This window comes from Solanum verrucosum, unplaced genomic scaffold (genome assembly GCF_900185275.1).
Source record: "Solanum verrucosum unplaced genomic scaffold, falcon-dt-bn FXZP01000277.1, whole genome shotgun sequence".
Classification (NCBI taxonomy): Eukaryota; Viridiplantae; Streptophyta; class Magnoliopsida; order Solanales; family Solanaceae; genus Solanum; species Solanum verrucosum.
In genome coordinates, this window is record NW_026019945.1 from 793,464 (window position 1) to 901,250 (window position 107,787).

The following is a 107,787-nucleotide window of genomic DNA, read 5'->3' on the forward strand; positions in this document are numbered from 1 at the left end:
AAATAAACCAAAATCCACAGAAAACTTATCATCCATATTTATGACATTTTATCATATAAACACTTCTAATTTAATCGTATATTTACTATATTTCATTATTATGGGTATGGGGCGTTATGAAAATATATACATAAAAAATTACATTTCTATATTTTAATATTATTATCAAAGATTTGGAAAATAAATAAATATTTTTAGTCAAATATTTCGACTTCAAAATTTCAAAAATCAAATAAATTGTGTGGAAATCCCTTTTTTGCTCAACATAATTCTTTCAAATCCGAAATAATCAAACCAAAAAAAAAATCCCAAAATAAAACACCTAAAAAAATAATATATAATTCCCCAAAATTGGGTTATGTTTGATAAGAAAACGTAAAAGCTTGATTAAAACTTTAATTAAAATACGCCTCTCCATATCCAATTATTAGGAAAATTAAACTTAAAAAAATAAAGAATACCCATAGAAGGATCTAGAAACCCTAAATAGACTAGTATATAAAGTCGCTAAAAACTTCCCATGATCCTCCTCTTGCTTTCGAGTCTCTTTGTGTTTCATCTCGCCTTTCAGTTTTCTTCTTGGTAGCAACAGCTCTTTAGATCTACAAAAAAATGTCGGACATAGAGACGTTTGCTTTCCAGGCTGAGATCAATCAGCTTCTCAGTCTTATTATCAACACTTTCTACAGCAACAAGGAGATCTTTCTCCGTGAACTCATCAGCAATTCTTCCGATGTAAGTCTCCGACGGTTGAATTTTTCTTTTTCATTCTGTATTACTCCGATCTTCTAGTATACTGTAGTTTTATTGCTTTTTGTTATTTTGAAATTTGATTATATTAGAGCGATCTGAGCTTTTTTTTATTGTCTTCATAGATAGCTTAATGTGATCTATTTGATTTTGAAGTTTGATTATTAAGAAGCAGCATGAGTTTTTTTCGAGGTTTTTGTATGTATTTTCTTCGTGTACAGCTTAACGTGATCTTCTAGGCTACTGTAGTGCCATTGCTCTCCATGATTTTGAAGTAATGATTATTTTAGAGAAGTTTAGTTTCTATTTGGAGGTTATTCTTATATGTATTGTGGTTGTGGATAGCTGATCTTCTAGGATATATTGTAGTGCTATGGCTCTCTTTGATTGTGAATTGTGATTATATTAGAGCAGCTAATTTTAATTTTTTTTGAGGTTTTTAATGTGTATTATATTCATGGATAGCTTGATGTGATTGTCTGGGATACTGCAGTTCCATAGCGCTGTCTTTTTTATTCTGAAACTGGATCATTCAGAGCTTTGTTCTGTTTTGTCATCTTAAAACTTGGCTGAGAGGAGTGAGTCTTGTCATGTATCTCCAAGGGTAATGTAAAATTTTGCCTGGTTTGTGTTTTGTGTCTTTCTAGATCCCTAGTCTGAACGTAGGTATCATCATAGTGTTATTATATGGTTTTGTTGATGATATACCATTGTGCCATCACCCTATGTGGCTTCGAAAAATAATTTGAGTAATTTAGAGCAGTCATATCATAACAGTTCATATATCAGACAATCTTTGCATGTTTTGTTGCCCATTTGAAAGCACCTGATTCGGCGTTCTGCTTTGTCATCATAAAACTTAGCTGATAAGAGTAGGCTCTATGTAGTTTTCTATTGGTCCTATTTTTTATTAGACTAGGTAATGCAAACATTTGCTTGGTTTGTGTCTTCTAAAGTTTATTTTAGATGTTATCTAAATGTTATATATACTATGGAGATGTTATCATGGTGTTAGTGTATGATTTTGTATACAATTGATTGAGTTTAATTAATTAAGTTGGCATATGAGGTTTAGTAATAAATACCCGCTTGTATTTGTGTTATAATTTTTTGTTGAAGAATCTTGTGATTAATTCAGCTTCTTAATACAGGGATTTGAATTTTGTTTGCCCGATCAGCTTTTTAAATTAATATGTTACTTGTTGAGGGCTTCTGTTCTGTTATCTCTATCCCATTGTATCATAGGATATAAAATGTTTGTTCTTATTAGTTATTTGGTGGTTAATTGTATGCCATATCTGATATTTCTTTGTATTTTGGGATTATACTTTTAGGCTCTAGACAAGATCCGTTTTGAGAGTTTAACCGACAAGAGCAAGCTAGATGCTCAACCAGAGCTCTTCATCCATATTATCCCAGACAAGACCAACAATACTCTCACTATCATTGATAGTGGTATTGGTATGACAAAAGCTGGTAAGTAGTAGGAACATATTGGAAGCTAGATGCTCAACCAGAGTTTCATCCATATTATCTGTTCTTAATGTTGCATTTCTATTTGCTGATCTTCTTTGTTTTATTTGCAGATCTGGTGAATAACCTGGGTACAATTGCAAGGTCAGGAACCAAAGAGTTCATGGAAGCTATTGCAGCTGGTGCTGATGTTAGCATGATTGGTCAATTTGGTGTTGGTTTCTACTCTGCTTACTTGGTAGCTGAGAAGGTTATTGTGACCACAAAGCACAATGATGATGAACAGTATGTCTGGGAGTCTCAAGCCGGTGGCTCTTTCACTGTTACCAGGGATACATCTGGTGAGAACCTTGGCAGGGGTACCAAAATGGTCCTTTATCTCAAGGAGGATCAGCTTGAATACCTTGAAGAACGTAGGCTCAAGGACCTTATTAAGAAGCACTCTGAGTTCATTAGCTACCCTATCTCTCTTTGGGTTGAGAAGACCATAGAGAAGGAAATTTCTGATGATGAGGAGGAAGAGGAGAAGAAAGATGAGGAGGGAAAGGTAGAGGAGGTCGATGAGGATAAGGAGAAGGAGGAGAAGAAAAAGAAGAAGGTTAAGGAAGTTTCTAATGAGTGGTCACTGGTGAACAAGCAGAAGCCCATTTGGATGAGGAAGCCAGAAGAGATCACAAAGGAAGAGTATGCTGCTTTCTACAAGAGCTTGACTAATGATTGGGAAGAGCATCTTGCTGTGAAGCACTTCTCTGTTGAGGGCCAGTTGGAGTTCAAGGCTGTCCTTTTTGTTCCAAAAAGGGCTCCTTTTGACCTCTTTGACACAAAGAAGAAGCCCAACAATATCAAGCTGTATGTTCGCCGTGTGTTTATCATGGATAACTGTGAGGAGTTGATTCCTGAATATTTGAGCTTTGTGAAGGGTATTGTGGATTCTGAGGACCTTCCTCTCAACATCTCCAGAGAGACATTGCAGCAGAACAAGATCCTAAAGGTTATTCGCAAGAATTTGGTGAAGAAGTGTGTTGAGCTTTTCTTTGAAATTGCTGAGAACAAGGAGGACTACAATAAGTTCTATGAGGCCTTCTCTAAAAACCTCAAGCTTGGAATCCATGAGGATTCTCAGAACAGGTCAAAGTTTGCTGAACTGCTGAGGTACCATTCCACGAAGAGTGGTGATGAGATGACCAGCTTGAAGGACTATGTAACCAGAATGAAGGAGGGCCAGAATGATATTTACTACATTACTGGTGAGAGCAAGAAGGCTGTTGAGAACTCTCCCTTCCTGGAGAAACTGAAGAAGAAGGGATATGAGGTACTTTACATGGTTGATGCCATTGATGAGTACTCAATTGGTCAGCTGAAGGAATTTGAGGGCAAAAAGCTTGTTTCTGCTACCAAGGAAGGCCTCAAGCTTGATGAGAGTGAAGATGAGAAGAAAAAGCAGGAAGAATTGAAGGAAAAGTTCGAGGGACTGTGTAAGGTGATGAAGGATGTGCTAGGAGACAAAGTTGAAAAGGTTATTGTTTCTGACCGTGTTGTGGACTCTCCCTGCTGTTTGGTGACTGGTGAGTATGGGTGGACCGCTAACATGGAGAGAATCATGAAGGCACAGGCACTTAGGGACTCTAGCATGGCTGGATACATGTCTAGCAAGAAGACCATGGAGATCAACCCAGAGAACTCCATCATGGATGAGCTGAGGAAGAGGGCTGATGCAGACAAGAATGACAAGTCTGTGAAGGACTTGGTTCTCTTGCTTTTTGAGACCGCCCTTCTAACCTCAGGTTTCAGCCTTGAGGAGCCAAACACCTTTGGCAACAGAATTCACAGGATGCTGAAACTCGGTTTGAGCATTGATGAGGAAAGCGGAGATGTTGATGCCGACATGCCAGCATTGGAGGATCCTGAAGCTGACGCTGAGGGCAGCAAGATGGAGGAGGTCGATTAAGTTCATTATTATTAATGTTTTGATAGTTTATGGGTTCCCTTCCTACTTATTCTCTAGTTTTTGCTTTATCCCATCAGAACAATATGTGATAGGGTTTTAATGCCATTCTTTTAGAATGGCAGTTCTATGTTAGGTTATAATTCTCTTTTTGTTTTGACATTCGTGGTTAATATTAGTTCCTTTTCTTGCTCAACTTATGTTTTCTGTGAAATGTTTTACTTGATCCCCTACTAATCCTGGACCAAATAATTAGTTTGGTACCCAATATCACATGACGGGCAAGTTGTTTCATTTTGCTAACTTGGTGAAGAGTTTGTAACGCATTTTGGTTATAGTGAATGGAAGAACAAAAATGATTCAACTGCCATTCACGAGAGGGTAATCTTCTGAATGGAATAACTTTTTAAGCCGTCACAAATATTCACCATTTTTTTAGTAAAATATCAGTTCTAGTGCCTCAGGGTGTGTCAATGAAGTTGATTATTTTTTAAAAATTATACGATTGCAATTTTTTGGGTATTTTATAATATATGATCAAAATTAGGTTTCTTAACACTATGATTGGTTTCTCTTCGAAATTAGTACGGTTTGATTAATTTATTTTTAAAATCTCACCTCAGAATATACTACTGATAATATAATTTCTTTCACAGATGTGTTCTTGAAGAAACACTTTAATTTTTAAAGACAAGAATGTATAATCTTGTTGCTGTATTAAATATTTAATAGGAATGTTTGGATATGTTTTGTTGTATTGTTTGATAGAGAGTATATATTATAATATCTTTTAATTTTAAACCTAATTAAGTAGACACTAATTAAAGAGCAAAGACCCAAAGTCGTTTAGTTACCAGAGGCATTAGACAGACTTAAAGTTATATTTATGTTTGAAAAATGCTAGAAAATATATTTATATATTAAATTTAACATATTGATAATATATAAAATATATTTACATAACGTTTTTCGGTTCAAAATTTTTTCACAAATTAAAAAAACCATCCCAATTATTCGAAACAATTATACACTTGAATAAAAGTCCACGATTTTATTGAAAAATAGCATAAATTGGTTTGGTTGTTTTCATGACGGTTGGTAAGTGCAACATAGATTTTCTTTTCTACTTTAACATTCAACTAGTTAAGATTCAAATACATGTACGCTTATCACACATCGCATCAATGTTAAGACCCTCAAGCCACCCATTTGGCTTTGAGCCAGATAATCACACTGCAATTTCCTGCTTGTGGTTTGAATAGTATTATTATAATCAAGACGATGTCTTGTTTGGTTCTAAATGCAACATTATGGTGTGTACCAAGAATCACTCAATAGAAACTCGACATCAATTCATAGAAATAAATCACAAAACAACTATTCAAAAAAGAATAATAAACACCATGAAGATGTCGAATTTAACATGGAGAAAATGGAAAGAGCAAACATAATGTTATATGTTCATGGAATCAGCCCAACTACGATTCCCAGAAAACAAAAGAAGAAAAGTAATATATATTAGGTGTCCTCAACTCTTGAATGAAAGACAAAGCTTGGAAACGTTGTAGTAATGTCCCTGTTTAGAGGAGGAAGATATTTTAGCAAATGAATTAATACTAGGAAAAAACAATAACTACCTAAACATGTTTAATATTTCATGTGTCACTTACTTGAGATATTGGAGGGTCATATTCTTCAAAAGTGAAGGATGTCGCAACACTAAGTTTCTCCATTCCTCCTTATCAATCTTTCCGTCATGCTTCGTATCGGCTTCTTCAAAAGTCTGATAAAACAAGGAGACATAGTTAATCATAAAAAGGTTCCATGACAATACTTTTATCTATATGAGGAGAATGGGTCGGGAAGATGAAATGTGAGCACGAGTTTGTCCCAATGCATTTGCAGACATGTAAGTAACTAAATATAGAAAACAAAAGTCAAATAAGTGAGCAATCTTGTAATTTCAGCATCGAGCTTGCACGACAATTAAATGCATCTGGTTCCTTAATTTCACACAAAATTAGACTCAAAGCCCAAAACGTTCCAAAGGATAGCAGTGATGATAAGACAACAAATTCTGAGCAGCAGCACCAGATCAATAAAATAAGAAAAAATGCGATAAGATTATGGTACCCTCGGGGGATTGAAAACGTAGACTTTCCCTTAGGTCTAAGATAAATTCCAAGCCATCATAAACTTAGCAACATAGATAGATAGTCAGAAGACTAAAAGGTGAATCACTATTGTTATGTATGACTTATACAACATGCAGAAACAAGTACTTTTTAGGTTGATGAAGCACCTTGTCAATTATGCTCTCTATCACATCGTCAGAGAGGTTCATACCAGACTCCGCAAGAGTAGCCACCACCATTTGCTTTACCTGCACTCAAAAGCCACGTCTTTTATCTTATCAAAAAGCACACAAACAAGTAATGTTAGTTAATAAAGCTCAAAAAGAGACATCAATGAGGTTTCATAATTAGAGCAACTAAAACCGGGACATAATAAAGTAGGACAATAGATTATGAAACATTCAACATATTGTGGCGACCAGTACTTGAGAAGGCTAAAATGTTAGATAAAGGCTATGCTTTAATGAGTAAACTACTAACGGAATAGTTGTCGGAAGTTTTAGAAAAAACAGAAAAATGGTAATAGAGAAGTAAATCAGATTGAATGTGGAGTGTTGAAAAAAAAAAGAACGGGGGCAGAGGTAACCAAATTATCCCATATTAATCTGAAATATAGCACAAAAAGGACTAGAAATTTGACTCGCCCAATGCAAGACCTAGAAGATGCCTGTAAAAAGGAACATTCATCAGACTAAAAGCCCTAAACGCAAACCCCTTGGTGGAGCTTTGCCCACCTGGACACAGACCGTTTAATGTCTTTTGCCTTGCCTCAAGAGGCCATTCAACTACTTTAACAAAGACTTTCAAGATTGGGGACATTTGATCGCTTTCACTTAGTGAGGTTTATAATTACCTCTTGTCTCTCAATAAAACCTTGTTGCTTGAGATCATATAGCTGAAAAGAAACTGCAATAGTAGTAAACCATTAGAAGCAGTCGAGACCAACTAAAGTTAATAGTCATGACTCATTAATGCAAACATAAAACGTACACTCAATCTTGTCATCGATAGGTGCATTTGGATGGAAAACAGAGAGAGCACGAGCAAATTCCTCGAATCCCAAGATTCCGTTGTGTTTTGTGTCAAACAAGTCAAACACCTACAATTAGATAGGTCAGAGTGGGGGAAATAAAGATGATTCCATCTGATGTGTCTTCTCAACCTTCCAGACCAATAATAGAAATGTTAAAAATGACAAGGTTCCTGGAATTTAGGTGATAAACTAGAAGGTAAGCACATTTTGTAGGGAGAGAAAAAATAAAAAGAAAATAAATGCAATAACAACACATAAAACTAGCATAACCTGCAAAATTTACTCAAAATTCAAAATCCACATGTCCTAAAGACATTCCTGAATATTTGAAATCACATTTGGACCATATTAATATAAGACGTTCATGAAATCACAATTGAACTTGAACTGTCTTAAACTATGAAAGAATTCCAACTCCACTTGCCTTAATAAAATATCCCTAAGTCAATCCAAATACGCCGTCAAATACTTATCCATATTCATGGAATTCCAATTGTCATCCATTAGCTCCACCAATTTTGTCCAAAAAATTGGACAAGCAAATTTAGCAGCCTTTACAGTGACATCTTTAATTTTATTGTAAAATCACAGAGTTGCTTCATCTTGAACTAGTTTGTAGGAAAAATGAGTAAAATATCTTTAATACAATTGTTCACGCATGATCTCGTAATACAAATAACGTACTTCTTATATGTTCAACTCAAAGCAATTTCTCTCACATTCAAGTGAACTATAAGTAAGCTTATAACTTCTTTATTATATCAAAATAATGTTTGGATCAACTTGTGCGTACCTCAACTATTCCATTGAGTACCATGTTACATTCCATCACCACCACCATAGGTACCAAGTAACTCTATCCAAAACTTTTGCAAATGAAGAGCAGAAGAGCTATACTACGACCAATGGCGTAGCCAGAAATTTTATCGAGGGCGTCCAAATTTTAGAAAGTCAATGAAAAGAATCAATGAATGAGTTCACAAAAAATTTAAGTCCACCTACGCAATATTTAGCTAAATCATTTAAAAAATTATAATAGCGCTACAATTTTATTATTAAAGCTAACATAAGAAGTTAACAAAAAAAATTCTACTATAAACACCTTATCCAATACATCATCACAATTTTTTTCATTATTTTTTAAAATCATAGACTCACAAGTAATAATATAAAAAACTTTTCTTTCTATATATGAGACACTTTTAAAAATCATCACTACTTCAATTTTGTAAACTTATGATGGCACATGGCAGTAGACACAAAGGGACGGATGGAGACAGACTAGCAATTGTCGAAGAGTAGAAAGATAGAAACCTAGAATCAAATGAAAGAGAATCGTGAGAATTTGTAATATATAAAGAACTTTTTGTTAAAGAAAATTTTGTAAATTTGGATTTTTAAACTTTAAGATTTCTTTAGTAATATTTTAATAAAACATATTGTAAAAATTAATTATTTATTTTTACATAATTTCTGAAAGTTATTTCTTAAGAAATTCTTAAATTTTGAAAAGAAAAGTTAAAAATGTGCCCTTATTGAATCAATAAAGGTAGACTCAACTTTCCTTTTTTTAGTTTAAAATAGGTAATGCGCGGATGAAAGTAAAAATGGGATTCGATCCCGTGACTCGGAACTCCAAGCGAGCAGGCTTTACCGCTAGACCGTGCCTCGCAGATTTATCAAGGGTGTCCAAATCAAAAGAATATATTTAATTAAAACAGCGTTTGAGCTATATACATTGTATAATTTTCCGACGAAGGGTGTCCAATTGGACACCTTGAAGACACTGTAGCTCCGCCACTGACTACGACTACCATTGGACATCCAATATTAAAGCATATAAGGTAAAAATAGAATTTTAAAGGATAAAACTGAAATTGATAACCTAGATATATTCATTCCCATGAGACTTTAAAAATTCTTAAACCTCGTTTCCCTCTTGCTTCCTTCGCAAACCTTCAATTATTATACTTTTAAAAGTGAATACTTTTGTAAAACCATGCCAGTTCCCTTTTAAATAATAATTAAAGTTAATCTTGCTGGGCCCTACCAAATCACATTTCTATACCTCATCATATTCGACAGTAATGGAAATTTTTGCGTGCACTTTGACAGCCAGACCAAAAACTTCATTGACGAATGCCATCAAAATCTAATTTATTCTATGCGCTGCATGTGAAGGGAGTACAATAAGCATGGGTGTACTTCCTCCATCATATTCCCTTACTTAAAGAGGATGAGCAACTTAGCTGATCTGTTAGACGAGAACAGCTTCAGCTGTATAGCAATAATAAGATACAGACAATAGATCTAATTTTCGGCGAGTAACGGACTCTTATGAAATTCGATTAAATCGGGATTACATTTAAAGGTCTAATAGCAGTTAAGGAGAACGTACCCGGTCAGCAAACAAGCTTTCCTTTTTATTTGTCTTGAAAAGTGCCAATTGAAACTCTTCCTGCAAGATAAGATACAAACTCAAAATCCAAAAGAACAGCGGAAGATAAATACATATTAAGCATCCATGCCAGGAAGAGACCACATAGATAGTTCTTTTTCAATGACAATGGATTGCTAGAGCTCTGATGCTAGTATACTAGATTGTTCTTAGGAAACCAAGTGAAACAAACCTTGTTGATTAAACCATCATCAATCACTGCACTGCTTATCTTCTTAAAGAGCTCGTAAAGAGCTTCAATCTCGCTGACGCTAACTGCAACGAGAAAGAAGATAATGTAGGCTCAGTTATAGTACTTCTACTAGTGCAAAAACCACGTGACACTAACAACCTATGGGTTATAGAAGTTTCAAATGCTTTACGACAATAACAACATAGCAAATTCTGATTATAGATCAAATTAGTATTCAGACGGTTTTTTGAAAGATACATAGTCTCAAATGTTAGAATATCAATGTATTACAATCTAAACAACTTAATGACCGTAAATTCTGTGAGGATGGGTTATAGTAGTTTCAAATGCTTTACAACAATAACAACATAGCAAATTCTGATTATAGATCAAATTAGTATTGAGACGGTTTTTCGAAAGCTACATAGTCTCAAATGTTAGAATATCAATGTATAACAATCTAACCAACTTAATGACCGTAAATTCTGTGAGGAATTTCCTTTGGAAGGGAATGGTATCAAACATTTTGATACATCCCGATATGGGAAGAACGTCTTATAAATTGGGTCAAAAGGAGCATATGCTATCCGTTTTCATAGAACCGTAATAAGCTTTAAAATGATGGTACAAATCATGGAAATAAAACCATTAAGAAAAGGAAAAAGCTCAGAACCAGTTTGACTTTGCTTTTGTTATTTTCCATAATCATTTTATGTTTCTAGGAAAAAATCACAAAATGTCCAAGTAGCATACAAACTGTCTCTCGTGCAAGTATCTCAGGATCGTCGAGGCCCCCCGATTGCTTAAAATCAAGATCGCAACACCTCGAAAGGTAAGAACCTAAGAACTGCAGCATGGTAACGTCTCAGATTCAAAACACTCCATATCTGTTCAACAAGAATGGCAGAAGACGAAGTCAAAAATCTATTTTAATTGGATCATTTGTATCAAAGAAACGTCTCTCGGACATGAAAAAAGCAAAACTAACCTTTCGACCATTCTCTGTTATGTCTATTTATGAATCCAAAATACTGAAAGTTTCTGAAACCTATCTATATGCAGCTATATATCTGCCATATCAACATGTCAATACACAATTTAGTTCCATAAATATCTACTGAAACTAATAAAAGATGCACTAAAACATGCCATCTAATTCCGTCAACATGGTCAAATCTTTCAACGTAAATCTCATTATTGATTATCCTCTTCTCATGCAGTTTCAATCCCGCCATTTTACCACCATAACTTAACGTATCTCTTCAACCTCACCGATTGCATAATTCGAACAAAAATCAAAAAGTTGCAACTTTTTCTTCTTCTACAACTAATTATACTATAACCCCAGTCCCCCATTCCACAAATTGACTTATAATTCATAGATTTCAGGTTCAACATCAATGTACAAACTTAACAATAACACTAAACCTCAAAGACCACACAACACCAAAAGATCATTCTTTTATTACTAAAAATGAAACGAACAGTCACCTCGAATACAACTCAACAATAACACTAAACCTCAACGACCACACAACACCAAAAGATCATTCTTTTATTAATAAAAATGAAACGAAGTCACCTCGATACAAACTCAACAATAACACTAAACCTCAAAGACCACACAACAGCAAAAGATCATTCTTTTATTAATAAAAATGAAACGAACAGTCACCTCGATGATTAATTCATAAGTGAGAACTTGCTAAAAAACCTTGGCTAATCTGTTCACGCCATTTTCACATTCCTTTCTGCAGGGCGATCGGAATTGAATTCTTTAAAAATTTAATCTTTATATCTAAACTCAAATTTAGCTTTAATTTCGAAATATTACTTATATAAACAACAAAATTATACAAACCCCACATTAAATTACACAAAAACAGACTTGTATATCACATAAAAATTCAATTAGATCAAACAGTTCGATTTGATTAACAAACAGATCTAATAATTACAAAAAATTAACATGAGAATCAAAAATCAAAAAGGGAAACAAAAAAAAAAACTTACGTTTATGAATAAATGGAGATTTAATTTGAGATGATTGCAAATCAGAGATGAATTTTTGAGGCAGGAGAAGAAGGATGCTCCTTAACCTTTTTTTTTTTTTGGTTTTTTGTAATTTGCAATAAGTTGTGTCCTTGTCGGAAACTATAAATTATATTTTATGGGTCTCTGATGGTGCCCCAAATGTCTGATATTAGGCCCACCCATGTTTGCCAGCTGTCAAATGCATACATGTTAATATTTTACAATCTAGTGATATCGGTGAAAGTCTGTTACGTAAATGAAGAATTAATCAATTCATCAAAATTTAATCTATGGATTCGTTTATTACTTGTTGTTTTCTTTGTTTCGATTGTTTTGTCGTTTATTGTTGTTATTGTCCTTGTTTAATCTGTTTTTTCGCTATCGATGAAAGTTTTTGACGTAAATGAGGAATTAATCAATTCATCAAAATTTAATCTATCGATTCTTTTATTACTTGTTGTATTCTTTACTTTCATTGTTTTTTATCATTTACTGTTTTTACTGTCCTTGTTTACTTGGTTTTTTTCACGTGACTTCTTTATTGCAGTATTTTCTTTCAATATTTGATGTTGATACGTAATACTTGAGCTGAGGATCTATTAGAAACAATTTATTTACCTTCATATGATAGTGTGACTATATATCCCCCGTAGACACACATTGACTAATTTAAGGTCTTATTATCCCTCAATTTTTATTTTATTTTTGTAATTTTATTCATCTTTTGGCTTACGTGGCACATTGAGTGACTCCACATAGTTGAGTCGCGAGGGAGATGTTTGGATGCCACTTAAGCCAAAAAAAAGTGAACAAATTACAAAAAATGGGTTCGGGGTAATAAGACTTTAGCTCAATTAAAATGTATTAGTATCTCATATATTTTAATCATAGTCTATGAAATACTTGTGTCTTATTCCTATATATTTAAATATTCTTAATTGGTGTTGGAAGTAAGGAAGAATACAACTGTACCCAATAGTACAAACAAAGAAAATAAAACAAATAAAAGTTAAAAGAAAGAAAAAAGTACAAATGTTAAGATGGGCCCAAGGAGTTTTAATGGAGAAAGCCCATTCGTTTAATGGTCCATAGTAAGGACTAAGGAGGTGGGCCAAAAGTAACTATTAAAGTACTGGTCCAATATTATTTTGTTTATTATATTTTGCAAAAAAGGTCAAATCATTTCATGTCATCAATAAGTAACATATAATATCTAATACAGTATTATTAATAGACGTTTGGCCATGCGATTTCAATCATGATATGAAATTACAAGATTAAATCAACCTTTGAATATGTAATTTTACGCTGATTTCATCTCATTATTTCATATTATAAGATAAAATTACAAATTCTCCAAAAAAAGATTTTTCAAATACAAAAATTAACTCAAGTTTATATGTATTAACCATTTATTTCAGATGTAAATAAAATTTAGCTTTTGGTGTTCTATGATTGACCTCTAAATAATTAGTAGGTAGTTCAATCCTTTTTATTTCAAAACACTGTATATGGATAATATGAACGGCCTAAACAAGAATTCTTAACAACGAACAACCAATTTAGATATTCATGACCAAGAGAAATAGTAAAAAAAATATTTTTTCTTGGATCTTTTGGTGGATAGCGATATCTAAGTCCAATCTACGGTAGAAGAGAAGGTTCCATCAGAAAAAAATTATTTATTTCAGTTAAGGTACAATTCATATAATTATTTTTTAAACCATTTATATCTCATATAACAATTATTATCATCAACATAAAAATTTTATTATTTCAAATCAACTTCTACTTTACTATTTATATTTTCCAAATCCATTATTTATTTAATCAAATTTATTTTCCAACCAGATTTATTACTACTTCATTCAATTAAAAGTTTAGTAAAAATATAATTTCCCATCGTTATATTGACTGGACAAGTTGACTGACCACCGTGACATTAATTGATAAAAAATAATTTTCTTAACTTGATCAATAAATGTTCAATTTTATTTGTTTATTAAATTAAAATTTAATCAATAAATGTTCAATTTGTTTTAATTGATTTAAAATTTGATCAATAAATATTATCTTTTTTTTTAGAATGACTTTGTCATAGTGTACTATGTGATTTTATAAACTTTTGCTTATCCAGTAAGATTGAATAAATAACTCGTTTCTATGTTTACGAGAAAACATACAACATAAAAGTCCTAATTGCATGTCCAAACAAAATTTCAACTTTATCTTACAATTTTATATCATGACTTCATAACATGATTTCATATCGCATGACTAAACATATTCCAATCTTGAGGATAAAACGACTAATAAACAATCACTTTGTTATCAAAAAAAAATTCTTCGTTTAAAATTGTGGTCAATCATATCCCCGTCGTTACAAAATTGAAAATTGGCACATATGTAACTAATCATAAATTCTTCCAAAGCTCACTTCAATAGCAACATACATAGTCACTGGTGAACTATAATTTACAATAACTTTTGCTCACTCTAGTAACTATATGTTACATACAATTTATGTTGACTTTTGACTTAAGAAATTAAAATTAAAAAGAAAAAAAAGAGGAAAATTTGGATGTGGGAGTAAAAAAATAAATGAAGTATAATCACTATCAAAAGCTTAGTTTTTTTTTTATAATCGTGATTTCCGAACGATGATACTTGCTATCTCCCATCAGCATAAGTATATGATAACTCTGTCCATAATTACCTTTCTAATTCTTGTTTACAAAGAGGACAACAAGAAATAATTTTGAGCCATTGATCAACACAATTGAGATGGAATATATGAGAACAAGGCAACTCTCTGATTTCTTCTTTCTCTTTGTACTTGGCCAAACAAATACAACATTCCTGTCATGCCACAAACATACGGTCAAATTTCAGGTATAGTCACTTAACTTTATTTACTATATTTGGAACAGACTAAACAGAAAGTAAGACAAATAAATTGAAACGGAGGAAGCATTTTGTAATTCAATAGATCACTTACATCACAACTTGTAATCTCCTCTTTATTTCCAATTTCTTTGTACTTCCAACTAGGCAAATTGGAGAGTTGTTCATCAGTTGCACCTCTATCTACTGATCCCATATTCATATTGTAGCCAAGAAAATTACTCAAAATTGGCACACAACAACACAACAACACAAATAATATGAAGGGAAAAGAGTATGTGACAGCATTCCAAGCTAGTAGTGATATGCAAAGAACATGAAGTTTAGGAGCATTATGAAATGATCCAAATCTTGAATCAAATACCCAAACATTCCCCATCACAAACCATATAGCAAAGAAGAACTCTATCCATGTCCTACATCTCTCCATCCGAGACGGTAACTCCCTGAAAAAAGAATTTTTACACTATCAGATCACCTGAAAGATAACATGTTTATACTGGTCAGTGTATATAAGTTACCTTGATTCGTCGTGGCTTATTTGCTGCTCAAGATCAGTATCATCTGTTTGGCTCACATATAATGCCCAATATCTCCAATAAAGCAGAATCAAACTAATAACACAACCAAAACCATATCCAAATACCCAAATCCTCATTGGCCAAACAGGCCTTTCCTCTTTTGTAACAACCAATGTATATGTTGTAACAATTATTTGAACAGTCAAAGCTATACACTCCATAATCATCCAAGTCACAGAATTGAAGGGATTTGAGCCAAGTTCTGAACTTGAACCATTTTGGTAATGAAACACTCTTCTCAAGAAACTAAAACATCTTGATCTTGATATTCGAATTGCCATTCTTATCAAGAATGAAGACGAAGACGAAGAAGAAGAAGAAGAAGAAGGGGCTGTTCTTCTTACATCAAGATCCATTCTTTCTGGACCAATAATCCTAGAATTACACAATGAGTCTGTTGTAATAAAGTAACGGCTACTCATGATTCGAAATGATGACACCAGATTTTTGTCAACAGGGAGAAATTTCTAAGAACTTTCAACTTTGTAGTAACATATCATCACTTATATAAGTAATTATACCTTCGAATAAGGCGTGCTAGCTTGCCCTTTTTGGTGATGATTTACTATACTGAGCCCTCTGCTCCACGTATCTAATAAGCTCGTATGGTTCACTATTTATATCAACTAGACCAAAAGAGTGATATAGTCGATACAAATAAAGGTTTTTGCATGCCAAATTTCAAGAATCTCAACAGATAAAAGTTCCCACCTTTTAAGTGATGAAAAGGTATCTACGAGTCCTCTGCCCCACACGTATCTAGCCAGCTCACGATTCACCAAAAGAGTGACTAGCAAACAATTCAACCAATTTCATAAACTCAAGTTTCAATCTTTCAAAATGGTTTTGCTAATAACTTCAAAATTTCAACAAAAAAGATGAAACAGAGGAATCAAGAAAAAGTTGGATCAATCAAAGGGGTTACTACGAGCCCTCTGTCCCACGTATCTAACTAGCTCGTGTGGTTCACCACCACTAACACCAAAAGAGTTGATCAATCAAAGGGGTATCGTATGACTCACAACTACTAACACCAAAAAGAGTGATTCAGTGGTTACAGAGTCATACAACAAAAAAGTTCCCACCTTTTAAGAAATTTAACAAGACAAGAATTCAGAATACAAAACAAGAGAAATGAAAGTGAGAATAAAAAGGGAAAAAAATAAAACAAGAGGAGAAAAATAGGTTAATGGAGTTGAACAAACATGACATAAGGAAGGTAAAGATTGGTTTCAAGATGGTGACCAAGAATCAAACAGACACCATTTTTATTTTTATTTTGCTTTGATTTAAAGTGAATTTTTTAAAGAAGTATAATAACTGTTGGCCTAACTTATTCAGATGATTTTGGCTTTTTTTTTTGTTTATATTTGAGAAGAAGCAAAGTATGAAAGATAAAAGCAAATGTGGGGTTCTTGAAAAATACATTACTCTTATTTTTTGTGATGTTAACTTTGAGTCAATCCAATTTTTTTGATACAAATGTTAAGATAATGTATTATTTTTATTTATTTGTATAAATAAGTAATTAGTTTTTTTGAAAAGTGGCGGGTACAGTAGTTAATCGGTTGCTGAGGATAGCAGTTGGCCACCTAATCAAAAACCAGCAGTACAAGCAACTTTAGTCATTGTATTGTGTAGCATATCCGACGGGAAGTCAGAATTTTAATTTAAAAAAATGGTTTGATATTCTTCGAATTGGTATATCTTTATCATAAAAGTAGTTCGTTATAAAAGTGATTCACAAAAATGACTTATATATGCTCTTTCCATCTAATAATAGTGGAAACATTAATTTTACATTTTAAAAAATTACCCATATTATTATTTATATATACTATATTTTACGTTAAAAATTACAAAATTCAGATGAACGGGATAATTCTATCACCATGACTCTCTTTGCGTCTCCTACCAACTTACCAAGAGAACGTGTGGTTTAATATTAGTGGTCAGCCACTGTCAGGGCTGGTGCCTTTGATTTTGTACAAAATAAAATAATACTATACTTTTGATTAAGACCTTTTGTTTTCATTTACTTAATTTTAAGCTAGATAAGTGCATCAAATTTCAGTAATTTTAGGATAAATTTTATATTTATATTAAAAATTTACTAGTTATGTATAAAAATTAAATTTGAAATTCAGTTAATGACATTTGATATCGCTATCTTGAAATTTTAAGCTCATAAAATTTAAATTTCGACTTTGTCTCTAACTTTAGTCTATCTTTTTGCATTTATATATTTTGGATTTTGAAAAATCTGAAAACTTAAGTTTATCCACTACTCAAATATATTGCTTCTTGCTAGTCCAAGTACATTAAAAATAAATCTTACATATCTTCTTATTTGTTTTTTTTTTTAAGATTTAGTTTTATTCTTATCATTAAGTAATTATTAGAATATTAGTGGTTAAATTTACATTTTCAAACATCATTATATGAGCAACTTAAGAGGAGCGCAAAATTGATATTGGATTAGTAAAATAAAATTAAATAACTGAAGTTGATTAAGTAACTATTTATTTATTAAAAATCATATGAGATTTGAGTTTTTTGAGTTCAAAATTTCAGAAAAATAATTTCAAATGTCAGTAATTAATCAAAAACTAATATTAATGTATATTTAGCAAACTTAATATATATGTATATAAAATTTGAAACTAAAATTATTAAATACGATCGAATTCGTACGAAACAACCAAGACTTCTTGTGTCATTGACATCAATGGAGATGGATTGTCATTGTTACATAACTTCTCCAACTAATAATTGTTACAAAAAAATCTTGAATTGTGGGTCTCTATTTTTAGATATTTTCCCATTTCAATATACTATCATTATTTATCAAATACTTCACTTATCCAACTACGGAGACACACAAATATATGATCATAAAATCATACGAAATTGAAGTCATCCCAAACATAATGCATGACATATTACGATATAAAAAATATATATATTATTAACTTCTAAAAGAAATTTTCCATCCATTTATTAGAAATGTCTAAGTTGTTGCCTCGTAGGCTTAGGATACTTCGCTCCTGATCGACCTCTATTAGTGAACGTATAGTGATTAACGATTTAAAATTCATCTTATTTTATGTCATAATCTACACTTGTATGTTCAAATGGTCACTTGTCATTAGGTTGAATCACTCGATCAAATTTAGTCAATTTATGCGAATGAGTTTATTCTTGATAAATTCGAATCAAAATATATAAACATTACTATATAAGAAGAGTGAATAAACATCCTTTTTTCCGTCGACACGTGGCAAAAAAAAGAAAAAAAAACAGGGTTGAACTGGACCCCATCAAAAAGCTACAAATGAATAAATTGGCTGAATTAAATGGGGGTATTTTTGGTATTTACTAGCTTTTACTCCTTAAAACTTTTGTATGTTAATGCTTTATAATTGTACCTTTTCTTCTTTAGACAAAAAAACCATCCAACATCTCCATAATGACACATATATCCATCAAATCTACTACTCTTTAATTAATTAAAGTGGGCCCCACTACCTTTCTCATGGCGGCTGACCAATAGTTGTGTTTTTCTTTATTTTAAATTATCATGTGTCACCATTTTTCCTTGATTACATATTTTAAAAATAAAAAATAAAGTAGTATATATAAATAATTAACAATTTAGTATGCTTAAAAATAGTAGAAACTACATAAAAAGTACTACATATTATATTACAATAATTAACAATTCATTGACACTTTAAATTCTATCAATGCTATATAAATGAAGATAAAAAAGGCAATATATAATATTTAAATATATTTAAAAATAATATAAGTAATACTATACTTAATATGCTTAAAAATAGTAAAAACTACATAAAAAGTCCTACATATTATATTACAATAATTAACAATTATTTCACACTTAAATTCTATCAATGCCGTATAAATTAGAATAAAAAAGGTAACATATAATATTTAAATATATTTTAAAAAAATATAAGTAATACTATACATTACAATAATTAACGGCTTAAATATTTCAAAGTTATATAAAAAATTTAATTGACTCTCTAAATTCTATTGGTACCACATAAAATGGATTATCTGATAAACATATTTCGTTTGAAATTGACGAAAAAGAAACTATAAATTACAATAATTAAAAAAAAAAATAGTTGACTCCAAAAAATCTATCAATTAACAACATATATTGTTTGAAATTGACAAAAAAGAAACTATAAATTACAATAATTAAACAAAAATTCGCTCGACTCCAACAAATCTATCAATTAATGCCACATAAATTGGGACATGGGAAATAACATATATTATTTCAAAATTAAGTTCAAAATGTACTATAAAATACAATAATTAACAACTTAATATATTAAAGAGACATATAAAAAAGGGTTAATATTTGAAATTCTGCATGTGCCACATAAATTAGAACAAAGAGAGTAATAACTATTATTTTCAAAATTATGTTAAAAAAAAGTACTACAAATCACAATAGCTAACAATTTAAAATATTATTAAAATCATATAAAAATTTCAATAACTTCTCAAATTCCATAATATGACATAAATTAAAATAAATACAAAATATATATTGGGCCCCGTGCTGGCACGGGGTCCTATATCTAGTATGGATAGGAATGTCGATTAGATATAATTGGATTGGAATTTTTTTAAAAAAAAATTTAAAAAGTTGATTGAATAATGCATGATGTGGACCCCACGTGTTATAAATAGTGAAATATTTGGCGGCGCTTATTATTTATCCCCAAGCGCATTGGCGGTGCGTCCTCCCCAAACAATCCGGTGTGAATCGGGTCGAACCAAAACCCGAACCTCCCAACTCCGATCATCTCTCCGATTCCGCCGGCGATTTCCATCACTCGTTAAGGTAATTGAAAATCCCATTTTCGAATTTCGAAATTAGGGTTAGAAATGAATTTTTGTTTTCTAGGGTTCTTAGTGATTATTTTAACCTAATTTGATTGTTTGTTTGTTGATGTTTACATTCATGAAAGAAAATTTGGATTTCTGAGAGAAGTTACTTTTTATCACAGAGAATTTTGAAGTATGACAACTGCTGCTAGACCTACATGGGCACCAGCTAAAGGAGGGAATGAACAAGGTGGAACTAGAATTTTTGGTCCATCTCAGAAGTATTCTTCAAGAGACATTGCAGCTCACACTACTTTAAAGCCCAGGCAAGTAATTTGAAATATTGCTTCTTTTTTATTACTACTTCCGTGTTTCAATCTGTTTGTATGATTTTTGACTTAACACGTAGTTTATTGAGTCTAAAGATGGGATTTTTGTGGCTCAACTTACCTGGATCCAACCTGCATTTCTTCTCGGTTATTGAGTCTGTCGAGTTATGATCTTATTTTGCATTCAGGTGAAGTGAAGTGGCTTATGCTCATTTTTTTTTGGAAAGGTAAATAGAAGTGAAGTGGATTATGTTAAAGCACAACTAAGCCCAATTAGAAGGTTATGTTGAATATAATTGAAGCTTATAATGATAATATGGTCAGTAGTTCCGCTTGTTATATCTATTGTCTCCTCCTATAGTTGTAGTCCAACAGACATGGTTTCCCCATAGAATTACCCGAGAAGTTCTGTTAAGTCAATCTTCTTAAGAGAAAGACGTTGCACATTTATGATACGACTAAAGATATGCAGTTTTATTTTCTACTCTGTATGGGTAAAATGGTAGGTTGTTCTTAATTTGAGTTGTTGTAAATAAATGCGTCAATAGTATGTCAAGGATCAATTTATCAAAACGATAGCATGACAAGGAACTGTGTGTATCACGAATGCTATAATTAGAAAATGCTGTATAGTGTACCATATCCTATGTCCATTTTATCTACTTATTGCAGTTCATGGTATGAATGTAGGTTATTGTAGATTCTAAGTGAGTTTAGTTCGTGTCACTTATGAGTAGAAACAGTTCTGATCCAAGTTGATTTGAGGGCTGAATTGATATATGTGTGAGAAATAGGGTATATGATGTATGTTATAATTTGTCAAACTGATTGATGAACTTGCATTAGTCGTATTCCTGGCATATGGAAATTTAGGCAGTTCATTTTTTAACTCAATGGGTTTGTCATTAAGGTAACATAAGTTGGTTGTCCTCCTAATTGTATCGTGAATCTGTTATCATGCATATTTCACACAAGGCGTTTCTCTATTTCCATTAATGGTTCTGCCTGAGTTGCTTAAATTGGTGCTCCTCTAAATTCTATCATGATTCCAAATCTCTATTTCCATTGTCGTGTATGATTCAGAAAGGAGGGACAGGATACTCAGGATGAGTTGCATAGGAGAAATCTCTGGGAAGAGTTGGAGGACCGTGAGCGGAGGCATTTTTCTTCAAAAGACAACGGCTACGGTATGTGAAATGTGGACAGACTCCCTCCCTCCCTGCCTCCCTCCTGCACACACGTATGGACTCATATCAAATTCCTATCTGATTTTGTTCAACTCATAAACTTATACTATATATTGTTGCAGAGGACAGAGATCGTAGAAAGAGTGGTCAACTGCTTTTAGATGGTGAGTGCTGTTTGTTCATTAGACTAGTCTAGAATTTCAACAAGACATTCGTCATGTTTCCATTATTATATGATATTCTGCTGCAGGTGCTAAAAGAGAGATTGAAGACCGCATTGTTCCACGCAGCGCTGATGCTGATGATGATGCAGACACCAAAAGTGACGATGAGAGGTTTGTACCTTGTTCCCAATTTGTACAAAAATGCTTTTAGTAAGCTCCTATTTGTGCAAACGTTGGAATGCTTGATAGTTTTTCGTTGATGTTGGACATTTCTTTTTTGTTGTACGTTCAAAATTTGTTGCAGAATGCATGTACTTAATATTTCCAGTTCATTGCTGATATGTTTCCACCCTTACTGCAGCTTTGCATTAAGACTCTATTATTTTGTTACTTCAAAACCTTATAAGTTGTTTACGCTGATTTTAGTGAGGATGATGATGACGATGATGATGAAGATGATACAGAGGCTCTACTGGCAGAGCTTGAACAGATAAAGAAGGAGAAAGCAGATGAGAAACTCCGAAAAGTATGTATTACTAAATGCTCGATAGTTTCTTTGCCAATTTGTTATGTGGGTCCTTCAAATTTCTTGTTTCTTAAACTGCATTTCCTGAGGTTAATATTGGCGGTATTCCTTCTCCATGCGAATAGCTTCTAGAACTGTGTAAACTTTCCATTCAGAGCTGTAGACAAAGGGAGTACCAATTGACAATCGTCATATTCATCTGATGATGTGAATACCAACAATCAACACTGCTATGAACTCAAAGTTGTGTGATTTTGGCAGGAACGACAAGAGCAAGAGGAGGAGCTTAAAGCAAAGGAAGCAGAATTGTTGAAGGGAAACCCTCTTATAAACCAGCCAACGTCTTTCAGTGTGAAGAGAAGGTTAATCCCTTAAGACATGGCTTCTTGTAAGATTCTTTAGCTATACTTCTGTGTAAAATTTACCACATTTGTCTTTGATCTGTTTCTCTCTAGGTGGGATGATGATGTGGTCTTCAAGAATCAGGCTCGCGGGGAACTGAAAGTAGCCAAGCGCTTTATAAATGACACCATCCGGAATGACTTTCACAGGAAGTTTCTCCACAAATATATGAAATGATGATAGAATTTTGATGTGAAAAAAAGCAAGCAACAAACATCAGTGCCTAGTGGATTGTTATTTGTTTTAGTTATGTTTCTCAAATGTCTCTACATCACCCTGTTATAACATTCAAGCATCACTGTAATATTGTCATTCTTAAACTAGCTCTGGAAATACATTTCTGTTTTTGATTATGTCCTCTCTTACAATTTGAACTGATTAGCAGAAAAGCAAAAAAGGAAAGGGAAGGCCAAATCATTGGACAGGTGAGAGTTGTACCTACTGAACACTTAACTTATATTCAAACTTAGTTAATTGAACGCATATTTCATAATTCAAAACTTAGTTTAATGCTTGAATGCCACTGGTTCTGACGTGGCACGAGCGACCAATGAGAAAAAGCCACATCACAAAAGGAAAAATGTCAGTCATGACATTTAAAGAGAAAAAAAGGCAGTTTGGTGCACTAAACATTTCACATTCACGTAGGGTCTAGAGAAGGGCTGCACCCCTGAGAGAAGGAAAAGGATATGTCAAAACAATTCTATTTCTCTTCAAAAGATCAAGATTTTTGCAAAGAAGATACAATACACAATTGTGTACTCCAATTTGAATAATTTACCAAACTACTGCACACTATAAACAGCTTTTTCTGAGAAAAAAAAGAAAATCCTCAAACACAGGTAGAAAACAAACAACAGTTGACTGGGGGAAAAAAGAATTCACTTTATCTTGCAATGCTTTTCCATCAAAGAAAGTAATAAGGGGTTCTTCTCAATGTCTTCAAAGGTTCAGGCATTGCAAACACAGATTTGTTCTACTTATTCCTTCTGTTCTTCCAATACAAACTCAACATACAAATCTTTAATCGCGATCACAACAGTAGTTATCAGTGGTCCCATTATTGCTCCCTGCGCGACATACACACACAATTAGTATCAAAGATGCAACCTTTATGGTAATGAAATCATCTCAAGTGAAAGAGATAATGGTCAAAAACACACATGAACTATCCTTGTTTTTACGAGACCACACCCCAGTTGTTCCCTTTTCCTACAAGAACTATGAGCATCTATGTATTAAAAAACACACCTAGGTGTGTTTTCAGGTCCTACTCAAGTCATCAAGTGACATATGAAGCAAGGAGACATCTTTATACATGCGCAAAAGATGACAAAGGAAACAACTGATAGTTGGCCTAATCAGTCATGCATTAATACATAATGTTGACAGTTCAGGTAGGAAAAGGAAGCAATTAATAGTTGGGGTGTGAAACTCACAAAAAAGTAATAGTTCAGGTGTGTTTTTTACTATTAACTCCAAGTGAAATAAAGAGAGTCCAGTTCCAAGACCATCATGATCTAGACAATAACTGGAGTTAAGAATAAGTTGAAAGGGAAGGCACTCATAGCTTCTTTTCCCAATAGAATTATCGTCTTTCCTGTCATGTTGTTTCGTGTGACAATCATATTTCTCTTTTTGATAGGTAAATGAAGGACTAAAAAGTTCACATTTTTCTGTCTAATATCGGGGATATCTTAATAGCTGATGTATAGCAGTTGCGAATTCTCCAAGTTCACTTCCTTCCTCATACTCAACAAGAAGACAACATGACAGGTAACGTAAGTAATGCAAGAAAGTCATAATGGAAATTCAAGAGAGAGTATTGTTTGTGATTACCTCAAATGCAGAAGGGAACAATGTCATTCCTCCAATAATGCTGAGACCAGTGAGATACGCGTTATAACCAGGTATATCCTCCATAATTTCGGATGTACCATAGTCCATAAGTACGAGATGTATAATTGATAAGCTGATGGCCAATACATATTGGCCTTCAAGCACCAACTGTAAAGCAGCTGGGATAGTTGAAAACAGTGATGGGAAAATAGGAAACAAAGGACTAAGAAATGCGAGGATTGTTGACATGTACAAAAAATGTATAGAGAATAATCTGAACAAGAGCCAAGTTAGACACCCCTGAAAGAGTGCAATCTCAGCAGTTGCTAGAAGAACCCCAGAAATAGCTTTGTCAAGAACCTCAACACTTCGCCTCCTTGCGGAATGTGACATAGGGAGCATAGACATAACCTGTTCTGTTACTCCACCAGAATCCGATGTGATGAGATAATAAAGTACCCAAATGAATACCATTAGCTGAGATACAAAATTAAAAAGACCAGCAGCACCCGAAACTATGGAATTCCCAATCAAGAACACGACCTTCATGCTTCCACCTAAAACAGATGTGCTACTAACCAGTATCCGTTGCATTACATTTACTCCTTGGAGAGCGAATCCTTTGGCTTTCTCAACCAAGTCCTCTCTAGTGATCAGAAGTTCCCTGAACATCACATCTACTTCTGCATATATTTGTGCCCATTCACGATCTTTAACCCTCCTTTTCAGGCTTAAGAATTTCTCTGCATAAGGAGAGGGGGATGCCAAAGCCGTGGATTGATTAAATGTGTTATTTGCAGGAACTATTACAAAATGTTTTATCCCAGAAACAAACTCCGTCATATTATATTGCGTAGCATAACCATCTATCTGGGTAAATACTGTCTCATACACTTGAGATGTGTACTTATCCACCATCCCGGGGACATCATTTTCATCCATCCACTGCTTAACACCGATTTTCTCAGCATAGTTACTCTCCTCTACATGGGATTTCAACGCAATAACAGCATCTTTCCCCTCCATACCAATCTTATACGAAAAGAAAATCATACCTGCCAAAGAACCCACACTCAATCCAACAATCAACCCAATTGCCACAATCGTCTTCAACTTCTTCAATATCCCTCTAGTAAAGAAAGCAGTAATAGCGAACCTACGAAAGCTATGACTTCTTAAAGATGTTACTGCATTCATAGTTGAATCCACACTATTAGCAGTAAACATAAATCCCAATGCAAGAAGTGCAACTGATCCAATCCCACCAATCTGCTCATAAGCAATCACAAACACCCCAAAAGACATAAGCCACCTCAACAACACGAAAAATCCACTCGTATGACGCCTCGTCGAGTTACCTTTAGGCCTCCTAAGAACAACCCTAGAAATCTTCTCTTTAATATCAACAAGGGTCCCTAGAAAAACACTGAAAACAGCTACAGGGACAGCTAAAATAGTCTCAGTAAGACCTAACTTTAAAGGTTCAGACCAAAATGCAACAAGGGTTTGTTGAATTCCCCTTAATGGAATTGAACAAAGTACAGCCCATAACATAGCTCTCAAATACTCTTCAAGCAATTTACCAACACCATAAATAATGAAAAATGTGAATACAAGTCCAGCATGAGCCATAGCTATATAAAGGGCTAGTCTCACCTGAGGATCAGCAGACACTGAATCTTGATTTGGGTCATTTTCCTTTCTTGGCTGAGCCTCTGAAGGAACCTTGTTCTGGGGTTTTGGTTCTTCTGGTTTCCTCATTGAAGCTGATCTAAACATATCTTGCCAAGGTGGATTAACAACACTTGATTCAGATTTTGGGTCTGAATAAGGTATCAGCTCCATTAATTTCTGATAAAGATTGTTTTTTTCTCCTCAGAAAACTCAAAAGACTCAATTTTTATGACTATGCTTCTTGAAAAATGGGAAAATTCTTAAGATTGACTATCTTGATTCACCAGTAATGGTGACTTGAAGTTTTACAGTAAGATTTTTTTAAGGGAATTTGCAGGGGTGAGGGTATTTTTGGACTAAGCTGACACAAGAAGAATTTGTCAGATTTGTGAATCCCCCAATGGGAATTTTTTTGGAGGACTTATTATTACTGATTCATAGACTCGATATGAAAGATGTCTTTATTAGTATCCACAACTTCAACTGATCCCAAAACAATTCAATGATTTGAGGACCACTTAGTTTTTTTTTTTAGCCACATGGTACTTTACTGTTTCCTTGACAATGACAGTTTTGCCCTTTGTTCAATTCCTCATCTAAGGTTATTTTTGTCTTTTAATATTGTTTGATACTCCTCTCGTTTTGATTTGTATGTCAGGTTTTGACTCGACACGTGTAGTCTTTGGCTATTCATATGCGATAGCATCTGTGATTTATTGTGTTTAGATGACCACATCTTGTTGTTGTTGTTATGATTCCTTCGGTGACCGCATCTTGTTGTTGTGATTCCTTGCATATATACTCCGATGCTTTACTATTAGCTGTCATGTTTCTCTCTACTAGCATTTTTCTTTTAATGGCTGCTTTGATTTGCTCTCTTTACCTTAAAGAGTTTGTGGTAAGGCTTGCATACACTTTAACCTTTTCAAAATTCACTTTGTGATATTTCATTGAATATGTTATTGTTATTAGTGGTTTTGACTTGACAACTTAAACTAAAGATACATTGAATGTATCAAAATATATATTAATCTTATGATCTTAAATATATTACATGAATAGTTAAACTTAAAAATTTATCGATTAAGAATAAAAACATTCTATTTCTGAATAGACTAAAAAAAGTAATAGCTATAGATTTTACCCTATGACTAAAACATTCTTTAGGACTTGAATTTGCCAATGAATTTCTTCCTTCCATATATGTCCCTAGATATATTTGCAATAATAATTGTTCCATTTTACCCTTTTAATGAAAAAAATAAAATAGTAAAAATTTGACAGGGGCTATTTATATTGTGATGATTATTAGAGGGGTCAAAATGTGATTAAGCAATAAGTCAAACAATTTGAACGTGGGATGTGGGCTATAAGGGACCCACCGAAGAATACGGCAGATGTAGACATTAGCACCATTACGACCAACGTGATTCACCCTTTATTTTACTTTTTTTTTTATTGTGCGTTCGTTATTTGTATTGAGATTCGATTAAATTTTGATCTATCAAAAAGTTTCATAGTATGAGGTAAATTGTTCTCTAATAAAGATAATTTCATATCCTAGAGTTTGATTGTAACTCGTGAGATTTTTTATTAAGAATAAAAGAGTGTGTTTCTACGTTCTTTAATTTTCTTTTATTTCTCTTCCGATGTTCGATACTTATATTAAGATTGAATTAAACTTAGATCAGCGCCAAGAAGTTAGCGAAAAAAAATACTCTCTAATAAAAATGACTCTATATTGTAGATTTTAATTTTGAAGCTTTTTATTAAGGATGAAAGAACATTTATACCTCCATCATCATGGTGGTTGATAATAACTTTAAATAATATTTCATTAATTGTTAAGTTGATCCCCATTATTAATTGCTTTAAAGATATATGGAATATTGTAATTTTAATTGTTTTGAGATCTGACTAATTCAATTTTTATTGCATTATAATTATAATTACCTTGTTATATTGAAATTATATTTTCTTGTACTTCAAATCAAATGATCTTTAAAAAAAGTTTACACAAACCAAAATAATTAACATGTCATTTAATTTAATATCCATATAGAAAACCTCCTTTCTTCGTGGGAGGAGGAACTAAAAATAAAAATAAAAAAGTAAAGATCCTTTTATATATTTATTTTAGCTTCATCTCACAAGAAAAGATTGATAAAATCAAAATGATTACTTTCAAAGATACAATCAAAGAAAATAATTGATAATTCAATTCCCCATTAGTCAATAATACATCAATAAATTAATTCTCATTTGTCATCTCTTCACATTTTTCATCAACCAAAAAGAAAAAAAAGTTTTTTTTTTGGGTTTAAAGATTACAACTATTAATTTTTCTGCTTAGGCAAATATAAGCTAAAAATCTATAAACAATAGCCATTGCTAATAAAACCCAAACTTCTTTTAATCCACCATTTAATCCAACTGTGTCAAATGAAGGAGAACTTTGGAGAGTTCTACAACCCTCTTTGCTTTCACAATTATATAAATCATCTCCTGAATATTGCACTTTTAATAATAGCCTAAATCCATAGTACATGAATGATAAGTACTTTAGCCACCTCATGAATTTTGGTATATGCTACAAAAAGAAAATAAGTCAATTTCATCACTGGCGGAGTCAGAAATTTTACTAAAGATGTTCGAAATATAAAGAAGTAGACGCAGTTATACAACATATCCAGTGTAATTCAATAAGTAAGGTCGGGGGAAAGTAAGTAGTGAGGTTTTTTCTTGACAGACCCTCAACTTAGGAAAAACATAAATATAATAATGGAAATGAAGAAATCATGACAATATATTATAGAAAGTATGACAAAGTATTCGGAAAAATAACAGTAACTACAACAAAATAGTGTGATAATCGAAGCACAAGAGCCAGTAGATAGTAACAGAAATCGAAGGACAAGAAATTACAAGAGAAATACTACAACTACTAGTATGGAAGGATAAACGAGACAACAATCTACTACCTACTAACCTTCTACCCTAATCCGTGTCCTCCACACCCTCCTATCTAATGACATTTCTTTGTTGGATGTTAATAAAAGAAAAACCTTTTCAACCTAGGCATAGCATGTTCTTTATTGGGACACATAGACTATTATAGACGTAAATTTGTAGTTTTTGAAGTACAATAGATTCAACAGTAACAAATAAAGGTTGAACTCATCAAATTTAATACGCAGTAGTTATTACTTGCTGTTTGCAAAACTATTTTTATTTTATCAAAAGAAGACATGTTTTGGAAAATGTTGATACTCCACTTTGTTGGGATTCATTTGTTAGTAACATATGATAAAAGAAGTATCACCAAGTTAACTTGAGTAGGATTCTTGGTTTCAACTTTTCTTAGCATGAATAATAATGTTATAAGTACTATTACTCGAACTCTTTAAAAATGTCGACTGGTGCTTGTGAGATCCTCCAAAAGTAGTGCATTTTGGAGAATCCGACACGGTGCAGCTACATTTTTGGAGGGTCCGAGCAACATAGCTATTTTCTAATTTGGATACCTGAACATAGTAACCTCCAGTGAGAAGAAACAACATCAATATCAGTGAAGCAACCATCCCAGCCCTTCTAATACTCATAACTGCAGCTCCAAATAGCTCTCCAGCTCCCTATAACAAGAGAAAACATTTCATATTTTCTAAAACAATTGAGTACAATGTTTTCAGTTCGCGAAAAAAAATTGGACTTACCTGGCTAGTTATCGCTATTAAGAGTGTTGCAGCCAACGTTAGAAAGAAGCATTGGACGGTCCTCTTGAAGCCAGCCATGAAATACACAATGCACATGAAAAACGTCGGATACAAAATGTGTGCTACCATGTCACACAATGTGCTGCAGACATAATAGACACTTAGTCTATACATGTCTGCTTTCCTTTCCTTCACCAAATACATCTTCTCGAATGGGAAAACATACACTGCTCCGAAAATTGAAGACGATGTCCAGAAGATACAGATGTAGAACATTAAACCAATCTGCAATGAAGGTATAAGTTTTAACATTCTTGAAAATACTACAAGGAGAGAAAAATGTAAGATCAGGATTTTGCCTGATCGCGTAGTTGAGCTTCAGTTGCAGTTGAGGATTTCCACCAAAGAAGTCCGAGCAGTAGTGCAACTCCAACAGATTGAACTAACCGGAGCTTGTCAAAATAGTCTCTGCATCTCTCCCTGTATGTTCGCTTTGACAGTACCCTGAATTGTTCCCACCAGGATATAGTCCAATCTTTCCTTACTTTAACAGCCATTTGAAGATGCTCTGGTGCTTTCGACCCTTGATGATTCTCTTTCGGCTCCAACAGGACTTTGTACTTGTGTTGCAGATACTAATGTTCATAGACATAATTTCTGTGAAAGTATGTCCCATAAAGAGTTTTCAAGTAAACTAAACGAAACACGTTAAATCAGAACAAGTACAAATGAGAATCATACTCTGATGACAATCTTCTCTCGTTCGTTAGTGACTTGAGGTGGATACAGATCATCAGGAACACTGATATCATTTACTTGTCCTGTTGCTAAATCCAGCAGGAACTCTGCTGGATTCATGGCTATTTCCGGGATGAAACCTAGAGACGAAAAGTACTCCATCGAATCCCCCGCCTTACCATAGTAAACCGGATAACCTTCTGCTATCAACAGAATTTTTTCAAACATGTGGAAAATCCTGCTTGATGGCTGGTGAATTGTTGTTATGATTGTCTTTCCCATCTGATGAACAAAATGTATTAGTATTTGGCTAACTTTTTCCAGAGTAAAAAGAATGGTTTACTCTCTCCGTTTCAGTTTGTTTGTAATCTTAAACATGTCACGTGGAAAGTTGGAATTACAGAGTTGCAAAAAAAAGAAAGTGACATTCTTTTTGAAACGGACTAAAAAGGAAAGCAAGACAAACAAATTGAAACAGAGAGAGAGTAGCAAATAGTGAAAATATGGTTGAAGTGTTTACCTTAGCAAGCCCTTGAAGAACCTGAAGTAGTCTATTTGCAGAGGTCGAATCAAGGCCTGAAGTTGGTTCATCGAGCAAGAGGAGAGAAGGATCAACAAGGATTTCATGACCTATGCTAGCTCTTTTTCTTTCTCCACCAGAAACACCTTTAACAAGTCCTCCACCTATTCTTGTGTGGCGACATCTACAATTGTGAAATTCACGAGTGAACAGTTGCAACGATAGTTGCTTTTAGTGAGTATTGAAGTTCATGAAAGGCAGAAATGGTAACAAACGTACCTTTCAAGGCCTAATTCCTTAATAATCACTTCTACTCTTTCATACTTCTGACGTCGACTCATCTTGCATGGAAGTCTTAAGAATGCAGCAAAAACTAAAGTTTCCTCAACCGTCAATTGTGGAAAAAGCACATCATCTTGTGTCACGAAACCCACCCTAGACATTATCACATAACGCAAACTGAAGTTAATACAAATCCATGTACACTGAAAGAAAAACTTGTATCTACTCTCTGGTTTAAGACAGCAAATAAAAGGAGGCAATTTTTTTTCTATTGATGGATATGTACCACCTTCTTTTAAGAGCTGGATTATATGGAATGTCATTGTAAGTGACGGTTCCTTTGACATTTTCGTGCAATCTTCCACCCAATATCTTTAACAAAGTCGTTTTTCCACTGCCCGAAGGTCCCATTAAGGCAAGAATTTCACCCGGACTAATGCTTCCCGTTATACCCTTGAGTATATGTTTGTAATTATCATTTTCAAACTGAGAAGCTACCTTTGAGACAACTGCCTTGACAGGATTGTTGGAGAACGCTTGGTTTGCCTTCACCTTGTACTCTACATTTGCAAACTGCATACAAAACTATTCACATTACAGAAGCCACGACTCGTAAGCATATATCATGAAATTTATTGATGCCAAATGGGGCGGGGCAGATCAGAGCAGGTGAAGCCTTCGCGAGGCCACTAGTTTGACATGTCCTGCCCTGCCCCGTTTAACATTATGAAGAAAAAGTACCTTGAGGAATATGGGAAGAGGTTGATCTATATGAGCGATAGACGTATCATGTTCAACTTCTATATCAATTTCGGAGCTTCTGTTTCTAAGATAAGCTTGAGACATGAACTCTATGTTATGTCCAAAACCATTACTTCCAGCAATCTGCATTGAGCCAACAGTTGGAAGGGACAACGACAAGTCCTCGATTTCATCTTGTGCCACATGCTCCATTGTATCATAAAAAGGAAAATTTGTATCTTCTTTACAAAGTTCATGACAATTATATATGGTAAGATAAGTTGAGGAACAAAACTAGAATTTTGCCTAAAATCTTGAAACTTGTTGAAACACATGCTTTCTATTGAAACCTACTAGATATACTTTGGTTGGTGATCTTTATGCATTGTATGATCTTTGAGGTCAATTTCTAGTTATGGCAGCACAACCTTGTTGCTCTTTCACCTATTATTTTATTATTATTATTATTAGACTTCTAATAATATTTGAAACTATGAGGAATGAAAATGTAAACAACTTAAAAACAAACTATTTTATCATTCAGATTTATGTTGCACCGACTCTTCAAAAATGTCATTGGAGGCCTGCCGAATCCTTCAAAAATAGTGTAGTTTTAAAGGATCCAACACAAGCGCAACAACATTTTTATAGATTCCGATCAACTTAGATAAAGATAAGAGAGTTACTGCATGAAATAATATTGATAGGCAAATATTGTAGGAAAAAATAGATGATTTCTAATATAAATATAAAAACAATAATATTATCAAATTGATCACAGGATGCCAAATGAAAGGGAATATGTAAATATTGTACTAATAAGTTATTTCTTCCGGCTCTAACCACCTATCATTTCATAATGTATCATTATTTTTGTGAATATGATTTTGTATAAATTTATATCGTTTGTTATGATTTAATAACAAATTTTATTATTTGGTGTGATTTATCAACAATTAATCATACAAATAATTTAAAACAACTTTTTTTTCTTCAAATTTATCACCAATTTTACCCTGTGAATATATTAAGTTATTAAATTAATAAAATATCCAATAAAATTATTAAAATATAAAGTATTAATGGAATAATAAAGGGATCTAAACCCCCTGTCAAAATCTTCAGAGAAAAAATGGAAGAATCGCAAGATATTCTGCTGAACTCCATCGCCGGCTCCGGTGTGACGATTCCTCCCGGCGTATCATCGGTGAAAGATCTCACGCCGGCGACGTTATTCTCCATATCCTCCCAGGCATTGCACCTCATCGACCGCCAAAACTCGTCGTTTCCCGCTTCCTTGCCGGAGAATTCAGTTGCCGACCGCTCAAAGCTCTGCTCGGAGCTTGCCTCCGCTTTCAAATCCCTAGGTTTCGTCGGAGATATCAGCTTTCACAAGGTTTTACTTACTACTGTTATATATACCTCTCTATCTGCACGTTTCGGAGCTGCTTTTGCAGACGTAACCGAATTTCTTACTAATTATTTTTTTCATATGTCAAATTATATGCGCTCGTAGTAGGTGATGCAGCTCAATGCGGAATTAATTGATTTTGATTTGCATTAATTCTAGATTGCTTCATGTGTTTGTTAGATTTGTGCTTAGAGAAAGCATTTTGTGTTTATTGCTTAGGCAGTTCCTTTATCCATCGGAAGAGGACTTGTACGAGTTGATAAGGTTCTTGGTTGGGAGGCTATCTGATGTTGAAGCTCGAAAAGATGTAGTTGGAGAATCTAAAAGTCTTCTTAAGACTCCAGAAGAAAAGCTTGATGATGCAGGACTGCTGCCACGTAAGGGGCTTTCGGAGAGACAGTGTGATCCATTGATGAGGATGACACAAACACCAGAGGCATCAAAGGAATCTGATCTTATTCCGAATAAGATGGAAGAGTTCTATAATGGTGTTGATATACCTATAGAAGGTGGAGCTGACTCTAGCAATGAGACATCAAGTGGTGAACAAGACGTCCTAGATTTGGTGGAGGGCGTGAGGAGGAGCTCTTTGAGAGACGGTGAGCATAATTTTGAGTATGGACAAGGACAACAATCAACTTCACCATGCGTGCGTTTGCCTCAGGTACTTAATTATAGGTGGATTGCATTGCATCTTTAGTATATTGTGGTAGACCTTTTAGGCTTTGAGCTAGTTGTCCAATAGAGCAGAACAAGCCAATGATTTTTGAATTGGAGCATATGAAGATAACAGAAATAGGGAACAAACAATGATACTATTTGATTTGGTAGTTAGGCATTCAGAATGCCTCCAACATGTCGTCTTATCTTCTAAATTCACGCCATATTGCAGACGAACTGCAAGATGGAAACTTTACAAGATCAAAAGGAAATGCTTGTGGAGAATTCAGTCTCAAGCTCGGTTCAATTACAAGAACTGCAAGAAAAACTTGATTTGTTGAAAGCAGCAGTGGAAATGGCTTCTGATCACAACCATCCCAGTGGATTTTATGTGAATCAGCTAAACGATCAGGTGGAAGTGAAAAGGGGCAAAATTGTTGAAATGGAGAGTCACTGGTAGGATAATGATGTTTCTATATTTTGAACATTTTTACTTATATTTTCCCTATTGAAACTTGGATGATATCAATTGTTAAGCCTTTTAAAATCTCGTACAGCATTGATAGAAGCAAGGCCCTTGAGCAGAAGAAGGTTTCTCTTGAGGAAAAGTTAAGAGCAACAGAACCAGATACCTATGTAAAATATAAAAAGGTGGAAGAGATTGAGTTGAAGCTGGAGTATATATTAACCGAAAAGAAAAGAAGGTACCATCTTTTATTAGGTCATGCAAAATATCCGTCGTTTATTAGATTACGTAGTTGCACCAAGAGCGAAATTGAGAGAAGAAACTGTACCATTGTTGGACATTTAAGAATTTTCATTACTCATTATGGAAAGAGGTCAAGTAGCGTGGATCTATTTGTATATCCGAGCTTTAATGCTGCTAAAGGCCTTTTTCATATACCTAGAAAAATGTTGTTTTGGTTACAGAGTAACTCATTTCTCTAAGCATGTAGAGAAATTTAATCAACTTGGTAGCTTTGTCTGAATGTTTGCTATGCGTCACTCTGCAGAGAGGACGAACTCATTGAACTCTCAGCCAAGGCTGAGAAGCAGCCCAAACTGCAACCTAGGAGAACCTACATTCAGCGTGTTGAAGAGATCACCAAAAACAGCCGGAAGCAGGATGTTGACATAGAAAGAATATTAAAAGAAACAAGGGAGCTTCAGTTGGAGAGCAACTCTGTCCAAGAACGGCTTAATCGAACTCATGCAGTGGTGGATGAAACAGTATTCAGGTACAATCTTTTAATATGCTGCTGACCATGAATTTAACATCTTCACGAGAGTGTAGATTGTTCTGATGTAAATTGTCTGATCTTTTACAAGGGAGGCAAAAAAGGACCAAGTGGGACAACAAGCTTACAGGATACTGACTAACATCCATGACAGCTTTGAACAAATAGCTGAAAATCTTCTTGCAACAGATAGAGCCCGACGAGAAGTGTCTGATTATGAAGGCAAACTTGCAACTATGGTGTCTCGAAGTGTTGATATTGACAAGATGAAAGCAGATCTTGATACCATCAGGAGGGAAAATGATCTTCTAGAAAAGAAATTGTCCAAAGACTCATCGCAAAGTGTAGGGTAGAACAGTTGGAATTGATTGGTTATTTAAGATGAATGTTATGAACACTTAGGTTTCATTTTATGCTGTAATGTTCTAGTAACACATACACACATTGATCTACCTATCAACTTTTTGTGGAATCCATTGTCGAGGTATAATAGTGCTGCAATATCTTGATGATATTGAGACTTGCTCTTGTTGTACTCGCAATTTCCCATCGCAACATTATAATCTTCATTATTTGATTACCAAGAAATCATCAGAGGCTAAACTTGATGGATAATGAATCCGTAACGTGCCCCTAATACATACATCATGCTTTGCACTTAAAAAACCTTGCCAGATATTGTAACACATCATAGGATATTGCACTAAAGTTTTGTTGGAACAAAAAAAAGTCAAACACATTCAGGAAGGACAAATTGCTCGTATGTTTATCTTTATAGTGACCAAGGGGCAAATGTCAAGCCTTTCAAGATGTAATAGTATCTTTTTGCTGTCAAAAGTTGATATACAAGCTAGAAAGAGAAATGGAAACAATTGGTATCTTCACCAGCTCCACTCAAAGATCAAAAACTTCTCCACCCTAAAAAAGATCAGGGAATTGATGAAAGCTAATGGCTAACTATCAAAAGCAAGAAACTTTATCTTAGAACGAAAGGTTGAGAAGCCAACACTCCAACATACTCACCGAGAGTGCCTAGTTTCTAGCCACATCTAATGTACACTTAAGGGAACGGCTTTGGTCTATCAGTGATGTCTATACTACATACTTGGGTGATGTAAACAGTAAACATATCTATGGTCTTTATTCTTAGACGTTTTCTCTATTCAGCAATTTGTTATTCCAATGAATATTAGCTTGAGGTTGTTGAAAAGCACCAGATGTAGGAAGGCCAGAATCACCTGATCTGGCTACAGTTTGAGGTTGCTGGGCTAGGGCTTGAACATTAGATTGTGCAACTATTGTCTGAGATGCATTAATTCCAGGAAAAGAGCTATTGGAAGAGTGTGCTGGCGCAACAGCAATGTGCTGGTCCTGAGGGATGTTGTAAAAATAATTGGTCTGAAGCATTGATTGATCACGTCCAGGTGCAGAGTTTGTGTAATGGGAATCTTCACTCTGCACGAAAAAAGATTAGGTGATATCTTACTATCAGAATTGGACAGAAACCGATACATGCTTTATGATTGATTCACATAATATGCCACATTCAAATCAACCAAAAGTAGAAAGGACATAAGTTAGAAAAGGAAAACGGGGATTAAAATCCAAACCTGCTTGTGCATGGAATAGACATTCTTTTCTTTCAGATCAGGTGTAGTGAGATTTTCATTGCTAGCAGAACAAACTAGAGCTGGAGTTCCACTGTATGAGACAGTTGATGACCCATATGAACTGTAGCCAGTAGGGATGCCAAAGTGGTTCAAGTTTCCAGCAATAGCTGCTGGTTTGTATAGGGATGGAAGTGGTAATTTGACACCAGCAGCAGTAACTGATGGTGACATATAAAAGTTGGCAGGAGAAGGCTGCTGAGGGAATCCACTCGGGCCCAAAAACTGGTGGGAACTCTGTGGCATGTAAAGGTGGGGAATGTAAGGGTTATACGGCATATAATTAGGAGGAAATGGTTGGCGTACTAAAGGAAACAAATGTGGAGGAACGCTAACAGAACTCTGCCCAAGGCCTATGGCTTGAGCCACAGGTTGATTAGAGCCCAATGTTGAAGGAGCTTGAGAATTCCCACCCTGCAGAAGGCCATAGATTTATAAAAAATTTGTCAGACCAAAAATAACAGACACAAAAAAGAGATGACAGAGTGGGTGATGTGGGGAGGAAGGAAGATAAGGCACATAACTCAAGAGCCAACAAGCACCAAATAGACAAAAGTTAATTTGATATGTCAAATACCTTCAACTTTAAGCAGAGACAAACATTCTTCTACAAGTAATGTCACAAGAATCTCCAGCAAAAGAAAGAAGGTAAGGTTCAACGTTGTTACCCATATATACATACATGTGTATCTTGGTTGGGGTCCTTCGGGAGAAAGCATTGGGGGAGTGAGAAATATAAAAAATTATTTGCAAACCAGTTCTTGTCTGCTCTGACAGAGGTAATTGGTCAGAAAGATTGGTTTGTTTCAAAATCACTGGTTTGCCAATGATCACTCTGTTAATGGAAACTTAATGCATTAAGAACTTTATGTTCATATCCATCTCTTTGTTTGATATAAAGGAAAGCACTGAGTAAGTATATTACCCTGGACAAACACAGGATATAGTTTTAGTGAACTGTTGGCCAACACAAATAAAGCCCTTCCACTCTGAGTATTTCATGGTTCAGATCAGATATTGTAGAAAGAAATACCAAATAAGCAACTAATCTGCAAGTGAACCAAGAACTTATGCTGAACTTGTTCCATCTTAAAGTAATCCTTCAATAGCCAATACTACAAGATCTTCCCATTCAAATTGTTTACACAGTTAGCATTGTCTTATGTAAGAGGAAACTGACTAAATATTCATTTTGACAGCACAGACTGGAGCAAGGAAAAAAAATCCTTCCGAATGAAATATGGGAAGTAGAGATGTTTTAGGGACACAATGACATGCCTGCTGTTCTGGTCCCTCAGTACACACAAGATGGGGCCCAAGCATGGGTGGTACAAAACCCAAGCTGTAATCAGGAGTCTGGAGAAGTGGCAATTGTGAGCCTGCAGAAGGTGGACATTTCTCCGGCTTTGACCGATCATACACAGGAGAAGCATCAGATACTTCAAAAGGTGCTATATTTTCAGATCCATGTTGGTGCGACAGCAGATTGTCAGGATAATCACCTCTCTGAGCTGCTGAAGATGCATCTTCGTAGCTGCAGTTAGTTTTATATGGTGATGAGAGGCCAAGTATAAGATATAAAGAAAAGATTACCCAATAAACAGTTACTGTGTTACAGATCAGATCAGGATAAGCATAATGACAAGGGCATCCTAGTGTTACTATAAGCTACAAAAAAAACTCGGCAGTCCAGAGGCAATTGGTCATGGAATCTTCATCAAAATGTTATACATGATTGCAAAAATATATTGACATGCTCACAGACAAGAACGAATCAGAAAAATGCTTCAGTAGAGATACATTTAGATATATAAAATCACAAATGAATACAACACATGACATGTCACTCCCTTACCTACCTCCCAGGTTCCATGGAAGTAGTATCATTAGCTGGAACAGTCTCCACAGGCATCGAGTCTTTGCCACAGCTTATGCTGTGATCCAATTGAGGATCCAAACTACCGAAAGTCAATCCGCTCCTAAAAGATTCAGGTACTTGAAGATTATTCGGAAAAATAACAGGTTGACAACGGGCAGAGACATTTAACTTCTCTAACTTCATGTCAAGCTGTGGAACTGCTTGTTCCACAGAAGAATTTGGTTTAGAAACTGATGGTAAATTGTCTCCCTTTGCAACAGCTGCTGCCTGAGATGGCAATACTGCATCAAGATTATGATAAAGTGAGATTACCAAGAAAGGAAAAGTAAAAGAAGAAAGTGAGAATCACAAGAGTTCTCCTTTCTCTCCTCCTCAAAAGCAACACATGGTAAGCTCGTGATGGTTATGCTATTAATATCTGATTTTCTAGAAAGCCAACCAAATTCAATGATTGATCAGACGACAAAACCAGTAAGCAGTTATCCACATCATGAATTGATGGCAGTGAAATGGACTTGTAAGATAGAGCCAGCTATTTTTCTCATGTATATCTCGAAAACCACATTAACAATAATACTTTGGCCTTTGACATTTTGCAACTAAAATAGTTAACAAGAAATCTATCCACATTACTTAATTGAAGGAGGTTGTATTCCCTTGAAATTCAGACTTTCAGAAAAGATAAAAACAAATTAAAGGAGAGTCGATATAAATCAAAGTGGTACCTCCTGAATGAACCTTAACTTGTTTGGAATGCTGACTTTCATTATTGATTGCAACTGGTTGTATGGCAGTGACTGAAACTTCCCAGGATTCTTTTGACCCAGTTGTGTTTATGTAGTTTACAGTTCTAGTGACTGCATGAGTATTTTGTGGAGCATCTTGACAAGCATCTGATGTTCCCTCATTCGCAGGAGACACAGTGGAGTCGGTAACAGTGCGCTGGCTACCTATCTCACGTTTTATCGTACCAACTGTTACTGGATTTCGTGGGTTCAAGGCTGGCACTAGCACAGGATCCGATGAAGAAGAGTAGACACCAGAAACTGATCCTGAAGTTGTGCTTTTCACAAGCTCATTAGGTATCGATATGAAAACTTTATCTTTAAATCTGGTTCCAGGTGCAAAGGTGGGGGTGGGAGTAGGAGTGGGGCCAGGATCCAAGTTCAGATGATGATTTATTAAATTAGGAGGTATAGTTGAAACTTTTGCCAACTTATTTACATTAACAAATGAAGTAACTCTACTGACATGACTAGGATCATCTCCAGCAACCTCAACAGCAAATTCTTTGCTAGGATGTATACTAGCATCTTCTGTTTTACGTGCAGGTGGCATGGAGACCTTAGAAATTCTATCCTTCGAACTATTAACTCCATTTTCTTTCTTAATGTATCTTCTGCCACTGGCATCTGTCGACAATAAAGAAAGAGGGTAAGTTCACATTGCAAGCCATAAATATAGAAAATACATCTCCCTCTATCAAAATGAAACACTCTTCCAGATTCCAACATATGCCATGTATAAGTGATAAGAAACAGTGCATATATCAAAATATTGCACATGAAGGCAGGAGTGGACCAACCAGCATCCAACTACTAAGGAGGACGACTTTTTTCTTTGCTCATGAAAGTTGCTCAATTATTCTTGATATGTATGCTCAAAGACTCAAAAGAGTAAAACTAATATACAACATTCTGGATACTCAAGAAAAGTAGGTGAGTTAATCGATCAAGATCAAGACCACATTATGACAGTAACTCTTACCCTCGGTTGAAGTCCCATATTTACTATCAGTGATGTAATTTGCAGAAATTATCTCACGACCATCCCTAGCCCTTCTCTGCATGCCTGACATCCACCTGTAATCGTCAGACGTTTGGCTGCTGGCTTTCTGTGATAAACAGATGGTGGAACAATGAATGATCAAGCTAAGTGAATTTTTTGTAATAATATCTATAACGACTATCCCCATATTACTAGCTGTGTCCCCTGAATAATCCTAGTTTGAATCAACATAATCATTAAGAGAAATGCTTACTGTTTTCTTTCTGTCTCGTTTCTTTTTCACCTCATGAAAAGTATCTGCAGAATTAGATAGTGTTTGCTCAAGTGAAGAAAACAATAATGTAATAGGCTCAGCAATTACATGAATTCATGACGGATTATGAAATCGCAAAACTATGTAACGAGATAGGCATCACGGAGGCAGATATGGAATCAACAACCAACAGGGATTTCAAGAATGGTAGAACAAAATATACTCCTAGTTTCCATATAAACATATACTGACAGGAGAGTTCTAAGCATAGAGGAAGTACCTTACTCTAAAGCATAAAAAGGAAAGAAAACAAAAACATAAAAGGAAAGAAAACAAAAACAATTAGAAGTATTTGCTTCCTATTCTTCCTGCAGGACCATGAGTATATCGGTGAAACCGCAATTAGCAAAATTGACCAGATATTCACAAAATTAGACACAAAATCAAAAAATGATTTTTTTATATCCTAGCTTTGATAGACAAAGTTACATCGCCTTGGTTAACAAAGTTACCTGGTACTTGTTGTTGCTGGTGGGAGATGAAAGATATCCCATGAAATTAGCCTAAGTTGCGTGCAAGCTGGCCCAAAAACCACGATTATAATATGAAAAAAGTCCTATTTCTATCCTTACCAACCTAATTTCGGTGAAACATACAAGCATCAAATCAAGCTTTGTTTGGATGGTTGTTAACTACTATTGTATCGCTAAACAAGCTAAATAATTATATAAATTGGTGATTAAGGTAACAATTACCGAGATATAAAAGCTTCTGAGCGGTATCATTGGGATCCATATTGCATTCCTTAAGCATTGCGTAGATGTCTTCATCGGTGTGCTTGCCGGCGGCGATCTCCTTTATATCGTCAATCGTTTTCCGAACATTGCTCGGAATAACTCTCGAAACGCCGGTGCTCATGGTGACAATGAGAACGGAGAGATTACAGAATTAGATTCACATGTACCCAAATAGGAGCATGCACAATTGAAATCATTACGAGAAAAACACAAATGATTGCAAGTTACTTAATGTATATTAATATTTAAATATTATTCTCTTTCGTTTCGAAATAAATGAATGTTTTAGAGTGTGACACACGAATAATTAGTTGATGTAATATATCCGTACATTCTTTTCAAGGTCCGTATCTCATAACTCGTTAGTGTTTAATTTAAAAAATATAATATATAAATATGTTTTTTATATATGTCAAATGACACCAAATTAAATAACACGTTTATGTATTATGTCATTTAAAAATACATATTTATACAAGAAATATCTAATAATAACATTTTAAAATGACTTGTAAATTAATAATTAAATCGTCAACAATTAATATTTGATATCTTAATGATTTAATTTAACATATTTATAAATAGCTTATAAACTAAATTGATATATTTAAAAATAAGCTGAATCAGAAAAGCATCCCTAGTTTATATTGTATTTTTATCATGATATGAAAGGTGTAAATACTTGGTTTTGTAAATAGAAAGAATGTTTATTAGAAGAATATTTAGTACTATATATATTATTGGGAAAAGGGTTAAAAATGCCCTTAACGTATTCCAAATGGTTCAAAAATGCCCTCCATCCACTTTTTGGTTTAAAAGATGCCCTCAACATTTTTTTTAAGGTTTAAAATTGCCCTTTTTTAACAGCCGGCTGACATGGCAAATGATGAGTCATTAAATTATACAAATGGCTTCATCTTATTGGTCCACCTAATTTTTTAAAATCCAGCCCAACAACCCGACCCATCTATGCTACAAAAACTCAACCCACCCAGCAACCCGTTTACATATTAACCTAACATATCTTTGAACTCCATTTTAGCGCGATTCTCAGTCTTTTTTTGTAGCAGCCGAGGATGGTAGTTTAGGGTTGCAAATCACAACACCTTCGAGGTGCGAATGAAATTGTGTCATTTTGGAATGGTGGTAGCAGTCAAGGATGATAGATCATGGAGGGGCTTTTCCATTTTGGAATTGTTGGCTCTGTTAGTGAGTTGACTAACTGTGTCATTGAAATAAATGGAGTTCTAATGCAATAAATGGTGAAAGAAATGGATCATAAGCAAGAACAACCCAAAAATTTAATGATGAAAAATGCATAGAATTACGAGCATCCTCAGAATTAACATGTCGACATTGAAAAAATTTCATTATAGCACTGTTCCGAATTGTCCTGAAAAGTGACAAGAAAAAATTTATATGTTGAAATCAAATAACAAAGAATATGGCAAGAAAGTGAAAATCCAGATTCTAGTACCCATATTCCAATGAAAGAAGACAAAGATCATTTTTACTTTGGATAGACATACTGTGAAGTTCGGAAATTTTCTCTGCATCCTAAGCTCATGCTCTGCAATTAACTAGAGAATTGAGAACCAATGAATTGAAGGAGAAGAAAGAAGAGAACTAGAGCTAATTGGAATTAAAGACCCAAAAACGATCAGCCTATTGGGTTAGATTTTTCGAAATGGGTTTTTAGAATAAGTGGGTCATATATTTTGAAATGGGTAAAGAAAATCCACATCACATTTGTCATGTCAGCCGGATGTTAAAAAAGGACAATTTTAAACCTTAAAAAAACGTTGAGGGCATTTTTAAATCAAAAGGTGGATGGAGGGCATTTTTGAACCATTTGGAATACGTTAAGGGCATTTTTAACCCTTTTCCCTATATTATTAGGATAAATGTGAAATTGAATAATTATTTAGTAGCATTAGAAACGACAAGAAAATTATAAGGATCAAAGAGAAATTGCAGTATCGGGTCAAAATTGGCGATTTTACGGGTCTACTGTAATCGTCGCCGGTAAGCTTCCGTCGGTGTTCCGGTCACCTTGTTCAGTGAATTTGTGCTTTCTTTCTCTTCAAGGTTAGTGTGAAGTTTTTCGAATTAGCAGAATGTTTTATTGATTTATAAGTTTTTGAATGATTATGCATCCTGTTTTTGGTAGGTGTAGCCTGTAGGGTTATTGATTGAGTTGGATTCATAAGTGATTTGATTTCTGATGAGTACTGATATTGGTTTGGCCTTCATGGATGGAAAATAATTGGTTTTTTAACTTGTAGAAAGGAATGGCATCTGGAATTTCTGATTGTTTGATTTTGATGTTCCTTAGAAAACACTCAAAAGAATTTGCCTGATTTAAAAAGCCACTTAAGAATTATGAAACATTTGATAGTCTAAACAACAATGACATACCCGGTGCAATTCCACAAGTGGGATCTGGGGAAGGTAGGATTTATGCATATGTTGCCCCAACCTTTATGTGGTAAAGAAGTTGTTTTCAATAGAGATTCAGCTTAAAAGAAAAGAAGAATTCGAATGTATGCAAACCTTGCCAGTTGCCCTTACCTTGATCTACACATTCATGTGACCGAGACTGGCAAAGTAGAACACCATGGAAACTTTGCTGACTTTGTCATCAACCTTGATTTTTCTATGCTCAATAAGAATCCGGAATAGTGGAAATAAGTTTTGTTCCGTTTCCAAAGTCAGTCGTCTGCACTTTACACTTGGGCAATGATGAGACGACTCTCCAGTGGTTCTATTCTTTGTTAAGTAAAATTATATCACTATAGTATCAAGGGGATGTAGATGTTGTTGATTTATTGGAAAAAGTCTTTCAAAACAGAGGTAAAGCGATAGTGTAAACTGAGACAGTCGACTATACATTAGAATATCTGGAGAACATATGATTTCACCACGCTAATTTGGATTGGCATCTTACCAAACAAAAAGGTTCTCTTGACCATTATTTTTCTGATTGACACAGTTTCTCTAAAGAGAAAAAGTGTTCTCTTGACAAGTGTGTCAAAGTTAATAAGGGACAATTCTTCATTGTTAGAAGGCCGTATTTGCCTTTCCAGTTAATTTGCACAAAAAAAGCAAGGAGATCAGGACAGTGCTATTTGAAAAGTTTTCCTTATGATACAATTCATAAAAAGGCCGTCTATGATAGAATTGGTGTAATACTGTCTTAATTTAGTGCTTTGAGTACCAAATTTATAAGAATATGCCACTTGTAGAGCTTTACAAAATGGTCGATGAGTTTTATGAATCTCATATACTTTTTCAAATTATAAGCGCTAATGTAGAAGCCATGTAAAGGTCTCACTAAATCCTCAATTGGGTGATTAGAATTTGATGATCCTTCAGAACAAGGATTTGGCCAAAGAAAACATTTAATGTTTTGGTTTATTTATTGAGCTTTGGGGTACACTGATTGCCAAAACCACCAAATTTCTGACTCAAAAATATCATTCCAAGACACTTTTGTAAACCTTATAAACAAAAAAGGTTCCAGAAGCGATTCTTCTTTCGTATTTCTCTAATAATTAGAGCAGCAATGTCATAAGTGTGTTAGTGACAGATTAAAGTTATCAACTCTCATGTGATGTAATACATGAAAAACTGATATATGGTAATATACTTTTGTAACAATGTAGACTGTAGTTGTAGTGTTTCACCTTTTTGTCATATGCGTTTATCCAACTATTCTTTGTAGTTATCCTTCTAGACCAAAGATGGTATTTAATTTTTAAACTATACCTTACTTTGCCAACTTATTTGTATGTTCTGGTAGTCAGATCCTTGTGTTCATAATTGATTGGTGTTCTTTTGAGCTGCCTTATTCAGAGTGATCATCTGACAAAATTTGCAGACATCTATTCCAATTCAAAGACTGGGAATTCTAGTGTATGGCTTCTAGGCGGAATATTAATTACAGTCGTCTCGCTGTGGATGAAGATGACGACTATTATGGAAATTCTGGCAAGCGAGCTGACCCTAGATTTGATTATTCACCAAAATCGTTAGATAGAATCCCCTGGAAGTCCATTGCCCTTGCTCTTTTTCTGCTTTTTCTGGGATGTCTACTTCTCTTACTATCCTACTTCATCTTATCTGGTCATATGGAAGGAGAGAGTTCCCAGGCATATGGTCTCCTTGGACTTGGAATCCTCACTTTTCTCCCTGGTAAGTCAAAAACATACATCAATTTATACTGCTTTGGATGCTTAAGCTACAAAATTTTTGTCCATAATTATTCAACATATCCTTGAGGAGAGTGTAGAAGTTCATTAAGTTCAGAATCAATTTGCAGCTGTGCTATTTATTTGACAGCATGATTATCAGTTTGTGTTAACAAGGTAACTTACATTGAATTTGCAGCATAATAAACAATTACCATTTTCAAAAAAAAAATTGCAGCATAATAAATAGGTGAGATATTAAATGGTTGAGCTATTTGTCACCGTGTCTGTCCTCACTATAGTTGCAAGAAGCGCCATATCAAGGTGATTGTAGATCTGCACTTGAAAATGGTCATATTTAATCGATTTTTTGGGATGTCCATTACATGTAAACTTGTGCAATAGGCAATAGATTCTGCTTCAAGTCATATTTTCTCTGTTTTGTTTAGACAGTCTTGAGTCTAATACTGCCTACGCTTCTGGGTATTTAGTTCTTCATTTAAGTTTCATATTCATTTTTACATTAGTAAGTTGGTTAGGCAACTTCCAACGATCAACTTTGACCTTGATAATTACTTACAGGTTTCTATGAGACGCGGATTGCATATTACTCTTGGAGAGGTGCTCAAGGTTATCGATTTACTGCAATCCCTGACTATTGAGGTCTTCACATTTCATGTAAACTCTAAATGTATTTACTAGTTTCTGTAATGAGTTTGTTATAGTTTATATTTCTAACACGCATTTGGTCCCTTACATTTCAAATAACTTATGAATGTAGTTTCTGTGTTTCTTAATGAGTTCGAATTTGATGAGTTTGCAGCATTTATTTTGTTCTAGTCCCTTGCGCGTCGATTGGAATTTTGTTCATTATGTAATTTTTGTATGGTTGGCGCCCCCATGTGGTGTATTCGATACATCATATTCTACCATATGAAGGACTAACTTCAGGAAGCAGTTTACGCTCTGTGGTTCTTGATTTTTCGATGTGCATACAATATGGTTTGATACTTTTCCAATTTGAGAGAGGATATTTTAAACTTGATTTATGTGTGAAGTAAAAATCATAGGATAAGATGTGGTGAACCATTTAGGCGGAATGACCTTAAAGATTCTTGTGCCTATTGTGGTTTGTCATCCCGACTCTTGTACGAAGTTTCATTCAGACACTTCAACTTGATTAAAACAAGCATTTTAAACTATCTCTATAACTACATGTGACCCTCAATCGCGCCACATCAGATGAAAGTTGTCACGTCATTTTTCATCTTTACAAATATTATTGAGATTATGATGATCTTCTATAATCTAATTAGCCTTAGGAATTGAGATACATTTGCAACATTGAATAAATCAAAACAAGTATAATGATATGTTTATCTCGATTCTAAATTTAGATTGACTACACCACCAAGGAGTGTGATGGGAAAATTGAGATACTTCTAATTATTATCAGAAATCCCGTGTTCGAATTTTAAGAGTTCACTTTCGCGCTAACGTGAAATTTAGTTGAATCCTAATGCAAAGTATCCGAACAACAACAAAAAATACTATATACTATATAGGCATATGCTTTATTAGCAGCTAACATTGAAGCTTAAGGCAATGCTGCATTCTGTTTGCTTGGCATCTCCACTTCACTCTCCGAAACTCAAAGACTCCATTAATGGCACTTCAGAAATACCCAATACTACCCTTCTCCACCATTTCACTTCTCCATTCGAGCTCAAACAAGCTGTTGCCTTTCTCATCAAAACCAATAAACCTCTTTCACTACTCCCACTTTCTCGGGTAGCTTCCATTTGCGCACTTACTCCCGATTTCCCCTTTGCTCAACAGATTTTCAGCTCTGTTGATCAGCAAGAAGTTGCTATATGGAATAGCTGTTTGAGACATCTTGCTGAAGGTAGTTCTTTAATTGATGCAGTTTACTTGTTTCATCAAATGCGTAGTTACAATGTGAGTCTTGACTGTTTCACTTGCTCGTTTGTTCTTAAGGCTTGTGTTGGGTTACGGTATCTTTTACATGGGAGAATTGTTCATGGGTATATAGAGAAACTTGGGTTTCAATCGAACTTAGTTTTGTTAAATTCTCTTCTTCATTTGTATGCTACTTGTGGAGCAATGGCTGATGCGAACCTTCTGTTCGATAAAATGCCTCAACGAGATGTTGTGTCCTGGAACATAATGATTACCCAATTAGCGAAAAAGGGTGATGTTGATGGGGCGTTTGACTTGTTTGAGAAAATGCCTGAGAGAAATTTAAGGTCTTGGACTGCTATGATTACTGGTTTTGTTCATTGCGGGAAGGCTAAAGAGGCTATTAGACTTTTCGTAGAAATGGAAGAGACGGGGTTGAGGGCGAATGAGGTGACTGTAGTGGCTGTTCTTGCAGCTTGTGCTGATTTGGGTGCACTTGAATTGGGTAGGAGGATTCATGAGTATTCAAATAAGAGCGGGTTCAAGAGAAACGTTCACATTTGTAACACTCTGATTGACATGTACATTAAGTGTGGCTGCTTAGAGGCTGCAAAAGTTGTTTTCGATGAAATGAAGGAACGAACAATTGTATCATGGTCAGCTATGATCCAGGGTTTAGCTATCCATGGACACGGTGATGAAGCTTTAGAACTCTTTAACGAGATGATCAAAATGGGAATGAAGCCTAATGAGGTCACGTTTCTTGGAATCTTGCATGCTTGCAGCCATATGGGGTTGATCAACAAGGGGCGCGAACTTTTTACTAGCATGAGTAGAGACTATAACATTTCCCCTCAAATCGAGCATTATGGTTGCATGGTTGATCTCTTGAGTCGAGCAGGACTTCTTCAAGACGCATATGAGCTCATCACAAGCATGCCTATAAAACCAAATGCTGTTGTATGGGGTTCTTTTCTTGGTGGATGTAGAATTCAAAAGGATGTGAAAATGGCTGAGGAAGCTATCAGGCAACTAGGTGTCCTAGACCCTCTTAACGATGGATACTACATTATCATGTCTAACATTTATGCAGAAGCTAAGCGTTGGGAAGATGCAGCAAGGGTAAGGAAATTGATGAAAGATCGCGGAGTAAAGAAAACTCCAGGTTGGAGTTCAATTACTATAGCAGGAGCAACGCACGAATTTGTGGCTGGAGATGATAACCATCCTCAGGCTGAGCAGATCATTAAGAGATGGGATGAACTGCTAGAACAAATGAAGTCCAAAGGGTATGTACCAAATACATCAGTGATTCTACTTGACATAGAAGAGAATGAGAAAGAAAAATATGTGTATCGCCATAGTGAGAAATTGGCTCTTGTTTTCGGTTTGATGAACATAAAGCCAGGAGAAACGATCAGAATAATGAAGAATCTTCGCGTTTGTGAAGATTGTCATGCTGCTTTCAAAGTAATATCAGAAATTGTCAAGAGAGAGATAGTTGTGCGCGATAGGAATAGGTTTCATTGTTTTAAAGATGGATTTTGTTCTTGTAAAGACTATTGGTAACAAATCTTGCACTTGGAGACCTTTTGTATACTGCAATATATTGTTTTCTTGATTCAAATGAAGCATTGAACTTCCAATACAAAGTCAAAATATATTTGTTTTGATAATCGAGAAATCTCTGAAGGTCAGTATCACATAATTCGAAACTCAGGACAGAATAGGCTTGATTGAAATTGAAATGCAGTTTGTAAATTAGATTTTACCAACAACATTTTAAAAAATATATTTAACAAAAGAGGAAAAACAGCATAATCATAACTTGCCAATGTGCTCTTAATAAATAAGTTAAAACATAGAATATTGTTAAGGAAATGCCACATAAAAATCCCAAGACAATAGATATGTAAGTGTAAGAGCTCATATGAGATGGATGATAATGGAAGGGTCACATTGCATCACTTTCCTAAATTAAAAGGACCAGTCTACAATTTAGTATTTTGTTTTTACTCCAAACTTTTAATAATCGTGTTTGATTTGGGGATTTCTCGATAGAGAAATGTTAAAAATGATCCTTTATGTTTGAGAGTAAACTCAAAATAATCATTTAAGTATCCACTGAACAATGTTGGTGCTTCCAATGTACCAATAAGTTAAAACACTTGTAATCCCAATCAAATATTTTCCAAATTTTATCAAAGTTGAACTTTTTAAAAAATAACTATATACACCAAAAAGTCTCATCAAATCCTAAAATATGCCACACAATAAGTTGCACTAAATTTAAAAAGATATTAAAAATAAAGTTAAAATTATACCTCAAAAATCGTCACTAGACTTAAGAACTAAATTTAAAATAGCAAAAACTACAAAATTTCACCTCTAAATACGAGTTTCCGCTAATTTCCTTCTTCTTTTCATAGTTTACATCAAATATAATAGACATAATTCGATAAATGTTTGACGAAGACTAAAATTATTAACTTTGCAAACTTAAAAGGACCAAAATTGTTCAATACATACTTAAGGGTATTTTTCGCTACTCTCAAACATAGAGACCATTTTTGCCATTTTCTCGCCCTGTTTGAATCTTCCAAAAACTACAATAAATGCCCAATAAAGTTTTTATTTTTCACAATATCAGTTCAATTGTATTTTGCAGAAATGGGATCTTCTGAAGGTCGAAGAGCAACTTTAATGGTGTATAGAAATCTACTCAAAGCAGTGAAAAAACATATAGGGAGGGAAGAACACAAAGCTCATTTTACTGATTTCAGCAGGGAAGAATTCAAGAAGAATATAAATCTGGAATACCTAAAAGACTCTTCTTTTATTCAGCAAAGAATTAATCTTGCTCAAAATTATACTTGTCTTCTCAATAGTATCCATCATCATAAGGTAGCTTCATCTCTTTAATTAATTATCCCCATTTTTTGTTTAGTTGTATCCCCTCTTTTTCTTGTTACTTGTTGTATTGTATCATATTGTTGTTTTAAGTACTATGTTTGTTTTGATTGTTATGAAAGATTTCGTTTTTATGTATAATGACTTATTTGGTGTGGTTGCATCCGGTGGCGGATTTAGGATTTTCACTTACGGAGTTCAAAATATGAAAGCCGAAAGTTGTTCAACATCTGTTGTATATGCATGTATAAACAGTGTAATCCTCAGCCCTACCTAGCTCCACCCCTAGACTCGTGTTATTATCTTATTGGAAGGGAAGCCTTGTGTAACCGGTAAAATTGTTGTCACGTGATTAGGAGGTTATAGTTTGAGTGTGGAAATGTAAGGTAAGATTGCATACAATAGCCCTTCCCCAGACTCCATTCATAGCGGGAGCTTTTGTTTCTTGGCTAAGATGAAATAGACATAGTTAATTATAACTCTTTATTATAGTGTTAGTAGTGGAAGAATATATGACAACATATCCAATGTAGTTCTACGAAGTGGGGAAGTAGTGTTAGTAATGGAAGAATATATGAAAACAATTGTTAAAAAGTAATTAAAAGTTAGTTTGAGAGTCGTTTTAAAAGTGTTAGATAAATTTGGACATGAGAAGTATGTAAATGAAATGTCTAGTTTGTTTATAATGTTTAATTTACTTAGTTAAGGCGTATAGCCTAGTGAATTGTAAGTATCACAGAAGGTAGTGAGGACAACAATGTTATGTGGATTGAATGTTTCATATCTAGTTGGTTTATAATGTTTTAATTTACTTGGTTAAGGCGTATAGCCTGGTGAATTGTAAGTGTCACAGAAGGTAGTGAGGATAACAATGTTATGTGGATTGAATGTTTAGTCTTTAGGGTCCTATGCACCTACAATATTAGAGCTCACAAAAATGTTGATGTCAAGATGTATGTGTAATCACACAATATCAGATAAGATTATAAGTCATCACATTCAGTAGAGAGTGGAAGTGGCACAGTGTAGGATAAAATAAGAGGTCACTTGAGATAGTGGTGCGATACTATGATAATTGGAGGTGCTATAAGGGAATGAGGTAGACTGAAAATAATATGGAGGAAAATTCTCAGTAGATGTACAATTTCTTGGAATCAATGTAAATTTTGTTAAGGATAAAAAGGGTTACATAAAGTCTATACCAATTGGTTAGATTAAGGTTTTGTTAATGTTGTATATTCGATCATATTACGAAAGATTTTTTTTTTCTTCTGATAAGCCTAATGTATAGCTGTAACTAGTCGTCTTAATGTTATTACTTGACCATAAGTTGAAACAATTTAAAGGGTGTCATGGGAAGTCTTTCTTTCTCAACTATAACATTTTTTTGTGTGGTGAACTCTCTCCGCGATCATGATTCTTTGGCTCTTACATTCTTGTTATCTTGAATTGTGATAATAATTGTATCTTACAAATGTGGCTTTCTTTGTTTTTGCAGGACTTGTTATTTTCTTACAACATCGCAGTGGATAGATCAAATGAGATGACAAAAGTGCTGGGCAAATCTGCTGCAAGTGTGGGTCTACGCCTTCCTGATGTTTATCAGCATTAAAAGTTGGTAGGTTTTCACTGTTTCCTTTCCATTCGCTTGATTATGTGACTTTGTGGTAAACAATGGATCCATTTATGTTGTGTTGTTTATGGTCCAAAAATTGCCATGTCATAGCACGTTAAGCTTGGAAAGTCTGTATGTCTAAGAAATGAAAGAACCAATGGAAATGATAGAGCTAACGAGCTTCATGTTGTAGCATGTTACTCAAATTTATATTTTTTCAACTTCTTAATGGATGTTTCCTTTCTAGCAATTTGGTTAGGATCTAAATATACTTTCTTTCTTTGTTGATGAATCCGATGAATAGTTTTTCCATGTGGAAAGGAACCTCATTGCTGCAATGGCTAATTGAATTCAGGACTCAGATCATTAATTGTCTCACTTGATAGAATTTAAGATTTCGGAAGCTGCATTACTCACTGCCTTTCGTCTTTTACTTGAGTGGTTGTATTGGACGTGAAATTGTGTAATCCAGGTCAAACAACTGTAATTGATGGAGTCGTAGCTAGAAATACATCTACCTAGGATTATGCCCTGGATGGTGGTGGCTCCTGTGTTGCTATTGTCGGGTTGTTGATGGAGATTTGCATCTATGATGTTACTGGACATTGTGGTGGCTCTGATTTTGCCAAAAGCTTGATGTACTTTTATATGAATGAGTCGGATAAATTCTTGTGGAAATGTGAATGGTTCCATAAAACGTTTAACATTTACTACTTATCTGCAAAGTTTTTGATCCATTTCAACATTCTTGCTTGTTTGCAGCATATGCATCACATAGAGTCCATCTCTTAGTCTTATATATACACATTTTCTAAATGTACGTGTTGTTTGCAGTACTGGTATCATGTCGAAGGTGGTTTCAGATGATTCAACAAAACTGCAAGCTGATATCCCAGATATCCTAGAACAACTTTCATTCATATCTCCTTAGGATAACAATTTCACAGATTTGTCCTATGTTGGACAGAATGTTTTTGGTTTGATGAACACCAAACCATGAGAGACAATCAGAATAATGAAGAATTCTTCGCGTTTGTGAAGACTGCTTCAAAGTAATATAAGAAATTGCCAAGCTAGAGATAGTTGTGCCTGATAGGTTTCATTGCATATGAGAACTCATTAGTCCATTTGAGCATGTTGTTTCTGTTTGTTGCTATTGTCTCTTTTTTCACTATTCATTCTACTGAGGATTTTTAGAAACAACCTATGTACCTACTTTACCATCCCTAGACCCCACTTACAGAATTACACTGAATTTGTTGTCGTTGTTGTTGAGTCTCACTAAAATCTTGCAAGTTATGTTATACAGAAACATTTGGTCAATTATTGAAAAAGAATATGATTACTCCTTTGTTGTAAAAAAAAAAATTAGTTGGGGTCAACAATGTCTAGTTGTTTTGTAATGTTAATTAGTGAATGTATCATCCTTCAATAAACTATGCAATTGCTCAAATAAACAATGGCTTTGAAAGTGACAGAGGTCAGACCAATTTGACCAAATCATGTCATGTCATGTCCCTTTGTAGAGTTGTGGAGTACCTCAAATTCAGGTACTCAACTATAATCTAAATTTTAAAATAATCATACTTTTTTTCGATTCGTATTATTTGTCTTTTAAAGTCTTTGCTTAATCATAAGAGTATTCGTCTACCTACTAACCGATGACGGATGGATAATATAAATAGTGTTTTTGATACATGGTATAAGAATCTTTTGTCTTTTAATTTAAATAATGTAAAATCAAAAGTCAAGTAGAGCACTAAGTAAACCTTACAAAAACTATTCATGAAGATTCTATAACTATTCCATATGAAAAATCACTAAAATGTTAATAAATAATATATTCTGAACTAATAATTTCTTGAAATATGTAATGATTTAGTCGTAAGAACTTAATATGTTCTACCTTTTTCTTTTTTTAAAATACTCGGCAAATTTTAGTATATCTAATTATTTGGCCAGATTCAATAATTATTAGATATAATAACATAATTTGCTTTTAAAAAATTAGGAAAAAAGGAAAAATTTGACATTATTCCCTCTTCACATGCAATTAAGAGTAAACCCGTGACTCTTTTTTTTTTTTCCCTCTTTCTTAATTTTATATACAAAAATATTTTATATTTATTTGTTTGTTCTGTTTTAGATCAGAATCCAGACTGTTATGAGGTGACCTAATAAATACAATTGCTATGATCCATAACACAAATCATTTTCACTTATAAATTTTGCTACCTAAAATTAGATCTCATTTCTTAATTTTTGCACCTAATTTGGACCATTTACCATTTATCTGATTGATTTGACTGCTAACAACTCTATGAAAGCCATCATTTCACAAGCCAATAACCACTATATGGTGTGGCTAGTGGATAATGGACCAAGCAAGCATGAAAAGAGTTCGAAAAATAAAATAAAAATTAGTTCGAAAAACACCTTATCACACGGTATAAGATGTTGTATGGAGTGAAGTGTTAGTGCAAAGTCAAGGTTGGATCATGCAGAAAAAATTCTTTGAACTAACCGACAAGTCAATTTAACTAGTTATATTATGTTAGTTTTCCGTTTTTGAAGTTATTTTACTAAGCTTATCTAAATAAACAAAGGGCGAACACCAAAAAGGGATTAGCACTATCTCTTAAAGAAAACTTTATCAAATAGGCTTTGCTTATTCACTCAAACAATGTATTAAGCATGAAAGTGTCTAGTTCGGCCCGTTTTAGAAAATTGTTACTACCTAATTTTCTATAATTATTTGCAAAGACCATAGTGCATTTGAAAGTTTGAATCTTTGTGGAACTGAGAGGCGTTTTCGATAGACCCTTCAATAAGAAAAGTAGTAGTAATAATACCAATAACTCTTTGTTATTAGAGTTTTGTGGAGATTGATGATCTCTAATTTTTGGTATTTTTAATTTGGAATGACACAATAAAAGAAGTATGAGAGACAGGTTGGAGAGGGGTGGTGGCCCATATGTTTGTTGATTCAGACCCTTGTGTTTGGGACAAAATACAATGAAATAATTGAACGTGAAAAGCTTTACTTTAGCTTTGACCCCCCATGTTCTCAATTTGTTAATAGGGACTCTACTAATTTTTGCCTCAACTGTCAAGAATCATCCTTTTCTTCACTCCCAAACCTATTTCTCTCCTCACAATTAGGTCCCCTCTCTCTCTTTTATATCTTTTCTTTATCTAACAGTATAAAGATTGCTTTTTTCTGTCCATTCTTCAACAAAAAAACCCTCAAAGTTCTAATCTTTGTGACTTCAGGTACTAGTTTTTAGGCTGCTTTTTTTTGGTACTTTTGAACTGGACCAGTGATTTGCTGGGTGGGTTTTTTTAGGCTTTCTTTGTTTTTAGCATTTGGGGCTTTGTGGGGTTTAACGATTTTGCTTGGTAGGGTTTTCTTGGAAAAAAAGGTGGGTCTTTTACACAAGATCTGTGTGCTTTCATTGACCCTTCTTCTGTTTCTTTTTTGTTATCTATGTGGGGTTGTTCTTATCTTCTTCTATGTGGTGATTGAGTGCTCTTTAATGACTGCATTTTAATGTTTTGCCTTGTTTTAGGTTCCTGTTTCCTGGAGGAAAAAAAGGAATTTGGTTGTTTTTGAGGTAAATGTTTGAGACATTAGGTGTCTTGGACTTTTAATTGTTGCTAAGTAATAATGATCTGCTGTCTGCTGCTTAACTTTTGTTGGATTAGTCTACTAAATGACTGTTGATTTTTGACCTTGTGGAGTTTGGTTTCATCATTTCAGCCCATTTGTGTGTTCAGATCTTTTTACTTTCTATTTTTCCCTTGCGTAATGATTTCAAGTTCTGCTTCTTTTTGTCTCTTTGAAATAGTGCCATCTGTTGTTGTTTTATAGTTCTATTGCTTCAAGTTAGGAACTTTTGACTGTGATAGCGCGGTTGAGTTGTGTTTTTGTGATTTTCTTGTTCCAATTTAGGAGCTGTTGACTGTGATTGTGCGGTGGGCTGTGTTTTTATGGTTTTCTTGTTTCAATTTAGGAACTTTCTATGTTGTTGATGGAGCTGCTTATGTTGGTGTGTTTTTCTAATAAGAAGGGGGTTAATGGCTTGAGCTTGGAGTCCGGGTAATGGGTTTGGTAAGCACAGTATATTTAGGTATCAATATTCGTTTCTATGGCCTCGACTCCTTCTTCCAAGAGTTTTGCCGAAAAGCTGAACAAGACAACTGCAAATCAGACAACAGAACGGAGTTCTCGCAGGTCTACACCTTCCCAAGTTCCGAAAAATAACAAATTAGAGATTGCGACTTCTAAAGAACGAGAAGTTGTATCGAAACAGCTTGTGGTAGAATCAACTGTCAGCCAAAAATCGCAGATCAGTCAACCTAAGGGATCTTCCAACTCACTTGCTGATAAATTTGATTCAAACTTATATTTGGGCAATTCAAAGTATTCAGCTAGTGGAGTAGGTTCTATGCCTACGGAGGCAAAAGGCTCACAAGGGACAGCTGATCAGGAAAGAAAGAATTCTATTAAGGACAGCTCAGCATCAGCCAAAGTTAGTGATGGGGCAAGCAGTATTGCAAAAACAAGTGGAAGTGCCAAAATTAGCGATCGAGCAGATTTTCTTGAGAGTGGTAAGAGCAGCATCTGTAGGGGGAGCACAGGAACTGACGTAAGTGAGGAGAGTACTTCTAGCAGCTTGAGCAGCAGTGTTAACAAACCTCATAAAGCTAATGACTCAAGATGGGAAGCCATTCAAGCTATCCGGACTAAAGATGGGGCATTGGATTTGAGGCACTTCCGGTTGCTGAAGAAGTTGGGAAGTGGTGATATTGGAAGTGTGTATCTGTCTGAGTTGTGTGGAACAAAGTGTTATTTTGCCATGAAAGTTATGGATAAGGCGTCGCTAGCTAGTCGTAAGAAATTGCTTCGTGCTCAGACAGAAAGAGAGATATTGCAGTCCCTGGACCATCCATTTCTCCCAACATTATATAGCCATTTTGAAACAGAAAAGTTCTCATGTCTAGTGATGGAGTTCTGCCCAGGAGGAGACCTGCACACACTCAGACAAAGACAACCAGGGAAGCATTTTTCAGAACAAGCGGTGAAGTATGATACTTGATCTCTGACCTTACTGTCTTAAGATAGTTTGCTCTTCTTTCTTTTAAAAAAGTTGGCATCTTTTGTTGCTTTCAGTCTGGAGTATTATTTTCACAATTTACAGCATTGACTATATCTTTAACTGTTAGATCTAGATATGTTTTTGTTATGGCTGTAGACATAATTAATCCAACATCATCCATTATTTCTTCATTTTAAATTAATTGATCCAACAGATATACTGATAACAATCAAGGGACATAAATGCCTTTAAATGACATGATTTTTTTGGTGGTACCAAGAAATTGAGTTGAAGCAAACTGACTTCTATGCAAGTTATTTCAAGTCCCTAAAGCAGTCGGATTGCATGTACTAACCAGTTATATCATTTACCTCTGGACAATGAAATGCATGTTGACCTCACTGTTAGTTCAAAAAGCTGGTTATTTGATATTCTGACTTTATTCTTTGCTCAGTGGTTTAGATCCTAAATCTTAAATTCCTAAAATGAGTGAGCTCGAGCTACTTTTGGGATCATTTGCCTAGTTTTTTTCCTCCATAGGTATCATTTGCTTGTGTTTTTCTTACTAAGCCAAGTGGATGTTTAAACTGGTTTGTATTCTTCTCCTGTGTTGGTTCTATACGAAGCTGTTTTTGGTCTCTGTTTCATGTTGCATGTTCTTCTTGTCAACTATTTACAATTTGATGCAAGCAGCAAGTTAGTGTGACCATTATTTGAATTGGACATGGTAATGCTGTTTATTTTACTTTTAATGTGTGGTTCCTGCGCCCTGCAGGAACTTACTTATTTCTGTAGTCATTAAGACTACTGCTTGTTGTGTGGTCCTGTAGTTGGGGTAATCAGCTAAGGTGCAGGTGGGTGTTTTTCTCTTTTTGGCAAATGAATCCTTCAGTTTAGTAGTCATCCACCTAATTTTAAATATTAAGAAACATTATTGACTTGTTGGTTGGTGTTGGATTATTGAGAGACTGATTAACGCTCACTTTGACTCATTCCTGTGACCTACTTTTCATTTTGTCATTTACAAAACATTGACCTCTTTAACGTAATGGGAATATCCTTTGCTGAAGTAGATAGTTGTAATGGATATATTTACTTTGTCAAAAATATTAGATTCAATGGTATATGACATCTTAAAATCTTCCTGGTTGTTCAGCTATTAATTTGATACATCTAATGAACTCTTATAATAACCCATCCAACTGTATTATCAATGTCTGCATAACTCATATTCAACTAGTTTATACAAGACAGAGGAAGCATTTAAATAACCAGATCTAGGGTAAGTGTTGTGTTCCCCTCCCCTAGAGTAAAGGGGGGAAATGTTGAAACCCAAACAAGGGATAATATTTTGGACCACTGAAAAAGTTGTCAGTGTCAGACAAAATCACTACCATTCAGTAATACACTTTTTTTTGGGTGGTGTTGGTGGTGGGTGGGGGATGCCTTTCTGGCAACTTCTTTGTTTGATGATTCTTGCCCGTCTCCCAAGTCACTGGAATAATGAAAGCTGTAACCAGCTCTTCAATTTTGCTGGCAGTTCTCTCTTCCTTGCAATTAAAATCTTCCCACCCTGCACTCAAGGATGTGGCCTAGTGGTCAATGAAGTGTGTTAAGAACCATGTGGTCTCTGGTTCAAAACCAAGCGGATACAAAAACACTAAGAGGTTTGTTCTCATATGTTCAAGCATTGATGGACAGAGTTGTCTGGTATCTATGCTGGTGGGAGGGGTCTAGAAATTGCATACTATGCATATGAAGAATGTTTTAAACTAGTGTATTCATATTTGTTTCTTGACATGATTTGAATGGGATGTTGCATGTTTTCGGAATATGTGAAGTATCGTAAATATTTGTGTATTTTTCTTTTGAGTTGAATAGTAGATATAAGCCTTCTATTGCTAGTGCTAAAACTTCAATGAAGGAAGCAGGAAGAAATTATAAGGATTTTCATTTCTGCTTTCTGCCTTTGCTTAATTTCAAACTCATGAACAAAAAGTTTGTGTTGGTGACTGCGGTTTATTAATTCGCTTGTGTTGTATTGTATCTTAAAATTGCAGGTTCTACGTAGCAGAAGTGCTCCTTTCTCTGGAATACCTTCACATGCTTGGCATTGTATACCGTGATCTCAAGCCAGAAAATGTGCTTGTCAGAGAAGATGGACATATAATGCTGTCTGATTTTGACCTCTCCCTTCGCTGTGCTGTCAGTCCAACGCTTGTCAAGTCATCATCTCTTGAAGGTGAGCCACTGCGCAAGAATTCAGCTTATTGTGTGCAGCCAGCATGCATCGAGCCCTCTTGTATTCAGCCATCCTGTGCTGTTCCTACAACATGTTTCGGGCCTCGCCTCTTTTCCAGCAAGTCAAAGAAAGAAAAGAAATCTAAAAATGAAATAGGTAATCAAGTTAGCCCATTACCAGAGCTTATTGCTGAGCCTACTGGAGCGCGGTCAATGTCATTTGTTGGGACTCACGAGTATTTAGCACCCGAGATAATCAAAGGTGAAGGACACGGGAGTGCAGTAGACTGGTGGACCTTTGGTATCTTTCTATACGAGTTACTGTTTGGCAAAACACCCTTCAAGGGATCAGGAAATCGACAAACTCTTTTCAACGTTGTTGGTCAGCCCTTGCGGTTTCCAGAAACTCCAGTGGTCAGTTTCTCAGCGAGAGATCTTATCCGAGGCTTGCTTGTGAAGGAGCCTCAGCATAGATTGGCATACAAAAGAGGAGCCACAGAAATCAAGCAGCATCCTTTCTTTGAAGGTGTAAATTGGGCTTTGATACGTTGCGCGAGCCCTCCTGAGATCCCAAGGCCCGTGGAATTCGAGAGAATTTCAGTTCCACCAGCAGCATCAACCAGTGAGAAAGGTGTAGCTGGAACTGTCCCTTACCAGAAGAATTCAGACAACTATCTTGAATTTGATTTCTTCTAATCTATTTTTTAAATATCTTTTTTTCGTCGAGGCGATTGGCTGTTCATCTTCACAAAATGAAACATAGGAAGGATGTACAACATTTGGAAGATGTAATGTGAAGGTTTGATTAGTTTGATGATCATATTATTGTTTGAGTTGTAATTCAACAGTTGAAAATTTGTTGCATGGCAAAACACTACAAGTTTGATGCTACCAATCGATAATGTGAATTTGTTAGTTTATTTAGATCTTTATTTTTCTTCCTTTTATGGTTCGACAACTCTTTTTGATGCAAGAGGTTAGTTGCTTCAATAGTATTTATTCGAGTTATCGACACGATATCGGTAGACTATAAGCCTTTGATCTGTTTGAGAATCTCGACATGATATCACTAGACTATAAGCCTTTGATTTGTAGTGTTCAAAACACTCCACATGTTTTATGTAGAATCGACTTTGATACGTAGAATCGACTTTGAGCTATAAATGATAGTATGATATATACAAAGCATCTAGCGTTTATGTAGTATACTATCCCGAAGTAGCCTGTCAATGACTGATTCGATGACTCAAATTTGAAACTTATAAATGTTATGGAGATAACTATATAGATTTCATTTCCAACTAAACTTGCCTGCTTATTGATAAAAAATAATAATTAAATAATAAGTTGCAAATAAGAGCAAAATGATTTCTTAAAAAAAAATTTAAAATGCGGTGAGCAAAATGATTTTCTGCTTATTGATAAAAATAATAGTTAAATAATAAGTTGCAAACAAGAGCAAAATGATTTCTTAAAAAATAAATTTAAAATGCGGTGAGCAAAATGATTTCTTTAAAAAAATAAATGCGGTGAACGTGGATCGAACACGTGACCTTCAGATCTTCAGTCTGACGCTCTCCCAACTGAGCTATCCCCGCTTGTTGATATCTATGTATTAACAATAATATATAACCATTTTGCAAAACATTTTGCATTTATATTTTATAGGGAACATGATAACATTTCTTACATCGACCTCTATAAACTAAAAATTCAATTCGATGAACGAAATATTTCATATTCGATCAAGGTTCAGGAAATATTTGTATCTCAAAAATATATGATGTAGGTAGTCTACCATAACCTATATAAACTATAAACTATTTTACTAGATTTTAACATGTCATAAAAGATGATTATCTTATCTTTTAAATTACTACTTTCAATTTTAACAGATAACTAAAAAGAATAATTTGGTGCACAAATAATTTGTTTTCACATAAAGCTAGATAAAGGGCTCACATCCAAAAATGTGATTTGACAGCTTATTTCAATAAAAATATTAATAAAATAATAGATATTTTCACTTTACATGATTTTATTTGTGATCTATTATACTCAGATAGCCAATTTGTAATAGACAACTATTTTATGTATTTGTAATTATCTCTTAGGTAACTGATGATAATATTTTTTAAAAATCACACTATTATATCATTATGAACCAATAATCAAGCTAGAAAAGATGATTATTTTTATTTTTTTATTGGGGGTTGAGTTATTGGGACTTCATGGAGGAAGAGCATTGATTCTATACCTTATACTTTGGTTATTGTTTCCACAATCAAACAAAAAAATATGAATAATTTTGTTCCCAAAAATGTCCATGCAAATGCAATTGGATTGAATGTTTGCTATATTAAACGTGAGCATATATAGTAAAGTTCATAAGCATCTTCTATTTGGAGAAACTAAAATAAAATATCATATTATAAAATATTATACATGCAAAATAATTAACTCATCCAAAAGCCAAAGAATTCAGATATATCCATACCTTTTTAAAATAAAATAAAAAACTTGTCAATTAATTATATATTCATGACCATACCATAAAGAAAAATATTCCAATTGTTTGGACATCCTTACAACTTTCACTCACACCACATGAGTAGTGTAGGTACAATATTGTGCGGATTCGAGATTTCAATTTTATAGATTTTTATAATGATGAGTTCAAGTTGATCAATTTATAGACGAGCAAAAAATTACAATTCGTATAAATTTATAAATTAGCCTAGATTTGCATACGTGTAAATTAATCAGTTAGGTGAATAATTTGTGTCCAATCAAATTTATTTTGTATCAAGAGGATTCATCATATAGTTTTCTTACTTTTATATTGACTATTAACTTATCGTAATTCTCCTTCTTTATTCAATCTTTCTGACAATTATATTATGCGTATAAATAACAATGCAAAGTACACATAAGTATTTATTTATTTTTGGTATATTTACACAAAATAAGCACTTGCCATTTCAAAGGTATATATAGTGAGTGAATTATAATATTAGATATGTAATATATTAAAGTCCCACTAATCTATAGGTAATAGGTCAACACATCATTCATTATTCTTTATTGAAAGCTATATAAAGTTGTGTTCTCACTATTTATGAAATAACAAATGTAATTATTAGTAGTGTGATGTAGAAAGCTTGAAGGAGTAATAGTGTTTAAATTGAAATATAATTGATCATGGGCCAATTAAATTGGAACTCCAAAAAATTAATATTAATACTTGGCATATATATTACGTGACATTAACTTATAACTAGTTGACAAGACTTGACATAATAATGGAAATTAACTTTATGATCCATCACAAATATAATTGGTTAATTTACTAGTCCTTTTCATAAATAAGATATCCATAGTAACACGTACAACTCGAAAATCAATATAATTTGCATTTTTTTTTATAGAAATTTTTGAGGATAATCTATTGAAAATTTCATATTTCTAACTAACCTCTCATAAAAAACTTTCATTTACTTACATTAAAATTGTAACTAATTATACATAGTCACGATGTGTTTAGAAGGCCCCTTGAATGGAAAATTATATTGTCAAATGTCAATAATACTTAGAAAATAACACAATTTTCGATGTATGTCCTATTATAAATTGATTCATCATTAAGAAATTTCAGCATACATCAAAAATATTTCTAAGGAATCAATTTTCAAACCAAATTCATTGAAAATCTACATTTTAAGTATTGTGTATCTGAGTAACTTTTTTTCATTTCATATATAGTATATGATCAATTTCTTCTTAAAAATTCATACTTTCGCATTATAACTGGTTATACGAGATCATTTCCTAAAAAAAAAAATGGTGTTAGATGATTTAAGTAAAAAGGGGAAGTTTCTGGCATGGGCATGTGTCTGGCAAACACACATGTCAAGATTCTCCCTACAAAACTAGACTAACAATTTGCCATAAAAAACATTTTGCTTTGAAGAAACAACTACTTCATGTGTGCACTCATATATCATAATGTTTTATTAGTTATTCTTAAATCTTGTCTAAATTTGTCTTCACCTCACAATATATATAAAAGGATTCCCATCCTTTTGGTGCTCTTCTTATTCAAATAAAGTTAATCTTAGTCATAAAAACATTGCATTTAAGATAATTATATTATTTACTTTACTTTATTAGGTCTGTCTATATCTACTTTCATGCTTTAATTCCTTTATTGGTAAAAGTCAAGTTTCCTTGGTTCTAGTGTAACACATTATTTGTTATACAAATCAAGTACTCCTTGCTATCAAGCACCTAACTAACATGCGGCGGAACGGTAAGTACTCTATCGAATTTAAATTCTTAAAATAGAATTTATTATAAAACGTATATATGTACCAAATTTAAAGTTATATCACCTATTATTATGCTACTTTTTTTTGTGACTATTATGAATTCATGTCACGTCAATATATTAAATGAGAAGTCATTTTTTATTAAGAGTCTCTTCATTTTTATGTCTCAAATTAAAATAGAAACGATGCTTGTATAGAAAGTATGATTTGATTGGTTCCAGTAATATAAGTTCAAACTTTATATTTATTGAACATATAATAAATTTCATAAAATAAATTTCAAATCATAGACCTACTTCGATTTGAGATTAGCCCAAATCTTTTAGAGTAGAGGAATCACATTCTTCTTGCCATAGTTTTGGGCGGTCACGATTTATATATATTATAGATAAGCTAATTCGAAGGAAAAGAACATATAATTGTTTAATTTAAAGAATGATTTATTTAGCTAATTAATGTCAGGCACGCATCAAATCAAATTTTATTGAATGGCTAGTAAGATTTTCAGTATATTTATTATGTGCTCTTTTTTGAATTTTCATTCTCTGAGTTGTTTAGATTATAATATATATTGCGCTCGAAAGCGAGTGATATTTAAATTAAATATAATTATTTTAAATTATTTATATTTAATTTATTTTTTAAAAAAAAGAACCGAAATTGAAGGGTAAACTTGCCAAAACTCATCTTAATTATTGTTTTTAAAGGAATATGTAAAAGAAAAATACGATAGATAATTTGAGACGGACGAAGTATATATATTTTATGTTGATTGTAGGCTATTCCATCCCAACACTATCTATGGAATATATCAAAAGAACGGCTTCAATTATTTTTTGCAAATCTATTAAAAGAAAATGCTTTCTCTTTTAGCTACAAAATCTTCATCTAATATGCCCCATTATTAAGACATTTAACATTATTTTTCATAATTAGTTATATATATGCTCGTATATTGAAAATTTATAAAAGGAATTAAAATCATTTTTTTTGTTCTTTTTATTCGTTGGTATATATGGAAAATTTGGCCAACTTGGTTGAAGAATTATTCACTTGGGATTTTGTTGACAAATTTTGGACTTATATATTAATAATAAATATAAGATTCCACTAAGTGATAGATCACAACTAATAATATCCTATAATTTAATTAACGACAACCTATGGTATCACATGTAATTTTTTAAAATATTTTTCTTTGGAATACGAAAAATGACGGTGCAAGAAAAATCATTCCCCAAACAGATAAATACGTAAGTGGTACATGTTTCTACTACACTTTTTACTTTCAAAAAAATAAATTCAATTTAATATAAACATTGAATACACGTATGTTTTTTTATATTTTGATATTATTATGTTTGTCCCAAGTAAAAAAGAAAACTAAAAGTTATAAATTGATCGAGGAATATATTCTTTTTCTTCTTTTTTTTTTCCCTTACTTGATGATAGGTCCATTTTTGGAGGTAGTGATTCTGAATTTTTAATTAAAGATAAAGAAATTGTGAACTATCTCACCACAATTAATATTGATGTCAATAAATATTCATGTTTCTTCTTCTCAATATATTTACATTTTACAGACAATTAAAATCTCCAAAGAGATATAATATAATCAGATACACTTCTTATAACCAAAAATATCTTAAAGAGACAATAAAATATTTTGTTAAATATAAGACGTAATAACTCCCCTTATGCATTCACATAATTAAAGTCTTAAGGGATCAATTCATAGTATTAAACAAGGGCTCACATTAAACAATAACAGGATTATCCAATGAATATATTTTTATATATATTTTTTATTTGTCGTAGGAAAAAAAGATATATGAGTATTATATAAAATATATATCTTAACATAAATATCAACGATTAATTTTATGACTCAAATCTCATAATCTACCAAACTACAAGCTAAGTCATATATCAAACAACTTTATCATTTTTTTAAAAACTCCCTTTTAAATTAAAAATTATTTTTGTAAGAGAAAAGGTAAATATAATTAAGTAATTTGGGACATTTAAACTATAGAATAAATACTTGGTGGTGAACCATAAAATTCCCTTTGAATTGTCCAAATTCAAAAGGATGTTAAGATGTTTGGATCAAAGGTTGTAGCCCTTTAATTTCTTTACCAAATTCCATTTATCTTTTTGAAAAATAAGTCAAAGTTGCTTTCATTTCTGTTTGATCATCAATTTTGTACACCAACTATTTTATCATACCATTAATATTCATTTACTATTGACCACTACATGTATCTATTCATGACCAATGTCTTTCTATAGCCAAAATACTTGAGTCGAGGGTCTATCAAAAAAATATTACGTTTTTAAATTATATGCATTATTATTTTCAAATTTTAATTGTTATTGTTGTTCTTTTTCTAAGGTCGGATTTCTATATAAAATTTCTATTATAATATCCAAATTTGTGGATATAGTTCAAAAAATTCAAACGAATGATGTTTTTATTGACTATCGATTAATTTTTATTAGCACATATACGAAATAACTATAGCCGACAATATTTAGGAAAATAAAAAAAATCACCAAATATTATTATGTCATTATTTTCTATTAATGGATCTAGTATTTTTTGGTATTAGATTTTGTGTTTGTTGTGACATTAGGAGTTGCTATTTATTTTTGTCATAATACACAATAAAGTCACATAAACACGTGTTTGTGTGTCACCCTTAATAAAGTTTGCATCAGCTCCATATATTATTTTTAAATTATTTTTTCATTTTGATAAATTTAAAAGTTATTTATTATAAAAAATTGCTAACCTTCGACTAATATCTTATTAATATATTTTTTTGTTAGTAAAGAATTATCAACGAAAAAACAATAAAAATGTTGCCCACAATCTAAAGTCCTATAGGATTATGTCGAATTTTTAGTTGAAAATTAGTTAGGTGATAAGTATCTTTACGTTATTAATGAGATATTTTTAATTCGAACTCTTAAGTAAAATTTTCTTTATCACATTAATGAGATATTTCCAATTCGAACTCTATAAGTAATATTTTCTTTGATAAATAATATTTTACTTTTAAGATGAAGTTTTTTTAAAGCTTATCAATATTAGTTGAGATATACATTTTCTTTTTCCTTAATTTTAATTAATTATACAATTAAATTAAAATTAAAAATGAATCATATAACTAATCTACCTAAAATAAGGTAATTAATACCATTAAATTAAAATTAAAATTATATTCTAATCATATAACTAATTTACCTAAAATAAGGTATTATCGAACCAACTTAATAAGACTGAATTATCTAACTCAATGTGCGCTGTTTCGGACCCCTAAATTTAAAAGAAGTAGGCTTCTTTAATTAATTATTGTCCCAATTGCAACATCACACCAAAGTACATTAAATGACCAGTAATTGTTCGTTGACAATTTTAAAAATAAATTAAGTAGACTAAAATTGGGATGATATTCCTTGCTGGTTTTTTAAATTGATTAATAAAAAGAACTAGTCAAAAAAATAAAACACAATAATAAAGTCTAGTACCAAGAATTGACATTTTCTAGCACATAAATTTTAGCATTTTTTATTTAATTTTATACAACACTAATTTCTTATTATATTTAATTACATATTTTTATAGCTATAAAATTTATGAAATTGTTTAAGATCATCAGATTTAAATACTTTCTTTTTAAAATCTAATTAAATATCGTTGCATAATTAAAATAAAAGAAGTCGATTTTTTTCCTCATTAAAAAGGAATTATTATTATTGATAACAATGTATTTAATTTCAACAAAAGTAAAATGTGGAAAATGCTTAAAGAGAGAATTGTTCAATAGAAAACAAATGATTTCAAACAAAGACAACACGACATCAACGTTGAAATGTTATGGTAAACAGCTTAGTTGAAAAGACCAAAAAGAAAAAGAAAAGAAAAAGTAAATAGTTTGTTTAGTTTAAAATACTTTTTAAATTATTAAATATTATGAAGGATTTATCGAAAACAATTTCTCTATATAATAATGATAGAATTAAGATTTGCTCATAGACATATATCTTTATTTTTGTCGGACATCACTTTTGAAATTATATTGAATGTATAGTTATGGTTATTGTTATTAATCTCAAAAAGTCATTTCTAATAAATTGTGATTGAGATTTTATTTTCACTCAATTTATCAATTAACTATACCTCAATCTCAAATAAGTCAGAATTAATGATGTAAAAATATTTGCATGGGCTCTCCTCTATTTTGCATTTAATATTCGCCACTTTTGACTATTTATATTTATATTTATAATTGAAGGATATAATTATCCCAAATAATAATTCACTCAAAAAAATCATAAAAATACTTCATGATTTCAAGTTTTGGAAATATACATTGGAATTAAGTACTCCAACAACAAAAATAAATAAATTAGGCATGTGTCTTCTAGTTTATGTCTATTTAGATTTCGTAGTTATAAGGTCCCTCTTTCCGTCTCAATTTATGTCATATTAGACTTATTAATCTAATATACAGTTTAAAGTTACTCCTTCATTTTTCAAATAAAGTTTTGCACAATTGGTAAGAAAAAAACAATACAAAATATAATTAGTATATCTCTTATTAATTCTTTAATCATTGTCCATTTGCATGCCTTTTAGCTAGAATAATTAATGCTAAGTGCAATATAGCAAAAAAACAATTAATGCTCTCTTTTTTTTTTTTTTAAATTGACGAATATTTGAAAATTATTTCTAATATACATGACAACTAAATAAAAAAACAAAAGAGAAACTTATTTCTAAAATAAAATAATGTAAGTAATTTTTAGACCAGTTAAAAAGGAAAATATAACATAATTGACTAATATTCCTAAATTAGAACTTATCCACAAAAAGGAAAAATAAATAAATTAAACAGTGTATTGCAGCCGTGCCTAATATTCGTAAAGAATAACGATAATAACTATTCTCCAAACTTACCATCAAAACTCTGTTATTAATTATATTACAGTGAATACGATTGTTTCTCTTTAACAAAATTTTTTACTCGAGTTCTAAATAAGAAGAGTTACTCTTGAATAAACTTTATCAGACAAGAATATAAACTAATCAAACTTCAATACGAGTAACGGACACCGAAACCAAAAAGAAACTATTCTAGAAAATTATTATTCCGTCAATCAAGATTATTATTACAAAAAAATAAAAGAACCTCGTGACGGTAATCACGTTAGTACATACTTAGCTTAAAGATTTTAATACTACTTAGTATTAATTAAAAAAAAAAGGTTATCTTTTGCCTAAATTTAAGAAGATCTGACAATGAAGCAGCACCTTCAATTCTTGAGTCACTGTCCTATGAGGAAGAGGGAGGAGAGAACACAAAAAAAAAGGTCCTTTTTTTCACAAAATACAACAACCCATCTTCCTCTTTAGACCCAAAATCTAGGAAAAAAGCAAGATTTTGAGGATTTTTGATAATTTTAGGAGGTGGGTTTGAATCTTTTTTGGGTAAATTTGTAGTGGGATCAAGAATGGTGTGCATAACTGAAGATATGATTAAGCAATTGCAGACTTCAATGGATGAAAGTTAGTATCTTTACTATTTATTATGATCTTGCTTGTACATTTCTTTTGAGTTTCAGCTTTATTGAGTTTGGATCTCCAATTTTTGTTGTTGTTGTTGTTGCAGTTGCTGAGCCACTTCAGAAGTCTTTCCAGGTTTTGCTTCTAATTAACTCAACTTTTTTCAAAATTTTGCTAAAAAAAAAATAGTTTCTGGATTTGATCTGTCTACTTGTTGTGATTCTTGATTTTGATTTATTCAACTGTGGAGGTAAGTTAGTCAATGCCAAGTCAAAAATTTCTAGATTTCTTTGTTTGAGTTTTGACAAATTCGAAATCTAGTAGCTTAGTTGGTTCACTAGCTAAACTTTCAAATCCCCACCTTGTAAATCTCCTACCCCAATTTTCTTTTAGCAAACTCTAGTCTTGGAATGTTGACCAAATTGCTTTAGTTTTGCTTGCTTGGTTGTGATTAATTACACAGAAGGTGCAAATGGAAATTCTCCTTGTTGCTTTTTTGCTCTTTTTTTCTTTTCATTGTTTTTCTTGTGGTGGGCTAGTTATGAATTAGGATGCAACAATTTAACATAATAAGGTAAGTTATTGCAGTTTGGTTGTATTGCCTGGAGATGGATGTTCAAAGCTAGCATCTTGATGCAGAATCTGAGGTCACCTAAATGAAAATTTGTCAAAATATGCAGCTTAAACTTATTGTTAGATCTATTGTTTTTGAAATAAAACTCCTTGTTCGTATGTTAGAATGTATGTGATCTGCAGTTGGAGAATGCTGGGCCTAGTTAATCAACGGGTTACTCCGAAAAGTTATATCCATAGCTAATGGTCAATGTGATGGCACCGGTGAAGTTTTTAGCCAAAGATTCTTTTACCTTGATTATCAACTCTCTGTTAATGATCAGTATCTCCTTTTATATTTATATGGCTAAAAAAAGTTACGAGTTCACGTAGCAGCAGGTGATCTTTCATGTTAACACTCAGAGAAATAGAAGGTTCATTACATCTGGCGTCAAAACTTAAATTAGTGAAGTGGCCGAACAAAATAAGACGAGCTAAGCATTTTGGCATGTGCAATAGTTAGATACTGAATAAATACTTGGCTATTTTCATTGCTCAATGTTAATTGTAGGTTTGAGGAAAAAAAACAGAGATCCTTATTAGTGATGATTCGTGAACCTATAACTATGTTATGACCGTACGTATATGATGTCTCAAATTTTGTGCAGAATGTACATCAGGGGTACCGAACCGAGACACTGGTGAGGTTTCTCAAAGCTAGGGATGGCAGTGTGTCTAAAGCAAACAAGATGGTAAGTGCATACAGTTTCATTCACATTTGAAGCTCAATATTGTTTCAGGATGAATATTGCATCGAGGAAATATTCTAACTGTAATCAGCACTTTGCAGCTTGTTGACTGTTTAAATTGGAGGATAGACAATGAGATCGATCAGATACTTGCAGTAAGTTTTCTCTTATCATAGAATATTTGAATGGAAAACCTTTAGTTAAGTCACAAATAATAAAGAAATGAAGGCGAATTCCACCTTTACTATGTGGCTGATATTTGTCATTTATTGTTGCAGAAGCCAATTGTACCCACTGATTTTTATAGAGGAGTGAGGGACACTCAGCTTGTGGGGATGTCTGGATATACAAGAGAGGTAATACTTTGATCTGAATATATAAATTTATCATTGATTAGCTCTCTTCTCATTCGGGTTATGCAACTTTTGGCGTTGTGCTTGGCCAATATAATTTTATTGTGTGGTATCTACTTGGTTTTAATCTGTGCAGGGTCTTCCCGTTGTTGCTGTTGGAGTAGGCCTCAGCACATATGACAAAGCATCGGTAAGGGTCATAGTTTGGATTCTTTAGCCCTGTTAACAAGTCAATTCAGCTGCTCAAACATTTGTTTTTTCATTTGTCTCCCTACAGGCGGCATTGAAATTTTACTGACATAGTGTTTTTCTATTGTAGATTCACTACTATATTCAATCACATATCCAAATGAATGAATACCGTGACCGTATGGTATTGGTATGTCCTTGTGTTTGTTCATTCAAATAGGAGATAAATACGAAAAAAATAGCCTGTGATGTTGACCGACTGATGTTCATGTTACAGCCTTCTGCATCAAAGAAATTTGGGCGGTATATTGGGACCTGTGTTAAGGTTTTGGACATGACTGGTCTAAAGCTTTCTGCACTAAACCAAATTAAGGTATCTTGTTATTTGTTTGACATTGTAATTATACTTCATTGACCTTCCTACCAAAATCCTACGGTGTCATTCCTTATCATCTTTTTTCTAGTCAACATTCTTCTTGGATATAAAGATCCACTTATTTTGCTGAAAATCTTTGGTTCTACATTCGTCGTCCACACTGCTAGTTCTTGTTAAAGTTTGATATGATGTTCAATTTTGTCACTTTCTCCAAATGGGGATAAATTTTAAGTTTTCGGAGTTGAAAAGACTCTTTTGAGTGCATTTGTTCATTCACTAACTACTGCTATTTACAAAATTTGAACTTCTGAAAAAAATTATTGATTATCAATTACTCAAACAACCTAAAAGAAAGCATATATTAGAGCGCCAAGAGAAATTCTTGGGTGGTGCTGGAGAAAGAAAGGAACCTGCATCAGATATATAGATGTCGGAAAGGATATGGTCAAGAAAATGGTCACAAGGACGAGAACAACCGGTTATAGGCTTATAGCAACTAGAAGATCAAATGAGAGGTCACATGAGATGGTGCAATAATAGTGATTGTAAGTGATAAAAGGGGGATGGGTAAACTAAAATTGGATTGAGAGAAGACGTTTCGAAAGATGTATGATATCTCGAAATTACACACTTAAACTAAGAACATAGCACAATGGAAAGAAAGGATCTATACAGGCGATACAACTAGTTAAGATTAGAACTTCTGTTTTCCAAGAGTCTTTTTGGTCTTGTTGATACTTAGATGTGGATGTGGCGCCACCGGATGCCTAGTGGCTATAACACGGTGGTGTCTAGGCCAGTTTGTGTGTGCCTCGATTATTCCACCGAGTATTTTCTACCTCCCACCAACACAGGCGCCAAATATTACCTACCAAAGGCTTAGGCAGGAAGAATTAATTATTGGTTTGTTGTAGAAAACAAATCATTTGTTACTGGAATCAAAATGAATGTAGAGGATCATATAGCGGATTCCAACTACTTTGGGACTGAGACATTTGATTGATATTGATTATTGAAATGATTTATTCATTTTAAGATGGAGTAATATCTTCTTTTACTTGATCACACATTAATCTTTTTTAAACTTGACATTTTGTTTATTCCTCTTGTAGCTCTTAACTTCTATATCTACCATTGATGACCTAAATTATCCTGAGAAGACAGATACATATTACATTGTTAATGCTCCATACATATTCTCAGCCTGCTGGAAGGTTCGTGTCTAACTTATAATTGTGCACGAGTCTTGCTGAATCAGTTAACCTAAAGCCCAACTCTATGCAAACTAGCAGGTTGTGAGACCTCTTTTACAAGAAAGAACTAAAAAGAAAGTCCAAGTGCTCTCCGGCTCGGGAAAAGATGAACTGTTGAAGGTAAGATTTCTTTTTTCTTTTTTTTTTTGAGTGGAGGGTCACACCCCTGTAGTATCTTTTGATTATTTGAGTATCTGAACTATCACCAAATGCTTATCAAAACACACCTCAAGTCCTCAACTATTAGTTTTTCCCTTATCATACCCGAACCAAGTAGGAAAAGGGAAAAACTTCTAGTTGAGGTGTGTTCGATATACATTCAGTGATAGTTCAAGGTAGTTTAGATATGAAACTCGAAAAGAGGAATTCTTCATGTTTTTGACCCTTCAACTCTTTATGCTTTTTTGAGTTATTAAAGGTAAGATGCTGTTCTTTAAGTCGATTGCCTTTTATCCGTTGATTCTCTCACTTCAGGAGAGGCTTACTGTTGCAGATGAACTCAATACTATTCTCTGTAGTTTGTAGAATCCATCTTTATTCACACTAATAATGTTTGGTCACACACCTCGTGTTTCTGAGGAATACGATACTTGACTTCAAATCTAACTAGAATTATCTCTGACTTAGCATTGAAAAAACTCTTCATTCTCAACTTGCAGATAATGGATTATGCATCGCTACCACACTTTTGTAAAAGAGAAGGCTCGGGTTCATCTAAACATAGTAGAAATGGTACAAATGATTACTGTTTCTCCTTCGATCACGCTTTTCATCAGCAACTCTATGATTATACTAAGCAACAAGCTCTAGCATCAGAGGCTGTAGCACCAAGCAAAGAAGGATCAGTCCATGTGACCTTACCTGAGCCTGATCCAGATGATGCAAAGATTGCTGAAACAATAGAATCCACATTCCAGAGGATGGGGGAAAAAAACGGAATTTGTCAATCATTTCATGAAATAAAGATCAACGGCGATTGAAGCTGATTCACTGTAGTCTTGGTAACTGCTTATTCTGAATCCGGCTTTTACATGACGAGAGGATTTAAGTAAGCGTTGTTATAGTACTAATATGGCTTGCATCATCTCGATGCAGGATTTAGTTAGAAGCTAAGTTGTAACATGGCATTTATGCTACCTTGGAGTGGACTATCATATGAATAGTCAAAAATGTTAATCCTCCCACGAAGTATTTTACGCGAATTTCGCTGATTTGATCTGATTTTTACTGCTGCTTTCATGATTCCTGAATCTTCTCAAGACAGAATAAACTTTCTTCTGGTTTAAGGACTGGACTGTAAAAGAAAGGGGGGAAGAGGAAGTTATGATAAATAAAAAGGGACAAGAGAACCTTTTGTATATTTTTCTGTGTGTTCTGTTCATCTGATATGGTTTTCTTGTCCAAGCACAATATTAAGAACCTTGGTAAAAATACTCCCTCCGTCTAATTTATGTGACATCAATTAACTCGATATAATTTTTAAAATAAATGAACGACTAACTTGTGTTAATAAATAGCTGTTGAAGTTTCTCGTCAAGAGTAGTATGAAATATTTAGGATGCATCTACATAATGTGCCATTTTTTTACCTTCGCCGTCACAAAATTTAGGAGTGTCACATAATAAGAGCCAACAGATTCATAGATCAAACAAACACTTCAGACACCAGGAAGTGTTTGAAACATGCAAACAAAAGAAGACTCCTAAATTTACAGAACCAATAGTCTATCATTACAACACTATTTTGGCATAAATCTAATCCCCCAAGTATATCAAATTCTAGACTTCCTTGCAAGTGACTTGCACACATGCAATAACCTAAATTTACATCAGACAAAAGCACATCGATGTTTTTAACCAACAATGAAATCAAATGTGAGCTTCTTTATGAATAAAATTACTTCAGCTGTCTGTAGCAGTTGAAGGCATAGGCAACTGATATGGCAGCACCAACAACAGCAAGAACTGCATACGTATCTTCACGCTCCCAGCTCTCATACCACGTAGGCATTGAGCACACCTTGCGAGGACGAGCCCCTTTGCCACTACTACTTCGAGAAATTTGTCTCTTGAAGCTGCTCTTCTTTTCAGTTGTAAACTCAGCGTTCTCTTGGTTGAGATTGAAATTAACTGCATCGACTGGTAGTTGAGTGGTCTGACAACATGAGATATTTCCATTTGCCTGGCAACAGCCCGTACCCTCTAATTGGGATCCACATGTGCTAATACCAACATCATTTGAGTTTATGGTGCCTCTGTCCATATCTGTTCCACCATTAATGCTGAGCCTATGTTGTTGGGATGCTTTCTGTTCGTCTTCAGATAGTCCCATCTGACCCCTGAAACAAGACATTAGTATTCTAGATTAACAAATGCAAAAGCGCCATCTGCATTCCTGCAGATAGATTGGCCTAACAAATGAAACTTGAAATGCCAATTTTCACCTCTACAAAATTAGGATTGTTGTTACAAGACACTTCCTCTTTAGTACTATAGATCAACTTAATGAGTAAACTTGAATCAACATTATGTGTTCTTATACCCTCAGAACTTTATGAAGCAGTTAGTTTCCATTGAATTGCAAAGTTATATCTAAAAACTTTGTTTCACCAAAAACATAAGTTATGGCCCATAGGCAGATCACGACGGCACGGGTTATGGAACTCAAGCCGTTTAAGAGGTAACAAAATATTGACTTAACAATGCCTTGGCAACATACATAACTTGCATCCCAACCACAATTTTTAATGCAACATTCCTAATGTTTTAGACCTGACAAAGTACATAATAGCTTAAAAACGAGTTAAATTCATTTTTTTTTTATAACCGAGAAATTCGTCTGTGACCCGCCCTTTGGACCAATCACAGCCTTCTCCCTCTACCCTTCTCCACTTAAATACCGGGTTTCGCTTTGCATGGTGTGGGGCTTGAACCTGCGACCTAAGCCACAAATCCTCCACCTTTTGCCACTTGAGCTAGGCCTTGGGGGGCAAAACGAGTTAAATTCATTTAGAGGCAATCAAATGCAATTTCTCAAGATGTTAGATTATCATAGCAACAGGAGAGAGAATTTACCTCCACAACCAATCAACAATTTCTCCTTTAGCAACATGCTGTTCAAGCAACTGTGGTACATCATCAGGTGTAACATAGCCATACCTGGTGCACAACAAAAACAAACATATAATTAACTACCTAGCTAAATTTCATCAACTGCCTAGAACTGAGAGAGCAATTTCCAGAGTAAAGGGGCAAAAGGATTTTTCCTAACCAGTGTCCGGAGACTTCCTTGTGAGTGTTTCGTCCAAATATGATCACATTTCCAGCAAACTTGTGCCCCCCGATGTGTGAGCATGGACTAACAGATACTTTTCCTTGAAGACCATTTGATTCTATTTCCTCCAAAAGTCTACTAACTATAGCTGGTCCACAAACACCACATCGACGATCTCTTGAACCATGACAACACACAAATATGTACCATCCAGTCAGAGCTTCAGGATTTCCAGGTAACCATTCACCATCTTTCACAAGCACCTCCTCAACAAATGTGTCAACATCAAAATGAGTCAATCTCCTGCACCGTAGGTAAATTCAATGTCATTTAATAGATATGCAATCAACAGCTGCAGATGCACTAGAATAGTATAGCATCGTTTAAACCTGTATCTGATCATGTCCGGAAAGATCAACACATCCCCATTCGATGTCTCAGTTCCATCATGCCCTTCACATATTGTCAACCGAGACTGGAAGAAAGAAAAGTTACAAGGTAAATAAATCACTACAGATATTACTGGGATCATGAAGAAAACATAACCAACTAAGCAATTTGCTTTAGAAAGGGAATTTGTGAAAACTACACAAGCCCAATCAGAATGAGATCAAACGAGAACAATTTTCTCTTCAACTTGAGGCAAAGCTATACAGATTGGAAATTGGCAAGTTAATAATCATTTAATCATACAGGTGGATGGAAAATTTTGAAACTTGGGAAGAATGTTAGTCAGGAACAAGAAGGAAAAAAAATTGCAAATGCCAAAAAGTGTATAAGAACAGAATGTAGGACCTAACTTTGCAGTTTGCACTTTGTTCTATCACTACATGCAGGAAAAACTTAGTCCACACATCCCAAAGTAGCAACAAAAAACAGTAAGGCACGTCCCTCTTTCAAAAGAAAGCATCAGCTTAAATTAATGAAGTTTGAACTCGTAAGCTGAAACGAACCAATCACACCTTATAAGCACGTTAAGGTTGGCTGTACAAATACTTCGTATTCATATGACTCTAAGCAGGCCCATTTCATACAAATTCTAAACAAATTCTCCTTTCAGTAAAATTAAGGGTAATCTAGAATTAGAGTTGAGAGGAATATTCAATCAAAATCCTTAGTCCGATAGGGGGGTAGTATACATTCGATCTGGATAAAACACTGAGATGAAAGACGAATCAAGCAAGAAAGGCAGAAAGCGCCGCTTTCTCGAGTGAGAGTTCTTTTTTGGGGTTAGTCTGACTGTCCTCATTCAAGTTTGTAGGCGTGCGAGTAAGAGGGTAGTAGGCGGTTTAAAAGACTTAATCTTTTATTGGTCAAACTCTAATAAAAGATTTAATCTTTTAGCTCTCTGTCCCTAATTTAGCAACTTTGTTGTTCTGAAGCTAACATTACTTTCTGATTTTGTAATACTTTGCATCTGCTTAATGCCTATTAATGATATTTATTACTAGATGAAACGGAAAACATACACCGTGTAATCCCACAAGTGGTGTCTTGAGAGGGTACATAGACCTTACCCCTACCTTTCTGGGGTAGAGGAGGTTGTTTCCGATAGACCCTCCCCTCGACAAAATGAAAAAAAGAGAACAGGTTAGCAACAACAACAATGAGCATTCTAGAAGCTAATAACAGTTCATACAATGCAGGATAGCTTAACATTTCAAAAGCAAAACTCAAGGATTTGCAAAGAGAACAAAATTCAAAAATGACAACAGAATAAACCTGTTTCTTAACATCATTCTTTCGAGCAGTAAGAGCAGCAGCAAGAAGCCTAGGCAATCGATCAAACTCAGCAGCCTCAATACGAGGAGGCCAAACTTGAGGATTCTTATAGCAAAGGAACACGTGGCGTTCATAGAAATCAACAGTACCAACAAGCGGCGTCTGGCGAAAATCAGGACGGGAGAAACCGAACTCAGCATCAGCGGCGGCGGCGGCGCCATCAGCACCGGAGAGAAAACCCTCGTTCTGGAAGCTTCCAGAAGCGCTACCGATCTGAGAAGAATCTAGAAGGAAGCTGTCGGCATCGGAAACAGTAACAGGAGAAGAAGTGTTAGGGTTTATGAAATCGTCCCTGTTCGCCATTGATGGTGAATTTTGAGCTTTTTGACTCATAAGTCCTCAGTACAAAATGGAGATGAATAGATTAAAGACCTTCTAGGACATTGAAATATGGACACTTACATTAAAAATAAATATTAAAAAATGTACTTTTTTTTCTTCTTTTTCAAAAAAATTGGTTATAGCATTTGATTTAGCATAAACATCGAAAGATGACATGTTTTCAGTCATTACATTATAATTATCGTGACGGTATAATTTAACATAACTAGTTATAAAAATACCTGGTCTTCATATGAAATAGTCGATGAATCAAATATTGATTGATTTGAACCACTTGAAATGAAGACATGTTTTTAGTGGTCATACAATATTTATTGTTTGGGTAATACCTTAATATATAGTTTAACTAATGAACTATCTGCATTTATAGCAAAAAAGATTTCTACTTGTTATATTGTCTTTAATACGAAAGTATGAACAATCTGACAGTCAATTAAGAAAGTATATGTGTATCATGTGAATTAGATTATGTAAAAGATTCTCTTTAGAGTGAACCATTTGTAATAATTGCACGTGTTTTAGTCGTTATGCTACATTTATCATGAGGCCAATAGTATAATAGTGCATAGTTTAGCTAATGAACCATTTGTATTTGTAGTAATTATATATTTCTAACTGTTGCATCACATTTACCATGACAACAATATAGTAGAAGACAATTTAGTTAGATATGAAAGTATTTGGGCGTCACGTGAATTGATTGATGAAACAAATATTTTTTGAAATGAACCACCTTATTGATTGCATGTGTTTTTCTCGTTACATTACATATAATGCAGTAAGACCAATACAATAGCACACAATCTAGCCAATGAGTCACATGTATGTGTAATGATTACAAATTCTTAGTAATAATTGCACGTGGTTATCGTAACGGTATAGTTTAACTAGTTATGAAAATACATGATTTTCATATGAAATAGTCGATAAATTAAATATTGATTGATTTGAACCACTTGAGATGACGGCATGTTTTTAGTCGTCAAACAACATTTATTGTTTGGCTAATACCTTAATGCATAGTTTAACTAATGAACTGTCTGCATTTATAACCGTTGCAGATTTTTACTTGCTATATTTTCTGTATCTTGATCTTCATATGAAAGTAGCACAATTTGACAGCCAGCTATGAAAGTATATGTATCTCACGTGAATTAGCTTACGTAAAAAATTCTCTTTAGAATGAATCATTTGTAATAATTACACGTGTTTTAGTCGTTATGATACATTTATCATTAGGCCAATAGTATAATAATGCATAGTTTAGCTATTGAACCATCTGTATTTGTAATGATTACATATTTTTAACTGTTGCATCACATTTACCATGACGTCAATATAGTAGCAAACAATTTAGTTAGATATGGAAGTGTCTTGGTGTCACGTGAATTAGTTGATGAAACAAATACTTTTTGAAATGAACCATCTTATTGATTGCCTGTGTTTTTGTCGCTACATTACATATACTTTTAGACCAATATAATAGCACACAGTCTAGCCAATGAGTCACATATATGTGTAATGATTACAAATTTTTAGTAATAATTGCACGTGTTATAATTGTTATGCTACATTTATCGTGAGGCCAATAGTATAATAGTACATAGTCTAGCTAATGAACCATTGTATTTGTAATGATTGCATATTTCTAACTGTTGCGTCATATTTACCATGACGCCAATATAGTAGCAGACAATTTAGTCAGATATGAAAATTTCTGAGCGCCACGTGAATTAGTCGATGCAGCACATACTCTTTGGAAGGAACCAACTGTAATGATTGCATGTGTTCTTGTCGCTAGATTACAGATATCGAGACAAATAAAATAGCGCACACGGTCTAACCAGTGAGTCACGTGTATAATGATTACAAATTTCTAATTGTTACGCCATATTTATCGTGATGCTTACAAGAAGTGCACAACTTGATTAGTTATGAAAGTATATGTGTCTCACATGACTTAGTTAACAAAGAAGATACTATTTAAACTGAATCACAAGTAATAATTGCATGTTTCTAGTCGCTATACCACATTAATTGTGAGGACAATACAATAGTACAGAGTCTAGTTAATGAGTCACATATAAATGTAACTAGTTTCTGCACGTACTTTGCATGTGTATCTTATATTGAAATATGGAAACTTACAATTTTTTTTAAATGTACGTTTGTTTTTCTTTTCATAATTGTGTGTAGCATTTGACTTAGTGTAAATATCGAATGATTGCATGTTTCTAGTAGTTACATTATAATTATCGTGAAGGTATAGTTTAATTCGTTATGAGAGTACCTGATCTTCACATGAAATAGTCCAAGAATTAAATATTGATTGATCTGAACCACTTGAAATGACGGCATGTTTCTAGTCGCCATACCACATTTATTGTTTAGCTAATACCTTAATGCATAGTTTAGCCAACAACCATCTGTAATTATAATGATTCTTACTTGCTATAGTTTCTTTATTCTGATATTCATATGATAGTGTGCACAACTTGGCAGCCAGCTATAAAAGTCTTTGTGCTTCGTGTAAATTAGCTTACACAAAAGATTCTCTTTAGAATGACAATTTGTAATAATCGCACATGTTTTAGTCGTTATGCTACATTTATCATGAGGTCAATAATATAATAGTGCATAGTTTAGCTAATGAACCATATGTATTTATAATGGTTGCATATTTCCAACTGTTGCATCACATTTTGCATGACACCAATATAGTAGCAGACAATTTAGTTAGATATGGAAGTATTTGGGCGTCACGCGAATTTTAGTTGATGAAACAAATACTTTTTTCAAATGAACCACTTTAATGATTGTATATGTTCTTGTCTCTACATTAGATAAATTGTAAGACCAATATAATAATGCACAATCTAATCAATGAGCCACATGTATGTGCAATGATTATAAATTTTTAGTAATAATTGCACGTGTTTTAGCCGCTAGGCTACCTTTATCGTAAGACCAATAGTATAATAGTCCATAGTCTAGCTAGTGAACTATATGTATTTGTAATGATTGCATATTTCTAACTATTACATCATATTTACCAAGACGCCAATATAGTAGCAATCAATTTAGTCAGATAAAAGAATTTCTGAGTGTCACGTAAATTAGTCAATGAAGCACACACTCTTTAAAAGGAACAACATGTAATACGTATATGTGTTCTTGCTGCTACACTACATATATCGCAAGACTAATACAATAGTGCACAGTCTAGCCAATGAGTCACATGTATGTGTAATGATTACAAATTTCTAGTTGCTACATCATATTTAAAGTGATGCCAATAGGAAATGCACAACATAATTAGTTATGAAAGTATGTGTTCCTCACGTGACTTAGCTGACAAAGAAGATACTCTTTAACTGAATCACATGTAATAATTGCATGTTTCTAGTCGTTATACCACATTTATTGCAAGGGCAATATAATAGTTCAGAGTCTAGCGAATGAGTCACCTGTATTTTTAATATAAAAAAAAAGAGTCACCTATATTTGTAACTAGTACGTACTTTGCATGTGTATCTTATATTGAAATATGGACACTTACGTAAAACAAAATTTAAAAATGTACTTTTGTCTTTTTTTTTTTTTTCCATAATTGGGTGTAGCATTTGAGTTAGTGTAAATATCGAATGAATGCATATTTCTAATCGTTACATTATAATTATCGTGAAGGTATAGTCTGACTCGTTATAAGAGTACCTGGTCTTCACATGAAGTAGTCGATGAATTAAATATTAATTGATCTGAACCACCAGAAATGATGGCATATTTCTAGTCGCCATACCACATTTCTTGTTTGGCTAATACCTTAATGCATAGTTTAACCAATGAACCGTCTACATTTATAACAGTTGCAGATTCCTACTTGCTATTTTTTCTTTATCCTAGTATTCATATGAAAGTATGCACAGTCTGACAACCAGCTATGAAAGTACATGTGCCTCACGTGAATTAGCTTACAAAAGATTCTTTTTAGAATGAACCGTTTGTAATAATTGCACGTGTTTTAATCGTTATGCTATATATATATATATATATATATATATATATATATATATATATATATATATATATATATATATATATTGAGGCAAATAGTATAATAATGCATAGTTCATTGTAATAATTGCACGTGTTTTAGTCGTTATGCTATATCTATCGTGAGACCACTAGTATTATAGTGCATAGTCTAGCTAATGATCCGTCTGTATTTATCATGATTGCATATTTTTAACTGTTGAATCACATTTATCATGATTGTATATTTTTAACTGTTGAACCACATTTATCATGATGCCAATATAGTAGCAAACAATTTAGTCAGATATGAAAGTAACTGGTCGTCACGTAAGCTAGTTGATGAAGTAAATACTTATTGAAATGAACCACATGTAATGATTGCATGGCTTCATGTCACTACATTACATATAACATGAGACCATTATAGTAGCACATAGTCCAGCCAATGAGCCATATGTATATGTAATGATTTACAAATTTCTAATCGCTACACCATGTTTATCGTGATACTAATAAGAAGCGCATAACCTAATTAGTTATGAAAATATGTGCGCCTCATGTAATAATTGCATGATTCTACTCGCTATATCACATTTTTTGTGAGGGCAACACTGTAATGCAGATTCTAGCTAATGAGTCATATGTATTTGTAATTAATTTTTGACACGTATATTCTATATTAGTTAATATGAACTTTTTAAAATATAAATATTAATAAAATATGTGCGATTTTTTTTCTTTAAAAAAAAAGATATAAGCTCGAGATAAATAAGAGCTTATATCTATTTTATATTCATGTTTACACACAATTAACAAGCACATAAATACAATAAGCGATAAAAGTAAAAGAAAAAAAATGAGAGTACAGTAAAAAAAAAAAATGCATAATGAGCGGCAACAAAAATTATACTAACTTCCAAAAAATATGTTTTCACTATAAGATATACTCATGTTCACATCAAGTAAATAAAATTACATATGAAGCAATAATACTACATCAAAATATAACAAAAATATGAGGAATATAATAAAAAAAGTCACCAAACAAACTAATATGGTATCAAATGGAATGAGAAAATCAGTTGTGCGCATTAAAAATCAATTGAAAAAAAATCGTGCTATCAACCGAAGGAAGAAATTTGACAATTTTTTTAGTCTTTCTTATAAATTGTAATCCCAAAATTCATGCTACATTGTTTGCAAATAGTACTTAATATGGATTTATACAAATATATTGCTGCAATGCAATTCAAAAATATCAAATACATTAAGTTTTATTTTAATAAAAGTAGATAAAAGATTTAGCTACATTATTACAATATTACTCCATAAAGTACTTCATCAATTTTAGATTTTTGTTTTTGTAAGTTTGTCCGGAAGAATTCCAATAAGAGTAGATGAAAGGACTTGACTGCAATATTATTTATTTATTACTCCATAAAGTATTACTTTTTTATATGTTTATCGTGAAGATTTATATCTCTAAGAAATAATATTTATCAGTAAGATATATATTTATATATTTATATCAAAATATTACAGGTTCAATCACGTAAAAAAAACTTAAGATTTGCAGAATTTTTTTAATCTGTATTTTTATTTATTATTGTTTAAGAAATAAGTTAATTTTAGCAGTATAAAATCCCACCAATTTTTGATGAGTATGTAATTCTTTTTTTTTTTTAACTTAATGATTTTTTTTTTGCTTACTCGTGCCTTTATGTAATTTAAATACTACATTATCAAATTAGATATTTAATAAGGAATTAATTAAATGAAGTAAAAAATTCATCACACATTTATGTAATTAAAATGATATAGTATTTAATATTTAAACAATTATATATTTTATAACATTTTAATTTACAGAGGAACAAAAACGTAGTCCAAATTTAAAGTTAAGAGCTTTCCATTTATTATATAATGTGATGGTGATTGCAGTTTTTTTTTTATTGCTACACCATATTTACCGTAATGCCAAAACGATAGTGTAAAACCTCATAAATTAGATGACGAAGAAGATACCTATATTTATACATTTTTTTACATGAGATTATTTAGATTCTAAGAAGTAACTTTTCATAACAAGTTTAGTAAATAAAATTACTAGAAATGAGAAAAAAATGATTATATTATAGCCTAGAATCAAGATATATGACATTAATAAGGTAAGGTTTTCTTGAATTTAAGTTATATATATCGATAGTATAATGAATTTCTTATATTATCGGTATAAGTGCACTCATTACTACAACTTAACATTGAAATAGACTATTTATTTACCACAAAATCCAAGCGCTAATTTTCAAATAAAATGAAAAATCATTCCAAAAAAAAGTAAACAATTATTATGACCAAGTAGGTCCTTAATAAGTAATTATTACAAGTATTTATTCCCCTTGTTCTCTTGTTTAATCCTTTTTAACATTCAAAATTCATTTCTACGACTAATTCAAATTCACATCACATACGAGATAGGATACTTACAAGCGCCTCGTACTGATCATGCTAACCAAAGGAAAAAAACATATTAGCAAGGGAAGAAACCAAAGAAAAAAGAAGAAAAAAAGACTCAATTTTTTCCTTTTTCAATGGAAGTCAAGGGTAGTGAAGGGACGAGTCATGTAAGCAACAACAACAAAACATACCTAGTGTAATTCCCCAAGTGGAGTAAACGAGTCCGTAAGCATATTGTTATTATAGGAGACAAATGTATATAACTCTAAGAAGTTGCAGACACGCAATAAATACCAAAAGTGAAAGGGGAAAGAATTGCTGCTCCACAGGTTTCAGATATACACACAATCCATGGCATAGAGCACAGTTCCTCTCCACCACATATATTTTGCACAAAATGTTACCAAACAGGTTTCTCTCCAGGAAGATATGATGGAGAATTTCCCTCTACTTGGTTTTTCTTCTTGTGGAAAATGCCACTGATACTAGGCATCAATACTTTCTTCTTTGACACTGATGTCTTTGCTTTCTGCAACTTGTGCGTTTCCATTATGTTCTCTTGTGTGTTTTGCTTCTTGGTTTCAATGGGTGAGTGCATCTTTAAATGTGATTCCATGAATTTCTCAGATGGTTTCTCCTTCTGAACTGTGTAACTTTGAGGAGATGATCTGTAGTTCATATGTGTTTCAGCAAGAATACGAGAAGCTGCCTCAGCTGCCTTCTTTTGCTCACGTTCTCGCCACCTTCTAAGCTCCCCTTCTACGGCCTTCTTGGCAGCTTCTGCCATCTCTGCCTTCTTCAAGGCTTCCTGAGTTGCAATTTTTATATAATCAATCTCCTTTTGAGTAGCCTCCAACTTCTTGAGGGCCTCATTCTCACTTGCTTTCACCGCCTCTACCTGAGCCATTGCGGCTCCCACTCTTATTTCTGCTAAATTATCAAGTTCTTCAACTTTACGGCTCAATGAGTCAAACTCATCTCTTGATAAAGTAATACGAGCACCAGCCTCAGAAGTTGAGGATCGTGCAGCTGTGGTTTTTTCAGATAAAATCTCAATTTGATCACGAGCCTCAGCCTCAGCTGATTTTGCTTCTTCAGCTTCTTCCATCGCCACTTTAAGCTTCTTTTCTGCTTCTTCAAGCGCCATTCTAGTGGCTTCAGCTTCATTCTTTAACTCTTCTGCTTGCATATTCATCTCTTCAGCTTCAAGCTTTGCATTTTCAGTCTCCAAGGTCAGCTGGTGGAGAGTGGAGATCATTTCTTCAGAAGCACCTCTTGCTTTGGCTTCTTCTGCAACTGCTACTTCAAGCTCAGATTTGGCTTTCCGGAGCTTGACATGCAGACCCCCAGCAAGTGATTCTGTCTCTGCCTCCTTCTCCTTCAGATCAGAATGTTCTTTCTTGACATTCTCCAGGTCCAGTTTAAGGGTCTCCACCAAGGTTTGGAGAGTACTCTCTTCTTCTGCGACCTTAAGTAGTGATTCCTTAGCATCATCCAGCTCTGCAGTGACAACTTTCACCGTATCAAGGTCAGAAGACTTCGCACTGTCCATTTCTTTCCTCAAAGCTTCAATTTCAGACATTGTTTCAGCTAACTGTGCTTCAAGACTCTTGGCTAAATCTGCATCCGTCTCTTTCTTCAAAGCAAGTAACTTCTCTGCTGACTCTTCAAGTTTAGCCTTGTAGGACTGCTTCTGGACATTCTTTTCAGCATAAATCTTTGCCTCCTCTTCCTGCTCCTGCACACAAGCAAGTTTTAGTTGATCAACCGACTCGTGGACAGCTGCTATTTCCTTGGAGAGCTCACTAGCTCTTTCCATATTTGCTTTGGCAGTACGCTCAGCTTCTGCTGCCTGCTCAATAGCGCCAGTTTTTTCTTCCATAAATGTATTGCAATCCTGGCGGATTTTCCTCAGCTCTTGTTTTGCTTTATCAAGATCAGCTATTTCAGCCATATACTTTTCTCTTGCAGTTTCCAGATCCACTTTCCAAGAACCATCCTTCCCCATAACAGAGCCATCATTTGGTGCTTCAAGTTGGTTCACCTGACTCTTTGCTGCTTCTGTCGCCTTGACAGCCAAATCCTTTGACTCGCAAACAATTTTAAGCTTTTTGGTGAGGTCATCAACGGTCCGTTTTGCCCTTTCGAGCTCCGTAAGTGCTTGGGCTCTAGTGGTTTCTGCATTTTTCAACTGTTCCTTCAACTTGTTCAGCTCTTTCTGGGCTAAGTGAAGCCGTGTTTCCTTTGCCAGTACCCTCTGAAATCAAGACAAGATAAGGGTACTTAGGTGAGGCTATTTTATTGCAGTCTCAGAACACTAACCAATCCTTAGGTGTAAATACTTTTGCATTCATGCACTCCTGAGAGCACCTGATTACATGTTACATTCAGTACTCAAAAGACTCAAGTATGAGCGTATTTACCATTTAGTGAAAAAGTTCTGAAACTCTAAAATGAAGCACCAAATAATTATGAACACTTCGAAGTCATTAAACACCATGTGAAAACATTTGAACAATCAAAGAAAGAAGATGCTTCAAAGACACATACACCAGAAAAAAGTTCGATGAATAGATGGAGATGCATGCACGCACAAATTTCTATGACAACATGACTTACTTGATGTAATAGACAAATTACAAGTATTTGTTAGACAAAAGGAAACTTTGCTTAGATGTCCATTCTCCAACTTTTCTTTGTTTCGATCTTGGAAATAGGAGAGGGAGAACAAAGCTCAATAAGGTATTAATTCAATCTTAATCATAAAACGAATGTTTAGCACAAACAATGCAGATAAAATGTCATAATAAAAACACCAAGCTTCTCCATTCAGGCTAACGATATACATTTTGAACCACAGTATTATTTACCTCTGCAGACTGAGGTCTTGGCTTCCTGATTGCAGGTTTTTCCCCTGAGAATGCACCTTCCCCAAACAAGTTAACAGCATCTTTGACAGACTGAAATGGTGCACTTGTATCTATCTCCCCAACTTGTACTTTTGGAGATCCAGTAGGTTTCTTACGGTCTTTTGAAACCATATTTTAATCTTTTAAACAGAATCGCCTACCAACAAAAAGCAAAGAAAAGTTTACTGAAAGTGACCAAAAACACAGACGGAATTTCAACATTGTGGATAAGAGTAGCACAGAAGCTTGATATACCAGTTTACAAGTGGTCATCATGCAATACAAGCTAGGTATATTTAACATCAGCGTCCTCCTTTTACTTGAAATGCTTTAACCTTTTTTTTTATAAGAATTTGAAAATCTTAATGATGGATTGCGAATAGCTGCCTAGGCATTTATTATAAGAAACAGATGTCTTTCTGAGTGCACAGAAGCAAATACCTCTACAACCATTATTGACAATGTATGCTAAGCCAAAAATGTAGACATTTTCACTCTCTAAGGTCACAATAAACATACAGAAAGACGCTCCTTTTTGTCACACTGAGGGGAGTAGGTTGTTTTCGACTTCTTCTTTCATTTAAATAATGGTCACGTTATGTCATACTCAGAGAGCTGTATGTACACATGACTTGAAAGTGGGGAGGGGGTGATATGTCTATGAAATGCACTTCATTCCTCAAAATTAATCACTCTAATCTCCAATTCTAGCCACTGCAAGCGCAAGCTATCCACCGACTAAAAACCTTCAAGTAATTCCTATATGACAAAAAGATAATTGGCTTGAAATGTCAGAGGAGAATAGCCAAACACTCATGTTAAACATTATTGACTCAAGGATATTCAAAGAGAGTTATGTTACTGTACTTTCAAATTAAAAGGAACAACTATATTGAGCTCTGCTTCGCTGTATCTGAGGGTGCGGAAGATTAAGATGTCAATATCCCATTGCAGCAGTTGTCTCTACCACGACATACAAATGCAAGTATCTCATTGAAGCTCTCTTTAGGAATTTTAACTATCAAATTGGCCTAATCAAAATTTTCATTGCTTGCCAACAGACCAAGGTGTTCCTGTGACAGGTCCCTTTTCATATCTTGTTTAAAAAGAGTTGGATTGTAATATACTAGCAAATCGTGACAAGCTTAGATCAGACTAGATGAGAGTTATTGTAAGGTCTAACACACACCATTTCTATTTTGCACTAAACGGCAAGGAAAATCATAATTTGTTATAATCCGACCTTCCCCTGGATATAGTTAAGTTTAGATGTAACATCAACTAAAAACTACACATTAAATACAATCCAGAAAATTTTCAAACTAGAACTAAGTTTCTCTAGGTGTATACAGAATGATGGGTTGTGAATAGCTGCCTAGGCATTCATTATTGGAAGTGAAACAAAAAGATCGAAACAGACGTCATTTTGAGTGCAGAGAAACAAACACCTCTACAAACATCCCTGACAATGCATGCTAAGCCAAAAATGTAAACATTTTCACTCTCTAAGGTCACAAAAAAACATATACAGTAACACCTTTCGACTTTTTTTTAGGTAAACAAAATTTGAAATCTGTTAAAAGGGAAGCGATCAAACCATTTCAGTGCATTAAATGATTAAATTGCAGGTGTACATACACATATTCTTATACAACTTAACAATTCGAAGGTGTTAAGAAATACACAAAATTAAAAAAACAGGACAATTGTTCAATCTGAAACCCAAAAGAAATTTAAAAACAACTCAAAAAGATAGTCATTACATTTCTCAATTACAATTTACCCAATAGTATAATAGCAACTACCAAGAACCAAATTCTACCCACCAAGTCTAATAAAGACTTCAACTTTTAACCCTTCTTCAACAACAAATACAACAACAACAACAATAACAGGCAAGCAAAAGGGTAAAAGAGGAAAAAGGGCTTACCTAAATGATGAAAAGCCCTAATCATCCATAAACCCTAGAAATCATCAATCTTTCAACTCCCAAAAGGGTTGATACACAGCAGCAAATTCTCAGAAATAGGCAAAAGTGGTTGACCAAAAATCTTCCAAAAAGTCAATCTTTCAACCAATCAACACAAACCCACAAACCAAAAAGCAAAAAAAAACTGCCCCAAATACTCAAAGACTGTCTTTTTTTTACCTAAACCCTCAATAGCTAAGTATAAAAGAAGAGAAAAGGCAATTCCTTTGAAGGGGAAAACACTATTTGGTTAGTGAAACTATGAAAAGAGGGAAAATTGAGATATGGGCAGTTGCAATAAGCAAAAACAAAGAAAAAATTCAAACAGTAAAGACAAGGAATCTTGAATTGAGAGATGGTTTGAAAGTTTTACAAAAAGCTAAAGTAAAAAAAAACTGTATGTTGAAAGACAAATATAATGTATACTACTACTATGAGCTAATCAGAGAGGAAAGAGAGAAAGAGAAAAGACAAGTCCAAGTCAGCAAAATGGCACCGTCCAAAGCTGACTCTGTCTTTGAGCACGCAAAGGGAAGAACCACAAAGATGAAGGAGAAAAAAGAGGCTTTTTTTATTCGATATCTCGCACTTATATTAAAATTTGATTAAATTTAACTTGATTTCAAAAAGTTTAACATAGGAGGTGCTTACATTGGGGTAAAGCACAAAGATGATTATGTATCTGACTCAAACTTGAGACCTCTAAATAAAGATAAAGGGTATCAATTCATCATAATCCTTGCTAGTGAGGTATGGGTCGCTTCATCACAACAATAGGAGGTGCTTCCTAAGAAAAATGATTTCACACGTAAGAGATTCAAATCTAAAACTTTTGATTAAGAATGAAGAGGTACTTACTCGTTACCACTTGATTATAATAATAGAAGGTATTTTCTAACAAAAATGACTTTACATATAAAAGACTCAAATTTAAAATCTTTTATTAAAAATAAAAAGATACTTACCACTCCATAACAATAATAGAAAGTACTATTTCATAATAAAAACAACCCCACATATACAAAAGACTCAATCTATTACAATTACTAGAGAAAGATTTGGTAATTATCACTCAATACTACTTACCATACATAGGAAAAAGTATTACTCTATTTTCTATGGTTAAAATTAAAAAAATTAGATAACAATTAACAATACACATTATTTAGTTTTCCTAATTTGATGTTCGAGAACATTCCAATTAATTCCGTAGGGATCATGACTTGTGAACCAGGTAGCTAAATTACCTTAGACACATAAAAAATTCACCTATTTTCTTCGATTTAACTTGTTTTTCTTGCTTTTTGAAATTTTTTAATTTTAACTTTTTTTTAAAATATGATATATTTAAAATTATAAGATTAAAAAAAATACTTTTTACATCATTTTAGCTTAAGATCATAAAATTTAGAAATTTTATTTACTTTCTTAAATTTTATATCAAGTCTAAATCTAGTAAACAAAAATGAAAAAAATATTATTTTTAGCTCAACTCAAATTTACACTTGAACTTCATAATTTTTAATTTACTTTATTAATTGTTATGTCACATCCTCGGATACTTAGTGATAAAAGTATGACATAATACATAAACAAGATCCTTAACTTGGCTTCGGTGGACAACTATGCCTTCCAACTTTGAGTGTGTACAAATAGACACTTAAACTTATATACAATTGAACAAGTAGACACACATGTCCTAAATGACATAATACACATAAAATGTCACGTAGGACACAAAAAATCCATGTAGGGTGCCATGTAGGACGAATGTGTCCATTTGTTTAATTTTATACAAATTTAAATGTCTACTTGTACACATTCAAAGTTAAAAGTCATAATTGCAAGCTGACATCAAGTTAAGGGTCATGTTTTTATTTATTATGCCTAAAGGTATATTAGCATATTACCATACATGTGTCGTATATGCATTTGATGCAATATACACACCATGTGCAAGTAAATTGTTCATATGTAGGTACTACCTAGACTATAAGTTAGGTTTACACCCCACCCCCTTAACTATTAGGAGTTTTTTTCTTCCTTTTTTTGGTTTGATTTGATTTTCCTCTAATTTGTGAGGTCCCAATCAATTTAAAGTTACATTACAAAAGGTAATTAAAAAGAGACACTCTTTATTAGGATATTTTTTTGGATATTAGTGGTGTTGAGAATATCCCACTACACATGGGAACTAAACAAGTTTAACTTGAATTATTGAAAAAGATTGCAAGATAATACAAAATGTGTTGATACTAGATAAGATAAGATAGGATCCTCTTATTTTACTTATACTTTAATTAGAAAAAAAGGTTGTACAAGTTGTAATTTGCGACATGTAAGCTTGTAAATGAATTGTTTATCTAGTCACTTTCATTTTTCTAATTTGTCAAATGTTAAAGACTTAAAAAAAAAGTGCTTAATTAATCTCAAAAAGTTAATTTGTCCCTACTTGATGATCATAATTGAGGTGACCCAGAAATATATTTTGAATACAAATTTTTTTTTACTTTTTTTTTTATTTTTATATTTGATAGATTATATTAAAATTCGATTAAATTCAAATTAGGACCAAAAAGTCTTATATCATAACTCATAAGATAAAAAATTCCTTAAAAAAAAAATGATTTCATATTCAAGGGCTCGAACTTAAAATCTTTGAATAAGGATAAATGATTCTTATCACTCAAATCACGACAATATTTATCTAATCGTAGCTATATATGTGCACTTGCCCCGCTACTATCAAATGTAACTTAGCTCAAATCACATTTTTAAGCTAAGTTACGTTAATAAATGAATGAGTCAATATTCAAACAAAAATAATTTACAATTTTATGGACTAATTTCATCATCTCTACGTGCCTCAATCCGGGTCGGATCCAAACCAAAACAGATTTATCATCCCATCTAAAAATGTGCCACCTCATTTGGAAAATCATGACAGCTCACCGTGTTATTACACACGTGTCATGCTGAGTCATCATCAAACCGCCTTTGAAATAGATAATTCCCTCTTCATAAATACATTAATTCCACAAACAAAAAAATAATAATTAATTTTCCCCCAAAACATAGTCATGGCGACGGAGAAAGTGGCGGAGCACGGCGGCGATCACCGGGAACACGATCTGATATTATCGAACCTCGAACGAGCGATTAAAGAAGAAGAGCAAGTTGAACGAGAACTCGATGTGAACGAATTATCGCGGTTGTGTCAATTACACGGCAAAGGTATTCCGGCGAGTCAAGGGTTGGATCAGAGGAAAGCTACGGTGGAAATTTGTGAATTTGATGATGACGGGTCGGGTCAATTGGCTGAGAAATGTAAAACTATGTATCAACAAGCTGATCACTTTAGGTGTCACAAGTGAATATTAATAATACTCGAACGGTGTTTTTAGTAGATCAGTTGATTGATTTATTTTAACTTTTCATATATGCTTGTAATTCCTAGCGTAGCATGCATGTTGATTAATTAATTTAATTTATGATGATTTTTCAATTAAATGCGTTGTTTTTCACTCAAAATTTATTTTTGTTCATATAAAAAAACACTTTTGTTTGGATGACTATGGTGGATTGTTTTATAATGTGTTGTGTTAGTATTGTTGTATGAATATAACATTTAGATTAATTGTATCATAGTTGTATGTGATTGTATCGTTCTTCATCGTTACATAATATTCATGTTCAGGATATAAATGATAAATCTACAAGCAATTATAGGGCAGGATGGAGGTATTATGAAATGGTAGAATAAATGATAAAATAAAATTATTTAATAATAAATAAAGACGGTGGAGTAAAATGATAAAATCAAAATAATAAGTAAACGATAAAAGGAGAAGAAGATATTAAAGTAATGATACGATTATTGAATCAGTAATTAATGATATGGTATAATAAAACTTAAATAATAATTAAAAAAATATTATATTTGAATTAATAATATAATATAAACGGATAATAACTATCAAAACAAGATATAAGTCGGTCTTTATGTTTTTTCGTAGAATTTGAGAGTTAAAATCATTATCAAAGTTTCACATCGAAATGTTCATGACCAAAATTATAATTTTATATTGCACGGTCCAAATAAGAACTCCATCATGTGTTTTATTTTTTGAAAGTCTCAAAAGAAAAAGTTCACCAACCATCTAGTTGTTAAATAATTTTGGCCTTTTGGGGTCCATTTATGAGTATGGTCGTTCATACTTCCAATTTTTTTTGTTTTGTTTTAGTTTTATCCGCTACATAATTTATAAAAATAAAAAGATTTTTATATTTAGTTAATTTTAAATTAAAAACATATACAGTATATTAAAATGTTTTTATTTGAAAATTTGAAGAGTTGTTAAATTTAAGAAAGAGACATCTTATTTGAAAATAAATTACGTAAAACGCAGTGATTACTATTTTGTTAAATGTAGAGGACAAAACTGTCGTAGTCACATGGAAACCTCCACCATATATTTTATTTTTTATTTGAGCAACTAGTGGCGACCAACTATTTGGGAATCTTACTTTTTTTCAGTGTAACATAACATGATTAAACTTTTAAAATTTTACTTACTTTAAGAAGTATTTTATATATAAAAAAAATATGTTGGAAATCTACACAAAAAATAAAATTGTGTTTGATAAATTACTTTATTACAATAACTTATATTTTTTCAGCTTTTGAAAAATAATATTTGCTAATATTCAAAAACATTACAACTTTTTATGTTTCAAATTGATTGTCAAACTTGGTACTAAGTTTTAGAAAGTAAAATTTATTTTAAAGGTATCAAAATATCTTTTAATTTTATATATTTTAAATATTTATAGATGAAAAGAGGTCGAGGTCCGAAATAAACAGTAATAATTAATCATTTCGAGTTGCCATAGTTGAATTCGTGCAAAATCATCCAAACGTCACCACAAACGTAAGGATTTCTCTTTGTTAATGCAAAAATATATTTAAATAACTATTATATATATAAGATAGAGGAAGATAATCCTCAAAGAGAGAGCCATAAGTCATATGGAAAAGTTGAAGTATGAGCCTTTATTTGAGACAAAGAAGGGAAAGGGAAGGATATTATATAGGCTATTTGCAACTTCACTTTTTTGTGGGATTATTTTGATTTGGTTTTATAGACTTTGTAATATACCAAATTCAGGTGAAAATGGTAGATATGTTTGGATTGGAATGCTTGGAGCTGAACTATGGTATAGTTTTTACTGGTTCCTCACTCAGTCTGTTCGTTGGAACAGAATTTATCGTCATACATTTCGAGATAGGCTCTTGATGAGGTATGTTATATATTACGATCTCATCTAAAAGTATAATCTATTAGATTGAGATTTAGTGAATTTGTGATGATTCATATAGTTGATTTCGACTTGTTTAGGAGTTGTAGTAGTTGTTGTTGTTGTTGTTAGTTGAGATGATTAGCACTTGTTTATTATGATGACATGAGTTGACTTTTAAATGATTCATGTAGTCGAACCCAATTTGTTTGGGACTGAGGCATAATTGTTGTTTTTTATTGAGTTGAGCACTTGTTTGTAATGATGACATGAGATGAGTTTAAATGAATAAGTAATGATCTGATTCTTATAGCCGATCTCGATTTGTTTGGGTTTGAGGTGTAGTTGTTGTTGTTTGTTGATTTGTGACGATGATATGAGTTGAGCTTAAATGAAGCAGTGGGGACTCATATAGTCGATCCAGACTTGTTTGGGATTGAGGCGTAGTTGTTGTTGTTGTTTACTGATCAGCTAAGAACTCCTTTATGATGACGACATAGTAACTTATTTGTGCTTGAGGTGTACTAGTTGTTGTTGTTTATTGAGCTAAGCACTCATTTATGATGATGACATAAGTCGAGCTTGAATGAAGCGGTGGAGATTCATATAGTCGACCCCAACTTGTGTTGGGACTAAGGTGTAGTTGTTGCTGTAGTTTATTGAGCAGAGTACTTGTTTATTCATTTAATTATATTTTCAACGCGCCCCTCATATAAAGGCCTGATACAGGTTTTTCAATTAAGAGTGCACGTGGAATTTCAGAACCAAATTGTTTGCTCTTAATTAAACAAGTTGAATTGTGTGATCTTCTCGTGTAAACATTTGAACTGTTAGATATAACAAAACACTTGTTATTCATTTAACTACATTATCAACTTGTCTTTCATGGATCAAACACGCAAAAGAAAAATTTAAATGGTAGTGGAGGTGGAATTAGAACTCAAAACATTGCCTGCTATAGTGCCATGTTGAATTGTGTGACGATCTCGTCTAAAAGTTTAAGTTCAAGGTGTTAGAGAGAACATAGTTTTGTTAACATTTATTATGTATTGTTGAATGAAAATAGGTACGAGAATGAGTTGCCGAGAGTTGATATATTCGTGTGCACAGCTGATCCTGTAATAGAGCCACCAATTATGGTGATCAATACAGTTTTATCAGTCTTGGCTTACCAATTATCCACCAGTAAAGCTCAGTGTTTATCTCTCGGATGATGCTGGTTCCGAGCTTACCTTTTATGCCTTGCTAGAAGCTTCTCGCTTTGCAAAGCATTGGCTTCCTTATTGCAAAAAGTTCAACGTTGAGCCGAGGTCTCCTGCTGCCTATTTTGCATCTTTGTCTGTTTCGGATCAATCTGATGCAGATTTTTCCAAAATGAAGGTACTCCATTTGTTCCCGTTTATATGACATGAACTTTTATATAGTTTGTTTCAGAAAGAAAGACGCGTTCATGCTCTTATAGTCATAGAATTATCATGGCATGTTTAAGACCTTAAAATTCTGAAGATGCTTTCGGTATGTGCCAAAAGTCCATCTTTCTTTTTTAAACTCCGGTATTCAATCAAATACTCTTATTTCAAGATTTGCCAGCTCTTTAAAGAATTTATTTTGTTTATCAAAACTTATTTGATCCAAAACTGTTGAATGTCAAGCATAAATGCTGAGGTATATATATGGATTTTGATTGCCAACGTCTTTTCTCAACACTGCAGGGATTATACGAGGAGATGGCAAACAAAATTGACGTTGTATGCAAGGCTGGGACAGTCTCAGATCAAGCAAAATTAGAATACAAAGGATTTTCCAAATGGAATTCATATTCATCCAAGAAAAACCATGCTGCTATCTTGCAGGTACAAAAAAGTAACAAAAATATTGGTTCAAGTTAGGCTATGTACTCGTTCCGTATGTTTAGAGAGATTCAACAATTTATTTATACACAATTTTTTTTATAATTTTTCGATGAAGGGGATTCAATTGAATGTTTGAATCACCTTTTTGTTTAAGGTAGCTCTGCTGTTGACTATCACATTATGGATAGAATAACTGCAACTTTACATATCTGATATCTTATATGTCTGCTTTCATTCACGTACTAGATACTAAACGACAGCAGAGACGAAGAGACAAAGGACGTTGATAGGGTAAGACTGCCAACGTTGGTCTATGTGGCTCGGGAGAAGCATCCTGAGCACTTCCATAATTTCAAAGCCGGGGCGATGAATGCATTGGTAAGTCTAGTACCAGTTGCTCATCACATAAGTGAAATCTTGAATAAACCTGTGGATGATTTTGTTGATTACAATGTTCAGCTCAGGGTGTCCTCAGAGATCAGCAATGCGCCAGTAATTCTGAATGTAGATTGTGATATGTACTCGAACAACTCAAACGCGATTCAAGATGCTCTTTGCTTTTTTATGGATGAAGAAAGAAGTCGTGAAATTGCTTTCGTGCAATTTCCACAATCTTTCGGAAATGCCACTAAAAATGAAGTTTATGGTTCTCTGAGAGTAATTGATGAGGTTAGTACACTGTACATCTCTATTTGGTTTTATGGTGTTGATGAATATTCATTGCTGAAATTTTCGTATCGTTACTTTTATGTCAACTTAAGGTGGAATTCCACGGTGCTGATGGTTACGGAGGCCCTTTGTATACTGGAACTGGCTGCTTTCATAGGAGAGACACCCTTTACGGTAGAGAGTATAGCACGGAAGCTAGGATTGATTTGAAGAGTGCATGTCCTGAGAAGATGGAAGAAAACGTGCACGAGTTAGAAGAAAGACTAGAAAGATTAGCTAGTTCAACGTACGACCTAAACACTCAATGGGGAAATGAGGTATGTCCATCTGCATTTCAAATTTTAGATGAGATAGTCACACAGTTTAGCAACTGACTCGTAGTGAACTTTATTAACATGGCAGATTGGTTTGAAGTATGGCTGCCCAGTCGAAGATGTACTGACCGGGTTGACAATTAAGTGTAAAGGTTGGAAGTCTGTTTATTATCGTCCGAAAAGGGATGCCTTCGTAGGGGTTACTGCAACGACGTTGGATCAGATATTAGTGCAACATAAGAGATGGTCCGAGGGCGATTTAATGATTCTGTTTTCCAAGTATAGCCCTGTTTGGTATGGACTTGGAAAGCTCAATCCTGGCCTTGTGTTGGGATATCTCATTTACTGCCTCTGGTCTCCGAATTGCTGGGCAACTCTGTACTACTCTATCGTCCCTTCGTTTTGTCTACTCAAAGGAATTCCCCTATTTCCACAGGTATTTTTTGCCTCTTTATCATCACATTTTCTTAACAAACATAAAACTAGCACTAAAAGCACATTGCGAGCAGAATCACTGGTCTACAAAAGAAATTTGACAAATTTTGCTTTTGGTCTTAACTTTCAGGTCTCCAGCAAATGGTTCTTGCCATTTGCATATGTGGTAATCGCGGAACTAATATATAGTTTTGCTGAGTTCCTGTGGAGTGGCGGAACAATTCTTGGATGGTGGAATGAACAAAGAATATGGCTTTACAAGAGAACAAGCTCCTACATGTTTGCCTTTCTTGATACAATGTTGAAGTTATTTGGTTCTTCCAATACAACATTCATAGTCACTCCAAAAGTCACTAATGATGATGTGTTGTTGAGATACAAACAAGAGAAAATGGAATTTGGAAGTGCTTCACCTATGCTTACAATTTTGTCAACATTGGCAATGATCAATCTTTTTTGCCTAATGGGGTTGGTGAAAAATTTGATATTAACAAGAGTATTGGGATTGGAATATGTATTTGAAACTATGGCTTTGCAAATTTTGCTTTGTGGGGTTCTTGTTTTTGTTAACTTGCCTTTGTATAATGCTCTCTTCTTTAGGCAAGATAAGGGGAAAATACCTAGTTCCACTGCATTTCAGTCAGTTGGTTTTGCACTTTCTGTTTGTACATGTATTGCATATATGTAATTGTCAGATGAAATAGGGATACGTGGTTTCCTTATATGACCTTGGACAATGCTCTTCTTATGATTCCTAGCATAGAAAGCATGTTGAATAATTAATTTACGACGATTTTCAATTCAATGCATTGTTTTTTACTCAAATTATTTATTCATATATTTTTAAAAAAGAACAAACTAATTAATACACGACAGACATTATAATTGACCTCAACCTCAATAGCTAGTTAACACTAGCTCCAATTTACTTTGAAAGCGTACAACTAAGTTTCATATTTAAATGCTCATGATCAAAATTATGATTTTATATTACACGTTTAAATGGAAACTATGACTAACTGTTGGAGCGAATTGGATGATCGGCTGAGGGCTGCCCCCTCTTCCCCTTCACTCTCCTTTCAAAATGTAGAGGACAAAACTGTCGTAGTCACATGGAGACCTCCACCATATATATTTTATACTAGCCCAACAATCGGCAATTAATTAAATTATATGTCGTTTGTAACAAAAGATTATAACACATCTTTTTGCTTTCTGATAGTCTCCCTTTATATTAGTAAAGTAAAGATAAGACAAGCCTTCAATGCCACAAAGTTAATCTAACCGAGATCTGAACATATGCACAAATTAATCTAAGGTTTACATATATAAGTCTTGTATGATCTATTCTAACAGCATATGCATTTGCTACTGCTATATCAGTGTAGGTGATCAACTATTTAGTTTTAAACAGAAAACTATCAAGCCTGTTTCCACTTTGTTGTATTGTAGATGGAGACAATATGATCAGCACAACTGAAACACTGAGGGTTGTTTGGTTGGGAACAACTTATCCCGGGATTAGCTATCCTGGGATAACTTATCCCACCATGTATATGGGATAACTTATCCCACCATGTATATGGGATAACTTATCCCATCACTATGATATAAATGGTGGAATAAGTTACCCCAAACATAGCAACCAAACAAGATACAAATTTTTTATCGCATCACTATTTATTTTTATCCCTCACACCAAACGACCCCGAAGGTGAAACAAAACACAGAGAAAAATATTTACTGTAATAAGAAGATTATATAAGTCGAATAAGAAAGACAGCATCATATAACTTTGATAAAAACATCAAAGAGGAGTTACTCTGAAAATCTGCCATCACCTGAGAAGACGAAAGAAATTAACTAAATAAAAAATGAAAAAACTTTAAGTTTATACAACTACATGATGGCTTCTCTGAGCCGCGGTAAAAGAAAACCACCCAAAGCCATAGGCTTATAGACACATAAGAGAACTTGTATCAGCTAATAGATAACATCTAAAAATGACAATATAATCAGAATGTTAACTTCATTCTTTGCTAGTCTTCTGTATCGTACAACCAGTTCTTATAGCCATCAAACATAATTGTCCTGCTACAAAGATACATATTATCTTTGACGAATCGAACCAGGCGTGATAAAATTACTTACTATTGCATTCTTCATCAAAAAGCTTCATTAGTTTTGCTCATTGTCACATTTATTTAAGGAGATTTTTCTAGTCAGGTGGCATCAATCTATACAATCTGCATTTTCTAGCCCTTTTATAGCATGTGTTTATTAAATTTTAATCATTTTATGATTCCTATTATCTCTTGTAACTTTTCTATATTTTTCACTGAATATTTTCCAAGGAAAAAAGCATGAAGAAAAAAACTAAAGTAATGTTTGAATTGAGTATAACATTGATTAATGTTAATGTGTGTTTATATGTTGAAACTTGATATTTATGAATTATAGCTACAATATATATCACAAACAAAAACTTACAACATGTACACCTGAATAAATTATAAAGAAAAAAATGGTAAGAGAGCAATACTTACCACACCCTGAAATACTACACAAAGGCAGGAACATATAAACCACAGCAGACAGCAAAAGGCAAGACAGTCGGATCATAATTAACATTCTATTGCAGAGAAAGCGAAAGAACATAACTATAAAAAAGCTAAACAAGAATAGATGAAACAAAAGCTTACATTGGATTCAAGTTCAGCCAAAGGATGGGAAGTTGTACTAAATGAAGCTTTAATACCATCATCAACATCTTTTAACACCTTTTCAGAACATCTAGAACCAAAAGAGGTGTCGAGAAATGGAACGAATGTATTACCTGCTAAGGCTTCTTCAAGCAATGGTTGATATTTAGAATTTTAAGCAACCTCACAAACAAAGTCAGTACAACTCATGTCTAATACTGCTGCTAACAACATTAACTATGACACTTTCACCTTGTCATCGTCATTGCCATCTTCAATGCCTTCCAAGAAAGTCAAGATCCAGATTCCAGAACAATATCAAGAAATGGTCCAAATAGTGGTTGGAATATGGTATTATTCGAAGCAACCCCACAAACAAAAGCATCACCTACCACCTCTAACAATGTTAGCAACTTTAGTTCTTTCTACTTAAACGAATTGTATAATCAAAATTCATTGACATTGTTTTCAAATAGTGTCCTAAAACTAATTTCTAATATGAATAACTATAATCAAATTCCAGTATTGAAACCAACTAACCATTACAATCCATTTTTACCAGACACATCAAAAGAACAACCTGCAACGCCAAACATGGGTACCAACACAGCCGCAAGCATGTTCTCATCAACACTTTTGCCTACATCTCAAGCAGCTATAACAACATTCAGTGGTCAGAATTCTACCTCAGCAGTGCAGAGTGATTTGAATTAAGATCCATTTGGGACGTTTTTGAGTTGCGATTAGACACTAATTGAGAGTCTGAATCAAAAGGATTTTTCGGATAAACAACAGTTATCATTACAGAACCAAAATAAGATCATAGCTAAGCATGTCTTAAATTTTCTCCTGTCAGCTTAGATGCCAATTTTGATATTTAAGTTTCCTTTTTTGCTTTTATTCTTAGTTTTGATCTTGCACTTTTCACTGTGACAGTAAAAATATCAAGGAAAATCGTATTAAATCAAAGTTCCCTTCAACCCAAAATTTCCCATTAATAGACGGAGAAATGTCACCATAGAATGAACACAACAAATAAGAAAATTTAAGATGAAAATAGCAGGAAAAGAAGAAAGATTTGAGCAAAAGTTGAGAGGAAATCATACCTCAAAATAGTAAGATATTCTTGAAAGTACTCCTTTATTTTCTTGGAATACAAATCAAGTCTAACTCTCTTTGTGTAATCCGGTGTCTATTCAATATGATGAGCATTCCATATAATCTCAAATTATAATCAGGGGAAAAAAACAGACCCACAGAAGTAGGCGTCAGAAAATTTCATACATTTTAGAGCTATGAGAAGCATGAAATATTGTCTTTGCCCTTTACGTTGCACTAAAGATAACTTTTTATCTGCTTTGCATTCGTAATACAACTTTAAGGTTCTATTTCACAAATGTACTAATCTTAATAGTATCAAGAACATCGGATAGGCTGTGATTTTAGGTAAACATGAACAACATTTAACGTAAATGGACTCTTTTCTCTTATCAGTCAAAGGTGTATTTTATTTTTCCCACTTAAACGCAAAATGTAATGAAGGGTTGGAGTCCTTACAAAACAAATGTATAAATTAGGAAGTCCAGAATTTTTGTGCAGAAATGCAAGAACTATAATATTAATTATAGGCCTACGACTAAGAAAAACTTCCTCAAAAGACATAACAATTAAGTATAGACAACACAACAAAGAATTCTTATATTAGTTAAAATAAGTTTCACCTTATTGGCAAATTACTTGGAATCAGTTGTTGAAACAATCAGCGATTACACTCTTTAAGAATATATCGACATATTGAAACACTTCGCAAAAGCAACTCACACAGATTATCTTTACATGAATTGATGGTGAGAGAATCAAATAGACAATAGTCCACAGTAATGTTCTGTAAACATATGTGTGGACTTAAGGACTATAATTTTTGTTACTTGTTATCAATGCAACAGAAAAATTACTCTCAAGTCTCTCAAAGAGCACAATATCAATATTCATCAAAAACTAAGTTTAATTGAGCTAGTGTAAGCTATTATTAATTTACGTACACTAACTATCATATTAATGCTCAAGAGGAAAAATTATGAATATACTACATGTTAATTATGGTCCAAGACAATAATTATGGTGGACAGAATTACCTGAAACTTGTGTATTGGAGGAACAATAGTTCCCTTTCCATAAAGGTAAGACTTTGACAACTTCCAATACTATATTAGAAGCAACTCCTTGATTCTATTAAATACAATCACAACAGTGTAATAACATGGTAAAACATAGCTACTTATGATCTTGCACATGATAACTAAAAGCAGAAGTCATAAACATTACACACACGGAACAAAATTTAGGCAAAATTAATGATGAAATGGGAATTACTTGAAGCATAGTTATTGATTGTCCTATCTAGATATATTTTGATTTAGTTGTTAGAAGTCGGTTAGGCACGTGTAGTTAGTTACCAGCTGTGTATAAGCCTATATACTCTACAGTGTGTATCTTTGTAACACAATTCATTCTTTTAGTAATAAAAAGTTTCAGTTTCCTCTCATTGCTTAGCTCTCTCAAATAGCTAACAATGGTGTTTGAGAACTGTTTACATACAGAATTCATCAATTGATATCTAACATTTTAGATCGCTCAACTGAGAAAATTGAAAAAAAAAGGCTGAAAAAGATTAACAAAAGAAAGGAATTCAATGTTGAAGAAAGAACAAGCATGAGTCTAAGTATGAACTTGATAAGTTTGAAAGAGAACAGAAAGAAAATGATAGCGATAAAAACTTACCGGAAACTTTAACAGAAGAAGACCAAAGTAAGCAATCCTATTCTAAGTTGGAACAGAAGATGTCTTTCTATTTATTTTGTTGGAACAGAGGAGACCCGATTCTTCTAGAAGTATATTAGAAAAGTAAGAAAGTTTTTTTATCAAGCAAAATGACTCTTTTGCCCTTGGTCGTCCTGGTTGGCTTCACTCTTCTATATAATATATATATAAATAATAATAATAAATATACTAGATAATTTAAGGCCCGTGATACGGGCCCAATATAATTTCACATATTTTTTTGAAAAAATTACATAAATTCACAACTTAAGATATTATAATCCTCTCTCGGATACATCTATATTTCCTCTCGGATACATGAGGGCTGGACATAATATGGTTTAAACCAAAAAAACCGACCGAACCAATTTTTTTTAAATTTCGGTTTCGATTTCAATTTCCAATATTTAAGTTTTTCGGTTCGGTTTTTGGTTTTTAGCTAAAAAAATTCAGTTAATCGAAAAAACCGAAATTATATGTACCCCTTAATTAAATGTCAGCCCATGCCCAGTCGGCCCATATTCAAATTAGGCCCATATTCCAATCAGAAATCCCTAAATTGATTTCCCTAACATAGACCACCGTAAGTCATAACTCTCATCTCTCAACTCTCGTTAGTCGTCTCGTTTCGTCTCAATTACGACTTACGCCGCAACTCATCTCTCAACTCTCATTTCTCAGCTCATCGTCCGTCATCTCTTAAGTCTCAGGCCAGTCGCTGCTCCTAGCTCCTCGCTGAGTGCTCGCGCCTCGCAGCCCGCAACTACTCAGTGCTCGCGATTCGAAAGTCAAAGGTCGGTGCTCACTGGCCAGTGGCCACTGCTCATTGTGTCTTAAGTATTAATTTCATCTAGAAATCCTTATATATGTTATATTCAATTTCAAATACGACATGAGTAGTAAGTATTGAGGGGTGTGCTTGTAAGTTGTAATTGTCATACCCTGTAAATGTAAGTATGTAACAACATATATTTAATTCGTTATAGCCAACAATGGATGTTGGCCATGAAACTCCAAGGATGTTTGCTTATAATAGAAACATAATTTTGCTTCAAAAATTTCAATATGTTAACAATATTGGGTGTCTTAACAGATCTGATAATCTCCAGTTTGTTGAGTTTGAAATGTTTAGCTGATCTTGAAGATAGATACATATAGATTAGTGGTGAATGGTTCATTTGTTTGTATATATTGTTAGTATCCCCAGTTATAAAGATGAGTGTCCAGTTCTGGGGATATGCAAAAGAATATGACCATTTCTGGGGATATGCACTTGTTTCAATACCTCTTCTGGAAATATGCAAAAGAATATGACCATTTCTGAAGCCCTATTATTTCAATTTACTAAAATTATCCAGATGGCACAGCCCACAAGCCACTGGTAATTAAATTTGGTTAAATCGAAAATCGAACCGAAATAAACCGTACTTAAATGTTAAAAACCGAATCGAATTGAATTTATTTCAGTTTGGTTTGGTTTCACATTTTTGCCAAACCAAAAACCGAAAAATCGAACCGAAATTAACAAACCAAACCGAACCAACCAAACGCCCAGACCTTTATACATCTATCCCCTCTCGAATACATTCCTCCCCCGAAGTAACATGTCATTTGCAATGTATTAGACAACCAAGGAATGTATTCGAGAGCAATGAAAAATTTGAGATTTTTGTAATTGAGAAAACTTCCCAGATATGATGTAATTAGCCTCCAAAGATATGAGATTTCTGTACTTTATATTATTTTTTTCTTTAGTAAGCAACTTCAATATATTACTTTATAATCTATTTCAAATTGTCATACAACATAAATGTGTCGTTTACAACCTAAATTGAGAAAGTTGAATTCTAAAAAATTCTATGCAACAAGGAAATAGAAAATTACGTTAGATTATGAGTTAAAACATTTCGTGTTCGAGGAATACATAAAATGTTGATATCTTTGAAAAAGTTCATCGATCTTCATATATATTCGCAAGTGGTATCTATTTTCCACAATGTTATTATCTTCGTTTTGTAATATTTGCACCATAAGCTTTGCATCTGATAAAATACTAATCATTGATCAATCATTTCGTAAAGATCGATATAAAGTCTTTCAAATCTCTATTGCTTCAACTTAAGTATATTGTGTTTGTAATTGACTTTGTCGATGAATTTTGTGATACATTTTGTTATTGTCTTCGATAAATAGAAATACTTAAAAAATTGATTTATAACTTCACAACAATAAAAACAATCAAGAAAGCAACTTTATTTCTATATACAATAACAATTATCGTAATGTTATATTCTAAATATTAAAAGTATTTATTAAAAAAAATTTGAACTCCACAACAATAAAAACAATCATGAAAGAAACTTTATTTCTATATACAATAACAATTATCGTAATGTTATATTCTAAATTACATTAATTAATTTTTTTTGATACTACACTCTTAATATCATGCCGTAAAGAAAATTCTAAATCTTACCCCTACAAAATAACCAATATACTTTTTTTCAGGTTGTTTTTTCCTAATTTATTTTTAAAAAAGAAAAATTTCTTCCTCTATATTTCTCAACAAAGTCTTTTTCTATTGACATTTTTCTTTTGTTGTTCTTCTTTATTTTTTAACTACTCATTTTTCTTTAGTTTGAATTTTATTATTCATTAGAATTTGAGTGTTAAATGTTTTCCTTGTCAAATTTTCTCTGCTAAATAGTTTATCATATTTGATATTAAGAAAATATAGAAATGAAAATTTTATATTTTTTAATCTTTCGATGAATACATTGTCAAATTATTGATTTCTTGATAGTCAAACATTTTTCATTCTTTTAGTCACGAAATTTGATATTTTCTTCAAATTAATTAAAAAATACTGATACGTCATTTTAAAGACTATTTTAATAATCAAGAAACGAATTTAGTGGTCATATTATGTAACATAATATTAAAAATATGTTTATGCAATAATCCTTAAGTATTTCTAGGAACAAAATATTAACTATTCAAACACATTTTGTTTTAATTAGTTCAAAATTTTCTTTCTAAAATATGTCAAAACAAGCTTAGCACTTATTATTGTTTGTAAGAAGTTAACTAATAGAAACTCTTCATTTTAACAAAATTACAATAATATCCTTATGATCCCATAACAAAAGTTAAGACATGTATGGATTCTTCTAGATTTTCATTTTGACCATTAATTATACAATTATTATTTTGCCCTTAAATGATGTTAAAATTACTAAAATGTCATTGGTCGTCCTTCTCATGGCTCTTCTATATAATAGATAATAGAAAAATAAATATTTTATTTGAGCAATTAGTGGCTACCAACAATTTGGGGATCCTACTTTTTCCCGTGTAAAATAACATGATTAAATTTTTAAAATTTTACTTACTTTAAGAAGTATTTTATAAAAAAAAAAA

General features: G+C 33.3%; 16 protein-coding genes and 1 non-coding gene across 21 annotated transcripts; 9 read left to right on the forward strand and 8 right to left on the reverse strand.

The window, feature by feature from the left end:
- Positions 1–515: 515 nt before the first annotated feature.
- Positions 516–4,360, forward strand: LOC125808785 (heat shock cognate protein 80). The gene is made up of 3 exons (XM_049488451.1): positions 516–735; positions 2,085–2,226; positions 2,337–4,360. Exons 1-3 carry the CDS (start codon positions 613–615, stop codon positions 4,169–4,171), a joined length of 2,100 nt encoding a protein of 699 aa, XP_049344408.1. The 5' UTR covers positions 516–612; the 3' UTR covers positions 4,172–4,360.
- Positions 4,361–5,686: 1,326 nt separating this feature from the next.
- On the reverse strand, positions 5,687–12,121 carry LOC125807143 (calcineurin B-like protein 3). 2 transcript variants are annotated; one of them, XM_049486912.1, is made up of 10 exons: positions 11,980–12,121; positions 10,955–11,036; positions 10,720–10,853; positions 9,967–10,049; positions 9,735–9,794; positions 7,294–7,402; positions 7,157–7,209; positions 6,471–6,551; positions 5,839–5,951; positions 5,687–5,744 (listed from the first exon to the last, which is right to left on the reverse strand). In XM_049486912.1, exons 3-10 carry the CDS (start codon positions 10,820–10,822, stop codon positions 5,687–5,689), a joined length of 660 nt encoding a protein of 219 aa, XP_049342869.1. In that variant the 5' UTR covers positions 10,823–10,853; positions 10,955–11,036; positions 11,980–12,121. The 2 variants fall into 2 exon arrangements, with proteins under 2 accessions (XP_049342869.1, XP_049342870.1); XM_049486913.1 differs by lacking the exon at positions 11,980–12,121 and adding an exon at positions 11,642–11,710.
- A 2,590-nt stretch (positions 12,122–14,711) lies between these two features.
- LOC125807100 (E3 ubiquitin-protein ligase At1g63170-like) lies at positions 14,712–16,007 on the reverse strand. The gene is made up of 3 exons (XM_049486874.1): positions 15,426–16,007; positions 14,999–15,350; positions 14,712–14,859 (listed from the first exon to the last, which is right to left on the reverse strand). The coding sequence occupies exons 1-3, from the start codon at positions 15,905–15,907 to the stop codon at positions 14,713–14,715; spliced, it is 981 nt and encodes a 326-aa protein (XP_049342831.1). The 5' UTR covers positions 15,908–16,007; the 3' UTR covers position 14,712.
- Positions 16,008–20,261: 4,254 nt separating this feature from the next.
- Positions 20,262–23,336, forward strand: LOC125807110 (uncharacterized). The gene is made up of 8 exons (XM_049486886.1): positions 20,262–20,370; positions 20,537–20,684; positions 21,771–21,870; positions 21,993–22,034; positions 22,121–22,205; positions 22,461–22,560; positions 22,822–22,922; positions 23,016–23,336. The coding sequence occupies exons 2-8, from the start codon at positions 20,550–20,552 to the stop codon at positions 23,137–23,139; spliced, it is 687 nt and encodes a 228-aa protein (XP_049342843.1). The 5' UTR covers positions 20,262–20,370; positions 20,537–20,549; the 3' UTR covers positions 23,140–23,336.
- A 316-nt stretch (positions 23,337–23,652) lies between these two features.
- Positions 23,653–26,912, reverse strand: LOC125839508 (uncharacterized). Its single transcript, XM_049518494.1, has 2 exons — positions 24,802–26,912; positions 23,653–24,032 (listed from the first exon to the last, which is right to left on the reverse strand). Exons 1-2 carry the CDS (start codon positions 26,644–26,646, stop codon positions 23,943–23,945), a joined length of 1,935 nt encoding a protein of 644 aa, XP_049374451.1. The 5' UTR covers positions 26,647–26,912; the 3' UTR covers positions 23,653–23,942.
- Positions 26,913–28,795: 1,883 nt separating this feature from the next.
- LOC125808971 (ABC transporter G family member 26) lies at positions 28,796–32,699 on the reverse strand. The gene is made up of 9 exons (XM_049488652.1): positions 32,470–32,699; positions 32,018–32,301; positions 31,726–31,881; positions 31,447–31,630; positions 30,930–31,208; positions 30,548–30,823; positions 30,189–30,473; positions 30,000–30,107; positions 28,796–29,065 (listed from the first exon to the last, which is right to left on the reverse strand). Exons 1-9 carry the CDS (start codon positions 32,680–32,682, stop codon positions 28,796–28,798), a joined length of 2,055 nt encoding a protein of 684 aa, XP_049344609.1. The 5' UTR covers positions 32,683–32,699.
- An 869-nt stretch (positions 32,700–33,568) lies between these two features.
- LOC125839973 (uncharacterized) lies at positions 33,569–36,310 on the forward strand. The gene is made up of 6 exons (XM_049518938.1): positions 33,569–33,865; positions 34,104–34,544; positions 34,773–34,996; positions 35,098–35,244; positions 35,554–35,778; positions 35,870–36,310. Exons 1-6 carry the CDS (start codon positions 33,602–33,604, stop codon positions 36,129–36,131), a joined length of 1,563 nt encoding a protein of 520 aa, XP_049374895.1. The 5' UTR covers positions 33,569–33,601; the 3' UTR covers positions 36,132–36,310.
- Positions 36,311–36,844: 534 nt separating this feature from the next.
- LOC125808944 (GBF-interacting protein 1-like) lies at positions 36,845–42,285 on the reverse strand. The gene is made up of 8 exons (XM_049488624.1): positions 42,121–42,285; positions 41,366–41,409; positions 41,092–41,218; positions 40,050–40,736; positions 39,305–39,605; positions 38,724–38,979; positions 37,389–37,859; positions 36,845–37,233 (listed from the first exon to the last, which is right to left on the reverse strand). The coding sequence occupies exons 1-8, from the start codon at positions 42,281–42,283 to the stop codon at positions 36,925–36,927; spliced, it is 2,358 nt and encodes a 785-aa protein (XP_049344581.1). The 5' UTR covers positions 42,284–42,285; the 3' UTR covers positions 36,845–36,924.
- A 1,795-nt stretch (positions 42,286–44,080) lies between these two features.
- Positions 44,081–47,174, forward strand: LOC125839569 (uncharacterized). 3 transcript variants are annotated; one of them, XM_049518574.1, is made up of 3 exons: positions 44,081–44,250; positions 46,043–46,356; positions 46,935–47,174. In XM_049518574.1, the coding sequence occupies exons 2-3, from the start codon at positions 46,080–46,082 to the stop codon at positions 47,012–47,014; spliced, it is 357 nt and encodes a 118-aa protein (XP_049374531.1). In that variant the 5' UTR covers positions 44,081–44,250; positions 46,043–46,079; the 3' UTR covers positions 47,015–47,174. The 3 variants fall into 3 exon arrangements, with proteins under 3 accessions (XP_049374531.1, XP_049374525.1, XP_049374518.1); XM_049518568.1 differs by having other exon boundaries at positions 44,124–44,187; XM_049518561.1 differs by having other exon boundaries at positions 44,165–44,187; positions 45,969–46,356.
- Positions 47,175–47,956: 782 nt separating this feature from the next.
- On the forward strand, positions 47,957–49,853 carry LOC125808841 (pentatricopeptide repeat-containing protein At5g66520-like). The gene has a single exon (XM_049488506.1). It carries the CDS (start codon positions 47,958–47,960, stop codon positions 49,839–49,841), a length of 1,884 nt encoding a protein of 627 aa, XP_049344463.1. The 5' UTR covers position 47,957; the 3' UTR covers positions 49,842–49,853.
- A 1,042-nt stretch (positions 49,854–50,895) lies between these two features.
- LOC125840257 (uncharacterized) lies at positions 50,896–53,982 on the forward strand. The gene is made up of 3 exons (XM_049519235.1): positions 50,896–51,176; positions 52,681–52,800; positions 53,632–53,982. The coding sequence occupies exons 1-2, from the start codon at positions 50,943–50,945 to the stop codon at positions 52,792–52,794; spliced, it is 348 nt and encodes a 115-aa protein (XP_049375192.1). The 5' UTR covers positions 50,896–50,942; the 3' UTR covers positions 52,795–52,800; positions 53,632–53,982.
- Positions 53,983–55,692: 1,710 nt separating this feature from the next.
- Positions 55,693–61,061, forward strand: LOC125808323 (serine/threonine-protein kinase D6PKL2-like). 2 transcript variants are annotated; one of them, XM_049488053.1, is made up of 4 exons: positions 55,693–56,070; positions 56,367–56,411; positions 56,811–57,883; positions 59,957–61,061. In XM_049488053.1, exons 3-4 carry the CDS (start codon positions 56,946–56,948, stop codon positions 60,831–60,833), a joined length of 1,815 nt encoding a protein of 604 aa, XP_049344010.1. In that variant the 5' UTR covers positions 55,693–56,070; positions 56,367–56,411; positions 56,811–56,945; the 3' UTR covers positions 60,834–61,061. The 2 variants fall into 2 exon arrangements, with proteins under 2 accessions (XP_049344010.1, XP_049344008.1); XM_049488051.1 differs by lacking the exon at positions 56,367–56,411.
- A 601-nt stretch (positions 61,062–61,662) lies between these two features.
- TRNAF-GAA (transfer RNA phenylalanine (anticodon GAA)) lies at positions 61,663–61,735 on the reverse strand. The gene has a single exon. It is a non-coding gene; the product is annotated as a tRNA-Phe (tRNA).
- Positions 61,736–69,724: 7,989 nt separating this feature from the next.
- Positions 69,725–74,692, forward strand: LOC125808349 (SEC14 cytosolic factor). The gene is made up of 11 exons (XM_049488064.1): positions 69,725–70,040; positions 70,144–70,172; positions 71,258–71,341; positions 71,440–71,493; positions 71,617–71,694; positions 71,828–71,881; positions 72,011–72,070; positions 72,158–72,253; positions 73,369–73,470; positions 73,549–73,629; positions 74,169–74,692. The coding sequence occupies exons 1-11, from the start codon at positions 69,986–69,988 to the stop codon at positions 74,487–74,489; spliced, it is 1,014 nt and encodes a 337-aa protein (XP_049344021.1). The 5' UTR covers positions 69,725–69,985; the 3' UTR covers positions 74,490–74,692.
- Positions 74,693–75,127: 435 nt separating this feature from the next.
- Positions 75,128–79,054, reverse strand: LOC125808341 (uncharacterized). Its single transcript, XM_049488061.1, has 5 exons — positions 78,505–79,054; positions 77,172–77,257; positions 76,780–77,085; positions 76,584–76,667; positions 75,128–75,847 (listed from the first exon to the last, which is right to left on the reverse strand). Exons 1-5 carry the CDS (start codon positions 78,895–78,897, stop codon positions 75,406–75,408), a joined length of 1,311 nt encoding a protein of 436 aa, XP_049344018.1. The 5' UTR covers positions 78,898–79,054; the 3' UTR covers positions 75,128–75,405.
- A 6,567-nt stretch (positions 79,055–85,621) lies between these two features.
- Positions 85,622–88,462, reverse strand: LOC125808312 (WEB family protein At5g55860). The gene is made up of 2 exons (XM_049488040.1): positions 88,269–88,462; positions 85,622–87,655 (listed from the first exon to the last, which is right to left on the reverse strand). The coding sequence occupies exons 1-2, from the start codon at positions 88,437–88,439 to the stop codon at positions 85,799–85,801; spliced, it is 2,028 nt and encodes a 675-aa protein (XP_049343997.1). The 5' UTR covers positions 88,440–88,462; the 3' UTR covers positions 85,622–85,798.
- A 6,839-nt stretch (positions 88,463–95,301) lies between these two features.
- Positions 95,302–99,533, forward strand: LOC125808301 (cellulose synthase-like protein E1). Its single transcript, XM_049488029.1, is given in 9 exon segments — positions 95,302–95,577; positions 96,641–96,746; positions 96,748–96,954; positions 97,287–97,427; positions 97,674–97,805; positions 97,887–98,096; positions 98,189–98,413; positions 98,499–98,846; positions 98,976–99,533. Coding segments are annotated over 9 exon segments (2,199 nt in total). The 5' UTR covers positions 95,302–95,305.
- Positions 99,534–107,787: the final 8,254 nt, after the last annotated feature.

Bases quoted from the DNA above. Each gene is read 5' to 3' on its own strand.
- LOC125808312 (XM_049488040.1), bottom strand. From the start codon at position 88,439: ATGGTTTCAAAAGACCGTAAGAAACCTACTGGATCTCCAAAAGTACAA. The intron at 87,656-88,268 runs GTAAATAATACT...TCTTGATTTCAG, and splicing joins CAAGACCTCAGTCTGCAGAG to AGGGTACTGGCAAAGGAAAC.
- LOC125840257 (XM_049519235.1), top strand. From the start codon at position 50,943: ATGGGATCTTCTGAAGGTCGAAGAGCAACTTTAATGGTGTATAGAAAT. The intron at 51,177-52,680 runs GTAGCTTCATCT...TTGTTTTTGCAG, and splicing joins ATAGTATCCATCATCATAAG to GACTTGTTATTTTCTTACAA.
- LOC125807100 (XM_049486874.1), bottom strand. From the start codon at position 15,907: ATGAGTAGCCGTTACTTTATTACAACAGACTCATTGTGTAATTCTAGG. The intron at 15,351-15,425 runs GTAACTTATATA...TTCTTTTTTCAG, and splicing joins ATAAGCCACGACGAATCAAG to GGAGTTACCGTCTCGGATGG. The intron at 14,860-14,998 runs GTAAGTGATCTA...GTGGCATGACAG, and splicing joins AGGAGATTACAAGTTGTGAT to GAATGTTGTATTTGTTTGGC.
- LOC125808341 (XM_049488061.1), bottom strand. From the start codon at position 78,897: ATGAGTCAAAAAGCTCAAAATTCACCATCAATGGCGAACAGGGACGAT. The intron at 77,258-78,504 runs GTTTATTCTGTT...TCTTTCTTCCAG, and splicing joins AGAATGATGTTAAGAAACAG to TCTCGGTTGACAATATGTGA. The intron at 77,086-77,171 runs GTTTAAACGATG...CCTACGGTGCAG, and splicing joins CCGGACATGATCAGATACAG to GAGATTGACTCATTTTGATG.
- LOC125808841 (XM_049488506.1), top strand. From the start codon at position 47,958: ATGCTGCATTCTGTTTGCTTGGCATCTCCACTTCACTCTCCGAAACTC.
- LOC125839569 (XM_049518574.1), top strand. From the start codon at position 46,080: ATGGCTTCTAGGCGGAATATTAATTACAGTCGTCTCGCTGTGGATGAA. The intron at 46,357-46,934 runs GTAAGTCAAAAA...AATTACTTACAG, and splicing joins AATCCTCACTTTTCTCCCTG to GTTTCTATGAGACGCGGATT.
- LOC125808971 (XM_049488652.1), bottom strand. From the start codon at position 32,682: ATGGAGCATGTGGCACAAGATGAAATCGAGGACTTGTCGTTGTCCCTT. The intron at 30,824-30,929 runs GTATGATTCTCA...TATGAACATTAG, and splicing joins GAGAGAAGATTGTCATCAGA to TATCTGCAACACAAGTACAA. The intron at 30,474-30,547 runs GCAAAATCCTGA...CCTTCATTGCAG, and splicing joins AAGCTCAACTACGCGATCAG to ATTGGTTTAATGTTCTACAT.
- LOC125808785 (XM_049488451.1), top strand. From the start codon at position 613: ATGTCGGACATAGAGACGTTTGCTTTCCAGGCTGAGATCAATCAGCTT. The intron at 736-2,084 runs GTAAGTCTCCGA...TTATACTTTTAG, and splicing joins TCATCAGCAATTCTTCCGAT to GCTCTAGACAAGATCCGTTT. The intron at 2,227-2,336 runs GTAAGTAGTAGG...TTTTATTTGCAG, and splicing joins TATTGGTATGACAAAAGCTG to ATCTGGTGAATAACCTGGGT.
- LOC125839973 (XM_049518938.1), top strand. From the start codon at position 33,602: ATGGAAGAATCGCAAGATATTCTGCTGAACTCCATCGCCGGCTCCGGT. The intron at 34,545-34,772 runs GTACTTAATTAT...GCCATATTGCAG, and splicing joins CATGCGTGCGTTTGCCTCAG to ACGAACTGCAAGATGGAAAC. The intron at 34,997-35,097 runs GTAGGATAATGA...AATCTCGTACAG, and splicing joins GTTGAAATGGAGAGTCACTG to CATTGATAGAAGCAAGGCCC.
- LOC125808349 (XM_049488064.1), top strand. From the start codon at position 69,986: ATGGTGTGCATAACTGAAGATATGATTAAGCAATTGCAGACTTCAATG. The intron at 70,173-71,257 runs GTTTTGCTTCTA...AATTTTGTGCAG, and splicing joins CACTTCAGAAGTCTTTCCAG to AATGTACATCAGGGGTACCG. The intron at 73,471-73,548 runs GTTCGTGTCTAA...GCAAACTAGCAG, and splicing joins TATTCTCAGCCTGCTGGAAG to GTTGTGAGACCTCTTTTACA.
- LOC125839508 (XM_049518494.1), bottom strand. From the start codon at position 26,646: ATGGAGCTGATACCTTATTCAGACCCAAAATCTGAATCAAGTGTTGTT. The intron at 24,033-24,801 runs GTAATCACAAAC...TATGTCGCGCAG, and splicing joins TGTTCCCTTCTGCATTTGAG to GGAGCAATAATGGGACCACT.
- LOC125807110 (XM_049486886.1), top strand. From the start codon at position 20,550: ATGACAACTGCTGCTAGACCTACATGGGCACCAGCTAAAGGAGGGAAT. The intron at 20,685-21,770 runs GTAATTTGAAAT...TGATTCAGAAAG, and splicing joins CTACTTTAAAGCCCAGGCAA to GAGGGACAGGATACTCAGGA. The intron at 22,561-22,821 runs GTATGTATTACT...TGATTTTGGCAG, and splicing joins CAGATGAGAAACTCCGAAAA to GAACGACAAGAGCAAGAGGA.
- LOC125808944 (XM_049488624.1), bottom strand. From the start codon at position 42,283: ATGAGCACCGGCGTTTCGAGAGTTATTCCGAGCAATGTTCGGAAAACG. The intron at 41,219-41,365 runs GTAAGCATTTCT...TGTTTATCACAG, and splicing joins AACGAGACAGAAAGAAAACA to AAAGCCAGCAGCCAAACGTC. The intron at 39,606-40,049 runs GTACCACTTTGA...ATCTTGATGCAG, and splicing joins AGTTAAGGTTCATTCAGGAG to TATTGCCATCTCAGGCAGCA.
- LOC125808323 (XM_049488053.1), top strand. From the start codon at position 56,946: ATGGCCTCGACTCCTTCTTCCAAGAGTTTTGCCGAAAAGCTGAACAAG. The intron at 57,884-59,956 runs GTATGATACTTG...TTAAAATTGCAG, and splicing joins TTTTCAGAACAAGCGGTGAA to GTTCTACGTAGCAGAAGTGC.
- LOC125807143 (XM_049486912.1), bottom strand. From the start codon at position 10,822: ATGCTGCAGTTCTTAGGTTCTTACCTTTCGAGGTGTTGCGATCTTGAT. The intron at 10,050-10,719 runs GTATGCTACTTG...TTCTCGTTGCAG, and splicing joins ACTTGCACGAGAGACAGTTT to TTAGCGTCAGCGAGATTGAA. The intron at 6,552-7,156 runs GTAATTATAAAC...TTTTGAGTGCAG, and splicing joins GTTTTATTGAGAGACAAGAG to GTAAAGCAAATGGTGGTGGC.